General features: G+C 39.6%; 1 protein-coding gene across 1 annotated transcript; it reads right to left on the bottom strand.

Annotated features, from left to right (window-relative positions):
• Positions 1–404: 404 nt before the first annotated feature.
• Positions 405–76,387, bottom strand: ndst3 (N-deacetylase/N-sulfotransferase (heparan glucosaminyl) 3). The gene is made up of 14 exons (XM_081360545.1): positions 76,023–76,387; positions 72,897–74,151; positions 55,245–55,332; positions 53,992–54,146; positions 48,843–49,028; positions 38,832–38,960; positions 19,624–19,806; positions 18,475–18,571; positions 17,775–17,898; positions 16,501–16,675; positions 13,385–13,555; positions 13,157–13,266; positions 9,185–9,287; positions 405–1,400 (listed from the first exon to the last, which is right to left on the bottom strand). The coding sequence occupies exons 2-14, from the start codon at positions 73,878–73,880 to the stop codon at positions 1,281–1,283; spliced, it is 2,625 nt and encodes an 874-aa protein (XP_081216671.1). The 5' UTR covers positions 73,881–74,151; positions 76,023–76,387; the 3' UTR covers positions 405–1,280.
• Between the last annotated feature and the right edge of the window lie 67,792 nt (positions 76,388–144,179).

Consider the following 144,179-nt stretch of genomic DNA (forward strand, 5'->3'; position numbering starts at 1 on the left):
ACATTTGACCGTAACAGTAAACAGAGTTGTAAATGTCATGACCTACCAATCTGTTGGTTGACTGGGTAGGCCTAAAAAGTGATTGTGAGGGTCCCATTATTTATGTGACCACTAGAGGGAGGTATTTTATTAAAAACAGCCCAGCACAAGGTTTTGTCATAAAAACAAAACAACAACAACAAAAATTAATTGCCTAAGATGTCTCAGACAGTTAAGTCCCTAGAGTATTTTTTATTTGAAAGGGCACCTTTATGGTTTTGAGTATACCTAACCATGTGATGACATGTAGTAATATATACAAATAAATATATATCTAAAATAATAGATAAATAATATCTAATATATATATATTTAATGTATGTTTTCCAGGTATATCATGCACAAATGAGACAGAACTTTGCAAGGACTGTTTTTCAGAAACATGTTTTCTCCAGTGTTTATTGAATATATATAGTTATTTACATATTTCTCAAAGCACTTTCTCTCCGTATTGAGGCAAATTGTTTTTAAAAATAAAAGTCACACTTCAAATTCATCAGCCAACCATTTGCAGTCCAGTGGGCAGGGCTAAGGCTACCTGGCTACAGACATATGCCTAGACACACATGCACGCACGCACGCACACACACACACAAGCAAGGGTTTCTCTGTACTTACACACACACACACACACACACACTGAAATGATGAAATGATATCCGCTCTTCAGGCCATTTCTGGGACATGGACATCACAATGACATCACTCGATTGACCAGTTTAAAGCAAACTTGACTGTGCTCTTTATTTTTCCATATTCATTCTTAACATTTTGCATCTTCACTTTGATTGGCTGATAGATTGATTGACTGATATATTTGCAAGAGTGAGGATATGAACAGTGGTTGTGCAGTTCTAAATTTCTTGATGACGTATAAAATCTAAAGCCATACCTTTATTTCCAGTGTCTGATGGGGGGACAGTAAATATAAGAGGAAGTCTGTGGAAGTTTACATTTTCAGTTACGCAGTCTTTATGCAGTCTCTGTTTGGCTGCATCTGAATTTCAAGGGTCACAGTTACATCACCGTATCTCACTGACAAGATCTGACCTTTTGCAACAAAAATGTCATGTTGCCATGGACACATACTGCTTTGTTTGGATTACCAGAGGCACCAATGATTGGTGAGTTGAATTTTTGACCTTTGCTTCGCAAGCTTTCCGATAGGTGGCATTGAGTCCTGTTCAAGTGTCTGGTTTCCTGTGAGGGTTGAACCTTGAGGAGCGGTGGTTTGGTTAGGGCTACCTGACCTTCTGTAGTTCCTCTCGGAGCCAGGCTGGTAGCGGCTGACCCAGTCTGTGCAGCAGCTTAGATAATTCAATGTTCTGATCCCTGTAGAATCTGGAGAGAAACGCTCGTGACTGAAAAAAAGAAAAGACAAGAGTGAATAGACTTGCTACAGACTTGGTTTAGAATATAGGGGTGAAACAGGACACATTTTCGGTATGTTGTTATCTTCGGTCTTATGGTTTGGCACGCATCTGCAGTGAACATATGCTGTGTTATACTATGATACACTATAGCACCTTTCACACATACAGTCTTTACTGTAAATTACCGTTTAGAGATCATGTGTCAACAGAACCTTTTCCAAATTACCGGTAAATTGCACACATATGTTTTTCACTTGTGTGTGCCATGTAACATCCAAAAACAGAGTAAGTATAGCACCGCCTACTCAGACTGATGGCTGGTCCACCCAATCAAATAAGACACAAAATATTTTTGTGGGAAAGGAGAAAAATAAATAAATCACACATAGGCTACATGAGAATAATTGCTCAAAAACATGAATTTAGGCTATATTTTTTGTTGAATATCAAGTTTCAGAAGCAGAAAAACTATTTTAGCCAATCAATAGGCTAGTACTACTGTTTTAGTTGTGGGGAGAGGAAGATGAGTTTACTAGTGAAATAGATTAATATTCGACACGCACGAGGCGAGCATGTCGAAACAGATATCTTGATTAATTATTAAAAAACAAAAACAAGAATAGAGCCTGAAACTACACTCGATGATGTCGACAGTACAAACACGTCAACTGATTACCCCACAACGTCTTATCTCCCGTCCACCAGCACCTCCTCTCAACCCAGGCCCGTCCTTCAGAAAAGCAACCTACCGGCTGATTTATCCACACTTGATGAACCACCTGCTCACTCAGCCCCATTTAGTTTCCGTGCACAAAAAAATCTGGGAAGTCCAAATATTTTGCTGCCACTGGTATCCAGTCCACCCTATTCAACAAGGTCCACTCACTTTAAAATTTCTGGCCCCGCCACTGCTCTGGCGCATGTATGGTGTAGGCATGGCTGCCTGGCTTTTTTCTTACTCAACATTTCATTATATATTTGATATGATAAATATAATAATATATTAAATTTGATATGGTGTTTTATTACATTGATAAATAGCAATGTAGTTCTGTCAGGACCACTATCGTCAAATACGACTGACAGTTAGCATACAGTTATGATTAGCGGTATGGTTCTGTTGGGCAAGAACTCCCTGTGCATCCATGCTGCCAAGCATGGATAAGAGCAGGGAGAGCAGCAATAACCCAGGGTGAACAGAACAGAACCAACATGAATGTGTTGCAGATATCATTAATTCATTTTAATGTACAAATCCTGACTGACGAGAGGAGGAGCTGGGGATGGAGGAGGGTAATTAGCTCCTGAGAAACGCGATAGCTGCTGATAATACTAAAGGAGCTTATATATGCATACAGTGATAGGCGTATTCCTATAGGTAGACATGGATCAGCTGAGAGTCAGCTGATGTGATCTTGACTAACGTACTTAATTTATTTAAAAACATTAATGTTTCCAACAGGGCCGTCCCAATTTAGATTGGGGCGTAGCCCCATTTCCATGTGTTAATTGGCGCAACAAACTGTACCATCCATTGAGAGAAGAACCAAAACAACGTTCTTCCGCAAGACAGATTCAGTTTAATTTTTTAACCAAAAGAAGCCCATAAGTTACATACTCTTCTCATGAGCTGGGTTTGTTCTCTCTCTGTACCTCTCTCTCTCTTTCTCACTATTTCTCTCTCACTCTGGCCCTGCCTGTCTATTTTCCCTCCTGTTAGCGTTTGAGCTGCTTCTTTGTGACACCTGTTCTCACTTTAGTCTCATTACTTTCTCTCTACTTCTAGCGTTTGTTCCCCTTGTTCTGTGTCGGATTATTTCGTGTGTACGTGAGTCATGCCTGTGTGAAATGTTATCTCCATAAAGATTTACCTTTTATTATCTTGTCTAGTCTAGAGTTGTGCTCGTCTTGTGTGCTTTCTCTGCCCTGTCATCCTGCTGCTGGTGGCCTTCTACAGTCTTCTCTCTGCGGCTTTGTGGCCACTTACAAGGACTGTGTTACAGCCACGTGTATTACCAGCTCTGCAAACTATTACCAAGACAGGAGTCTTCCGTTTTTTGCATACCTTCTGTAAAGTACACTAACTTTATGTTTTTTTCCAGTTCTGTGTCGTTGCATGACAGACTGCCTATGTTAATTCTTCATTAAAGACTATTGCAAGAACTTGCCTTTGCACTTGGATCCTCTGTTTCTTCTGACAACTGTAGCTTTAATTTGAAGCTCAGAGTTTTCCCTGCAGCAACATTTCCAAAGAATTGGCACATATGCATCAAACAGACAGAATGCAGTAATTCTGACTAAAATATACATTATTTTGCTTCAATATATCTGTTCAGTATACCACCGTTAAATAAAACAGAAAAAGAAGCAGAATTTTGTTTAGTTTCCCCCACTGCTGTACAGAAACGTACCGAACCATGACTTCAAATCCGAAGTACATACCGTAACTTAATTGTTGTGTACAGTTACACCCCTAATAATATGTACAATATGAACCATGTTCTTAATATGTAGAGCCCGACCAGTAAAGGATTTTTAAGGCCGATACCGATACAAATATTTGGTGATTTAAAAATCCGATATTCCGATATATCGGCCGATATATATTTAAAAAAAAAATCCAGAAACGCGTAACAAAACATGAACAGATTTCCCTAACATTAGTTATTTGTCGTTATTTAAGAGTCCTCAGCCTTACTAAAATAATATGATAATGCAGTTTAAAAATAAACTAGTTTGTTTTATAGTCACAACAGAACAGAATATATTAAAGTTCTGATAAATATAATGTATAAAAATACAAACTTAAGATATTAAACTTAAAGTCCTTTGAACAAAAAAGTCAACTATTATTATTAATATTGACAGTAATAATTCAATTATGTAATACAGGGTATCTGCACATTTTTGATCAACAAATTTAATGACTTTTAAGACCTTTTTAAGACCTTCAAGAATAAAAATTAAGACCATTACCATGGAAAAAATAAATAGCCTATATAAAAATGACACTCTAGGGTGTTCAGGTTAACAAAGCACATTTGTATTTGAGCAACAGTGCAAATAGTCTTAATAGCCTTTGGTGGTCCAATTCATGCTTTCGTCAAACATGACAACGAAGCTGCCTTGATTCACACTTGACAGAAGTCCCCTTTTTATGTACTGAACAAGTCCAAATCGAGTAAGAGAAGAGGTTCTGTCCCTGCCACAACTAAATGTTTTTGCACATTCCTCAGGGAACATTGCCCTGAAGTGCTCATGTCTTCGTTGGATGTATAGGAGTGATGTCGGCTAACCGTGTGCAAAACCCACAGCATTTCAGCCTTCAGTGTATTAGTTGGGGAGAATGTAAAATGGTGCCCCAAAGACACCAACGCGGCTGTAATGTTAGCCTCAGGGCCGTAGCCTAGCCATCATTTCAAAAGTGAGGGGGACAGAATAACTACCAATTCTTTTTTCAGGCTTGTTGACAGGTTTTTCCTTAAAGGTGCTGTATGTAGTTTTTAGCGGCCTCTAGCTGTGATGTTTCAGATTGCAACCAATAAGTTTACAAGCGCGTGCTCTTACGCGTGCTCGAATTTATGAGCGAGCACTGTGGGTACCGGCCAGACTGAGACGCAACCGGACGTAACACACAAAGCATCCCACAACATGCTGGAAACTCAGGTAAACTCCCACTGCAACGTTAAAATAATAGGCTACTTTTATCAGCTTGACGTTGAACTAATGCTCCATGCTCCTACCATGATAAGTATGGATCCTATCAACCGTGCCGAATTTTGCCACTGGGCAATTCCACGCAAAACTGTCACATCCATAACGCCAACTCAATGCCATGGTATTGAGTTGGCGTTATGGATGTGACAGTTTTGCGTGGAATTGCCCCACTGCAAGCACTACTTCACATTTTCTTCAGGAAATGTACATTCTAGGTTTGTAGATAAGGTTTCTCCATTATTCAAATGTCCTGCCGATGTTGATCCGTGTTTTTTACCCGAAGTTCATCCGATTCACGTCTGGCCTTACGAGCTTCAGCAGAAAAAAAGTTTTTTGTTGTTTTTTATCAATATGTGGAGTTTGTGTTGGAGTCTGTGTTTTGCTGGGCGCCGGTCTTTTCTTAGTGTTATCAGACATGTCATAAGTTGCATAAGTCATAAGTCCATGTCATAAGTTGCAGTGTCGTCGCTGTTGAGTGCAAAGTCAGTAGGCTAGACGAGGCGAGAGGCTCGGGAGCGCGCATGCAGGTGACGTCACTGGCGGTAAATCCGACCCGGGACCTTCACATAAAAATAAGAATACTTGCTTTCAGAGGTAATAGCAAAACCCGCAAAGTGGATAATTTTAATGTGAGATTACAACCCCTTCACACACAGGCAATAAAAAAATGATTCGTTTTGGTTGAAAAGCTACATACAGCACCTTTAATTGGCTTAAAATGCTATTTATTTTTAAAGCAATACAACAGAAAGAAAGAAATGCAGATGTTGAGTATACCGTACTTTATAGCCTATAAAAAAAGTATACTTATACTTTATATACTTATGGTAAAATCCTGATCATGTATTTTACTAGTTAATAAATTAAGCTAATAAAAAATTTTTTTTGTACATTTTAAAGATAAATTCATTAATCTGGTGCACTTAGTCACTCGAATCCACTGTTAAAAATAAATAATCCATTGGCCAACCGCCCATCTGCATCTGATCATCGCATTACAATTATTCAAATGATCAGTGTTAAGCATGAAAATATGGTAAAATCACACTGAATTAAGCTGATTTTAAAAATTACATTTACTTAAAATAAAAGTTGTTATTTTGGCAAAATTACATTTCCTTAATAGCCTAGCAGAGTCTTACTAAAACTTTACAATTGCAAACCTTTTAAAACTACTTCAAACTTTCTAGTTAGGCTTTTTCAAGAGAACTTAATTTGTAGACAACTTTTAGACAAACGTAGACAAATTTTATCTAATTGTAAAGTGTTAACAAATTATAGTAAACATAATCTAACCTAACGTCACTGCCTGATTCAAGCAGATAGTGGCTGTTAATAAACGAAAATACAAATTCAGCATTAACAATCACCATGTTTATTCTAATTTGAAGGGCTTCGATAATATATCTGTGAAAATAAAAGATATTACGAATAAAACAGTTAGTGAATATTTTAAATTTACAACAAAACTTGTTAATTATTCAACAAGAGAAATAGGCTGAGTTATCCGCATTGTGCAACACAATTCGAATACCACATGAATTATAGATGACAACTTACTTGCAACTTACTTGACTTTTTTGTGAATAAGGAGTGAAGAGTTTTTTTGCCGTTTTGAACTCATTGCGACCTCTATGAAAATTATTCAGCGCGGCCGCGCGGTTGCGTGCATTTCGTATACCGTCGTTTTTTTGTAACCAGCCGCTATATTTCTCATCATTGAGCAAGTTATCATTAAATTTGCACTTCCCTATCTTAGCTCGCGTCTGCCACTACACTTCTTCGTCTGTTTCTATGACAGGCCTACGGAAAACACGTACTGCCCCCTAAATGGTGTGTGATGCCTGTGCAAATAGGCACACGCTACTTTTTACTTTTTTAGACAGGGACGTGCGCTGGTGAAATGGAAAATACCGGTAGTTTCTCCCGACAAAAGGAGAAACTCCGCCAGATGAAATTTAATGCCGCCAGATGAAATTTAATGCCACTCTTCAAAAATTAGTGAAATTTAATACATTTTAAGACCTTAAAAAACGTATATTTTATTTAAGACGTTTTAAGACTTTTTAAGGACCCGCGGGGACCCTGTAATAATGTGTGTGTGTGTGTGTGTGTGTGTGTGTGTGTGTGTGAGTGAAGAACTGATAAGATTGTAAATGTGTACCTTGAAATGCAATGTAAGTCGCTTTTGATAAAAGCGTCTGCCAAATGTCAATGTTATAAGCTACCTTATAATTACAATGTCAACTTGCTTATCCCTTTACCTGCACTCTTTTAATTCAATCCATCTATTCCATCAAGCTACAACAAACCATTTTCAATCATCATTTGCTGCCTGCCTTCTAAAATCTACTACTTAGTGATGCACTAAATACATTATGTGACTCGTTAATGCTGCGGCTAAACGAAGTCAGCAACGCACACTTGGATTTCACACGTGTAAAAGAAAAGCTAACTTTTATGCACAGGCTATGTTTGATACTTTTTCTCTATGTCTAAATGTTCACTCCTCACGTGCCTAACTTACATTTTACAATGCAGAGACTGGAACTACAGATATGCTAGTAATAAATACAGTAATCATTACTTTATTTAGGCAGAATAAATTCGTTGTGATTCATAGACAGTAAAAGAAATGGACACAGCGACCCCATTGGAACTCAATTGAGACAAGTGAAGCCCATTTTTAGCGATTTCTTAGCACTTCCTTTCCTGACGCGCAGACTCAAACCGAGCAAAGCGTTACACGGACCACGTGAGCAACCCGTCTGTCTTCTAGTAGCTGTGCCAAGAGAAATTTGAATCATTCCCTTCCGAATCTTGCAGAGACGGAGAGTGTGAGTAGGAGCTGTCCATGAGCTTGGAGCAGGATCAACTTTTGCTAGGTATTCTGATTAATTATATTGTCATTTTGCCTCTACGTCCCCCCGATTGCGCGCGAGCTTCTCCTCCTGTCCATACGGTAATCTCTCTAGTGTGCGACAGAGAGTCGCGTGGGTATGACGCAATCGTTAGCCTACTTTTACAAAAACTGCTTCTACGGGGCCATAACATAAGCTACAAGGTAATGGAGCATTTTATACATTGTCGTGTTTCTTTAGAAATAAAAAATGGACAAATGGAGTCTTCAAACGCCTCAGATGTAAAGTTATTCGCTGTCAAAGTGACGCCAAAATGAATGGAAGTCAATGGGATTGCTAACGCAAGTGAAGTTCCGCTCAAGATGGCGGCACCCGGCCGACTTCAACTTCCGGTCGACTTCCTTCCCGCTTGTTGTGATTTCCAAGCTCATTGATGTTAGCGATCTTCCTTGTATAGTGCCCTCTGGTGGACAAACTATGCAGCGCCAACACTGAAGGGTGTTTCGTCCGCTTTTATTTTATTTTTTAAATATTCATTTATCGGCCATTATAAATGCCGATACCGATAGTTTGGAAAATGCCTAATATCGGCCCGCCGATATATCGGTCGGGCTCTATTAATATGTGCAATGTTCTTAAAGAGATCACAAAATTAAAATTGCCATTATTTACTCATCCTCATGTCATTCCAAACCTTTGACTTTTTTTCTTCTGTTAAACACAAAGAAAGATGTTTTGAGAAGTTTTGTCCATACAATGAAAGTCAATGTGGTCCAGTGTTGTTTTGGACTCTACTGACTTTCACTGTATGGGGAAAAAAAATCCAATTGAAACATTCTTAAAAATATCTTCTTTAGTGTTCTGCTGAAGAGAAAGTCATACAGGTTTGGAGTGACATGAGGTGGGTGAATGTAAGTAACTGTTTTTAATGTGTGTGTGGAAAAACAGTGAGAAGGAAAATGGAGAAATATGAAGCGAGAGAGAGAGTTGTTCTGTTGGTTTCAGTTATTTAGTACATGCGCTTCCGACATGTTAGCTGTTGCAAAATTGAACAGTCCGAGGTCAGAGTGAGTTCTCTCTCTCTCTCTATGACCCATATTATGACCCAACGATAGCATGCCTCTATAATGCAGCTCTAATCATAAAAAATTAAAGGCTCCATTTTGCTCAGAGTTTACTGTTGTTATGTGGTACCTCAGAGTCCATGGCTGGGTACTTGCGGCCTTTGCTCTTCCCCAAACACTTAGTCCTGCCTCCTTCCAACAGCTGACACCAAAAGCCCTTCTGAGGATCAAACCTGTCAACAGATACAGAACTCTTTACAATCTTAGAGACTTCTTTCTAATTTGCATATTCATTGAAATATATCCTGTGCATATTGCTGTTATTTCGTTCTCACACTCAGCAAAGGAGAAAATCTGGAAAACTCCAGAATGTGTGTCCCCCCTCACACACAAACAGCGGTCTGACTGACAGATGTCTGCTGTAACCGACAAGGTCTGGTTTGATAAGCATTCAGAAACACATCAGCAATCTTTTAACAGCTCTCAGCAAAATGCGGTATAAAATATGTGTGTGTATTGGTTCTTTGAAAAAGCAGTAAGCAGAGTGTTACTTTAAAACATGAACTGCATGCCACACTTGGCGCAATGTATTTTTGTTTCACTCTTTCTCTCGCTCTTTTTTTGGTCTAACTTACTCATTTTCCTTTTTTGTTGCTCAAAAATGTGCTCAGATATTCTTTGTTTAGTTTCAGTCCCAGAAAATACAAAGAGAATAAAGCAAATATAAGTCCTTTTCTTCCAACTTCGGGCACTTTTATTTCCCCGGGGATTCATGTATTTTAAAACTAAAGGATTTTTTTTCGCTTTATGAAACTTTTTACCATGCTCTATTTTTTAGCAAGGTAAAAGCAATGCAATCAGAGCTGATTTGGGAGAGTATGCATTATTCTGTAAATGTAGATTCTTTATGGATAATTTATTTAAAAATAACCAGACAGACATCATTTGGATTCTTTGTGTGATGGAATTAACAATCAGCAGTGGAGGACTGCAAACCAGTGGCCATTAATGAATACATAAACGAAGTATTGGGAACATTGGGGTCTCATTCACTAAGCATGTGTGTATGCACAAATTTGTGCGTGAAATCTACATATTAATGTTTTCAAGAACAAATAATGATGCACCAAAAATGTTCGTACTAAAATTAATTCTAAATGTGTGAAATTTTTTGGAACAACTGAAACCACACGCACAAAAAAGCACTTTCTCTGTACTGTCCTTATAATCGTGCTAAGAAGTCCTGTTTCATCTTAACACAACTATAATTATATTATATTATTATTTTATAAAAGATGTATGAATAAAGGTGTTTATGGTGTTTAAACAGGTTTGAGAATGACACAACTGGCAATGGTCTCTCGAGGATCTGGCGAGAGCGTGTCTGCAGAGAGCGGCATGTTGACGAGAGTGACGAAAGGCTGTAAAGGAAAGGTTATGATTGAGATTCATTAGCTTTGGGAAAAATGACAACTCTTCTATAATGCTTGTACATTAACTGTTGGGACATTCTTAGAGGACAAATTAAACCAGCGAGTGTGAAAAGTATGTTTTAAGAGGGTTTATTTTAAAATTCAACAAGGCCAAAAGTAACCAAGAAACAACCATAAAAGAGATGAAAGCAACAGAGGCAGAGGGAGTGATGTATGACATATGAGACGAATGAAAAGCAGAGGATGATTTTTGAAAGACAGAGACTAAAACAAAATATGAAATGAGGAAAGCAAAGCCACAGAAAGAAGTGACCGTAAATGAAAGTGACAGAAAACAAGAAAAAGTAGAAACAGGCATGATGAGAGAGAGAATGAAAGGAGATGTGTGGAGAGATGAAGTGAGAGAGACTACACAGGGAGGTTATTAATAAAAGCCAAAGATTGATGGAGCTGTCTGTGGTAGAGAACACATGCAGAGACTCACAGAGCATTTAACACAGAGAGAGAGAGAGAGAGAGAGAGAGAGAGAGAGAGAGAGAGAGAGAGAGAGAGAGAGAGAGAGAGAGAGAGAGAGAGAGAGAGAGAGAGAGAGAGAGAGAGAGAGAGAGAGAGAGAGAGAGAGAGAGAGAGAGAGAGAGAGAGAGAGAGAGAGAGAGAGAGAGAGAGAGAGAGATCTTTAATCTTTCAGCCTCTTATGTCAATTGTATTGATAATACCATTGATCACAATGCGAAATCACAAGCAGCGACTATTTTTCTTTCTTTCTTTTCTTACATTTTAGGTCCTTATTGGTTCAGGACACACTAACAAATATTCTTCTATACAATTATAGTATGCATTACTTTAAAGGAAAGGCTTTTTATTTAGGGACTTTTGACATTTTTCTCTTGCAGTTGAAATGAGTAAATCTAGTTTCATTAAATATGTTAAAATACAATATGATTTATTGCACATGGTTCAAAATTAACATTTTACCACACTTGCTAATGGTGGGTGGACAAAGAAATTTTTTAATTAATATATATATATATATATATATATATATATATATATATATATATATGCCTTCATTTCACTCTGTGAAAAATCATATTAATTTTGTGGTTTAATGTGAGGAATATTTCACATATGAGTTACCACATGGTGTTCTGGAGAAAAGAAAAAACACTAAAGGTATAAGATGAACTTCTCTGGTAAATGTTGTTAGAAGATTTGTTGTGAAAATTGTTTTCTTTTAGACTTTTATAACTCTAAAAACTCTTTTATACTGTAGATTCTATAAATCATTCAAATATGGGGCAGTCGTGGCCTAATGGTTAGAGAGTCAGACTTGTAACCCAAAGGTTGCAGACCATTCCCTCCTCTCCTCACTGACTCCTATTATGTTTTCAGAATTGTGAGAATGTACATGACACCTTAAGAGCAATTTAACACAGAGAAAGTGTCAGATGCCTAATGAGCTGTTTTTAAATGGAGAGGCCAGATGAAGTTAATCCTCTTCCTCTCATGCGGTGCTAATGGCTACAGCCAAATTATCACAATTAATCTCATTCAGACTCTGTATAGATTATACAGGCATCAACTGCTGAGAACACGGATCAGACAACTCATTTTATCAGCTGATTCTCAAACACATGGGACTAGGGACAGCATGGATGGCAGGCTTACTCCTGTATCGTATCTCTGGATGAGTCTGTGTCCATCTGTGTGCGTACAGTAAGTATGTGTATGGTCTCGTTTGCATATCCAAGTGGGGACCAAATGTTCCCAGAGAGATAATAAAACCTAAAAAACAACAACAACTACATTGTCTGGACCAACATCACACAGCTGCATAAAGTAATTGTTTATTTGTAATGCTCGCAATTTACTCAATAGGTTTTGAACTTAATGAAAAAACAACAAAAATGCTAATTAATTTATTCAATTGGACATTATAACCATTTCATTAATGTTTAGTGTTCAACAAATTCAACATGCGTAATATTACCAATGAGTGAAGCATCGTCATTGATTGAAATGGTAATGCGAACACCAGTGGAGGACTGCAGGCCAGTGGCTAAAACATCTTTAAACATTTAAGATTACATCCATAAAGTGTGGGGAAATTTATTTTATCATTAAATTATTAGAGATTAACATTTTCGCATTTGCATTTCCTGTGCATTATATACAGTTTGAGATTTTGATTTTGTACCATTCAAAAGTTTAGGGTCAGTATTTTTTTTTTTAATAAATTAATACTTTTATTCAGTAAGGATGAATTAAATTAATCAAAAGTGTCAGTAAAGACATTGAAAATAACCAAATCAGCAGATTTGAATGATTTCTGAAGGATCATGTGACACTGAAGACTGGGGTAATTGCTGCTTAAAAATCATAATAAATTATTTTAAAATAAATTAAAGTAGAAAAGTTCATTTAAATTAATTTTAAATTGTAATAATATTTTGCAATGGTTTTTTTTACTGTATATAGCAAATAAATGCAGTCTTGGAGAGCATAAGAGACTTCCTTTCAAAATAAAAATAAAAGATTACAATTAGAAAAGTTCAGGCTTTGGGTTAAAGTTAGTATATAGTAATTGTTATTATGCAACTTTCAAAATCACTGGGATGTCCCTTCTTGAAATAAAACATATGGTGTGTGTTTATGTGTGTGAGCCTTACGTGAGTGCCTGGGAGTAGTTGTAATAAGGAGTGACACCCAGAAATTTCTGAAGCTCGTCCATCACTTTAGCTGGGTCATTCCTCAGTTGCTGTCCATCAATAATCATTAGCTACAGGAAGAGATAGAGAGAAACAGACAGAAGTAGAGGATTCAGAAAAATGTCCCAATAAAAGTCCTGAACTCAGCAAGGGTTGGTTCAGAGTCGACCACTGACAGATGTGTGTTACCTGGTTTGGAGGGTAGTATGTGAGCCATCTCTCCAGGTGTGTGGCGTACAGTCCAGGTACGAGACAGCGGTTTTGGAGAGAGCGCAGCTCGGGTGGAGCGAGCTGGTCTGCTGAAATGACCTCATAGAAACTGAACTGCAATGCTGCTGGGTCTTCATGAGCCCTCTGATGCTGCCAGTGAGATTAAAACTACTTTAAAAACAAAAACCAACTACACAATGACTTAAATATCAGTATTTATTCTGATTCTGACTGGTCATCAATTGCAAATTGGTCAAATACTTTTGTATATTTGTAATATTGTTGTCTGTTTTGTTGTTAGGCCAATTATTTTTAACATCGTAATGGTCTATTTTTTTCCTCATCTAAAGATGATCTGCAAGTAAGATAATCCAATGATCCAATGAACTCAAAATTATATTTATTTGTTAAGTAGCCATGTAATAAGTGAGATAATGTGCAGGGCTTAAATGGTTTTTAATTAAATTTAATTAATGTTTCTTTAATACAGGATATGAGATTGCAATGCTTTTCTTTTCATGTGCTTGTGATGTGCAGTATAGCAGCTTCAAGCTGTGCCCTCCTGTGCATCCTGTTGATGACACAATCTCTAACTCGCGTTTACACCCGGTGATGTTATCACTCACACTTACACATATTCAATCTCTCCACAATATCACACATGAACATGTGCATGATTGGTTCCTATGTACATCCACCAAGCAAGGATACACAAACCCTGAGTAATTTCATGGATATATACTGTATATATATATATATATATATATATATATATATATATATATATATACTACTTTTCACTAAAAGACTGAAAGGGTGTACTAAAGTATAAGAAAATATCAAACCTCTATAGGTCTGGAGAAGTCATGAGGACCTGCACAGGTATTTGTGTTCAACTTTGGTGTTGAGACTCTGCTTTTTGCTTTTTTTTTCAGCTTAATGGATGATTTTTGTATTGTTTTTTGTATAGTTTTTTTTACAACTCAAGTTATCCCGTTTCTATTGGAAAAATCTTGCTCTCCTAAAGTTTACATGCGCATGACTTTCTGAGTTACGTAAATATTTTTGAGTATTACTATGAATATAACATGACAATAGTATATTTAAAGGCACAATATGTAACTTTTTTGCTTTAAAAATAGCAAAAATCACTATATCTATGTTATATATTTTTTTTAGTTGTGTACTTACATTATCCCGACTGTTTCCAACAACTTTCAAACCAGGAGAAATTTGTAATTTAATTCAAGAAACGTCCCGTTTCTTTATTTCCGTTTTGTCGCCGCCAATGGCGTCATATCCACGTTGTCCCTGGTTTCCGCTCGTGCTGCCATGGCAACCAGAGCTATGAACCAGAGCCGTCTCCATCTGATAGTAACCAAAGCGACTGACGCGGACAACTCTGTAGTTCGCAATGTCTATTTGCACGCTGTTGTTGTTTCATTCAAACATTATGGACCATGGCAAGCAGACTTTGGATAAAAAAAGAAGAACTAAAACGAGAATCAATATCAGCGCGGTGTTTTCGAGATGCCGAGAGCTCCCATAGACAGTATATAAACGAGAGCTCCACGTCCGAGACTTCGACCGCTCCTACATGTACTTTATTAAACAGGTGAGCACATTTACATAAAACGAATCAATGTTAAATAGTTCAACAATGATAAAATGTTATAATATGATCTGTATGTTATTCTAATGTTGATCTAGTTTACTGCTAGTCTCATATAGACAGACTAACACATACATTTCAACACATTCAAATGCAGTTTAGTGTGCTAGTGTAATGTTAGACCAGGTGAAACAGCGCTGCGTTACCTCACAAGTTTAATTTGTCTAATAAACTGACCTGTGAGTAGTAATTCTGCGTGTAGTTTGGTAGAATGAAATGTCCGTATTCCTTTTATATCCGCGGGAGCTCGCGTCGCGTTTGGAGCTGACAGCTGTCTCTTAGCAATCCCGAACTGCTTCATATCACAGTCATGATAAAAGCATCGATGTATTCAGTCATCCATAAACATTATAGATCGCTCGGCTTGACGTTGACGTCAAGATCCATAATTCTTAGCAAATGTTGCGTCATCAATCTACGCCTTTGTTATTGTAAATAGGTTAGCGACCCCTAGTGGCAAAAAATGCCATACTGTACGTTTAAGGTGAAAGTATATACCTTAAGATGGATATGATTATATGAATATAAGACATGTTTTATGTAATTACTTTATGGAATAATAAATGGGTTTAGTTTATTTATCTGCATTTTAGTAATTCTTTACAGTATTTTCATTCTCATTCTCATGTACCTATCCTTTACCTGTCACATTAATGTTTTATGTATACTGACGTATTTGTTTGACAGCTTGACTTTTACACAGCTGCCGATTTTGAAAAGCAGAATGATTTTTGTCTGGACATGCGCAGACATAAATGACTGCTCCATTACTCTGGATATTCCACAAAAGGCGTTTACATGACCCAAAAGTCTGTCTACTATTGAAAAGATTAGGGTCGGTAAGATTTTTTTATGTTTTTGAAAGTCTCTTATGCTCACCAAGGCAGCAATTATCTGATCAAAAAAGTAAAAATAGTAATATTGTGAAATGTAAAATGACTATTTTCTGTTAATATATTTTAAAATGTAATTTATTCCTATGACGGCAAAGCTGAATTTTTTAAGCATCATTACTCCAGTCTTCAGTGTCACATGATCAACCCATCAATCTAATATGCTGATGTGATGCTCAAGAAACATTTCTTATTATTATCATCAATGTTGAAAACAGTTGCTTAATATGTTTGTGGAAACTGTGATACATTTTTTGGGATTCTATGATGAATAGAAAGAACAACATGTATTTGAAATCGAAATCTTCTCTACCATTATAAATGTCTTTACAATCACGTTTGATTTCATGTTTTTTTGTTTTTCTTTAAAAGCACAGAGCCCAAACTTTTGTACGGTAGTGTACATAATCAAATTCTTGTGCATGTAAACATGATCAATGGCATTGATTTTCTTTTACTGTACAAGCAGTCTCTTTAATCCACCCACACAATTCTACTAGTCTTTGCTTTGTTATTGGTCAGTGTCGTACCTGGTACCAGCTGTACGCCCTGTCTGAAGGGTTGATCAGCAGAGTTAGGATCTTGGCTTTAGGCAGGAGAGCAGCGGCTCGTTTGGGCGTCTCCTCAGAAGGAAAGTAATTTGCACTTTTCTCAAACAGGAAATCTGTGCTGACATTAGAGGGTATGGGAAAGAACTCCATGTACCTTTGAGAAGAGAGGTGTATTGAGTTAGAGAACGGTGGGACATTTTGCAATATCAGATTTTGTCCGCTCCACTTTTTGAAATAGCTTGAGGCGAGAATATATCAGGGCCAATGACAAATAAGAGTTTCCTAGATAAGGAAAATGGAAAAATCTTTTAGTTATTAATATCTATAAAAAAGAAGATATTTCCCTAACACATTGAATACATATGTACGTAGCCACTAATTAAGAATTCGTTCCCACAACTTATTAATTTGTTAAAGATATGTTGTGCTAATTTGTTATTACTACGGCCATGAATTAATAAGTTGACCCCCCCCCCCCCCCCCCGCATATCATCTTATATATTATTTCCAAAACGTTTTTCAATATATTTTTTGAAGTAAATTATTCTTTTTTTAAACTTTGCTTTGCCCTGTCATAAATAGGTCAAATCATCTTAAGAGATATTCTAAAAAACTTTCCATAAAGAGGGTCCACTTTATGATGTAATTTTCTGTTTTATTTTCTGCATGTTAGGAGCTTTATGACTTTGATTTTAGCACACACAATTCATAAATTAATACTATTTTGATATTAGAAATGAAGAACTTAAGTCACAATAGCAATTCAGACAGATACAGATGTAAAAAATATTTGTAAACCTTTCTGACTGTAATATTATAATTTATATTTAAATTTGGACATGAACCAATTCTCTATACTATGTAAGTCTATACTATGTTCTGCAACAGAAAAATGTCAGAATTGCGTGATATAAGAATTTGGGAGTTATAAAGTCACAATTGTGAGATATAAACTTGCAAATTGATATCTTGCAATTCTGACTTTAATACTCGCAAATGCGAGTTTATATCTCGCAATTCAGACTTTATAATTCACAATTGCAAGTTTATATATATTTATCAAAATGTTAAATTATTAAATGTAAAATGAAATCATGTTAAATTATTTGTGTATTATCTCATTAATATTCATGAGCTACGTCTTCACCATTTTGTGACATCATAACTATTGCATACTCAGCCAAAAACACCTTTAAAAAAGTGAAACCCATGCACAAAAGTGTCTGGAGCACAAGTACATGTTTCACACCCACCAGTCGATGCCTTTGTGATAGTTGTTGGTGTTGAAAAACTGAACTTCCTCGAATGTTTTCACACTGGGGAAGTTGCTGGAGATGAAGGGATGCATGATCAGGAAGAGGTAGAGCGCTGTAGTGCCTGGTGAGAGAGAGAAAGAGATGAAGGGAGAAATGAGGAGGGCAGAAGAGAACGGAAAAAGGAGGAGAAGTAAATCAACGCGCCCTTCCCCTGCTAATGATGAAATTATATCTGCAGCTGATAGCGCTGAAGAGAAACATTTCGGGCCAGGAGATTCAGCCCACAGACCAAGAAACTAAGAGACATGGGATCAATACCCCATTTACCTTATGGATTTTTTTTCTTCTGAGTGTGTGTTGCGAGTTTGTGATACAGCAGGAAAGAAGATGAGTGCAGAGAGGAGAAGTGTTTAACAAGACAGTGTCTTGACACCAATCAAAACCTTACAGCCCCAAAACAGCGCTCTGTCTTTCCCTTGTTCTACCCTCAGCCCTCTGGGGATGTGTCTGTGTTGTTCTCCTCTCAAGCTCAACGCCCATGGTTGCACTTTCATCATTTCTAGCAGCACAAGGTGAGATATGAAGCAGGATCAAGGGGAACAGCGAAGCGAGGAGATACGTGCACACACACGGCTTTCAAGCCCTGCAAAAGGAAAGACGGAAGAAACAGGCTCTCGTAACAGAAGTACAGAATTACCTGTTTTCTGAGGACCGACCACCATGAACTTGGGCAGCCTGTCGCAGGTCTTCTCTTTGGACCAGATGTCCTTATGCCGTTTATCATCACATGGGTTCTAAAAAAAACAACATCATAAATGGGATCAGGCATAAAGTTCAGTCAAATCAATATATTATCTGTTAACAGAAGCACGGAGACAGAGGACAGGTCATTGTCTGTAGCTCGATGCCTGTACAGTATATGGATCATCCTTGGGATCATATTCAGATATCATATGATGATATTAATAGATATTCTAAAAACCTATTCGGATGGAATTCGTTTTCAGGACATACAGTATGTCTGTACTGTAATTGTTACTGCAGCAATTTATGTCGAGAACAGGACAATATTAAATTCACTTGACATCTTTTTTGTAGTTCTAGTCAAGGCTGTAACACCTATATGTGGCATCTTTTAAATATAAAACAAAATTTGAACAACCACAGAAAAATGCTTGAGAAAAAGATGCTAAAATTGTGCAAAACCCCCATAAATCCAAGCGTCGTCCCTGTGAGAAGTTGTAAAGTGCAACTGTTCATTTTCTGGTGGCTTGTCATTGGTCTATGTGCACTTGAGACTTGGAGTGCTTGATGTACAGAGATAGTTACATAGCCTACAGGCCGCAGAGAGTAGGCTTTTTAACAACATGTCAATTTGCAAAGGACTGCTTTTCCCTGTGGTAACTTCTTGAGGGCATTTTATGTAAGGTAAAAGACACTGTATTTAAGAAGTCAAAAAAAATTGTTAACTGGTCTAAAAAAATTATTTTGAAATGTTTTTGAAAGAAGTCTCTTATGCTCAACAAGGCTGCATTTATTTAAACAAAAACAAAAAACACAAACATATAGTACGAACAGTAATATTTTGAAATATTCCTACAATTGAAAATGTGTTCTATTTTAGTATATTCTAAAATGCAATTTATTCTACATTTATATATATAAAAAAAAAAAAATTAATTGATGGCAAAGCTGAATTTTCTGCAGTCTTCAGTTTCACATGATCCTTTAGAAATCCTTCTGATATTCTATATATATGTATAAACTATGGAAACCCATGACGTGTTAATCGTAAATAAATTCAAATATTTGAATTAAAGACAGTTTGTGCCTTTCTATGACTGACCTGCCATAGCGGGTGCCTCTGCTCCGGGAAGAGTGTGAAGTACTTGTGTGCGAGCTGCAGGGGAGGAAGTGTGTGTAGCCTCAGGTTGGTCCAGCATTTCAGGAAGTTAGCCAAATTGTTGAATGTATACAATCCCAAGCGGTCATTCCCATAGTTGGAGAGATGAGTCATAAATATACTGATCTACAGAGAGGAACAAAGAGATAAACTTTTCATTCATCCATCATAAGTAAATACTTAAAATTGTCATTAGTAAACAGCAGCCTTTGCTACAATAACGTTTCAGCTATAGTGACAAATGTGAACGTGATGACCTTAGTCGTAATAACACAGTGTTTCCTGTAGGTGGCAGTATTGTGTATATTAATGTTCAGGTCTTAAACCTTTGCTCCTCCATTATACTAACACCTTTTCTCATAACAGCATTAGAGGAGAAAGAAAACCATTTAAATACAAACCAACCCACATTTGTCCATTTTAGTCGCATTAGTGCATGATTTTATTTGTCAAACATGTGTTGTAAACAGCCCAGCAGATGTTGAGGTGATGTTGATCATTTGGTTTGCTGGCATTGTTTGATAAAGGCTAAATGTCGCCTAGCAACCCTGTAAACTTCACTAGGGTGTGCTGATTTCCTGCGTCAGCCCCTTTATGGGGTGGTTCATGGCACCCCTGGGGCACATTCAATTACTGCAGGCCGATCAGCGGTCTTTCATATGAGGTAAGCCCAGCGGATGCGTCCACTTCATGTGGAGTGGAGCTGTAATTCTGATGTAATCCACTAGAGTAAGGTCATTCGCGGACAGTGTCTGTGGAGATTACGATCAATACAATTAACAAGGGTCTGCTGAGAGTAGAGAAAAGATGAGAGGAGTGAAGGGGGAAAGACAAGAGAAAAAGGAAGAGTGGAGAAGTTTTATTGGGTCTCTCTGCTTGACTGGTTTAGTAGGTTGCGTTGCGAGAGGAGAGGAGAGGAGAGGGAATATGTGGCCTAGTTTAAAACACACACTCCCAGTAATGCCAGGCAGGGCCGTCGCTAAAATACACCCGACCCAGGGCAAAGTTTTTATGGGTGGTTCCCCTACTCACCCAGGTGCAATGAGATAGAGGCCCTTTTAGGGGCACCTCTCATCACAGGGTCCGGGACAACATTCCCAGTTGTCCCTCCTCAATGACGGCCCTGAAACAAGGCATCCTTCACTTCTACAATAAAATCACATAAAATTACATATACTGATAATCTGCTTGATTGATATTTGTTTTACAGCTACTAATACGTAATCAGTCCTTTTATATTGGATCATCCCATTTAAAGTGTGTAAAGTAATAGTACCAAACAATGCCATTAAACACTGTGAATTTAACAGGAAACAATAGTGTTCAACGCTACACAAATGTAAAACTCTACTACTACTAATAAATATACACTACCACTCAAAGGTTTGGTGTGGTTTTAATACTTAATACTTTTACTCAGCAAGAACACTTAAATTGATCAAAGCTGACAGTAAAGGCATTTAAAATATTTCAAATAAATGCGTTTTTTTTTTAAGTTTCTAAATATTCATCAAATATACCAGGGAAAAAAAGAGTATATTTTATGGAAACATGGAAATATTATCAGCATTGATGATAATAAGAAAGGTTTCTTGAGCAGCAAATCAGCATATTAAAATGATTTCTGAATGATCATGTGACACTGAAGACTGGAGTAATGATGCTGAAAATTCAGCTTTTTTCATCACAGGAATAAATTACATTTTAAAACAGAAAACAGTTATTGTAAATTGTAATAATGCATAAATGAAAAGTTGTAAACATGCAATAATGTAAACAATACTATTATTAATATTAATGTCAATTAAATACTGTATATAAATAAAAAAATCGGTTGTTCATTTCAATTATAAAAAACAATAACGGTCAATCTCTAATAAACACATAAGCACATGAACCAGCAAAACAACAAAAGACAGCAGAAGCAGCTCAAACTTTACAGCTAACTAAGCATCCAGTAGTTTTAGCAGAACTTTAGCACTGACATCAATTCATTTTCCACATAACTCCTACATTTATCATGAAATGAGATCTGCTATATTATATATATATATATATATCTGTTTATTAAATTGAAGGTAAAAGAGAAGACTGTGATCCATTAGAACAGGCAGTCTCCTGTAAGCTGAAAGTGTTTTATAATCAGCCAGGATCTGGTTGGAGCGTGTAATGGACTCTGTATCAGGGTCTAAGTGCGGCTCCCTCAGAAGGTTGCAGTGGATGTGGTAGCGGCACAGCAATGGCAGAAGGCTTTGATTGATGGATGGGATGCTAGGTGACCGTGAGCAGGGCGGGGAATATTTATGGGATAATGAGACAAGTTTAGCAGCTTCTGTCACACTGGCATGCTTTATGCCGGACTGGTGTAACACACACTCTCGTGTACACACTCGCAGCCGCTGAATTCAATTTAACCCTCACGGGAAAACGAATGGGACCCGTGATATTAAAAAGATGTCAAGTATTATAAAGTATTTTGGTGGGATTGTGGTGAATGTTCGCCTTTGCTCCACACACATAAGAACACAGGCTTTTCCCATATATACAACATCAATCTGACCACTGAACGAGTTCTGCTGTACCACAAACAGACTGATCAAGATATGATTTATGCTGCGCTTTCAGCAATCAATAACAAACACACACATAGACTTTGTAAAATAGACACCAGAAAGCCACAACGCCTACACACACAGCCATAGGTCATATGATTCATTTTACCTAGCGCTAACAGCCAGGGCAAAGAAAGAGAGCAAGAAAAAAAAAGAGGTGAAAAAAAAAGCATCCTTAAAGGATCTCAGGTCCAAAAGCATCTATCCAGCTTGTCCAACACACACTTGAGAATGCCAGCACAAGCTACCATTTTAACAGCTAAATTTGGACTACCTATTGAACACACACACACAAACACCGAGAGGATCTAAAGGGTTCCAAACAGATGTTCCTTCTGGAAGAGGTTCAGGACCTGACAGAATTATAAATCACTAGCCTGGAAAAGACATGAAAATTTAACCAGGAAACACACACACAACCACACACACACACACACACACACACACACACACACACACACACACACACACACACACACACACACACAGCTCACCTTTGCACTTTGGCAGCAAGCGTTTCAGAAAGGTCTAAAATTGGGACGTGAAGTTCACACAAGTGGCTTATTAAATAGTACTTCGTTTGTAAGTACTGTTACTGTGAACTTATTTAGTTGCATCATTCGTTCTTAAAGCAAGACTTAGCTCTCTGTAATGTGTAGTCATGTAACATGATGTTTACCTTTATAAACCAACAAACAGTCTTCCGATTTCATTTCATCTTGGTGTATTTGATGTTTCAAACTTCTTTTGCCTTACATAACGGTCAGTAGCAACAAAATTACATTTCCATTGAGTTTGAACAGAAGAACAGTGAATACAATACATAAATAATCATGAAATATAATATATAATAGTATATTTAAATATCTAAATATAGCAAATATTAAACTCTACTCTAAATATGAATAAGTAGCAAAATATAAAAATGGAAACAACAGTATTTTACAATCAATTTAATAAATTTAATTTGTATTTTTTAGTTTAATTAAATCAGTGAATTAAATTATTCTTTCTTATATTATAATTAATATAATATCAATATTATATATAATTATTATAATGCTGATCCTTTTATTCCAAATGTTACTCTGGTACAAGGATAATAATAATAATAATTAAAAAAAATTCAATAAAAGCCAGTTTCATGCTATACAATTTTGTCCACAATTTTGCCATCTGAGACACATTTTGTAGATTGTAAAAGATAAAGTTTATTGGTGAATCACAGAACTTCTCAGTAACCAGCTTAAGTTGTAACAAAGCTTGCTCACTGGACCTTGGACACTCAAACTAACAAACACACACGATCCCAAAAATACTGTAAGAGCAGGTAAAATTTAACTTTTCTTCATTCCCCAATAAGCAACAATCAATTTTACTAGAAAACTAAAACTGTTAATTGTGTATTCTAGTCAGCTCACCATAATAAACCAGTTTTAATGTTGTATATACTTTTAAGAGTCTCAACACAAATGTCTATTCTACTGTTCTATTCTATTCTGTTCTATACAGTACACCTGCAAAATCCAACTTGATCTCTTTTTCTGTTCTATGTAGTATTAATCTTGACCTACTTGTTCAGATCGGCGCAACATGATTATCACATGTACACGCGTAATGACTTGGCCTGGCCATGGCATTAACACACACACACACACACACACACACACACACACACACACACACACGCACACGTACACGCACACAGTTCATGTTTTAAGGGGACTTTCCATAGACATAATAATAAAGTACAGATAGTATATTCTATCCACTTACACTAAACAAAACCTAAATAAAAATGTGTTTAACATCACTATTAGTAAGGAAAGTATGATCTCTGTATAATATCAGTTTTAAAATGCAAGATATTTAAAGTGTACCTGAAGTATACTTGCAATAGTTTCACTTTAGCATAATCATAAGTATAGACCTTATGTAGCCCCGCCCCTTTTTAGCGCTCCACTCGTTATCTTTTGACTTCCGGTCTGTATTTTCACAGCGATCTTACGTATTTATGAATGAACGTCTCGTTTTAAAATCTTCCCGGTCTACTGACATTTGTTAAGGCATCTGCTTTAAACATTACAATCCTCATGATAACTTTCATTAACTTTACATTAGGTAAGTAAATCCACTTCAAAAGCTAATAACTACTGGACAGCAATGCCATAGAAATATACAGAGCGACCGCAAAAACGGAAGTTCAAAGACAATATTCTAAAGATGGCTGTGTCCTTGTTTCTCTGGCACATAAGGTCTATACTTAAGTTAAGTATAGCTTTAGTGTGACCTCAGCTCTATTTCTGGATAACTAAAGTGCATTAAATACAAAATTAAATGTTCTAATTTAGCAGACTTTAAGTATACCAATTTAGTATACTAAAAGTACAATTGCAGGGTATTTAATTAAGTACATTAATATGTAAATGTATTTGTAGTATACTTAGCATAAAATTAATGTATTTCAAATATATATATTTTTTTATTTTTAGGATCAACCTGTTTTTTTCCCTTCTTTTTTTTAAAGATCTGACATTCACTTCCCCTCTGAAAGCTATCCCAAAAGACTTGGACTCTTATTTATGACTCGTTGACAACTTTTTTGTTGTTGAAAGCTTCAGTCCAGTGTAACTTCATGATTGAAAATGGTAAAATTCATGCTTTTGCATTGCACCCAAAAAAGGTTTAACAATTCAGGAATGCAAGAATGGGAGAATTTTCATGTTTGTATATTCTGATGTGTAACCTACAGCTAATTTTTCACTGCTAAATGTATTGAATGACACTTTTAATATATATTCAAAAACAGTGGTGCTGGACAACCATCTTGGTGTTTGTATCATACTCTAACTTTCTCTAAGCAAGCGTAGCTTAATAAGACTAAAAATCAGACACAGACATCCCCATCGGCCCATTTAACAGGAGAGTCCAGCTGGAAAATTTCAGCCTGAAGTATCACTTCTTTCTCTCTTTCTGTCCTTTATACAGTCTCTCTTTCACTCAGACACAAACAAACATATACTCCCTCTCTCCTTTTCTCTGATTGGACATCATTCCTTTTCTTGTACAAACTGTTTAGTTCCGCTTATAGTCTCTCTTTCTCTCAGTCTCTCACAAGTTCTTTGACAATTATCCATTATCAGGATAATTGAAAGTTGACATCAACATACATAATGATGTCAGCTGAATGTGTTGTGTTGCTCTTAAAGGAATAGCTCACCAATTTTTTTTAATTCATCACCCTCATGTTGCTTTAGTCTCCAATATTTGTTTTTCCGTGAAAAATAAAATCTTTTAAGAATATTTTTTTATGTAAGTTTATAAAGACCACAGTGTTTCCAATTAATTACCTAGAAGAATATTTTTACCCTTCTCATAATAACATAAAAGATCACTGAAGTCGCAAAGATCACAATGTCTATCGCCTTCGATTTCGCAAAGCATCTATAAATCGAACTAAAATCTAAATTATGAAATGTCTTATTGGGCTTATCCAATCGCACAAACGGTGCGGTTTAATAAGTATATAGTCTGTTGTGCTGTGTGTTTCAGAGTGAAGCAAGGCACTGTTTCCATTTACACGTGAGCAGCTCATGATCCAATATTTACATGCATGCAGCTCATAATCTGGTGTTTTCAGTGTCTCAGGGTGGCTAAGTTCAGAGTAATGCAGTAATGCAACGTGTACCAGCTGTGCTTTATTTTCGCATTCACATAATTTCCAACGTTTTTTTGGACAGATGATTACAGCATTTTACTAGATTTATAATGTGAAGTGTTTGTAAACCTGTTGTCACAGAAGCTTAAAGGTCTCCCTGCAGTTTTCTACCAAATTGAAATCTTCAACTTTTGCAAGTAAATAAATTAAGACAGAAATAAGTACTGTAATTTTACTAATCTATACTTAATGTGAAATACTTTAATTTTATTTTACAGTGCAATTGCATTACCATAGCAATATGATGATGATAATAATGGGCATGAACGAGGGTAAAATGGAGTGTCAAAAACAGTGTTCTCTCCTTACGTTATGCTCTGTTAACCTGATGTTCTCAAGCAAAGCACAGCACAGCACAGCTCTCTCTCTCTCTCTCTCACACACACACACACACACACACACACACACACACACACACACACACACACACACACACACACACACACACACACACACACACACACACACACACACCTCATTTCAGAGAGAGGACCTCAATAATGAATGGGCAGATAAATGAGTTTCCATTAAAGCCCTCTGGACAAGGAGACAAAGAAGGCAAAAGGCATGGCGGAATTTTTTTCTTTTTCACTTCAATCAATGTTATACTAATGTTTTTTTTTTCAATATAATAACAATTTTATCACTGCCATAAAATGCTTAATCGATGCTACTGAACGAAGAGAAGAAAAGAGTGATGTATGTCATTAATAAGTAGTGCTGTGTCTTCATGTTAACAGTGATTCATTTTAACACAGAAGAATGTGGCTGTGATGAATAAATCAAAAAGCCTACGGTCAGATTAATGTATGTATGTGATGGGTTTGAGTTTAATGTAGAAAGACAGAAGTGTGATCATGTTCCTGGTAATGTGGATCTACAGAACTCTCACAGCACTTTTAAAGCACAATAGTAGTTTGGATGCTTATTGTAGAAGAATATTCATACAAGAGCCACAAAGGAATCTAAATCTTGTCTGTTTTATCTTCCTTCATTCAGTGTGATGTTCTGATTGGACAGGAAGTGTTGCTTGGAGATGAAAGACTCATGTTTAATTTACTAGACATGGAATCCGGACTCTAAAGTCATGACCACACAACCTCATCCTCATATTACCTGCATTCCAGTCTCCGCATTCAATAATTACCACACGAAACATTTAGCATTGCTGCTAGTTATTTATCATATATCTATATTAAGTGGATTGTAATTATATATAATTATAATATCATATTAATTAACATTTAATTATTGATTTTAGTTCCTCAGAGATTTTGGTCCATATTGACATGATAGCATCACACAGTTGCTGCAGATTTGTTGGCTGCACATCCCTGATCCGAATCTCCAGTTCCACAACATCCCAAAGGTGCTCTATTGGATTGAGATCTGGAGACTGTGGAGGCCATTTGAGTATAGTGAAGTCATTGTCATGTTCAAGAAACCAGTTTGAGATAATTTGAGCTTTGTGAAATGGTGCGTTATTCTGCTGGATGTAGCCATCAGAATATGGGTTCACTGTGGTCATAAAGGCATGGACATGGTCAGCAACAATACTCAGGTAGGCTGTGGCGTTTAAACGATGCTCAATTGGTAGTAAGGGGTCCAAAGTGTGCCCACAAAATATCCCTCACACCATTACACCACCAGCCAGCCTGAACTATTGATACAAGGCTGGATGGATGCATGCTTTCATGTTGTTTAGGCCAAAAGCTGACCATATAATCTGAATATTGCAGCAGAAATTGAGACTTATCAGATCAGGTAATGTTTTTTTTAATCTTCTATTGTCCAATTTTAGTAAGCCCATGCAAACTGTAGCATCAGGAGTGGAACCCGGTGTGATCTTCTGCTGCTGTAGTCCATCTGCTTCAAGGTTCAACGAGTTCAGAGATGCTTTTCTGCATACAGTACCTCAGTTGTAACGAGTGGTTATCTGAGTTACAGTTGCTTTTCTATAAGCTCAAACCAGTCAGGCCATTCTCCTCTGACCCTGGCATCAACAAAGCATTTTCGCCCACAGAACTGCTGATAAATTCTCTTTTTCAGTCCATTCTCTGTAAACCCTAGAGATGGTTGTGCATGAAAATCCCAGAAGAGCAGCAGTTACTCAGACCAGCCTGTCTGGCACCGACAACCATGCCATGGTCAAAGTCACTTTAATCACCTTTCTTCCCCATTCTGATGTTTAGTTCGAACTTTAGCAGATGGTCTTTACCATGTCTTCATGCCTAAATACATTGAGTTCCTGCCATGTGATTGGCTGATTAGATATATGCGTAAACGAGCAGTTGAACCGGTGTACCCAAGTGGCCGGTAAGTGTATATAACAATTGCAGCTCTTTTTATTGGTTTTACGAAAATCCCGATCATTTGTGCACCATTTTCCCCAAACACAACAAACAAAACTCTGCTATTTGTTAAATTCTCAGTTGCACTTGGAATGTTCTCAATTAGCCCCAATAAATATTGTTAATAAATAAATTAGTTAGTCACACACAACACAGGAAATGCAAATTTCCTAATTGTTTACACAGCTATCTCAATTACAACTATAAAAGGGGAAAAGAAAAATGACAAGAAAAAGAAGAATGGGAAAAGGAAGAAATGTAAGAGTGGGAGATTTTGGAGAGGGTAGAGGAAGGGTAATATTGAGAGGGAGAGGAACAGTGGAAGAGGTAGAAAGAGACGAGGGGAAAGGAATAGATGGTATAGGAAGAGGAGATGGAGCAAGAAGAGTTGAGGATTTAGGAGAAGCAAGAAGAGCTGAGGATGTAGAAAGAGGGGTAGAGGGTGAAGAGATGGTAGAGTGGAAGGCAATGGTATTAGTCCAAAGAAGAATATATATGACATGGACAGAGGGGAAAGGAAGAGCAAGGTGTAAGAGGAGGAGGGAGAGATAGAAGGATAGGGTAGAGACAGGTTTCAAATGAAATCAGCGCCACCCTAATTGACCATGTCATAAATTAAGGTCTTTCCTTGAGGGAAGCTGGACAGAGAGTTTAGCCCAATATAAACATTGTGCCACAGTCAATGTCCATGGACAACAAGTGCTGCAATCCAATGGTGTTGTGGCACACAGCGCTGTCTTGAGGACGCACAACACAGAAAAGCTTCTACATTTTTTAAACTCCCTCAATGAAATCCGCAGGGTAATCAGGAGCAAATTGAGCGAAATTCTGTAGTTGTTTGGGACAATTTCCAATTGAACCATTCAGCACTGCTGCAAGAGTGGTTTGAGCATCACCCACATTTCAGGATGGTGTTCCTTCCAGCATATTCTCCTCTTGAAGATGGAAATTTTATGATCACAACCCTTACAACCAAGTAAGGCCCCGATCACACCTAACGCGTTTTTCAGGTTCGAAAACGCGAGGCACACAGCACTGCACCATCACACAGAACGAGCAGTGCGCTGCGTTTTTTATGTTGCTAGGCAACCACTGAAACAGCTGTCCTGTCAGTCAAGTAATGGTCAAATCAGCCTTTTATTAACTTTATTTACTTTCTGATAACATTGTGGTAGTTACGGTTCGTGAAGTCGTTAAGCTCCTGGTACCCTGCGAGAGCACCACAAGATTATCCTCCATCATCGCACTCTCCGGGCGTTCAAGCAACTATAGCTTTCGTCACTAAAACGGAAGGCCCGCCTCTCCATTCATTCGATTGGACAGTGGAAAAAAACGCAATGACGTCGGGCGCTTTTTCCGCTCGGAGTTGCTTTTTTTCAACTGCAAAAACGTGAGGAGCAGCAGGCGCATAAACAGCGCGCAGAACGCTCACTGCCATAGGAAAACAATTGAAAAAAGGCGCCTCTCGCTGCAAAAAACGCGTCAGGTGTGATCGGGGCCCAAGCCGCCATGGAAGAGGGCCTGAGGAGAAGTTGAGGCACCAGAATGGATCCAGCATTCACTGCTTTTTTCCCCCACGACTCGTGAAAATTTATGCTATGATGTTTATGAAATTCTTTGCAGATGTTAATGAGAGGCAAGATCTATAAGGTTAACTAATTCAGTGATTGCAGTACATTTATTTATTTATTTAATTGTATTTTTGGGGGGTTAAAATTCATTGTTATACAACTAAATTCGTCATTAAAGAACTTAGAAGAATATGATTAAAGAACATGAAAACATGTATTTTCATTCATGTATTTGTGTATCTACAGCTGAATTTGTTATCAAATCTACAGAGAACACACTTGTAGTTTTGATGTTACTATTAATTTTTGATAAATGCATTACTAGAATAAAATGCAGTGCTTCATTATGCAGTAAAATTGAACTGTTGGGCCAACATAAGAGTGTGTTTAGAGCTGTGTTAATTGTTTTGAGAGCAACTACATTAATTTGGAGAAATGTGTCAAATCGATTGAGAAAAACTGTACTACAGTATATAAAGCTTTTAAACTGACTAAGCTTACGTGTATTTTTTTAAGCTGTTTGTAAACGTGTATAAATTATTATTTAAATTAAGTTGAATCACATGCATTGTTATACTAAGATTTATAGAGTTAAATGCAAACTCTGGATCAAACATTTATACCGAGCGTTTGTATGTTTTTGTCAACTCTAAATATAGCGACAGCCAGTCTCCGCTAAAAGGCTGAGTAGAGGGAGTAAAAGCTGACGTGTTTCAACTGCAAATCCAGGTGGTTTATTGTAATAATGAAGAGAACAGCAGTACGTTGAATGATGACGGTAAAATAAGAAAATATGCAATGGCAAACAGAAAGTGAGCCTCCCAGCTACTCACCCCCTTCCTCCATGCTATCCATATGCAAACTACAGGTAATATGCACCTATACCAAGTGACGTAACAAACTGGAGGTAAAAATTTCAAAATAAAAGACATCAGCATACCTGGAACCTACACTCCAGCCCCTGATTATTACACTAAATTTACTCTGAAACTCATATTTGTTCATTAGCCTGGGTTTCCCCATACTGCCTTGCTCACAGCGTGATTTTATTCACGCTGCTAGGCAGTCTGGACACCATGGACCAAATTTTCCCCTGAAAAAGGGAACCAATCACAGAACGGGGAGGGAGCAGCAAGACGATGACGACACCGAAGCAGTTTGTTTATATCTATGGATCCAATGGCATCAGACTCGACGTTACCTTCTACCCTCATGTTTATCTTGCACAAACGGTAATATTCGCTAAACGCCATTGTGTACAAATAAATCTTTGACCCATCGTCTTTTTCCTCGTCGAATTTCTGTCACTCTACATACGTCATCTGGTATAATTGAAGCGATTGGCTATGAGCTACATACAGGCGCATTTGATAGACATTCATAGCACCCAATAAACGGCTCTGGGCATTCGTAAACCACGCCTCAAATACGAGAAAATGAACACGTGGTTCCCAGACCAAGTCTCAAATGAGACTTGGTCTGACATTAGCCAGGCTAATTTATTCAGCGAACTCTGAAAGTTTGTTCAGCGAGCTTCATGCAACAGGCCTGTGATATTCAACAAGCCTCTCATTCTAAAAAATTAAGTTGTTTCTCATTCACAAAATAATCCATGATTAAAATAATCCACATTCACCATAAAAAATAAAAGAATACAAATATAATACAATATAATATATAAAATAATAAACTAAAAATTAACTAAAAACGTCTCGGTTACTGATGTAACCCTCGTTCCCTGAAGGAGGGAACGGGAGACGTAACGTCGACGTGACGACGTAATTGGGATCACTTCAGGGAGCCCTATCAACTTCGAGTGTCTACAGAACGAGCCAATGAACGTTGGCGTGCGTGAATCGCGTCACGCGCCCCGCCCCGCCGCGTGGGTATAAACAGGAAGCGGGCGCACGCACACATTGTTTTTCGCTGAGGAGCCGAGATTTGTGACGGCCATGCAGCGATGGTCAGCAACGGTGGCGACGGGACGTTACGTCTCCCGTTCCCTCCTTCAGGGAACGAGGGTTACATCAGTAACCGAGACGTTCCCTTTCAGTCGCTCACGTTCGACGTAACGTCGACGTGACGACGTAATTGGGATCCCATGGAAAACGCCACGGTTGCTGCCACATCCAGCGCCCTACGCAAGACTCTCAGACCCCCAACTGCTGGGGCGGAAGATCTGCGTAGAGGGAGTTCAACTGCTGTTACATTATACCCCACACAGCGGAACTCTTGGATAACACTGGGAAAGCGTACCTCTCCAGGGGAAAGAACGCTGCGGAGCCACATCCTGCCCGAAGGGAGGTAACATGTGGAGAATACACATATGGACTGGCCGAAGGGGCAGTGCGACATATGGAATGTCACTGGGGTGGCTCCACCCGAAGGGGGAGACACACCGGACAGTGACGGCAGAGCAGACTCTGCCAAGGGAAGACACGGGCTCACCGCAGGGAACTGGTCGTGGAAGAATACACATATGGGATCGCCGCAGGGATCACCACATATGGAACCCAGCCTAGCACAAGTTACACAAGCATACGAGCACTAGGCCTGGCGTCGGACGCTCCGCAACGAGGGTATAGAGAGTGGGCGAGGAGGATTCAGTCTCCTCGCTCCCCTCAGGAACCTGACGATCAGGTCATGCTTTCCCAAAGACTTACCATCAACAGCATCGTGATGTGCGGCAATAGCGGCAACATACACTTTAAGGGTGGAGGGAGACAGCCTTCGCTCCAGCCCTTCTTGCAGGAAGGAAAGCACGGCTCTGATCGAGCAAGATCGGGGGTTCTCCTCGTGAGAGGAGCACCAGTCAACGAACAGGTTCCACTTCAACTCATAGAGGCGCCTCGTAGAGGGGGCTCTAGCGGAAGTGATGGTGTCAACTACCGCAGGGGGTAGGTCACCTAGAACCTCCGCGTCCCGTCCAGGGACCAGACATGGAGTTTCCAGAGGTCTGGACGCGGGTGCCATAAGGTGCCCCGTCTCTGAGAGAGCAGGTCTTCTCTCAGAGGAATGGGCCAGGGAGGGGCTGTCGCGAGGAGCACTAGTTCCGGGAACCAGGTCCGGTTGGGCCAATACGGCGCAACTAACAAGACCTGCTCCTCGTCCTCCCTGACTTTGCACAAGGTCTGTGCAAGAAGGCTCACTGGGGGAAACGCATACTTGCGAAGGCCCCGGGGCCAGCTGTGTGCCAGAGCATCCGTGCCGAGGGTCCCCTCGGTCAGAGAATAGAACAACTGGCAATGAGACGTGTCCGGGGCGGCAAACAGATCTACCTGAGCGGTCCCGAAGCGCCTGAAAATCAGCTGGACCACCTGGGGATGGAGTCGCCATTCTCCCGGTAGCACCTGCTGCCGTGAGAGCTCGTCGGCTGCACGGTTGAGCAGGCCCGGAATGTAAATGGCACGAAGCGACCTCAGATGCTTCTGACTCCAGAGGAGGAGATGGCGGGCGAGTTGTGACATGCGGCGGGAACGTAAACCACCTTGGCGGTTGATGTACGCAACGGTCGCAGTGCTGTCCGTACGGACCAGTACGTGCTTGCCTAGTAGCAGCGTTTTGAAACGGCTCAGTGCAAGACGTACTGCTAACAACTCGAGGCAGTTGATGTGCCAATGCAGTTGAGGCCCCGTCCACAGACCTGAAGCTGCATGCCCGTTGTACGTGGCCCCCCAGCCGGTGGTAGAGGCATCCGTGGAGACCACAGAGTGCCTGGACACTTGTTCCAGGGGAACACCTGCCCGCAGGAAGGAAGGGTCCGACCACAAGCTGAGAGTTTGGCGACAGTGCAGAGTCACTTGGACCCGGCACGAGCCGCTCTGCCACGCCCATCTCGGGACTCGATCGTGGAGCCAGTGTTGGAGCGGCCTCATATGAAGCAATCCGAGCGGCGTAACCGCGGCTGCAGATGCCATATGCCCCAGGAGCCTCTGAAACAGTTTCAGTGGTGCCGCTGTTCTGCGTCTGAGCGTGCTCACGCAGTTCAACACTGACTGGACACCGGCCTCGGTGAGGCGCGCTGTCATGTTGATCGAGTCCAACTCCATACCAAGAAAAGAGATCCTCTGCCCGGGGGTGAGTTTGCTCTTTTCCCAGTTGACCCGAAGCCCTAGGTGGCTGAGGTGACTGAGCACCATGTCCCTGTGTTCGCACAACTGCTCTCTCGACTGGGCCAGAATAAGCCAGTCGTCGAGGTAGTTGAGGATGCGAACACCACGCTCGCACATGGGAGCAATGGCCGCCTCCGCGACTTTCGTGAAGACGCGGGGCGACAGGGCCAGCCCGAAGGGTAAGACCTTGTACTGATATGCCGGTCCCTCGAACGCAAAGCGGAGAAACGGTCTGTGTCGAGGGAGAATCGAGACATGAAAGTACGCGTCCTTCAGGTCGATCGCTGCAAACCAATCTTGGGGACGGATGCATTTGAAAATGCGTTTCTGCGTAAGCATCTTGAACGGTAGCCTGTGAAGGGACCGGTTCAGGACGCGCAGGTCCAAGATTGGTCGTAACCAACCACCTTTCTTGGGTACAATGAAGTACGGGCTGTAGAAGCCGGTCTTCATATCGGCTGGAGGGACCGGCTCGATCGCGTCCTTCGCCAGTAGGACTGCGATCTCTGCCCTGAGCACAGGGGCATTGTCCGCCAGAACACGGGTGAACAGGATGCCCTTGAAAGCAGGGGGGCGCCGGGCGAACTGAATCGCATAGCCGAGTCTGATGGTACGGATGAGCCAGCGAGACGGGCTGGGAAGCGTTAACCAGGCTCCCAGAGACCGAGCAAGCGGGACTAACGGCACCACAGACGTACCCGGGGTGGGGCAGCGCGGCGGAATGCAGGGACCCGACTCGGACGGCACAGCGGCCCGAAGTGGGGTCTGAGTGTGTGGTGCAGCACATACCTGCTTCCGTCGAAGGGCAGAGTGAGTGTGAGGAGGCGAGAGCACGTCCGGAACACAGCCACTGCTGCTCACTGGCGATGAAAGAGGGGCTCGGGAGTGACGAGGCATGGCGGCGTCGTCGACTGCCAAGCGCGCCCTCTTGGGGCCCAGAGGTTTCAGAAATTGCTCTTTTTTTGAAAATGTGGGTACCACTGACCCGTGGGTCAGTGGCGGAACAAAAAGAAAAGGAAACAAAAGATTCTCCGCCCGGCCCTCCACCGGGGGAAGGAGTGGCGCCTTCGCCATCTCCTGAAGAGCAACTTGATCCACCTCCGGGCCGCCCGTCTCAGGGTCGTTTGCACCGTCGCTTGCCTCCTGGTTTGGCAGCGGCCTGGACGGGCGGGGTCGGCTTCCTACGGCTTGCTCCGCGCTGAGGCCTGGATGGTTGCTGCTGCTGCTGGGGCTTAGCGGGAGCGGAGGACGCCGCAGAAGGCCGACCTCGGCGACGAGTAGACGGAGGGTCTGCGGCCGGCGGACGGGTGGGAGCAGCAGCGGTCCGCCGGGGCAGGATGTGCCGGATGGCCTCCGTCTGCTTCTGTGCGGCCGAGAACTGTTGGGCAAAGCTCTCGACCGCGTCGCCGAACAACCCAACCTGGGAAAGAGGGGCATCCAGGAACCGATATTTATCGGTGTCCCTCATATCCGCCAGGTTGAGCCAAAGGTGGCGCTCCTGGACCACCAAGGTGGACATCGCCTGACCGACAGAACGTGCGGTTTCCTTCGTCGCCCGGAGGGCGAGGTCGGTTGCCACACGGAGCTCCCGGAGGAGCTCTGGGTCAGAACCACCCTCGTTCATGTCCATGAGCGCCTGGGCCTGGTGGACCTGCAAGAGCGCCATGGCATGGAGGGCGGAAGCAGCCTGTCCACAGGCCTTGTAAGCCTTCGCCGTTAGACCGGACGAAAACTTACAGGCCTTGGACGGGAGGCGTGGATTACCCCGCCAAGAGGAAGCGGACGCCGGACACAGCTGCATCGCGACGGCCCGCTCCACCGGGGGGATATCCACATACCCCTTAGCTGCCCCGCCGTCGAGGGTGGCGAGGGCTGAGGAGCCACTAGAACGGCTTCGGGCACTATACGGTGCCTTCCACGTCCTAGAAAGCTCCTCATGCACTTCCGGAAAGAAAGGTACCGGGGCGGCGCACTGAGAACCAGCACGGCCCGCCCCGAGAAACCAATCGTCCAACCGAGAAGGTTCGGGACGTGGTGGAGGATTCCACGCAAGCCCGACCTTCTCGGCGGCCCGGGAAAGCATAGCAGTCCATTCTGGATCCGGCTCGGACAACGCTACACACCCCGAGGGGGGCAACGCAGCCGAGTCGTCATTTCCAGAGGACAGCTCCCCCTCCGATGCTGTGATCGACATCTGGTCATCAGCCGGAGCCCCAAAGGAAACGGTTGGCCGTTCCGGAGAAGGACCAAGACGTTCACTAAGGAGCCCCAATGGCGACAGCGCTTGTGAGGCGTGAGGGGCCCGCGGAGGATGACTCGACGGGGAAGCCCTCACGGTAATCCTCAGATCACCCTGGTCATACACCGAAGTAGGTCTATTCTGCGGGGCAGAATAGACACTAGATCGGGGCATAGGCGAGGGGACTGCACCTCCCTTGAGGTAAGCGAGTCTCGATCTAAGCGCTGCGATAGTCATATTCCCGCAATGGGAACATGAACTATCCACAAAAGCTGCCTCAGCGTGTTGAATGCCCAAACACGAGAGGCAACTGCTGTGGCCATCTGCTGGCGCCAGGGAACGACGGCATCCAGAAACGCACAAGCGGAATGACATCTTGAAAAAGACGCAGGGTCACGCTTGTGTTGCTCTTTTAGTAAAAATAAAAAAGGTTGAAAAAATACTCTCTCAGTGCTGAGGCACCCAGGGGTAGCCGCGGTGTGAATAAACACACAAGGAAACGCCCACCGAACCGACACACACACACACACAAACACAGAACAATAGTGCTGTGAAAACAGCAGTTTGTGAGCTGCAATGCTCGCGGCCACCACTGATCGCGCCGTCACACCAACACTGTAGGCAGAGAGTAGATCTCTTTGAAGTCTTCAAGGGCTGAATCTCTTTGTAGACAGAAGTCTCACGAAAGCTCGGCTCCGAAGTGAAAGACAATGTGTGCGTGCGCCCGCTTCCTGTTTATACCCGCGCGGCGGGGCGGGGCGCGTGACGCGATTCACGCACGCCAACGTTCATTGGCTCGTTCTGTAGACACTCGAAGTTGATAGGGCTCCCTGAAGTGATCCCAATTACGTCGTCACGTCGACGTTACGTCGAACGTGAGCGACTGAAAGGGAACTACAGATTTATTTATTAAAAAAGATACATTATAAGGTAAAAATTAAAAGGGAAGACTGTATTTTTCAATTTTAATTCAAATCACTGATAGAAAATAATTGGACAAAAAAGTTTGATGGCAAAAATTTGATAGTAACTGGCTTATGATGCTGAATTTAAAATATAAATTCAATATACAAGTAAATAGATAGTGCACTGATCCACAATACCAAAAAGCCAAAAAGAGAAATTATTCTCAGTATCTCTTTCTCATCGGATCCTCTTTTATTCAGACAACCACACAGACAAACACTTAACACACTATTAACACACTATCACACATTGTAGGCTTTGGCAAGGTAAGTGTGAAGTGAACAATCTTATTCCACACAGAGTGAATACAATATACTACATCTTCACACCTCCATATCTCCTTATGTTCCTTTCACCCACCCTCTCTCTATTTGTGTCTGTGGCTTGTTTATTATTGCTGGTATAAGCAGATGACCAGGATCTTTGTGAACATGAGAACACACAATCTCTGATTACATTCAGCTTGTTTTTCAGGTCAGTGCAGTATCATGGGAATGAGTCAACCCTTAGAAATTGCCTTTAGCAAAAGGAGAAGATACACATGGATGATTTCTTCACACACACAAAAATCCAGAGTATGACTTTTTAAACATTACATTTTCTTACCTTATACACATAAAGGCAGCACAGGATGTTAGCCATTCACAATACAGTATCCATCCATCAGTCAATCTACAGTATACATTAATGCTCCACAGCTGGTCTTCAGGACTTTAAGCATCCAGTGGCGACTCAATCAGTGTTATTTTAGTAGTATTTATATACTATTATAGTATTTATTAACATTTTTTAATTACATTTTTATATTTTCAGCTTTAATTTTAATTGTAGTTTAATTTTAGGCATTTTGTTATGTGCTTTTTCAAAATTGTATTTGCTTTTTTCTATTTAGCTGTATTTTTCAGTGTTATTTTTATTACTTTAATTACTATTACAAAGTTTTTTTTCATTTAATATTTTTATTTTATTTTATTTTATTTAAGTCTTATTCCAATTACTGAAAATTATTTGTAATAGTTTTAGTTATAATTTTGTTTAACAATATCAACAATAGACTCAACACAGCAACAAATCCGATCATAGTACATAAGTACAACACAGATTTGTCCCAAAATTGCATGCACGACCTTTGCCATGGGAAGCATTTTCTATTAAAATTTAACAACCCCTTATTGCTACCCAAACTATGTATTGCCATATGGTTAGATGCATTATTTTGTTCCTGCGGTCTGTGACCCTATCAGGACAGACCTGTGACTCAATTTTGGGTCGTAACCCACTAGTTGAGAAGCACTGATTTAATGTATAAACACACAGCACACATAGTACACGACAGTATACACACTATTGTTTTTCATTTCGCTGCTGATTCAAGCAGGGCAGAGTTTCAACATAAGAACAGTGATTCATGCTGGGAGAACAAATCTATAAGCAACACTAACATGGAAACCCAGCGAGAGAAAGGAGGGGGGCATGAGGACAGAATAAGACAGAGAAAAACAATACAGCAGGCTGATAGGATGAAATGAGCAGAGACAACAGGGAATAGCAGTATGTGTGTGCCTGTGTGTTTTACACTTACAGGGTTGAGCAGGACAGTCAGAAACAGCTCTCCTCCTCGTATGCTTTTGTCCAGTTCTTTAGGGCCTCCCGGATATTCTTTATAGAAGATGGTGTGTGTGAATAAGCCGCATGTCTGACGGGGCAGCACCTGCTCACACACAAACACACACACACACACACACACACACACACACACACACACACACACACATAGAGTTTTAGACTACAGAGGTTTGTAGTCACCACAGTTCAAACCCTGCTTTGTATTCTAAAAAAATAATATTCTTATGGTAAATTTATAAACCTCTGTGACATTTATCATGTAATACTCCCAGTTTCAGGTTACACATAACTTTTCATTAGGTCTCATGTCAGTGTATCTGTATTCAGGTGTTGCATGTCACATTCACGGTCTGTCATCGTCCTGTCTGCACTACAGTTCCCAGAATCCTCCTTGTTTCCACACCTGAACTCACTCCCTTCATTACCCACCTGTTCTTCATCATGATCTGCATCACCTGTCTTGTGTTCATCTGTGTGTGTATTTAAGTTCCTGGTTTTCACTCTGCACTTGTCGGTCAATGTTTAATGTTAAGGTTATCCTTGTCTGAGCACACGCTCCCTGTTCCTTGTTTTTGTGAGATTGTGAATTAAAACCTTGGATTACTTCATCTGCGAGTTTGCCTCCTACTTCATCTACCCTGCAGCCTGACAGATTGACCGACCATAAATAAAAAGAAAAGAAGATGGAGATCTGGAAGCAGGCCTTTGTGGGAACCCGCCAAGCTGTGTTCAGGGGGATCCGTGGAGGTCACAGGGGAGGATATGGGCGATATGGGGCCAGACACTTTTTTCAGCACCAACATCCCCACGTCCAACCAGAACCTGAGCCAGTCGTCTGCAGAATCAAACACATCTCCAGAGATGATGACTTCTCTGATCTCCCTCCTCTCATCAGTCCAGCCGAGCCTGCACTTCACGCCAGTCCAGCCGAGCCAGCACGTCACGCCAGTCCAGCTGAGCCTGCACTTCACGCCAGATCTGCCGAAGCCAAGGCAGTATGCGTCATGCCCGCCGCGCCTGAGACAGTGAGCGTCATGCCCGCCGCGCCTGAGACAGTGAGCTTCATGCCCGCCGAGCTAAAGACTGACAGCGTCATGCCCGCAGAGATTTTGTTTTCTTTTATTCCGCCGAGCTTGAAGCTCCCTTCGCCGCTGGTTCCGTCCAGCTCAAAGCACTCTTCGCCGCTGGTCCTGCCCAGCTCAGAGCCCTCTTCGCCGCTGGTCCTGCCCAGCTCAGAGCCCTCTTCGCCGCTGGTCCCGCCCAGCTCAGAGCCCTCTTCGCCGCTGGTTCCGCCCAGCTCAGAGCCCTCTTCGCCGCTGGTTCCGCCCAGCTCAGAGCCCTCTTCGCCGCTGGTTCCGCCCAGCTCAGAGCCCTCTTCGCCGCTGATTCCGCCCAGCACAGAGCCCTCTTCGCCGCTGGTTCCGCCCAGCTCAGAGCCCTCTTCGCCGCTGGTTCCGCCCAGCTCAGAGCCTCCTTCGCCGCTGGTCCTGCCCAGCTCAGAGCCTTCTTCGCCGCTGGTCCTGCCCAGCTCAGAGCCCTCTTCGCCGCTGGTTCCGCCCAGCTCAGAGCCCTCTTCGCCGCTGGTTCCACCCAGCTCAGAGCCCTCTTCGCCGCTGGTTCCGCCCAGCTCAGAGCCCTCTTCGCCGCTGGTTCCGCCCAGCTCAGAGCCCTCTTCGCCGCTGGTTCCGCCCAGCTCAGAGCCCTCTTCGCCGCTGGTCCTGCCCAGCACAAAGCCTTCACCGCTGGTCCTGCCCAGCACAAAGCCTTCACCGCTGGTCCTGCCCAGCACAAAGCCTTCACCGCTGGTCCTGCCCAGCACAAAGCCTTCACCGCTGGTCCTGCCCAGCACAAAGCCTTCACCGCTGGTCCAGCCCAGCACAAAGCCTTCACCGCTGGTCCTGCCCAGCACAAGGCCCTCACCGCTGGATCTGCCCAGCACAAAGCCCTCACCGCTGGATCTGCCCAGCACAAGGCCCTTACCGCTGGATCTGCCCAGCACAAAGCCCTCGTCGCTGGATCTGCCCAGCACCGAGCCCTCGTCGCTGGATCTGCCCAGCACCGAGCCCTCGTCGCTGGATCTGCCCAGCACCGAGCCCTCGTCGCTGGATCTGCCCAGCACCGAGCCCTCGTCGCTGCCCTGCACCGAGCCCTCTCTGGTACCCGGGACTTTTCCCAAGTATTTTTTGGGGGGGGGCCATAGGGCTCCGTCCTGGCCACTCGAGGGGCCATGGCCACCTGAAGGGTCTTCACCGCCGTGGCCACCTGAAGGGTCTTCACCACCATGGCCACCCGAAGGGTCTTCTCCGCCATGGCCACCTGAAGGGTCTTCTCCGCCATGGCCACCCGAGGGGTCTTCTCCGCCGTGGCCACCCGAGGGGTCTTCACCGCCGTGGCCACCCGAGGGGTCTTCACCGCCGTGGCCACCCGAGGGGTCTTCACCGCCGTGGCCACCCGAAGGGTCGTCTCCGCCATGGCCACCTGAGGGGTCGTCTCCGCCATGGCCACCCGAAGGGTCCGCACCGCCATGGCCGCCCGAAGGGGCTTCTCCGCCATGGCCGCCCGAAGGGGCTTCTCCGCCATGGCCACCCGAAGGGGCTTCACCGCCATGGCCACCCGAAGGGGCTTCACTGCCATGGCCGCCCGAAGGGTCCGCACCGCCATGGCCGCCCAAGGGGTTGTCTCCGTCCTGGCCACGCCCACAGCCTGCTCCACCGTGACCACACCCACAGTCTGCTCCGCCCTGGAGGCTTCCTGCCTTGTCTCCCTTGCCTTGTCTTCCCCGTCAGCCTCCAGGGCGCCCACCCTCCCACCCCCTTGGTCTTTCTACGGCGCGAGGACGCGCCTACCGGGAGGGGGGAGTAATGTCACATTCACGGTCTGTCATCGTCCTGTCTGCACTACAGTTCCCAGAATCCTCCTTGTTTCCACACCTGAACTCACTCCCTTCATTACCCACCTGTTCTTCATCATGATCTGCATCACCTGTCTTGTGTTCATCTGTGTGTGTATTTAAGTTCCTGGTTTTCACTCTGCACTTGTCGGTCAATGTTTAATGTTAAGGTTATCCTTGTCTGAGCACACGCTCCCTGTTCCTTGTTTTTGTGAGATTGTGAATTAAAACCTTGGATTACTTCATCTGCGAGTTTGCCTCCTACTTCATCTACCCTGCAGCCTGACATTGCATGGAGACAATTTATATATTCATTCATTCACTTCCTGTCTGAATCAGTCAAAGAAAACAGAATCATTTCTCAGTGGGAAAAAGCTGAATGTTTCAATAAAATATGTGCCAAACAGGCAAAGACAGACAAGAAGAAAAGAGAAAAAGAGATTCAATGTGACAAGATTACTTCTTCACAACAACAGTAAAGCTCTGTCTCTTTTTCTCTAGTGTACTTCTCCAACTACAGTAAAACATGTTATATGTTTGTATTTTGACAAAATAATAGCTCTTTGCTATATAATTACAAAAAATGTGGACTGAGGCATTCAGGTTTCAATATAAGGATACCAAAGTATCAAAAAATGTAGTCTACGAGATTCGTTGTGCCTCTGAAGTGTTCTGAATATATAAAATAGCTTTGACTGAGAAATTCAGGTCGTCATTCAGATCGACTAAAATTCAGGTCATCATTCACTGTTGTCCTTGAATCCTTGCAACATGGTTTCCAAAAAATATTAAGACTCAACTGTTTTCAACATGAATAATAATAAGAAATGTTTCTTGAGCATCACATCAGCATTTTAGAGTGATTTCTGAGGGATCATCTGACACTTAACACCGGAGAAATTGCTACTGAAAATTCAGCTTTTCCATTGGCTTTTCCACAGTATACATTATAAAATATATACTGTATATTTAAAATATATGAAAATAGAACAAAGTTTATCTTAAATATTAACAATATTTCACAGTATTACATAGGACACTTTCGAAAACATCTTTTGAATTGTATAATGTACTCTATGTCCGCATCCTTGCTCTGTGTGTGGCAGACAGCAGTTTGAGAGTTTGCAAGGAGCAACAGAGTCCATTTCTCAACACTGTAACAGTGTGTAAATATCAGAGAGGCAGCTAGACTCCTCCAGCAAACTGCTAAAACAGCAAAATACATTACATTAACATACCCACTAACACACTGGTCTCTAATGCACTGATAAGAGCTTTCATCACCCATATGCTTGTTTTCGGACTGCTTGACTGAGCTGGAACAGATCTTTGGGACTCTGTCCAATCTTTCCATCTAACTTAAACCTAATTGCTCTTCCCGCTTTAACATCTCTCTCTGTGTTTTATTGCAGAGTATTGTGTGGCATGCGTGCTCAACTAAACGTGTCCCGTAGCTGAAACTACGCACACACACACTTGAGGGGCGCAGCACAATTGTATTGCACGCATGTGGCCTTGATTTAATATTTTAATCTACTCCATCTCCTAAAATTCAATTCCAGTGCAAACACTCTAAACTGCCTGTCCCACCAGAACGCCTGGGGAATTTATGAGACTCTATTCATGTGCTCTGTCCTTCCCGTTCACTTTTCTGCCACCCACCTCCTCTGCTCTTTCTTCCCATTGAATGTAACTTGCGCTGTCAGTATATTATTGTGGTGGTTTGTGAAAGGAGCAAATAGTTCTATGGCGAGTTGTCGGCTTGCTGTATTGCGGAGCCTGTAACATTCTGACATGCTTCACAGCTCATGTTTAAGCTCCATGTATCCACACTCATCATTCAGCGCTCTGGATCTCTGATCTGAGACCTGTCGTGCTCACACAGAGGAGGCCATTAATTAGGCCGCAGGTGTCCGAACAACGGACCCAAAACCTTTTCGGTGCATCCTCTAAATAAAAAAGCTAGGGATTTGTGCTCACTAACACCTGCTCTAAAATATCTGCCTTTAGCTAGATTCAAAACACTTAGTCGAGTCCCAAAATAGATAAATAGCCCTGGATAAGATGCAGTAGGCATTTTTGAGGAAAAGTACTTCAAGTGTTGTTTCTATATGATTTTTAGGTGCTGAATCCATTTCTGCCGTATAACAAGTTGTAAACATCACGGTTTTGGCATAAACAATAAAAACAAAATGGCTGCAAAAAAAAAAAAAAAAAAAAACGTTTTAATGCATTTATTGCAGTTTAAACATTAAACATTAGAACTAAACTATGCATTCTCAGAATATTTAAACATGTAAACAATGAAACAACATTAACATGAAAGGGACAGTTTTTAATGGCTGCTGGAATTATGCCAAGGTACCAAGGTACACTGGGAAGCATTTATCAGTGGAAATATGCAATTATGCCCAGCCCGAAGGGGGGGACTTGGAATACACATGACCCCAGGGTGTCCAGCCACAGGTGGAATATTTCAAACCCAGGGGTGGCAAGGTGGCTTGCCGAGGGAAAGACACATGCTCAGAGAGGCTTACAGTGGAATACACACGTGGGGGTCGCCCAGAGGCCGTGTTAGGTGTTGCCCAGCCTGCAGCTCTACAGATGTCTGTTAGCGAGGTGCCATGCGCTAGAGCCCAAGAGGATGCCACACTCCGGGTGGAGTGGGCCGTCACACCAAGGGGGCATGGTCGACCTTGCTGCTGGTTAGCCAAAGCAATGGCGTCCACTATCCAGTGAGACAACCTTTGCTTGGAGAGAGCCTTTCCCTTCAGCTTCCCACCATGACAGACAAAGAGCTGGTCTGAAGTCCTGAAACACTGCGTTCTGTCTACGTAAGCACGGAGGGCGCGTATTGGACAGAGCAGTGCCAAGGCTGGGTCTGTCTCTTCCAAGGGCAGCGCTTGCAGGTTCACTACCTGGTCTCAAAAGGGTGTGGTGGGAACATTGGGCACATATCCAGGCCGGGGTCTCAGGATCACATAAGTGTTAAATTCCAGGCACGCTTCGTCAACCGAAAATGCCTGCAGGTCCCCTACCCTCTTGATGGAGGCCAATGCAACCAGGAGTGCTGTCTTCATTGACAGGAACTTAAGCTCCACTGATTGCAGAGGCTCAAAGGGAGCACTCTGCAGGGCAGTTAGAACCACTGAGAGGTCCCAAGGAGGGAACGAGAGGAGGGCGAGGAGGATTCAGTCTCCTCGCTCCTCTCAGGAACCTGATGATCAGGTCGTGCTTTCCAATGGACTTACCTTCAACTGCGTCGTGATGTGCGGCAATGGCGGCACCATACACTTTCAGGGTGGAGGGAGACAGCCTTCGCTCCAACCCTTCTTGCAGGAAGGAAAGCACAACACTGATCAGGCCTTTCGTGGGTTCTTGAAGTTTAGAAGAACACCAATTGACGAAGAGGTTCCAATTCAACGCATAGGCATGTCTCGTGGACGATGCTCTAGCGGAAGTGATGGTAACCATCACCGCTGGTGTTAGGGTACTCAAACCTGCCTCGTCCCGTCCAGGAACCACACATGGAGGTTTAAAAGATCGGGACGAGGGTGCAATAGGGTGCCCCGTCCCTGAGAAAGCAGGTTCTTTCTCAGAGGAATTGGCCAGGGAGGTGCTGTCGCGAGGAGTACTAGTTCTGGGAACCAGGTGCGGTTGTGCCAATACGGGGCAACCAAAATGACCTGCTCCTCGTCCTCCCTGATCTTGCGCAAAGTCTTCGCAAGAAGGCTCACTGGGGGAAACGCATACTTGCAGAGGACCCGCGGCCAGCTGTGCGCCACTGCATCCGTGCCGAGCGTGCCCTCGGTCAGAGAATAAAACAGGTCGCAGTGGGACGAGTCGTGGGAGGCAAACAGATCTACCTGTGCGTCCCCGAACTGATCCCAAATCAGCTGAACTGACTGGGGATGGAGTCTCCATTCTCCAGTGAGAGGCCGAAACCGAGACAGATCGGCTGCACGGTTCAGGTCTCCCGGGATATAAATGGCTCAGGATATAAAATGGATATAAAGTGACCTCAGATGCTTCTGACTCCATATGAGGAGGTGGCGGGCGAGTTGCGACATACGGCGGGAGCGCAGACCACCTTGTCACTTGATGTACGCTACTGTTGTGGTATTGTCTGATCGGACTAGTACGTGACGACCCTGAGCAATGCACAGAAGCGGTGCAGGGCGAGACGTACAGCCAGCAACTCGAGGCAATTGACATGCCAAAGGCGCTGGGGTCTTGTCCAAGAGCCCGCGGCAGCATGTCCATTGCACATGGCACCCCAGCCCATTGTGGAGGCATCTGTTAATACAACAACATGCCAGGAAACTCGTTCTATGGGCACTCCAGCCCATAGAAAACTGAGGTTCGTCCACGGGGTGAAGGTCTGACGGCAGGTCGAAGACACTGCGACTCTGAGCGTGCCATGCCCACCTCGGGACTTGATCACGAAGCCAAAGCTGAAGCGGTCTCATATGAAGCAAACCGAGCGGCGTTACTGTGGCTGCGGATGCCATATGCCCCAGGAGCCTCTGAAATAGTTTCAGTGAAACCGCACTCTTGCCCTCGAACTGACGAAGGCAAGTCAGCAGTGACTGCGCGCGCTCGCTCATAAGCTGCGCGCACATGGCGACCGAGTCGATTTCCATACCGAGAAAAGAGATCTTCTGCACGGAGCAGAGTTTGCTCTTCTCCCAGTTGACCCGAAGGCCCAGACAAGCTAGGTGCCGGAGCACTAGGTCCCTGTGTTCGCAAACCTTGTCTCGAGAGTGAGCTAGGATCAGCCAGATCCTGAAGAGGAACAAGGGCTGCCTCGACAACCTTTGTGAAGACGCGAGGAGACAGGGCTAGCCCGAAAGGGAGAACCGCGTACTGGTATATATATATATACTAGTATGCCTCATTTGCATATGTAAACATGACATTTCAGAAAACTTGTAATACAAAAAATGTCTGTCTCTATGTAAGTGAAAAACTGGAAAGGTTTTATGGTGATATCTTTAACTTAAAAATTTTACCCTATCCACCTGTAGTTTTTCGTCTGTGAATAATGCACCTATTGTTTCGATAACAATTACAAGAAAATGGGACCCTTATTTCAATGTTATACGGTGGATCCTTATTCAGGAGACATTGAACTTTCTAAAAATGTGGTATAACAACTTTTCCTCAAAAATGCCTACAGGGTTACACAATCTTGAAGATTCGGACCTGACTAACTCTTAAAAAAGCTTAAGATGATGATAGCTAAATTGCACGTGAAACAACACTAATTTGAGTTAGGCCTGCCAACGCTTGTTCTTTTGTATTGTGAATGAGAAAAAGTGACACATCTCCAATTCACTCGAAAGAACAAAGAATAGAACATGTTGTAGTGGGCTGGTGTTCTAACAAAAGAGAGTACTCTAATTTGTTTCTATGAAATAAAAAAATAAAAAGTCACAAGTTCATAAGAATCAAATAACGGGTGCATTAATTCTTGCTGTTTCATAAGAGTTATGAAAGATATTGCACTGCATTTTAAGAACTCATTTTCTTAATCAGTATTTTTCTGTTTTATATTAAAATATCTAAACAGCTTAAAATTGCAAAAACTATTAAAAGTTGTTTCTTTTTTTTAAAAAAGCAAATAGCTTTTTCTTATTTCAAGCATAAATCTAACTAAATTTAATAAAGTTTATGCTTTGACCTAAAAAAAAAATCCCGATTTGCCAGTTAGGTAAGACAAATAAAATGAATTCAAGAGATGTTGTTATATATAATCTATTATCTATCATTATATATGCAAAATTTTACTTCTGTATTTTATCATTTACTGTACATCATTCCTTGTTCCAAATGTATATGTATGACTTTCTTTCTTGAGGAGATTTTAGGCAGAATGTCAACATCTCCATTTGTGTTCCACAGAAGAAAGGTTTAGGACATTACACGAGGGCAGAATCCTGCACGGGTCCTGTTTGGTAAACCTGCATCTGCCCCTACATTACTTAACAGAACAACCGACCCGTTTTCCGACAGCAACGCTAATTTAATTCCATACTCAACCCGTTTGACGAAGACTGTAACCCGAACCGCAGCCGCATTAGAATGCAGTTGTCTCTCTTAAAAACATTGCTGTTGGTCCTCTTAGCAGCATGAAAAATAAAACGTATTCAAATTGTGAATAGACTATATACAGAAAGCGAGCAAAGAATGATCCCTATATAATCACTGAAGCTGTCAATCACTTCAGTTCAGCGCGGTTGGCCATAATGCTTAACGGTACAAAACTTTATACCACGTTACACTGAATATTAGCGGTTCACCTGTCAGGTATCCGCCCATGTGCAGGACTGTAAATTATGACAAAACTTTCATTTTAAGGTGAACTATGCTTTTAGGAGGAATCTTCAGATAACCAGAAAGCCTTGGACCAGAAATGAGAGACAGAGACACCAAAAAGCTATTTAAAAAATTGATTCAATGCTGCAGTTAGGGACATCTAGTCAAAATCTGTGTGTGTGTACCACTAATAGATTTGACTGTGGTGAATGCACTATGGGGTATTTCATCTGAGTCCCAGTGTGTCATCATTAATTCTTTTGGAGTGTGTGTGTGTTTCATTGATTTATAGCTGTTCATAGCTGTTGCTTGTATTTTGGCAGTCTCTAGCAGGCAAGTCTCACTGCATTTTTCACACGGCACTATACTAAGCATGAGGCGGAGCCCCATCCACAATCATTGATGTTGTGTATGAAAGTGTATTATTGACAGCTTAGCCTACTAGCATATAATTAATGTGTGAAGAAAAGTTATTTTGGTAAGCTACAGTAGAACAAAATATGATAACATTACAGTTTAATCAGACATTGAGAAATAGGGTATAGGATCTTGTATGACTGCCTGTGGATGTGAAAATAAAATATTAAATAATAAACTATTACATTTTCCATCTCTTATTTAAACTTTCAAGTGTATGGTATATTATTTCCTGTGAATCTGATCGCAGGAAAAATGCATTTTATGCTACATTAATTATTTGTCATACTTTTTTACACCACACAGAAATCTTTCAAAGCGTGTCCTCTATATGAACCGTACCATGATGTTGTTATGAATGAATCCCTTGCGGTGACGTGCAGGTTTGAGGTGTGGGTATTCCTCAGTACTGGTCACTCGTATCCCCCATGCTTTCTTCCAAGCCTCATACAGCTGAATATGGACTGGATAAACACCAGAATGATGAGGGGCCACGGCATATCCAAGATCTACTGGAATACCATGCTCCTGTAATGAGAAATACACACCAATAAATATACTTTATATTTGGATGTCAAGCGCAAACTCAAGCATAATACAATCTTTCATAAAAACACATACATAGGGATGGTCACAAGTAACAGAGTACAGATGTAGCCTACTTAGAAGTGTATTACTACAGTGTATACACTGTATACACTGGAGTTATAGTGTAGCCATAACTCTTCAGTGTCACATGATCCTTCAGAAATCCTTCAGAAATCTATTGTTGCAGGTTATGACAAAAAAAAGAAGATTTTTGCATAGAACACATTGTGATATATACATATTTTTATCCGTTGAGTGCTTGAGAAAACAAAATAACCAAAAATCCCTTTTCTCAGAAACAGACGCACACACATTTATATAGCTGGAGCTCTCCTTAACACACATTCACACTTATCTTCAGAGTTACACAGAGCTACCTCAGAGCTATTGATTCAAGACTTTATGATTTTTTATGAAAAATCCATTTTCATTTTTAAATTTCTCTAGGCTAACTAATTAAAATCAGATAGGTGAGATAATAGACGTCTAAAGAACAGCTGAGTCGATAACTGTATTTTGAGGTGAAATTTCAGATTTAACTTCCATATCATGACGATCCAGTAATCCATAGATTTTCCCTCAAGAGATTTTGTGTGCGCACACACACACACACATACAGAGAAAACCACCCACATCCTCCATCCTCTCATGTACACTCATCTGTTAGCTGCACAGCTCTGATTTAATCAAGCCCCCAAACCAACAAAGGCAAATCAAAGCTGTCTTCTCTAGATTATCAAACTTCTGCTCGTGGCCCATTAAAATTCTCTGTCAGCTTGACTCTCACAGTCTCTGCCCTCTGAGCTGACAGACACTAGTCTGTTTAACTCAGCGCCCAGAGTCAAGCGCATGCTAAGTGCTTGACCTTGGTCACTCATGTAGGAGATTTTTCATGGGAAAGTTTGGAAGTTTGCTATTTGTTGATTGCCACAGATTTTGAGCAGATCCTAATGTCAGCTCTAAAATTGTATTAAGGAAACTCATTTTATAAATTTTTAATGGTTTAATTTTTATGTCACATCTCATCAACAACCAATGAATTGAACCAAGACCCCACTCTACATTTCTTTTCTTCAATAGTTTGTTTCACTCGGATGCACGTCACAATACAGAAGAAATAATCTGTCACTATACTATACTATACTATAATACCATTACATTGCAAAACAACACACACATACACGTTTATATTTATATCATGTTAGAGAATTTCCATTGGCATCTATAATGATATTTTCTACTTCTATATTTTCTATTTTCATAATTTCTGCATATTTAAATCTTAATTAAGGCATTATTTAGTATATTTATTGAGCTTTTTTCCTTGCTGGGACTGTTGGCTGCTCCCCAAAATGTAGTTGATTTCAGGTTTTATTATCCTTGTCAGAACATTGGTCCTCATAATGTAGGCAAAACCTGAACATAGAGACATTTGAAGCACTTTCCTATTTTAAAATTGAAAATCAGGGTCTGCGACAAAAACAATCATGCTTATTGAATAAATGAATCATGTTTAAAATCGGCATGAACCAGAAGATGCGAAAGTATTTTCTTCCATATCGTGACGTATATGAGTGAAACGGCTTCATGAACAAGAAAATTTGTAGTGCGGGACTTGATTTTGTCCATCAGGAATTGATTGGATCATTGGATGGTTGTGGTTTGTTATTGCTCTAATCTCATGTGAGTGACAGGACGTCCCACTCTCACGCCAGTAAACACATCATCAGAGAAGAGAAGAGATGTTGTTGCAATTAAAAATGATGAGAATACATACACTATTCAACAAAAAATTGATGAACAGCATTGTTTAATTAAATACTTTGATATAAAAAGACGCACAATAGCACCAGAGACTTATCTTCTGAGCAAATGTTTGAATATGTCAATCGTTTTTTAAAAAATCTGGTTCAGTTTCGAATCACTAAAGCTGTAATTCGGCATTGTAGAAGAACGTTTAGGAGAATATGAATGATTATTGCCTCAGATCTAAAGCAAACAATGTAATGCAGAAACTGTGATGCAGTGTTTTGTCACACTACATTACTACTGTACTTGTTGGAAAAAGTAGCTTGATGCTACTGAAAATGTAGTTAAAATGGTAGATAGTTCCTTACCAAAACAGTTAAACACAAACATACCCACAGTGAAAGAGATATTAGCCTATTTGAGTTCTAATATTTCAATTTCTTAGATGGATAAACACACTAAAAGCCACTCAAAGTTCATTGTAATATGATGGCCTCTTTAAAGATAAAGACGAAATGATATTGAAAACGATAATGGGGGTGAGGGATAAACAACTGAGATAATAATACTATAGATAAACCAGACTATTGTTTTCAAAAGAGCTTGGTTAAAACTTAATTTTTTAGCTAAACTGCTCAAGCTGTGGCGCATGACTCAAATGATAATTTAGCTGGCGGTTATGCTTTCAGACGGAATCTGTGCTTGTTTGTGACTTCCAGCAGGGGCACTTTACGCTCTGTTGTTTATCACTCATTCCACTGATCACATCACATGGCTGTTTTTCTAATATTCAAACTGCCAAATGACAGTGATTTTAACATACAGCCTAACAGTACAGATGAACCCTAGACAGCTAGTGAGCACACAACCATCTACAATACCTTGCTGCGCATATACATTTATATAAGCTATAAGGACGAAAGTATTGGGACACCTGACCATTACGCCAACAGGGGTGGCATCACATTCTAAATACATATACATTAATATGGTGTTGGTCCCCCTATTTCAGCAAGAACAGCTTCCACTCTTCTGGGAAGGCTTTCCACAACATTTTCACAAGAAGGAGTGTTTCTGTGGGAATTTTGTGCCCCAATCATCCATTAGAGCATTTGTGAGATCAGACACTGATGTTGGATGAGAAGGATGGCTTGCAATTTCCATTTCGGTTCATCCAAAAGGCGTTTGATGGGGTCGAGGCCAGGGCTCTGTGTGGGCCTGTCAAGTTCTTCCACACCAAACTCTTCCAGCCATGTCTTTATGGACCTTGCTTTGTGCACTGGGGCACAGTCATGCTGGAATAGAAAAGTGCTTTCCCAAAACTGTTCCCACTAAGGTGGAAGCATAGCATTGTCAAAAATGAACAGGCCCTTACCATTATCCCTTCTCCACCAAACTTTACAGTTGGCACAATGCAGTCAGGTATGCAATGTTCTCCTGGCATCCGCCAAACCCAGACTCACCCATCAGAATGTCAAACAGAGAAGTGTGATTCGTCAATCAAGTTTTCGCCAAGAACACGTTTTCACTGCTCCAGAGTCCAGTGGCGGCGTGCTTTACACCACCCATTTGATGCTTGGCATTGTTACTTAGTGATGTGAGGCTTGCATGCATCTGCTCGGCTATGGAAATCTATTCCATGAAGCTCCCGCCGCACAGTTTTTGTGCTGATATTAATACCAGTGGAAGTTTAGAACTCTTCAGCTATGGAATCAGCGTTGTCAGTGTTGGTGACTATTACACACCATGCGCCTCAGCACTCGGGGACCCCACTTCGTTCCTAAATGCTTCCACTTTCCAATAATACCACTTACAGTTGACCATGGAATTTCACAAACTGCAAAGGTGGCATCCTATCATGGTACCATGCTTGAACTCACTGAGCTCTTCAGAATGACCCATTTTTTCACAAATGTTTACAAATGCAGACTGTACGGCTGTGACACCTGAGGCAATGGGTCTGATTGAAAACCTGAATTAAATAATTAAGAGGATTTTCCCAATACTTTTATCCATATAGTGTATACATGTTTTAAAACATGTCTTGCAGTAACATACAAAGTGTACTTTTGAGAGCAAAAAGAAACAAAATAACTGACCAAATTGCATCAAACGTGCATGAGTGGCACTGCACAGCACAATGGATGGATAGTTTACTTGCACGACAGTTTACTTGTTCACTGGATCATGAAGATATCCTCTCTAAAGGTTCAGCTGCAGTGTTTGGCTTCCAAACAGCTCATAACTACATAAAACAGGCTGTGTGATAATGAGGAATGCCAATGATCACCCCTTAGTGTGCCAGCTTACAGCTAGATTATTTTTCTTTGAAATTCACTTGTTATGTCTTATAGGGCATATATATATATATATATATGTATATATATATATATATCATACAGGGAAAGATAAGGAGCTGAAGAGTAGAAGGGATCAGGAGATGGAATGAGCCGGATTTGCACTTTGGTTGCTCGCATCCATTTACAGTATGCGTGTCACTCTGTAATACATGAAGGGTAAATATATGTGTCAGAGTATTACATTCTGCTGGAAAAGTGTCTTTGAGTGTGGCATGAGAGTGCTGCTTCACAGAAAAAGGGGGGCAAATAAATGCAGGAGTGTTACTGAGAGATAACTAAGTGAGAGCACACACACGCTCACACCCCTCCCCGTTCATGTGTAGGTTTCAATGATTCTGTCAAAATCATAAGAGGCACTTCTCTATTTGAGCAACAACTGAAGTCTCAAAGCACCTGTAAAACATGCAAAATTAGTGTTCATTTTCTCTCAGTAAATGACACCCCAGATAGCACGGACTATTTGATGTGCATTTTACATCTGGAAGACGTATTTAGAAGAGTGTTTGCTCATCTGCAATACGTCTATAGGACGTTTCCTGTCAGATGTCAAATAGACGTTTGGAAGATGTCAGTTTAACATACATTCTAAATCATTCTAAATCATTACATCTTAAAGACATCTTCTAAACGTCTATTTGACATCTGATTTGTCTGGTGCTATCATGTACATGACTCGCTGTCGGGCTAATGGTTCCTTAGGTGAATGAGTATTTTTCACTGGATATGATAATACCTGGATGATGGCTTCGTTCAGTGATTGTGTAAGGGCAAGTAAAAAGTGTCGTTTATCTCACCAAAGCAAAGTCTTTGTTCAGGATCATCTGTTCCATCAGAGAGGATTCATTATGGAAGAGATGAGGCTGCATATGACTCCACATATGAGGAAACCACCAGAACTCATCAACATATTTCAACAACAGATCATCTCCATCATCTTCCTCCTGCGTACCTACACAAACAAACATTAGCATATTGAGTATTTCTTTTGGGGCAGTGGACTTTTAGAAAATAAACATTCCTTAATAAAAAATTTCTAAATTCCTAAAACTCTCAGTTTCTATATTGACAGTTTCTAATGGCATCATGGAAGAATGATCGTCATTTCTACCACAGCCCAAATATTTGTTTTGTTTAATTTCATTCTGTGGTGAAAAAGATGGTGATGGATTTTAGAATAAATTGGATGACTCCTTTGTTTTGCTAAAGTGAATTTCTTAGCTAGCATGTGTTCTAAATGCAATGAAATGTTTTACATAATCTGACAAAATTAGATTTGATTGGAAATGATGCCTTTTTGACTTGATTTTTCTTCATTTTTTTGTGTTAGTTTTCTTCACACATCATCATGCATGCATTAATCTGAAGCAGACTCTTCACTAACACTAACACACACACACTTGTATATGAAGTTTACGTGGACTCTCCATTGAATAAAAAAAAAACACAGTTTAGTATGTTATTTTAAGCCATTTGTTTTATAAGAACACAGGAAGTAATACCTATGGCATTATACACATTTGTGTCCTCATAAACCATATATACACAAGAACACCCCCCCCCCACACACACCAAAACTTAAACGCTTAAAAACTTTTTTATTACTCGAAATAAAATAAACATTTACTGAAATAGAATAAAATATAAAAATGTTTTTTATTTCAGCTAGTTACCAAGGCAACATTTCTCATTTTCAGTTGAAGTACTAAAATAAACTAAATAAATTAAAATTGAAAACTAAACCAAAAAAAAAGAGACATATAGACATATTTACAAAAAAGTAGGTGGGTCTTGGCCAGAATAAGCTACAATTTGCAAAGGTATTCAGCAACAACAATAAAACATTTTATTATTTAGTTATCCACATAAACACACACATACACAGTTCACAAATAGAACATAATCTCCAACATAATGAACTAGAGAAACTTCAATGTTGCTATGGCAGTTCTGTTACCATGCCAGTCAGAATATTACAGAACTAATCATGCGTTATATTCATTTTTCCCCTTTATGTTTTAACTCCGACGCACGTATGCTACACAGTTACCTGTATGGAAGAATTTCCCAGAAAATCCCAGGTTAAAGGTGAAGTTGGAGACATAAGACCTCAACGTGTTCTGTGTTTCCAGAAGAGCCTGAAAAAGAAAAATGTCAAACATTAGATTTGTCCATATGTCAATCAACAATATTGAACTATTTTGCATTAACATTATGAAGTAGTATATATGCGCGTGGTCTGTGTATATGCATCTAAGGATGTGATCGATCTTTCAAGGATGAGTAATGGCATTTGGGTTTGGCAGGTGCCTCATTGCAGCAGTTCCAATAAAACAGTCTCATATATTTCTAGCCTAAGACACCATGCAAATACAATCAATATCTGTCTGACAACTGACAGCGAGTGTGAGCGTGTGTGTCACTGTTTTGTAGGATATATGGTAATATCACAGAAGGCAGGAAGGGGCGTGTTGGCTGACTTAGATGGTGTCATCAAGTCATTACTCACAGAGCTCAGGAAGATATGCTGACACACACTCCGGCACACAGGCAGACACACACAGACGGGACCCAGGAGACAGGTGTAATATATTTGATTTTATCCTCCAGTGAGAGTGTGGCAGTTATCCCTGATGACATTTTGGTAATTAATTCTATTTACATTCAACTAAACAACTGCAAAAAAATCTGCTCAGGTACTCGCATCTTGGTAATCGAATCAGCTCACCCACGTGAGGGTGCACCAGTCTATGTGCGTTTTGCATTTTAACCTAATAAAGTGGCATTTTGATCGAGCGCTCATTAATTTAAAATGATCTGGCCTCACAAGCAACTGTCATCTAATTCAATGTTCATGTCGTAATGTGATATTACTAAAACTGAGGCTTTTGATGAGATGCCTTTCTGAATAATGAGTGGAGGGTGTTATGTGTCTTACGGGAGATAGGGCCTCATGTTTGATGGCTTATGGCTCAGCATGCAGGAAAAAAGGTAAGGGAGAGAGGAAAAGATGAACCTGTGAGAACATTAGCCCACCTCTTGTATCCAGGTAACTGCACCGTTTTTTTTATTAATTTTTTTGTCATTTTGTCAAAATTTACACTTGCCAAAGTAATTTAAAATCTTTACATTTAATGACTTTTGATTGTTTCCAGCAATATATTTTAATTAAAACCAATGTATTACAATAATGATTCTGTTAATGACATATGTAATTATTAGAACAACATAAAGGAGTGTTTTTTTTTATTCTGGCAAAGATTTTAGTCCAGTAATGTTTTTATTGAAACAATTTTTAGCGCAATTTTCCACCGGACAAATTGCGATTGTTAACTCATGATTTCTGTTCTGTGCGCACCAATCTTGCACTTCTATCTACTCCTCAACCAGACCACCTAGAGACTTCGGGTTTTCGGCATTATGTTAAGGAAGGTCTAATCTCGGGAACGCACAAAAAAAAAATCCAGGAAAAGATTTACTATCTCTTAGTGTTGTGATCCCATGAGGTGAGAAAATTGCGCTAAAACACTCACCGAGTTTTTATTACTTGTTTTTTATAATGTTTGGAATTTTTTTGACTTGTGGTATTTGCAGTGGTATTTTATGTTTTCATCATAAATTATGAGTATATGTCCACCCAAAAATGAAAAACTTGTCATCACTCACCCTCATGTCGTGCCAAACCGTAAGACTTTCATTCATCTTCGAAACACAAATGAAGATATTTGAAATGAATCAAAGAATGAATCCCTCCATTGACGCAACTACCAATTTGACGCTTAAAAGGTTCATAAAGAGATCGTAAAACTAATCCATATAAATCGAGCAGTTTAGTCCAAATTTTCTTTAAGTAACAAAATGCTCAGTAACAAACTCTGAGTGGTTTATTTTAAGGTATAACAATGTAAATAAAAGAAAGCACATAGGAAATTATGACAATTATTATATTGTAATTAATAAACAGATTACAGCTAAGAAATAAAAGATTCAAGAAATAATTTATGTGGAATTTTATTTTATTTGAAAATTTCAACTGATCTGTTCATCCTAAGCTTATCTTACCTATACTGACCATGAGCAATGGTGTGTTTAAGTCAAGTCGGAAAGATCGTATATTTACGAGTTTAACACATGAACGCCACCACAATGTTGTAAATACGAGTGGGAAGCTCTGGATTTTCTTTAAGCCCAGATCTTTACGAGTTGGGGGGTGTCAGTAAGAAATGTGGCGGAATACTTAGGTATTTAGCAGAGGCTTCATAAATCAATTAAAAATATATAAAAGCAAAACACATCTGATGCACATTCTTTATTCTTCCTTTTAGAAGAGGAACCTTTCTGTATCTTTGTGTAGTTAATTAAGAAGTACACCGCCATCTTGCTCCAACGAAAGTGACTTGAACGTACCTGACGTCATAAACACGACTTTCCAACTCGTAACTATGAACTTCCCAGGAGGATTTGAATGCACCACAACACAACAGCAAGTGAATCACATTCAAAACAACAAAAAAATAACATTCGTTTGTGGCTTTCTGTCATAGACTTGTCATAGACAATATTAGACATAGGCCTTATTTGATCCAATTATACAGTTGCCTGGAAAAAGTAGCTCTATACTTTTTCTCTCTCTAAGTTTTCCTTGTATAGGAGACAAACAAACTTTACCTCATCTTACCCTTCTCTCCTCTTTATATAAAGAATACATAAAAGGAATTCAGTGGACAACAGTGAAAGGCAGATGGGATGAATACTGTTGCAGGAGCGAGAGAGAAGAGTGCAAATAAAAGAATGAGAGACAACACATTTAATATTGATGTGGGAATCTGGGATTTTGGGAATCTGACATCATAAGATAACAACGCCAAACCAGAGTGCAGGAGAGATGGGAGGGGAATGACAGGATAAGAGGAGAGAGTGAACCTGAAATGGATGACAGAAGGAAAAGATAGAGAGACAGAGCTATTCTAGGATATTTTTACAGACACAAAGTTTCCCGTTCTTTCAGCATGCCGTGACATGCGCGCACAATCAGATACACGCATAAATCGCACAAGTCTTTCAAAACGCAAATCTAAAATATCAAGACATGCCACAAACATGTCGGAAAAGTTGTACTGAAACTTCCTCAGCTCATTTCTATAGTCTGCACTACCCACCACTGTCAGGGTCCTCTTGATTAAAATGCAACAAACAGAGCGAAATTAATTATTTAAAGGTTAGGTTTTAAACAGCTCTGTCTTAAATCGATTCCTTACGTTTACTGAGCACACTTCAAAAGAGTGCATATGAATCATTAATGCATTAATAAGCCAAAGTAGCTTCATAATGGCATCATAGTTCTGATGCTTCATGTCAACTTGGCGATTCATTGTACGCTGTCATAAAAGTCTAAAACAGTGTATTTTTAAGAATCTGTGTTTTATTGTAATTTATTATGACCAAACCCTCTATGCGCTTTAAACCAGTAGGATATTCTTGTTGGCTCTTGTTTTGAGGTTTGAAGGTAAATTGAGCATTTTATCAAACAGTCATTTGACTCTCACTCCAGCGGTAGTTGGTTATGGTTAGGGTGTTGATGAAGTTTGGCCTATGATTGGTTGGTAAGAAGGTTGTGTCTGGGTCAATCTGGGAATCTGTCCTACCTGACACACAGCAAAATGTTCACATTTATCACAACAGTTTTGCACAAGGTGTGAAATATGAAGTTTGAACATCTCATGAAATTTAATATGATTAATTTATATTATATTATAACAATACAATATAATTTCATCCACCCCAATCATGAGTCATACTATTGACATTGCCTGAACTGTCTAATATATAAATGCGAAATTATCGTAATTGTCATGGAACAAATCTAGACAATAAACCTTTATTTGAAATGTGAGAGTTGCATTTGCCGCACTGAAGCCTATCAAGAGTATTGCTGAAAAAATGAAAACAACATTTCATTTCATTTAAAATATGCTAACATTATCATTAATTGAGGCAGCGTATTTATTAAAATATTAGCTTTTAATACGAACATTTACATTTTTTTTACCACAAATGTTATGACCAAACTTTCAGAAGCACAAGACCAACCGCCAAAGACAGGAATTAAAACAAACAGTTCATATTTGTAATTTAATATTTATGTAAACATAGCCTATTTATTTGTTGTTATTCCACAAAACTGGATAAGCTTTATAAAATATAATTATTTTATAAATTATATATATATATTTTTTTTCTAAAATATATTTCTTTATAATTGTTCTTGGCAGTTTTCTAGCATTCACAAAGCACACAAGGGTTGAGAACTTATGGTGCCAACATCAGCCACTATGAATGGGTATTTCTGCCAAGATTAGGGTTGGCATCACTTCTGTGGCCTGCACTAATCCAGATGCTGTGCCTGGATACTTGTGGCACTAGAAGCATCCAGAAAACACACACATCCACATAAGATTCATTGCCACTCTTACAAACCGTCTTTGCCAACTTAAAATAGAGATCGCATCGCACACAATTAAGCTCATCAACTTATTGTCTTAGGTTGACCAAAAATGCCTTAGATGAACTGAAGTAGAATCACTCATTTGAATTCATTTATCAGCTTCAGCCTAATAAGTAACCACGTATGCTCCGATCCAGCGAGCTAGTAATCAGACAAAGTAATCAGAGCGTAGAAAGATAGGGTTTCTTCAAGGAAAGTGCATTCTACTGACTTTTCCTCCACAGAAATTTAATCAGTGCCCTTAAGACGTAATGGAGAGATGCATAATTCACTTGCTCAGTACAGGTGTGCAGTATGGACAGTTTCATAAGACTTTTTGCAGAATTGCCTTTAACTGCAGGCAATGTTTAAATTTTTTGCATAAAATAGAACCCATTTATATAAAGTTAGAGAGTTTATTATAAAACATTTTTGAAATGTAATATTTAGCGGCTCTTTCTCCTGGAGGCAACACTATGTGACAATGGAAAGAAATTAATCAAAGACTTTGCCAATGATGAATATAAAAAACGATCTGCTACATGACAGAAACCAAATGAAAATGGCCTTTATTTTATTAAATGTTAAGTAACTACTATAAAGGTAGATATTTAAAAACATCTGATTAACAATCATGGTGTTCTTCATTAGATTAATATCCATTACACTGTAACACAATGTTGCATCGAGGCAACAAAGATCTTTAAACAATGCCTCATAACACATTTAATTTAGAACGTTAAACATTTTCAAACGTTAATTATAAGTCATTATTGAACCTATTATTATTCTCTTATGCATCATGTGTTTACAAAGTAAAGAAAATGTGATTGTTACTCATCAACAGAGGGTCACTGTGCAACAGAGGGTTAACAGAGACAGTCAATAATTCCAAACGTTTCCCCAAAAACTATCAAACAGTACTGTATCCAGGGGCGTAGTTTGTGGGGGGGATGGGGGGGGAGATAACCCCCCCAATATTTAAATCTATGCATTACAACCCCCCCAATATTTATAACATGATCACAATATCAGGAGGCATACCCAAACTTCAACCCCCCCAATGTTCAAACCAAATCTACGCCCTTGACTGTATCACTTAATTCATGGTGTTTAGATTCTCATAAAAGAACAGTGAGGGGGAGAAATGGACTGATAAGCAGAGTTAATCAGATTGACTGTTTTTTATTGCAGAGACTGCAGAGAGAGCAAATTATATTTAAGGATTGCAACCACAGCTGTGCTTCCTTTCATTACATATACATATGCAGACGACCCTCTGGCGAGGGATAAAAACACACATCCATGACAAGACGAGTGTATGTTTATCACTCATTCTTTATTTCTTGCTCCCTTCAAACTCACTGTCTTCTTTTGGGTTCTTACATTATCTCTTCTTATCCTTCACACTTTCATCTGAATCTGAATGTTATTCTGTTTCACTCCTCTCTTCTAGCGACTCTCTGCTGACATTGAGGGCCGATCAGGGAGAAGATAGAGTGACAGAGATGCATGTTAATGACCTGAAAGCACTGATCGATTCCTCACTGGGGAGAGATAGAGAGAGAGGGAAAGAGGGAGAAAAGAGTGAGAGTGGTGGAGGGGAGGAGGAGGGGACCTGTTGAAATGCTGACAAATAGCTGAAGACATCTGGGCAGGCAAGAAGACGAACATGCCCCCAGAGAATGACAGAGAGAGAGAGAGGGAAAGAGAGAGAAGAGAGAGAGAGAGAGAGAGAGAGAGAGAGAGAGAGAGAGAGAGAGAGAGAGAGAGAGAGAGAGAGAGAGAGAGAGAGAGAGAGACAAAGAAAGAAAGAGACAGCCATTTCTAGAGTTTTGTTAGCAACATGTTTCTTAAATACTAAAATTACTAACAAACCATCTATCTATCTATCTATCTATCTATCTATCTATCTATCTATCTATCTATCTATCTATCTATCTATCTATCTATCTATCTATCTATCTATCTATCTATCTATCTATCTATCTATCTATCTATCTATCTATCTATCTATCTATCTGGTTTACCTCAGTTCATGTTAGGTCTGTGTTTAATGACTTTCTAAAGCCAAAAAGCTCAACACGGTCTGCTGTGGATCAAATCTGCTTTTTAAAGGCAGACTGTGTGCATATGTGTACATGTGTGTGCGTGCACCAGGGGAACCGGGAAAGGCTCCACATGTAATATTTATTGGACATGAAATCATTGCTTATTCCTGAGGCCATAAGAAAAAAGAGCATGCGCATATACAAGCCCATTAATCTACCTCGGTGAACCCTTCAGATTACTGAAGAAAAACAAACAAACAAACAGTTAAGTCTGTCATTTAGGTTTTTACGTGTGTGCATTTTTATTTTTGGAGAATACAACGGCAAGAAGAAACCATCTAAATCATGTAGAGTTGTGTGTGACATTGCACTGGTTCCTGGGACCAGAAGTGGTTTTCCTCAAGGGGGCGTATGGAGGCTCAGAAAGCTGAATATTCTTGTAAGCTGTGATTTAAAAAAAAATCTAAAATTATTCACTATCTGGTACCTGAGGTATAAAACCCCAAGGCCATAAAATATCACATGCTGATTTCTTTTATAAGCAGTTTGAACAGTGATTTATTTATTATTCATTTTTAGTTTACATTTATTAATCTCAGCAAAAACACAAATTTAGGGATGGCATGCACTTTGTTTCAAGGAGCACCATTGACAAAATGAGCTCACTTGACGCCAAAGACAAGATAAGTCATTCAGTCTGGTTAGTCTGGTTGTATGGTTTTTGTTTAGTGTGCAAAGAGACCCGGATTCAAATTCCAATCTAGTGCATACTTTTATTTTTATTTTTTTAAATAAACCCTTTTTATGTAATACAATAAACTAAACAGCAAGTGATTACATGCATGTTCTTCTGGAAAACAGCAATTCTGATATGTGAAATTCAATCACTATTAGGGTGACTAAAAAAATTCTGCCACAGCATTTTATACTTTTTGAACCTACAGTAATCATGCAACTTTATCATCAAAAGATACACATATTATTTTCCTTTGGAAGTTGCATTCAAAATCCACTTGGCTCAGAAATTTGAGAAGGCACATGCCTATCAGTTTGAATGGAAATGATTCTTCTGATGCTGTTACTATTATGTCGTGTTCACAAATGTAGGTGTGCAAATTTTCAGACAAACTTCAAACTCTGCAAACAAACTTTTCTTCAGGAATCTGAGATCTATGGCTGCAACCAAAAACACTGCATCTGAACTGAGAAGCAGGAAATGACAGCTATGCATTTCGTGTTTGTTTTCATGTACACTTGCTGACTCGGGGCATCGAAACAAGACTTTAACACATCCGCCCAAAATGCACAAAGCACTTCCAAGCTCTTTTTTTGGGTAAGATCTGGATTAGAATGGGCATGAACTATGATACGGACGCAGAGAGGATGGGCTCGATTAGATAAGCCATGTTTTTTTTAAGCAGGTAAAAAACAGGGGCGAATGCTAAAGCTTGTAAAAAAAATTTATATACAAACAGCAGGGTAGGGGGGAGGGGGGATGAAAGGGATAAGAAGACAAAAATAAAGGTGAAAAGAAAAGTATGGTTGGAAAAAAGAAATAATCCCACACAAATGCCAAACATATTGTTGTCACAGCAACACTCCTTTCTCAGCAACACAGCTTACTGTTTCCCCTTCTTTTTTCTGTCTCTCTTTCACTATCCATGAATATTTACACGGCATCTTATCAAAATAGCACAACTTTATTTAATGAAACAATAGCCTACTACTCTATTGGGCCACAGCTGTGTTCATATACATACATTACATCAGAACTGAACTGATGAATTGGGATCTCACCTGAGAGCCTAATCACCTTCGAGTGTAAACTAAACGAGCCAAAGGACATTGGCGTGCAAGATTTGCAATGGGAACTCCGCCCCGCACATATCCTGTACTAGGCTCCTCGCTACTTGTGGCAAGTACATGAGTACACAAAACCTCTCAAACTTGTTAGGTGTCGCCCAGCCCGCAGGTCTACAAATGTTTGCTAGCGAGGCGCCGTGTGCCAACGCCCAGGAGGAGGCAACACTCCGAGTGGAGTGAGCCCTCGCCCCAAGGGGGCACGGCTGGTCTTGGGCCTGATATGCAAAGACTATGGCGTCTACTATCCAGTGGGCAAACCTCTGCTTGGAGACAGCCTTTCTCATCTGCTGGCCTCCATAACAGACCTAGAACTGTTCTGAGGTCCTGAAGCTCTGTGTTCGGTCCACGTACAGTATAGGTGCAAAGCAGGAACAGGACAGAGCAAAGCAAGGGCTGGGTCTGCCTCCTCCAGGGGAAGCACTTGCAGGATCACCACCTGATCCCTAAAAGTAGTGGTTATTCAGTTCTGACGTAACATCTCCATTCCCTCCTTCAGGGAATAGGGGTTACATTAGTAACCTAGACGTTTTCATGCCTTGCAAACTTTAAACATTTCTTTTTGCCATGAATTCACATTGTTCTCACAAATTCTGCTGATTGTCAGCCGGCTAACATAGATAATGTTTCATTGCATATTTAAGAATGATTTTTAGTCTTGAAAATAGTAAAAGTAAAAAAACAAAAGAACTGTATAGCCCCCCCCCCCAATATGATTCATTTTAGCAAGTCAGTTACTTTCAGACTTTAATTTAATTAAGTGTTAAAAAATTACATTGACTGATTCAATTATAATTTACATCTTTTCTCTAGCAAAATAAAATAATTAATTTAGTTATGGTACTGCTGTTCATCACTATGAATTAAACTCATTTATTTAAATTATGCTGTTTTTTTTGTGTAATTGTATGCATATTAATACTGTATACTAAGGTTGATGCCCTAATGGATATTCTTTGTTTTTGTTTTGTCCTTAGTACTCAATCATATCCAGTAATTATATAATTTAAAATATAATGTTACCATATCTTTAAAGTAGTTAGATACATTTCATTATTTATTAACTATTTTTATTACCTCTTTCTTAAGGGTAGCTTTAAATGATGCGTAGCTTGGCATGTAGCTTCCCCAATAAAGCTCATAATGTGTCAAGTGCGAGAGGACACACATGTGAGTGTGTTGTTGATGTGAGTGTGCGGCTGAAAATGAAGACAGCTGCTTAGCAACCTACGTAGCCTTTTAACGGAAACACACACACACACACACACACACACACACACACACACACACACACACACACACACACACCAGCTCCATCTTACTCAGAGCAGAAATATCATTGGATCAATACTTTCTGAAAATAGGTCTGGTGTGTGAGTTTTTCTCTGGTTGCTCTGTATTTGACCTCCTGAATCTCAGATTTAACATCAGACTGATGCCTCTGTTTCAATCTGCTCTAAAAGTGTCAGGTTCACGTGACTTTTAAACTACCAAAATTATTGCACTGTTCACAATCACATTATACAGCATTCTTTAAATCTGTCATCTTGCTAGCATAGCACAGCACACACAATCAAGCACTGACAAGGTCCACAAATTACAAAATCTCTTACCTGGGGCTTTTACCGATAAGCAGAGTCTGTTTACCTCCCAAAATACATAAGAAATTGCCACTGAGCTTGGGACTTGCCAGAAATGCTAAGAAGCAAGTGGCTGTCCAAGTTGGTGTGGCAATTTACTTAGATTAGAGAGGAAAGAGATGGTATTGGAAAGGAAAACAAGCAAGTTCAACTGTGCCACATGTTGGGAGCGCAGACTGCAAAGCTGATGTGTGATGTGTGTACTCAGAATTCTTGCTTGAATTCTTGCTTCCTTCACCTTCAACCTTGTCATTGGCTAGTCAGCTACAGTAGTACACTGCTGTACATTGTTCTAATTGTTACATACTGATAATATCAAATGTGAAGGTATCAAAATGTATCCAAATTTTACAATGTGTCACTGAACAAATGCAATTAAATATTTAGCATAATTATAACCAAAAAGACAGTTAGTTCCACATTTAAGCTATTTTATTCACAAACAGCATGAACCACCCACAGTCTGATGCGTATTGCACACAAAACTGGAAAGCACTTGCTCAATCTGGCAAGCTCTAATCTGACAAATTTCGGGAGTAAAGGCTCACAGGGTAGTTTATCAGTCCTCAGGGAAGAAAAGTCATGTTAACAAGGAACTGGTTGATACAATGAGCACTTGAGGGCCGAATTTGAGATAACTGTGCAATAAGTTCAGACATATTTTCTGCTACTTTTCTGTATATGGTTTTCAAAAGTTTATAGAAATATTCAATATTCAAATGTCACTTTAAACTGCTCTGGTATTCACACCAAAACGAAGAATAAATGAGAATTCACAAGAAATTATTCTGTAAATACACAAGTCCCGTGGGCCTCAGGAGATCTTGTAAAAATAATAATAATGTCAAAGTCTGAATTCTTTCAGTATCTTTGTTCTATTTTGTCCATCTTTCTGCTTGTTGACCTTCTTGACACCATCATGTATTTATGTTTATCAGGTCTCTTTAAATCACTTTATCTCTCTTAAAATGTATCTGGAACGGAAATGATTGCCTAAGTACTGTTCTTCTTTCTCATTTCCCCTGTTTTCTAACCCATATCTGTGTGTGTGTGTGTGTGTGTGTGTGTGTGTGTGTGTGTGTGTGTGTGTGTGTGTGTCTGTGTGTATGAGAGAGAGGGAGGCTTCAGGAGTCACTTTGATTCTGCTTTCTGTCTCTGGCTGAATGTGTGCAGGTATAGCTTTGATATTGTGATTGTTCACTGTGATTCTGTTTAACAGTACATGTTGAAGTCAGTGTGAAGCTGAAGAAGTGTCAGCTTTGTCTTTAATCCTCATCTATATGCTGCTTCAAAGCCAAGAATCATACTCACCATGCACACTCACACACCACACACACACATAGACGATCTGCTGTAAGTGTACTAGAGAAGATCTCAATATTTATGCATTTGCTTTGAAATGGCAAAATAGTGATTTGTTTCAGAGAAACCATCATTTCGACCAAACCAAACAGCTTTTGTATCCAATAAGATTCAAAAGAATTCATTCAAGATGTCAAATGCAATCAAAATTCCCGTTCTTGGTTTTCCATGGTTCATGGTTCAAGCCATTCCATGGTTTACTACAACCATAAGCATATAAACTGCGATATGTATTTCTACACATTTTCCTGTAACTTTTTAATACATTAAAAATGCTACACAGTGACCTAAATCACAGTGAAGTAAACTGTAAAAAGAATAAAACTGTAAACAAGGTGAAAGATTTTTTTTTAAAGTCACCATGAAATCAAAATATATTGCATATCTTATATTAAGTATATTAGAATGATTTATGAAGCATTGTGTGACACTGAAAACTGCTGTAATAGCTAATGAAAATAGAACTTTGCCATCACAGGAATAAATTACATTTCAAAAATACATTAAAAAATACAATTATTTTAAAATAACTGTTTAAATATAAAATAAATGCATTACAAAATATTAGTGTTTTACTCTAATTTGATTAAATAAATGCAGCCTTTGTGAGCATAAGGTACTTTTTTCAAAACTATTAAAAATCTTACTGACCCCAAACTTTTGAATGGTAGTGAATATGATTAGTTTATTTAATAAATATATAAATAATATTCATATATTAAAAATTCCATGCCAAAAGGCAAATATTACTGCAATATATTACCCAAGTGTACATAATGAAATTCATAAATACTTCATAAATACTGCAGTTTCAGGGCTCGCAAAATCGCTAGCCCGATGTCCCGGGGCTATTGTGTTTTCCAGTCGGGCTTCATAACCGGCCTGCCCGACGGGCTATCAAATTCCTCCCTTTATTCACATTATTGACTAGTTATTTTAAGGAAAAATATGACCGTGCAAGTTTTTGATCATGCTGATTTATCCATAGCGCGATTTCTGAGAAACACATGATAAATAAAAATGAAAGCTCCACTTGCATAAATGCTTTACTTTGCGTGTCAGAATGTTTGAATCCATGTGTTAACACTATCACTGTAAAGCTGCTTTGAAACAAAAACATCTGTATTGTAAAATCTGTTTTCAAAACTCCTGATGCTTAGAATCTTGTACCGGAACAATCAGAGAAAAGTGTCAAACAGTGTTGCCAGACGTAAGATAATTATCGTATTTGTATACCTCTGTTCGATGTACGATCAATAATGAAAAAAATCCCACAATGTACGATAATTTCAGAATTGTGTTGTGTCGTTGTAATCAGAGTTTCTATACAAATTGGTCTAGCTTTGGATTCAACATCTACCGTCATGATCGTGAGGAGAACGTGAACGTGGTGTTACGCATGTCTTCCATCTCATCCAACGTTACGTCTTCTCAGCCAATAACTGTGGAGAATGACTCCCTCTATCGCGAGCACAAGTTAACGTTCCTTTTGTATATTGTAAACAAAATTGCATATCATAAATATGTAATCATATACAAAAATATACCATAAACAAAAAAAGTTAACGTTCCTGCCACTTAGTTTGGTCGTTTTCAATCGGAGGTCGATAGTTTAGCAATAAAATAATTTGCAGGTCATGTCAAAAAGTTGTTGGTCTAGATAAATAGCTATATTCTGTATGTTTGACTCGTGTACGATCATTTTCTTCCAAATACGATAATTTTGGGCTTCTGGTACGATACTTGGACACTCCCAAACTGGCAAAACTGGTGTCAAAGCTTCAAAGAGTCATTATTTCTCTATCCCTCCTGCATCCAATTGCAAGTTCTGACGTTTGGGGAAGACAACTGGTGCTTCCACCCCTTATAAAGCAGTGCCGTTCTCACTTAATTTATTGTTGCTAAGTGACAGAGATTGCGTGCGTAGTGGAGAACATTGCGAACATTGTGTGTGCGTGTGTGACAATGTTAAGAGGAACATGGATTTACGGCAGTATTTCAGTTCTACTCGGCCCAAAAAAACAGGTCAGGATGAAAAAGACTTTGATTGATGTTTTTGACTCTTTAAAATTTTTAAAAAATTGTCCTTTTATTTGGGCTAGTAAAATTCATTTCGGGCTACCAAAATCTGAAGAGCGATTTTTAAATTTTGCGAGCCCTGAGTTTAAGCTAGGTGAGTTCAGTTCAACACATGCTGTCATTTACACAATTGCCTTACACACACCACACAAAGTTCCACATACACATCTGTGCTTAAATTTTAAACCACAACCACCAACACAAGGTCACTTTAACTGCAATTTCAGCAGAATCTCTGCTTGGGGAATCCACACACACACACACACACACACACACACACACACACACACACACACACACACACACACACACATAGGTAAAGTGCTGGTAAATCCCATTTGTGTTTGTGAGTGTGCAAGTGTGCATCGAGTCATTTATCACTGGTGTCCCCTGTTTTTTCAGCCTGTCCCATGGGCTGATGGGAGATATGGCAACCAGTCACTAAGAGTGACATTCTAATCTACAATACCTACATCTAGAGCACACAGGGTTCCTTTCTTTCTCACACTCGCTCTTGTTTTCTATCTCTCATCTTTACACTCTCAACAAATACACGACATGAGCCTATTTATGACAAAAGTCAAAAGGTAACTGTTGTATGATTGTTTAAGTAATCTAATGGAGAACAAGAATTTTGGTGATATTTTACAAACCAGTGGCTCTCAACTGTTTTTGCTTTAGTATAATGATCAAATGATTTCCAAAAACCATGCTTATATTAAATTTAAGTGAACATATTTAACAAAGACTGGGATGTATTTTAAAAAATATATTTTTGACCTGCTTTTCGAGAATCAGGACATCCCAGGCTACTTTCTACCAAGCAGTTTCTACCAATACACAGCAAATATAGCCTAACAATGTGTGATTATATGATTCGTTGCATTTTATTTTAGCCATATGGCATTGTTTTTTTCACGTCTGACTGTATCAGAACAGGCTTGTGTCCCATTTTTGGGTCGCTGCCCACCAGTTGAGCACCATGGGTTTTCCATTGATTAGCTGTTTTCTGCCATTTCATTCCACTGGCTTAGTATCGGCCTTTCCTCACACACGCACAAACACATGCACCTGTTCTTGATTCTGATAGCCTGCCATAAACAGTCAGATTCTTCTCTATAACCAGCAGTAACAGTGGCTAAAAACAATGGCTGGTGGATCAAAGCCTTCCCACTTCTCTCCCCCATCACTGCATGCCTTGTTTTTCCCCAGAATCCTCTGGGAATTTTCCGCTGACATTTCCAGCCGTGATCCAGAGCGACTAGCTCTAATTCTCTCCCTGAGCACCCCCTCCAGAATCTCCATCTTACCACTGGCTCATTTGCCAGGTCTAAATTAGCTCAGACCAATCGGGAAGAATTTGACAGTGGACATTCTTAGCTAGCAACATCTGGGGAGGTGTCACGTGCTTAGCCACTAACCTTTCTCAGAGAACATTAGATTCGGAAATTAAATGTGTACCCACACTAGGTAAATGGTACCATACTGTTTATAGAGTCTGTTTGAAACCAAGTGACAGCTAACAAGAAAATGACCCATGGAGCAACCATAAAGAATGTGTCATCACTTCCCGTGTCCAACGGGTTCAATATTTTGAAATAATTGAAGCCAGTCAGTTGTAGATTTCTGACAAAGATGTGTAAATGTTAGGTACCTAATTTATAATCCCTCTTAATAAATATTTATGGAAACTCCACAAAAATATGCATATACCTAATCAGTAGCTTAATTACCATAAGTACCAAAAGTTTTTATCATGCAAGTGTGCAGACGGGAATAAACTAAACAATAAAACTTTTGTTCTAAACCTTGATGCTGTTTTCCGTGAAAGGAGAATTTAGAAGAAATTTCAGACAACTCTTTCCATTGGTGTTGTTCAATGGAAAGAGTTGTCTGAAATTTCTTCTAAATTCGTAGGCATCGGTGGCAATCAAGTAAAAAAAAAAACACCATAAAGGTGATGATACACTGAGCAACATTGCTCAAAAAGTTTTATTACCATAATAAAATTTATAAATAATAAATAATGTATTACCCTTTATTACCATAAAGGGCCCACAATCGATCTAAAGTATCCAGATAGAAATTTGTTGCCCATTCTCAATGGGAAAGTGCCCAAGGAAGATTGCCCAGCAACATTTCTCAAAAAAGTTGCCCTGTATATTTTCACCTTAAAAGTAATAATTTCGCACTTAATAAAGCACAACGGAACATTTTAAACAATTTAACAATATAATCATGGAGCGAGGCCTCCATTGCTCTCCTGGGTGCCATACGGCAATTTACACTTTGGCCAGTATGTGGCGGAAATGAACCTTTTTGCATTTGCTGTGTTCAAAATTGCCCCCTATACCCTCTTTCACTATTCCCTACATTGCTCCACTACTATAGTTCACTTGAAGGAGCGAATGAAAACAAGTGAGTGAATTCGGACACTGAAGGGCAGCCACTTTTGCATAGTATGTGCTCATCATCATTTGAAACGTAGCAAACCGACAGCTCCAGTCCAGTTGTCATGAAAATATTTCTCTTGAACTCAGTCATGGAAACTGTATACGCCTTAATTAAACAATTTAATAATCAGTTAAAAAGGAATTTATACCTGTATGACATTACGCTGTAGCCACATTGGACCAGCGGTTTGGAAAACGGATGGATGATTCAGCTGCGGGCGCCATCTTCTGGTGAGACGCGGGAATTCATTCGACTCACGACTTTCACAGTGCATCATAAGTATTCTCTAGCTGGTGAGCGTACATCGGGTGTACACTCGTTATTGCGGTGCATTGTGGGACTGAATGAGTGCATTTGATAATGTCCACTATGGTTTCGGACACCACTACAAATGGCTGTCCCCATAAATAGTGCCCTATTTAAGAGTATAGGGGGCGATTTCAGACACTGTCATTGATTTGACAACCACCATTAAAACAGCATAAGTAGAAGAATGATGCTGCATTTCCACTAGGCTTACCTACTGGACAGGAGATTTGTGCTGCATGGCACACAGCAGAACAATCGCGACCGCCACAATTTTACTGTAATGTTACTGGTTGTTTTTCACTAAATTTTTTTGGAAAACAATCAGCAAGCTGCACTTACTTTTTTTGTTGACACTCTTTAAGTGCTTTGTTAAGCATTAAAGTGAGTCAGACGGTACCGCGACTGTACTGAATTCACCCAACCGGATATTCATTAAATTATCTCCTTTCATTTTCTACAGAAGGAAGAAATGAGTATACATGAGGGTGAGTAAATGATGATAGAATTTTCATTCATTTCATTTCATTTTAGACTGTTCTTCACAAAAGCAGATAGCTTCATAGCAGACTTGTAATATAGCACACAAATTGTATGGACTACTTCTATGGTGTTTTCTGTGCTTTGACAATTTATTATGAAATTTGGCAAGAGCTGCAAAAACTCAACATTGAAAAATAACAGCATGTTTTGGAACAAAATAAATAAATTATGACAAAATGTTCATAGTTGAACTGTTCCTTTAAACATTTGACTCTCCTGTTGTATCCATCTCTAATCGTTGCATAATGTCCGCATTAATTCATACACTCATGTGCATGCACTTGAAACTGAAAGCTCTAGAAGTCATGAAGTCATCTCACAATGGAGAGTGAGCGGCTCTTCAATCTCAGAGAGGGGCCAAACGTGGGAACGAGATTATGAATGAGTATGTGAAAGAGAGAATGAACACCATTTTACTGCTCTTGTCCCTCTAAATAGCCTCTTTATACTGACTGAGGCCAACTCAAACACCCACTCCAATTCAGTGACACACACACACACAACATCCCCTTCTTGTCCTCACAAAAACATTCACATTTAGTATATCAGACGTGAACACCTGCGACTAAAAATCAACCAAATAGACTTATTGATATTTAGTCTATTTTGTTTATATTTAGTCACAGGTGTTCTTGTCTGATTTAATAAATGTTTTTTTCACCATTTTCACCAAATGCTGCATTTAAAAATCCCACACAGCTAATTAGAGCTCAGATTCTAGTCTTCGTTCTATCTTTTATGATTAATTGGAACAGGTTGGAGATAATCTTGTGGTAGATGTGTTTGTAAAATGTAGAATGTCTCTGGTGATGCATCCTATCATGGCACAATTTAAATGCCCAAATAGTAATTTTATAAATATATCTTATCATTTATTTTTAAATATTTAAAATTTACTCAAATTAGCACACACATACTCTTACCTTCACGTCATTGACATTCATTCTCGTCCCTTTCTTCCCCACAAAAATGTCATCTATGTCAACCAGGATGTAGCGTTCCAGAGATCGTGACAGCTTTCTGCCTGTGAGATAAGCGATGGCATCCACCAGTATGAGTCTGTGTAACCAGTAGCTCAGCCCATGTCCAAATAGCACACGCTGCACCCCATCGTACAGACCCAAGTCCTGCACGACGGTAGCATGGAGACCCTGGGGACCTGGGATCACCTGGGCCGCCCCACTCTCACTGGGCCGAGCTTTAGCCAATAGGACTGGTTCATATGTGGAGTGATTGAACTGGAACACAGTCCAGTCTTCTCCTGGTAAATGCCCTCGATCCACTTCTGCTCGTGTTACGTAGAGCAGAGGTGAGCGTGGGTTTACGCAACAGTCCCGAAGTGCAACATTTGTTCGCAATGTCAGAGGGAAACCCCTCAGCTGCTGTGCAGGCTGGGAGTTTTCACTTGCACGGTGAAATGCGATGACGCCAACACTATATTCGGCACAGTATTTATCCAGCAGGTCGCGGTTCCATGCATCCATTCCGACATACTTGAGAAGGTTCTCATAGATTACCAGTGCATAGCGTCCACGGCCTTTGTGTGTTAAAGGTGGGATATCACCCTTTCCTGGTGCAATTTCGGCATGGTAAAGGAATTGGTTGGATTCTAGAATGGCGATGATGTCCTGCCCCAGTTGAGAATACTGACTTTCCACAAATACCAGCACCACCGGATCCTTACGTGACGGATCGATTGGTTTTGGCGTCCGAGGCTCTGACTGTCGGAAAGGGAGGGCCCTGAGGTCAGCACAGTCTGGACCTATGGCACGGTCCGCGAGATCCAGTTCTTGGGTGGAGCCTGTGTAAAGGTAGTAGGCGGAGACTAAAACGCTGACCATACAGAAGGTGGCGAGGAGGATGACCAGCCTCCTCAGATTCCTCCGCAGCTTGGTGGCCAGATTCATGGCAAACGGCGCACATGTGTGGGAGTGTGCGTGGGTGGGAGTCTCTGATTGATCACTGATGCGGGCTAAAGCTGCAAAGTGGCTTTTTTGGTGATCATGCTGCAGTCATGTGACCATCTCACAAAACTGGCAAATCCGCTTCCAAGACAGGCCACTTTTGGTTGATAATGTGGCACAATGTTCAGCCAAGACACCAGCTGTTACCGAAATGAATCCTTCACCCAACTAGCAGCCCTCCATGTCCTGAGATTTCTCCTGACCCCCAACAAACCTGGAGATAACACAGATGACAAATGACAAGCAAATTCATGTTTTAGTACAACTTTAAGCATCTCTGAGGTGTGTGTTCCTCTCACAGAAGTGTTCATCAGGGGTGTGTATGGATGCTCTTGAGGGGCAATTCAGCCGTCAGCCTCCAGGTTGTTTTCAATCAACACTTCACCAGCTGTGGCCAACACTTCCCGGGAGGAGTGTGTGATTGGCTGTATATAAATAGGAAGTTGGAGGCTGAGCCAGTAGGAGCCTAAGGGTGGCTCTAAGGGAGAAATTCATCATTTGTCCAATAGGAATCGACTGTGTCGCTCATATACTGCATGTACATGAGGTAATCTACATGACCACATTTTGTCTTCAAAATGTTGCTACTGCAGAAAAAGGGATGGCGGCTGGATATTTTCTCATAAACTGCAAATGCAGTACATCCAACAAGTGCACTTGTTCACTCTCTGTTTATGTGTGTGTGAGACTATGTGCATGTCATGATTGGTGTAATATCGGAGTACGTAATTAAAGGAACATGAATTACACAAGATTGAAATAACAGATTACACCGTTGCGTTGGAACATCACAGGGGAATTCAGGAAAGTCGGGGGATGAATTGTATAAGGCGAGAAAAACTTAGATTACCAAAAGAGTGTTCCCCTAGTTCTACATCATAAGAGCACAGGTTTACTTAGGGAGTAGCAATTGCATTTACAAGACATTCTATATGAAAACATGAGCTTATTTTTGTAGTCTCTGTCTATTTTAATATTTTACCATTCTATCATGTTTCCTGAAAACTTAATGATCAACAAGTTTACTGTAGTCTGCGGGCTGCGAAGTCCCGCTATGTGTGCAGATTTGGTTAATACTTGCTAATACCTTCAGTAGTTGTGTGTACATTTAGGCTACTTACAATTTTAAAGGGTCATAAATCGGTCAAATGAAATAATTTTTTGTTTTAAATCTAACGTCAACAGGTCTGTATGATGAGGGTATGCTTCAATAAATATCGTCACCTTCTTATAAAAAACACTGCGCCTAAGAGATGTCCTCACTTATATAGGCTAGAAACCGACGTGTGCGCGCACGTGTGCGTGTTTCCCCGCGAGGCGGCGCATTCTTTAAAAAGGGATGAGATATTTTGGGTACATTAATTGCATTAATACTAATAATATAAATAGGAACACCTAATTCATGTCTTTGCTCAGTCCTGTTATGTTTAACAAGACTACATTAAACATTAAACATTAAAATCCTAAATAAACTACAGTTTCTGTTTAAGATTAAAAATGTCAAAAATAACCTGAGGAAAAGTCTAAAACAATAAGAGAAAATGAAAGTCGAATATTCAGAAACAAACAAACAAACATAAAGTAGCCTAAATTTACAAGTAAATGCAGCCTCAACACATGCAAGGATTCTAAAAAGAACACTAAGCCAGTTATAATGCTCACGATGTTCTGTAAGCTAGAACATTCTTTTAGAACATGTTTTCAAATACTTTTCAATTAGCCCAAGACGATATGGCTATACAATGGAGACAAACATGCACATGTGCAATTGTTTGTGCGTATTAACGGTTGTTTTTCAAACTAAACCGGAGGCCGTTGTCAATCGCGCTTAAGAACTGATTTTGCTCAAGAGAAATTGTATTAAAATAAAAGACTATTAAAGCCGTTAAATAGCCTACAACGCGAGCGAAATTAAACGCACAGCATCTCCGGTCCGATATCGGTAATGTGACATTCCAGCACAGCATATCTCTAAATCTCACACACACAAAGACGTTCAGCACCCCAACCAGCACAAAGTTACAATACTAAACGTAACTTAAAACTAGCCGCACTTTCGTCATCTCCGACGACGAGCTTTCTTACCTTGAGCCGAACCTGAGGTGCAGCTGAGCGGGAAGCTGTCACAGAAGAGCCGCCTCTCTCCGGAACACCAGCTTCTTACAGCTCTGAACCCGAGCGCCCAATCTCATCCACTGATTCAGAGGCAGCCATCTGGAATGATGCGGGGACCGGCTCGCTATTCTCTCCGCGCCCTCTTCCCCTTTCTCTCACTGCGACACGGATTAAAAGAGCGCGGGGGGGGGGGGGGGGGGGGGGAAAGACAGGTCTGGAGACAGGAGGAGAGACAGGACTGGAGAAAAGAAAAGCGCTCAAAAGACGAACTGAAGAGAATATCCCGAGAGGAGCGCTGAGACACAGGACTCCCCTCCACTGTCAGCAGTGACTGAATAGAGTCGCTGCCGCTCTCTGCGCTTTAGCTCACCAACACACACACACACGCACACACAGAGAGAGAGAGAGAGAGAGAGGGAGAGAGAGAGAGAGAGAGATGCTCAGAGTGATTGGCAATTTATCTTATGGTAGGCTATGTAACGTAATGGTATGGCAAGTACAAGGCCGTAACCAGGGTTTGAAAATTTGTGAGGTCCGGGGTGAGGTGCAGGGCCGGATTAAGAATTTGGAGGCCCCTGGGCACAATGTGTTGTAGGCCCCCCTTAGGCAGGCCAAATGTATAGTTTGTCCAAGGATATTTTAATTTTGCATAACAGTTTTAGTTTAGCGACTTAAAAGGAACTTTGTTGTACTATGCTGGAGTAAATTTCATAAATGATCGTTCTTTCCCATAGGATTTTGTAAAACTATGATGGGTGGACCTCTGTCCCTCTAGGGGGGTTCGGGGGCATGCTCCCCCGTAAGAAAATTTTGTACATTTTAAGGTTAAATGCATCAATCTGGTGCTCTTTGAGAGCTCAAAATTAAGACCTTCAACGGGCTTCAACCCATGAACTGTGCAAAAAGAAAAAACATTGACTTGTACCTGGACATTAAAGGGGGCTCAAACTTATTTTTTAGTTATAGAGTTTCAGTCTACATTACATTATCACTGGTGTTTTAGTATGCCAAACAATTAGTGATATATATATATATTATATATATATATATATACTGAATATGACACATAGGCCTACTGATGATGAATAAAGTATAAGTCTATTAAATAGCAGTTCCAAAATAGTTTTTGTAAATACAAATAAGTTGGTATGTCAGACCACAGTCATTTAGAAATATAGTGCAAAAACACAGTGAAAATAAGTGGCATTTTTGGGTTAAGGAAACAACAGTAACCATGGTAAATACACAATACTAACATGAGCTGTTAATGAACATGACCACTGATCCTGATGAATAGAATGAAAATTGAATGAACATAAACCTGCATGTAAATCATTCCAAACATAAAGTAAGTTGCGGTATTTATTGGCACTTTTTGGTAATTTCATGACTTACAAATTGACATCAACTACGATGTTGTTGCATCATGCTTGTAGTTTCTTTTGCGCTTTATTTATAATAAAGTGACATAAAGCGCTCTGCCGCGCTGCGCGTGTAATTGAAGAGGACGCGCAACGAGACTGACGGGACAGGAAAGTACGTTTTTTTTTAGGTGAGAGACTTTTTATTTCGTTACAAGTTACAAATAACGTTAGAATAATGATACAGATCTGTATTATGCTATTGTTTTTGATAGTGTTGTACATTTCTTACAGATAATCATGATCATTGCGTTTGTCTTACCGAATTTGGTATCTTCCTGTCAGCAATTACAGTTTGTCTAAGCTTCTTCTTTTTTATTAATGCCACGAAAAACATTAAAAAAACAAAATAATAATAATAATGAGAAATAAGTTCAAAGCTTGTGTTTTGGAAAAGAAAATTAATATATCACTGGCCCTAACATTCAACTTCCCACTTTATTTACGTCCTAAAGTGTCACAATAAATGGGAAAAACGAGTCCAAAAAGACGTATAATAGGTGGATCTGGCAACAACGCGCTCTCAAGCGCCGTTCACTGTTCCTTCTCTCAGCGACATGAATTGCAAACACACATATGACGCAGTTTAAACGGCTAATTAATCATTCAGAGAGCTTGAAATTTTATTTTTGAATATAAAAAAATGACCGAGGTCCGGACCTCGGTGACCTCATAGCTGGCTACGGCCATGGGCAAGTAGCTATACCACGAATACATGGAAAGTGTGACAAGTGCTATTATGCTAATACTTTTTTTTATCACGGTATAATTACTAATTATTTTCTTCGCTTAATAATAGTTATAACAATATAGTAGTAGGCCTATAAATATGCAAGCAGCTATGCAAAATAATACGCCATTAGCCTACGTGTCATACTTTATACAAATATGCGTACTCAGTGTTTGTAAAAAGAGTAATTTTAACAACGGTATACAGTAAAAACCTGCATAAAACCTGTATAAGTTACCTTACCATATACTGTAAAATTATATTGTAGCCTACTTTAAAAGACAATACATGTAATTTACTGAAAAATATTGTAAAAAGCACTCTAAATATTGTTAAAAATGAAATAAAATATGGCTAAAATGAGTTTTTTTGACAATAAAATTGTATTGTAATATGGGGAAATGGGCATTCTCAGAATTCCCTGCATGAACAATCACATCTGTTTGGATTTTTCATTTAAAATCTATTTTTTTGTAATCAGTTATACTGCAGATAATATTTTGTGTTTGTAACATTGCGATTTGTCATTTTATTATTGACTGCAGTTTCAGAAGAGGCCAATTCTGTTTCATTTCAAGCCATCATATTATATTGTACAACCTACATATTATTTTCAATGCAGCAACATATTTTAATGTCTTAAAGATGTTGATTTATTAACATTAATTTAATGAAAAATAAAAAAACACAAAAATGGCATCCTATAACGCTTGTTGCAGCTGCTGGTTTTTTAACATAAATAAAATTAAAAAGAAAATGAGTAGAAAATAGCATATTTGACCCTTGGTGGATTCATTCCAGTGTGGTGAAGAAGAAAAGGGAAAAAAAAATCCCCAGTTGTAGATACTTAAACCATAACATCATACTTCTCTTAGCATTTAATTCCAATGCCCTGTCTGGTCTCCATGAGTGGGATTTTCTGTTCTGCTTTTCGTAAATCAAAACGGTTTGAGGGTTTAACTCAAAATGAAACAGGACAGTGCTGACTTCTGCAGAAATGCTAAAGGCAGTGTAGACCAAACTATTCTGCAGAATTCTACAACTGGCATGAAAAAGATTGATGTGATTATAAACAGGATGAAGGGAGGTGCAGATTTGATTGATGATTAGGTCATTTTACAATGGACAATATAATGAAGTGAAAATGGTTGTATACTCATAAACAACATAAGAGCTCTTTAGAGACATGTTCAAACATGAGTGCATGCACTCAACCATTTAAAACACTGTGTGTGATTTGATTAACAAACCAACACTCACTGCATGCAAACATATACACACGCTCAAAGTTAAACAGCTATTTAAAGTAGGATGAGAGCTTCTGTTGGGTGGCCTGCAAGTCTGACGAGTTGATACAGACAGGAGCCAAAGAATCTCTCTCTCTCTCTCTCTCTCTCTCTCTCTCTCTCTCTCTCTCTCTCTCTCTCTCTCTCTCTCTCTCTCTCTCTCTCTCTCTCTCTCTCACACTCACACAAGCACGCACACACGCACACACACACACTTCTTAGATACACTGAAGAGGCAGCATTAGTGTATGCCTCATTTGGGCCAAATGTGATGGTCTGGCAAGTGTTCAGCTCTCCTTCCTCTTGCTCTCCCACCACTCCTCTCCATTCCTGTTTCCCTCCCTGTCCATGCCACCCCTTTCTCCCCTCTTCCTCCTTTCTTTCTGGAGCTAATGGGGCTGAAAGCTTCCAGCAGTTCTCTGCTAAAACATGCGTTTAATTTGATTATTTACTACCTATTGTTTTCTGCCCTATAGAGCCAGAAGAAAGTAAAAGAAGAGAGAAGGTGTATGTTTGTGAGAGAACGATGGGAATATGTGTGAAAATTGTAAGTGAGAGAGACTTTGTGTTTGAGAATGTGTGTGTGTGTGTGTGTGTGGGGGGGGGGTAATTGTGTGTGTGATGTGTGTATTGTGTGTGTGTGACAGGGGAAGCCCAGCTCGTATTTGTTATTCTAATTGAGGCTCCTCAGTTGTCTATGGATTCATTGTGTTACACTCAAGTCAACGTTTAGATTTAAACCCAATAGGACCAACACTTTATCTTATCAAAACCATCCCCCACATAAAGAAAATTAAAGGAAATGATGAACTTCCAAACTCCCCCCTCAAACATTAACGCATTTAATAATCTTCCTACTAATCTCTTAATTTAAAAAAATATGTTTGTAATGTTTTGTGTACCTCTCAAGCTGAATTTTTCTATAGTGCAAATTTGGAAATTTGAATTACAACATGTTGCATGTTAAACTGTGTTTCATTATAAATTGCACTGTAAAAAGTGTAGATCTGCAATTGCTGCCTTAAAAGATATTTAACTGCATGATTTAACCCATACATTTAAATGAATTTAAATGAATTTACTTAGGTTGAATAACATTAGCATTTTTAGGTTATAATTCTTTTTCCAGTTTGCTAAATGAATATACAGAATATACAATAAACACTGCATAAGGGTAGTAGCAAATGACATGGACATTAACTTTTTTCAAACACATTTTTTTTTGTATAAAAAAAAAGGTCCTACTGTGTGGCAAAATAAGTTAGAAGTACAAACATATGTAGAGTTTCAAAAACTGCAAAAATGAAAATACAATTTGAAAAATCATGTTTATAAAAGTTTTTTAATGGAGTCACATCACAAAGCAAATTTACATGTTTGGTTCAAAACAGTGCCAAAATCTATATATAAAATTACACTTATTCATTTTAATAAAATTATTTAAAATGAAAGAATATTAACTTGGACAGTCACACCAGTGCACAAAGATCATCATTATAATTGAATAATTATCTAAAAAGACTAGCTGTTACAACTAGTGTTGTCTAACGTACATGAAGACGAAGGTTCAGAGCTCAAATATAGGGTTTAATATTATCCACAGGTAAATCCAAGAGAACAAAGCAACATAGCATAACATACACCGGACACTGAACTGAAACAGAACCGCCCTTTTCAGCGCAGCGCTTTTGACTTCCGGTCTGTATTTTCACAGCGATTCTGCGTGTTTAATGAACGGCTCGTTTTAAAATATTTCCGGTCGACTGACATTTAAGTCATCTGCTTTAAACATCACAGTCCTCATGATAACTTTCGTTAACTTTACATTAAGTAAATCCACTTAAAAAGCTAATTACTCCTGGACAGCAATGCCATAGAAATATACAGAGCGACCGCAAAAACGGAAGTTAAAAGACAATATTCTAAAAATAGTGGCGCCCTCTTTTCTCTGGCGCATAAGGTCTTATACAGGTGATAAGATTGATACAGTAATGATAATTGATGTGTACGCTGAACATAATTATTGTCCGTGACAACAAATGAATGATAAAGGCAGACAACGAAACAACAAACGTGATTGTGACACTAGTTGAGCACCAGCATGTTGTGTTTTGGATACTTGTTCTCAAGCATATGATGATTTGTCCCACAAAAAACTGCCCAAATAACTGAATCAGCAAAACAACTTGATCAAGCAGAAAGGCTATGCTGGTGAACCAGCTAGACCAGCACCAAACCAGAATTATACTGCATAAATCAGAATGGAAATTCATGCTGCCGTCAGCTGATTTTTCAACAGGGAAATGTCTCTAATTTTTCACTAGTAAGCTATCCTGCCAATTAAGTTGGGGAGAGGTGCATTTTCCTATACAGGGGGAGGTGTCAGGATTCAGATAGGGGAGACCCAGACCCAGACACAGACACAGAATGAGCAAGTGAGTGATATTTATTAACAGAAAACAGTACACGATAGGGTGAGGCAAGAACAGTCCAAACAGAAGGGTCAACAGCAAACAACGACAGGACAGCTGTGGGTGACTGCTGGAACCAACTCCAGAGGACAACACGTCGAAAGAACTGCAGAGGACGTAACCAGGCCAGGCAGATGGTTGTGGTGAAGAAAGAGCAAGGAACCATGTAGCAGAGATCTGATACTTGCTGCACACAGAACCTGAACCAGTCTAACCGCCAGGCAGAAGAAACCAGCAGGCAGGGAATCTCAGGGAGCAGACAGGAACCAACACAGACAAAACTCAAGACAACAAGAGATAAGAGATAACAAAAAGAGCAAAATAAAAACCTGGCAAAAACTAGAACACCAGAAAACAATAAGAAACTAAATATAACTGGAGCAATAAATTCTATAAATGAATAACTGGAACTAGTAAACAAAGAATAAGATTGTCTGTGATTTCATCCTGTCTTTGTCAGATCGTTTTGTGGGTTCTCCTGGATTACTCTCCGTGTTTGCGGTTCCTGAGACCTTGTTCCTGGTTCTCGCCTTTTGTGTTCCTGAGGATCATCTGAGTCGCCTGGATATTCTGCCCATTGCGTCCCTGCGTTACCGAGCTCTACATCTTCTCTGCCCACGACGACTGACCAGCATCTCTATCTATTTCCTGCATTGTTTAATAAACATTCTGTTTTCACTCGCAACTGGATCCTGTGCCTTCATTTACAGAGTCTGACAAGAACTGACAGAAACACTGACTGACAAGCTGAGCGATAACACACACATAACAAACCAACAAAGACATGAGGGAAAGAGGCACAATATAAAGGGAACAGCACATGAGGATCAGGTGAAAACAATCAAGCAAATGAGGACTAGAGAAGGGCTATGCAAGGGGGCGTGGTAACGGGAAACAAGGAGGTGGAACAAGAGCAGGACATGGCAAACACAAACAAAGACAAAGCCATGTGCTGACACACAAAACAAACATAGAGACATGAAACAAAGACAACACAGACAAGGCTGTAAGGGCAGAACCCTGACAGGAGGGTGTTCACTAGGTCCTCTTCTCATGCTGAGGTGGCTCAACAATAAAATGCCTTGCTTATAAGAAGAACAAAATGTGTATAATAAAATAATAATTTCAGAGAGTATCTTCAAATAAGTTTATTTTTCTGACCTCACGGGCAAATATTTAATTTTTTTCTTAAAACTAATTTCCAATGGGGTAAGAAACATAAATATTTAATAGGAAGATATATTAAATAAAAACAAGTCTTATTATTAAATTGTTTCTCAGGTAAATGTATCTGGTTTCAAGGATGTTTAGATGTTTTTTTTTTTTTTTTTGTTACTGGAAAGCAAAAAAAAAAAAAAAAAAAAAAAAAAATCCCATCCTGATAACCTCCATATGAAATGATGCAGATAATAAGTTGCTTAATTTTTATGCATATCAACAATAATTTGAAAGTGTCAAATTTTAGTCTCACATTTTATGACAAGTATATTGTAGCCCTCTTTTCCAGTCTCTATTTCACTAACACTCGCTCACTCACTCAAGCACATTGCCACTGTGTGATCTTGCTATCAAGGCTTCAAAAACCCCTGCCTGCTGTCAGGGTATTGCTGTTGATTCATGTCTTTCTTCCTCTTTTACAGCATAAAAAAAAAACAAAAAACACGCACATACATACATACACACTACTCTGAATGAAGGCTTAACACTCTATGCTGTAATTGAGGCCATGAGATATAGAGCTCTCTAACACTGAGATAAATTCCTTGTCACCCCCTACCTGCGCTTTGATTGGTGAAGAGATAGCACCACTATGACAGCCAAGCAGCTTCAAGCAGCCTGTCAGAAGACACACATCATTTTCCATCAGCAAATCAGCCAGGCTTATCTGTGATACGTTCTCTTAGCGTTTTTGAGTGTTCTTCAGGCATCCTTGACAAGCACTTTAATAGATGTAGATTAACCTAGCTTAAAAAAACTCAGATAGTATTTTTTTGTTGGAGGAAATTTTTAAAGGGAGATGATAAAAAAAGAAGAAGAAATCTTTCTGATGTTAAAATATTTTGTGTAATCCCAGCTTGATATGCAAAGACGAGTAAGCCATTCGGACGTTTCCTGATAAGTGAAAACACGGTTCCACTTTCAAAACATTTGTACAACCAGTGACACCTAAATTTAAATGAAAATTCTTAACAACAAAAAAATAAAAAAATCCTGGCTTTTAAAAAATAAAATTATATAATGTGCGCTTTTGCATGGGAAAGAACATTTGGTGGTTTACTGGCCATTTGACTTTTTTTCTTTTTAATCAACTTTATTTTTATACATTTTAACAAATTACAACAACGAACTAAACATTCCTTGACAACCACGGTGGCCCAAAGAAAAAGAAAAGAGAAAATACATAAAGCACTATACAATAGTAGAATGAAAGAAAAGGAAGACATTTTTTATATATATATATATATATATATATATATATATATATATATATATATATATATATATATATATATATATATATATATTTTTATACAACAGGGAATAATTAAAAGTTTCACACCAATCAGTTCAGTTCACCCTCAATGCCTCAATACTAATAGATGTCCACCTTTGTATGAAAGTGTTCATTTTCAGTTGGATTTGGGCAGCCATATGTTCCATTCTATAAATAGATATAAGTTTTTCTCTCCATTGACTCATTTTTGGTGGGTGTGGTTTCATCCGAATAATTATAATGGTTTTTCATGCACATAATAGGAGGACATGCAGAAATCTTGGGGTATTCAAGCAAAAAATACAAGGGAATAAAAGGCAGATCTACATGCATTATTTTCATAATCCATCCTTAACCCCTTGCCAAAATGTAAATAATTTTGGACATTCCCAAAATATATGTGTGTGGTCTCCTACCTTCCCACACTCCCTCCAACATTTATCTGCTTCTGGATTATCCACAAATTTTGATATCACCTGTGGTGTTCTAAAAAACCTGATTTTTGTTTTCCAGTCAAACTCTTTCCAGTTATGACTGTTGATGCCCTTATGACATCCTGTGCATATGTTTACCCAAGTCTCATCCTCTATATGATCATTCATTTCAAACTCCCACGTTTTCTTTATATGGAACGTAAAGGTGCTGTATGTAGGATCCAGCGGCCTCTAGCGGTGATGTTTCAGATTGCAACAACAGTGCTCGTGCGCGTGCTCAAACTCAAGAGCGCGAACTCACTACCGGCGGCCACACTTTTCAACACAACGGAGAAAGCATCACACAACATGCTGGAAACTCATGTAAACTCCCACTGCAACATTACCATAATAGGCTACTTTTATCAGCTTGACGTAGAACTAATGCTCCATGCTCGTACCATGATAACGTTACATTGACTGTATTTTGCCGACATGTGGTGTTATCTAGCATTATTTTACTAACTATGTGTGTATCTTTCACAATCAGCAATGTCAATATAAGGTCAATGAATGAAAACGAAAACGGTTAGTCAACTAGACTGGACAATTTCAGTGTAACAATAAGACAGTAAGTAATATTACTGTACTGAACATGTCTGGAAATGTGTATTATAAACAATATGATAGTAGTGGGATGAGTGACGTTAGACAGTAGATCTAGAACATAAAATAAAAGTTACATCCTAAAGCACCTGCTTTTTGTTATCATGGAACAGTCTTTTGTATTCATTTCATGTCTTATGTATGTTATATTTTACCTTGCTATTTCAAAACGGAGGTCTCTCCACAATTCAAACGCTCTGCCGATGTTGATCCGTGTTTTCGTCCTGAGTCGATCCGATTGACGTTTGGCCTGACGAGCTTCAGCAGATATATATATATATATATATATTTTTTTTTTTTTGGAGTTTGTGTTGGAGTCTGTGTTGTGCTGGAGGCAGGTCGTTTTTTGGTGTTATCAGACTCCATGTCGTTAGCTGCAGTGCAGTTGCAATAGACTGTAGGCTCGGGAGCGCGCATGCACGTCACATCCGGTGGATTTCGCAGAAAATCCGACCCGGAGACTTCACATAAAAATAGGAATACTGGCCTTCAGAGGTAATAGCAAAACACGAAAAGTGGATCAATGTAATGTGTGATTACAACCCCTTCACAGACGGGCAATAAAAAAAGGATTCATTTTATAAAAAAAGTTACATACAGCACCTTTAACTGTTGAATCAAGCAGTAGTCTGCTGTATATGTGCGACATGTGCTTTTTATGTCATTTCACGTGTAAATATCTTTGTTTAATTTTTGTAAAAATGCATTTATTTCCGCCATTGCCATCTACCATTTACTGCCAATGAGAATGCTAACAGATAGATTTATCCATCCAGCAGGTACATTGGTGTTTCGGAAGCATGTTAGTATGGGGCGCCGTTTGTAAAGCGGCTCACGCTGAAAATAACAGCAACATTTTGTCACATTTAGCTTCAAACAATGTTTAAAAAACTGGTATGAATTTTTGACGGTCACTTTTTACCACATTTACAACAATATTTGTCAACTTAGAGATATTTTAAATAGTTAAATCTAAATATTAAATGTTACACCTAAATGTTAAATGTTAAATCTAAATGCTAAATCTAAATCTAAATGCTAAATCTAAATCTAAATCTAAATGTTAAATCTAAATCTAAATGTTAAATATAAATATAAATCTAAATGTTAAATCTAAATATTAAATCTAAATCTAAATGTTAAATATAAATGTTAAATGTTAAATCTAAATCTAAATGTTAAATCTAAATATTAAATCTAAATCTAAATGTTAAATCTAAATGTTAAATCTAAATCTAAATGTTAAATCTAAATGTTAAATCTAAATCTAAATCTAAATGTTGAATCTAAATCTAAATGTTAAATCTAAATGTTAAATCTAAATCTAAATCTAAATGTTGAATCTAAATCTAAATGTTAAATCTAAATCTAAATGTTGAATCTAAATGTTTGGGGTGAAACTAAATATTTAACTAATATGCAAATTCAAAATGCCGGTAACAGGAAGTGCCAAAATAAAAGCTCGAGGTGGTCAGTGTGTGTTTATAGCATGGTTTATAGTGTCAAATAACGAATAAAAACCATCTCATCCGAGGAAATGGACTCTTGGACATAGATTATCGTGATAATAACTACCTAAAATAATAAACACGTTTGGAGAAACTGTATTTGAAGAGTAGGCTAGTGTCACTTTTATGAAAAGTGCGGGACTTATGACCTGTAGCCATAATAGCCAGCCACTAGGGGGCTCACTTTGACTGAATGTCATGTTATTACTCTGTCATCACGATACTCTACAGTTTCTCCAAACGTGTTTATTATTTTAGGAAGTTATTATCGTTATATTATATTATATATATTTATTACATGGCTTGGCTGAATTCCAATATAGAATGCGGTCTGTTATTTCTTTATAACAGACCGCTGCGAAGTATAACAGACCGTTGCCATGAAAAACAGCGCGTTGCTATGGACGCGGAACGGACTATTTTCTTTAGCGGAAGCAATACAATCGTTTTTAAATCAATAACCCCTTTTTAAATCAATAATTCGCGGCAAATTATTTATTTATTTTGTAGGTAGCCATGTAATAAGCGGGATAATGTATAGTGAGCCGGTTGTTATAGTGAATAACAACCCCTTCAGGCTGATTCAAGATCCCTCCGCTTCGCGTCGGGATCCCGTTCAGCCTGTCGGGGTTGTTATTCACTATAACAACCGGCTCACTATACATTATCCCTTACATATATATATATATATATATATATATATATATATATATATATATATATATATATATATATATATATATATATATATATATATATATATATATATATTATTATGAGATGGTTTTTATTCGTTATTTGACACTATAAACCATGCTATAAACACACACTGACCACCTCGAGCTTTTATTTTGGCACTTCCGGCATTTTGAATTTGCATATTAGTTAAATATTTAGTTTCACCCAAAACATTTAGATTCAACATTTAGATTTAGATTCAACATTTAGATTTAGATTTAGATTTAACATTTAGATTTAACATTAAGATTTAGATTTAACATTTAGATTTAGATTTAACATTTAGATTTAACATTTAGATTTAGATTTAATATTTAGATTTAACATTTAGATTTAGATTTAACATTTAGATTTAACATTTAGATTTAGATTTAATATTTAGATTTAACATTTAGATTTAGATTTAGATTTAACATTTAGATTTAACATTTAGATTTAGATTTAATATTTAGATTTAACATTTAGATTTAGATTTAACATTTAACATTTAGATTTAACATTTAGATTTAGATTTAACATTTAGATTTATATTTAGCATTTAGATATAATATTTAACATTTAGGTGTAACATTTAATATTTAGATTTAACTATTTAAAATATCTCTAAGTTGACAAATATTGTTGTAAATGTGGTAAAAAGTGACCGTCAAAAATTCATACCAGTTTTTTCATAACATTGTTTGAAGCTAAATGTGACAAAATGTTGCTGTTATTTTCAGCGTGAGCCACTTTACAAACGGCGCCCCATATGTTAGGACTAGTCATTATGTTTTTAGTTCTCTTTGGGGCAGCAGAAATTTTCCACGGTAGTTTTACGTTTCATTGCTAATACACTTAAGACATCTTTAAATGGATGCAGAGTTTGAACTGGTTATGCCTGAGACTAACAGACCGTGGTTTTCCCCAGCATTACCCATCACTGAGAACGTCAAACCAATGCAAATGAAACGCATAGGATTATGTACTGTGTGTAGCATGTCTGAATTGAATAGCTATTTTTAACTGGTCGGTAAGGCTTCTATACTTCAAATCAGTTTAACTGAAAGCAAAGGTTGTATTAAAACTGCATAGTGTATAATCTTAGTGTCAGGTTAAAATAGGATTTAGAGATATAAAGATGCTGTGAGCTGCGTGTTTTTGCACCAATAGAAAAAGGGCTGAAATATTTTATTCAAACAGAATCTAGCGGAGTAGAAATGAAAGTGTTCACTTCAAGACTACTTGAATGTACATTTTTGAAAAACTAGTTTCAAACATTCAAGACAAAGTGCATTTCCATTTCAGTTTTGACAGCAAACATGTTTATACGTTCCATTTCTGCCTGAGTTGGTCAGACAGGAAGTCACATTTTATCTTCAAAAGAAGGAACTTTATATCCTTAATAATTTATGCATGCATCCATTTCCAAATTATACTGAATATGGCAATACTTCAATAATCAGTCCTCAAAAGCTGTGCAGCCTGCTTATAGAGTTGTAATTCATCACATTGTACATCATATTTTATAAACCCGCCTTCAGGCCAGAGCAAATAGACACACACACACACACACACACACACACACACACACACACACACACACACACACACACACACACACACACACACACACACACACACACACACACACACACACACACACACACACACACATTATCAGTTGATCAATGTCTAAATGACTCCTGAAATGACTTTCTTTATTGATCAGTTTCAGTCTAACTGAATCAAAGTAACCACAATTGCACATTTCCTCCAAGTAACGGAAAAGAATGAACTAAGCACTTAGTGTCACCTGTAAGAACCTTTTGTGCAAAGAAAATTTACCTGTAACTCAGTTTTAACTGATGATATATTACAAAAAGTGTTCATCAATGACATCAGAGACATTTCAATATTGTGTGTTTCTTAAAAGCAAAAAGATTCAGATTCACATCATTAATTTTCAGTTGGTGAGGATGTATGTTTTCAGTAGTTTCGTTGTGATGTAAAGACACATACACACACACACACACACACATACACACACACACACACTCTCTCTCTCTCTCTCTCTCTCTTGCTCAGTGACTCACATATCCAGTTTTACATTCTTGGTTTTAAGAACAATTTTTGTAACTAGTAAATGTTGTTGTCATTTTGAAACAGAAACATCCATTCAGAACATTCAGCTTTTCAAGTGTCCTGACTGGGTTATTGGCATACTGTACCATGTCAAAGCATGTAAGAGGTGTGGAGCGGAAGGAGAGTGGTCACAAAGATAAGCCACTTGTGTTACACAAATTAATTATATTGTAAATGAGAGAAATTGTAACCACCAATATGTAAAGTAAAGGAAGTTTCAAATAAAAAGAGCCAAATGCCAAACAGCAAAGTCATTGCTAAGTCTTTACGATAGTTCTTGCTGTTTGATAACATTTGGAGTCATGAAACTCGCACTCAGCATTTGCTCACTCTGCACATGCGAATTAGCTAGACCAACCTTTAGTGTTCTTTGAAGGTTAGATATTATTGCCGAGTTTAAATGTAAGTTTGGCAAGAGATTTAAGATTTCTGTAATTTTCTCCAAATTTCTGCAAATATATTACATTGCGTCTTGCATGTTTAGTGACACTTTCAAAGTAAAAATGTCCAATGAGTGGCGATTTTAATTTTATTAGAATTATTTTCTGCCAGAACGTAAATCTGTCAATGTTTTATTATATTGTATTATATTACCATAGCGGTTGAGTGCTGCAAAGAGGTTAATTTTCTATTGCATTTGAAAATAATACAGGCTACCATATTAACGTAGCCTATGTGTATTAGTTTACACACTATGGTAAAAGTGTTTTGAGATAATATTGTGCAGTGAGCCATGTGAAAACAAGTCTTTATCAACCAGTAATCTGCCTTGTAATCATAATTTGTTTGAAAAAGAACAAAAGTTCCTGCTTATTGCTTACAGGAAAAGTTCACCAAAAAAAAAAAAAAAAAAAAAAAAAAAAAAATCGTCATAAATTACTCATTTCATTCCAAACCAATGTGACTTGTATATTGACTTTCATTGTATGGGGAAACCCCCACCAGAGCACAGAACATTTTGTTCAGGTTTAGAACATCATGAGGATAAGTAAATAATGACTTTTATTTTTGGGCAACCTATCCCTTTGGAACGGGTTACACTCTAAAAAAATAATTCTGTGGCTTAGTAAATATTACAGTAATATTTAAATTTATTAACTTAATAAAATCTCTAAATATCGTTTACTTGATTGTTTGAGTTAAACATACTAAAATAATTGACTAAAAATCCAACAGTTAATTTTATCTAAAATGTACAGTTATATTTAATTTTTTTTCACTAAAATAATTTAGTATTTGACTAACTATTATTTATTGAATATATTTGTGAAATTTCTATCAAAATATTTGAGAATGGAGAATTAATTCTCTGATCTGTGTCAAGAAACAAAAATATTACTTAATTCAAATTAATATTATTCATATATTTTAACACACTCTTAAAGGAACACTTCGACTTTTTGGGACTTTCGCTTATTCACTGTATCCCCCAGAGTTAGATAAGTCCATACATACCTTTTTCATCTCCGTCCGTGCGTGCTTTAAGTCTGTTTGACGCACCCACCGCTAGCCTAGCTTAGCACAAAGACTGGATTTAAATGGCTACAGCTAGCATACTAATCCCAATAAGTGACAAAATAACGCCAACATTTTCCTATTTACATGTTGTGATTTTTATAGACACAGTGTGTACAAATAACAAGGTCATAAGAGACAGACATTTTTTAAACGTTTAAATACTGGGAACTATTTTCTCAGAAGGCGAAGCACTGCTACTTGGGCGGAGTGATTAGCGCAGCACCCGAGAAGCGCCGTTCCGTCAACAAAACCAACGTGACTAACTAACTAGTAGTGAACGTGATTCGTGATCATGGCTAACTTTGAGGAATTGTCAGAGGATTTTTATCATGATTTTTATTTGGTATCAAACCAAGATCCAGAACCATATCGTTTTGAGCCAGAATACACAGACGAGGAGTTACAAACTTTGGAAGCTGATAGACAAGATGCCGAACAGACTGAGGTCGAGGGGAGAATCAGAACGGGAGTAGCCTACTATTTCACAAACAAGGTCACAGTTTCTCAAAAATGAAAACTGCCCATCCCCCCCTCCAATTCATTAGCAAGTTGAAGGCTACAGTCCTGAAAGTTACCTTTACCACCGCTTATTTGTTACTGGGGCAATTCATAGATGCCACCTACGTCACTACAAATAGAACGCCGCCATATTTGCGACCGACTCGCCCGGTATGGCCGCCCAATCTGCCCATTTGAATGAGAGAGAGAGAGAGAGAGAGAGAGAGAGAGAGAGAGAGAGAGAGAGAGAGAGAGAGAGAGAGAGAGAGAGAGATAGCCTACCTGGAGAAAATTTCTATGTTAGGCTCCGATCCTTATTTTTTACCCCCAGTTTTCTTTAGTCCATCATTATCTGCCCCAGACTTGCCCCAATTGGCCTTTCATGATATAGAAATACTTAGGCTAAGTCATAGAGCTTCATGGCGCGCGTCCATGAGAGTCGAGGCGATGTCATGAATGAATCTATGAATCTGCAGCTGTTCGGCTGGCATGAATGAATCTATCTAATCCGTCCATCAGCACAGCCAGAGACATCAGCCGAATATCATAAAAGACTGCCATATCTGTCCGAAAGAACAGATGTTCAATTACAGAGAGAAGGTTTAATACACACAAATATCGAAATGAAAGAATCTTTCGAGTCGAATCTTTTTGAATGATTCGGCTGCGATTAAAAGCTATCAAGAGGTAAGCTCAGTGATTATAATATAACGACTTAAATTGCAGTTTGTTCGTCACATAAAGCTATCATATGAATTAATAACGATATTAATATAACGGACGAGTCATATTAGATCACTTTTATGATACTTTTGTGATGTTTTTTTTGTATTTTATTATTATTATTTTTTGCGCGACAGCACCAGTAGGCTAACGTTACTCATTCGCTTTCATTACATCGACAAGAAGAGTCTCCATTAGGCTACATATTCAAAAATGTCCCTTTGTCTTCCACGGAAAGTAAACTTAAGGATTTGCACATGAAGGTGAGTAAATGACGGCAGAATTAGCATTTTTGGAAGAACTAGTCCTTTAATATGCATTTCAAGGCTGAGATATGCATCGTCTGCAGAGCTAACGTTAACGTTACTTACACAAAATTACATCTAAAGCGCATGTGACGAAGACAATATCTTTATGAACTTCAGAAAAATATTTATTAGATTTAGGTAGGTATTAACTAACAGACAGACAGACAGTTAGCCTATATTCAAAACAACCCCAAATCTTACTAACTTACCATGATAAACTAACCCTAACCCTAACCCTAACTAAATAGAATTTTATGAAGTTTAGTGACAACATGTTACAATGTTTACATTGTACAATGATTGGTAGGATACAGTTTTTATTATTGCTTGACAAAAATTTCAAGATTTCATTTCCATTCTTGTAATTTGATTCCGATTTTGATTCAATATTGACCAATTTGGATACATGTTTATTTTAAATTTTATTAAAAGAAAATTAATCTCACCTAATGCTGTAAACATAGAGGGCATTAAATATAATGCAGTTTTTGTTATAATAACAATTATTTAATGACATAAGTAAAAATATAATAAATATGTAATATAGTGCTCAGCAAAATCTCCTCTATAGCTATTTTTTCTATTCAATTAGCATGCTATGGTCGTAATTAAATGGCTTTCCTGAGGTAAATGTAACGTTATGTGACATAATTGTTCTCCTGCTGTTATATCGACCTCTTTCGTGGTTGAAAAACACTAATTGGTCGATATTATGAATACTTTCGGTAAGTTGTACTCAGTGGCGTAACTTTGTTTTAAAAAGTGGGTGGGACAGGTGGGCGCGCGGGGGGCAACACAATGCTAAATCATAAAACATGTACAGTAACATTACTAAATAGTAGCCTACATTGATTGAGTTTAAGTGGTCGTTCAATGAGGCCTATTATATGTTGATCTAACTATTTTAAGTGTGTATTTAAGTGGTCCAGGGGTAGAACTTTTGCCAAGCATGTCAGAGGTTCTGAGTTCTAATCCACACTCGTATAATTTTTTTTTTTTTTTTTTTTTTTCATCAAAACCGATTATGTTTTTCAGTGGTTGTATATCAGGCAGGGACACGTTTGTGTGCATTTTGTTTTGTAATTTCACCGGAACGAATAGAGAGTTTCCACAACAGGTTGAAGCGCGCTTCAGAGTGAAGACTGTGCGCGAGCAGAGAATGGGCTTTGGCACGAGCCAGAAACAAATAGTATCCGCGCCACTGATCGCAGCGGCAACGAGCACTTTGATCAGTTGATAAAAAAAAAACACATTTCAGCTCTAGATCGCCTCTTATTTAAAAAACGAACGAAATTAATGCTCTGCCAGTTAACTGGAGATGTTTTTTTTTATTTGTATTGGTACATTCGTGCCGCGAGATGTTTCAAAAGTGGTGGGGACAATATCGACCTTAGAAAATAGTGGTGGGGACATGTCCCACCCGTCCCACCCGCAAATTAAGCCTATGGTTGTACTGCATCTTTAAATAAAAAGTAACAGATGATAGGTTCACGTGCACTTGAACTGAGGCGCTCAGCGATCTGTCACGTCACATTTACAAGCGCCAAACGTATTTTTGTCTGAATTTCGTAATAAAATTGACGCAATCTAAGCTGAGAATTAGTTTAATATTAAAAGTACCTCTTTGCTCCGCAATTTTTCTGTGCGTGAGAAAATGGATGTGTGGCGTGAGAGCGTGGGAAAAGTGTCAATTGCGTGAGTCAGTCTCACGCTCAATGCGTGAGAGTTGGCAGCCCAAAATAAATGATTCTCTCTTCTCTCTTCTTTTGGTATAGAATAAAATACCAGTTCAGGGTTCCTCTTTCGGCTGTTGTTGCAGCCAACTGCACAACATATTGCAGGCATTACTGAGACCGCCGCGGTCACAAAGATGTGAATCGAATGAATAGAGCGTGTTTGTGACAACACAATACTAACATTACAGGGGATACATGGAGCCCGGGAACAACTGTAATAGTAGTGAGCACCCTATACATGTAATAGTGTCACTAAGGTTACATTACATCTAGCTAATGGCACTGTAACAGTAGGCTAACATTAGTCATCTAAAAACATAACGGAACACTTACCGCAGCCGCAGGTGATCCACTTTGTCCTGTCTTTACTATCGTAGATGGGATGGCCGTATCCTTCAGCACACGTTTCATGGTCCGTGTGGCAAATTCCATTTTTTTCAAAATAGTCGTCCTCAGTGAAATGTTCTGAGCAAACGCGATAGTCCTTGATGATGTCTACAGGTGTGTTTGGATCTATATCCAGAGCAAGTAGCCATGATTCATCAGGTCAGCGTTTTTGGTTGGAATTCTAAGAAACATCATGGTATTACCTGATCTCCCCTGTTTATTGTTGCAGCTCTTTACAATACAGCGAACACCCATGATTGTAAACTTTGCATTTACTATCTAGTAATTGCTGACTCTATTACTCCAACTCTGAGCGAACTCTCTGCTCCTCACCACGGCGCTTCTTGGGTGCTGCGCTAATCACTCCGCCCAAGTAGCAGTGCTTCGCCTTCTGAGAAAATAGTTCCCAGTATTTAAACGTTTAAAAAAATGTCTGTGTCTCTTATGACCTTGTTATTTGTACACACTGTGACTATACAAATCATAACATGTACAGTAAATAGGAAAATGTTGGCGTTATTTTGTCACTTATTGGGATTAGTATGCTAGCTGTAGCCATTTACATCCAGTCTTTGTGCTAAGCTAGGCTAGCTGTGGGTGCGGCAAACAGACTTAAAGCACGCACGGAGATGAAAAAGGTATGTATGGACTTATCTAACTCTGGGGGATACAGTGAATAAGCTAAAGTCCCAAAAAGTCGAAGTGTTCCTTTAAGAAATTGAGTAAGTTTACTCCATTAAAACAATGCACCCCTCCCCCACCCTCTGACATGATGACAGCTCATCGGTTGAGTGAGCGCGGCTGTTTGAATTCTCTTCAGTCTCCAGAACAGTTCTCTCTTCTCAGCGTCGCAGAATTGATGCATTTCCTCTGTGAAATTCAGGTTTTTGTATGTTTTATTTTATCTATAAAATCATTCCTGTGCTTTAAATCATTTTATTTAATGCAAAACAACATACAGAGGCGTAATGTGACACTTAAACGAGAGTTGCGCCTGTCTTTTCGCGTGATTGAAACGCCTTGCATAAAACACACGACTTTATTCCTAATGATAATGAATATAATTAATTTGGATGATAAAATGTCCTCAGAACCGTGCACTGTTTGTTTATTGGCAGGTTATGGAGTCGCAGTATCTTTCGGCTATGTGTGAAACGCAGGACGGCGGTATGAAGTTAGAAGTTCACCCGCAGAGCGCGAATCCGTCTCCGGCTGGAGAACAAGCGTGGATCCGGTGTAAATTGGATAACACACTTGTGACAAGTGTTAAAGGGGTCATATAATGCCATTTTTGTACAAGTTAATATGATTCTTTAGGGTGTAAATGAAAAGTTTGTAATATACTTTAATTAAAAATTCTCATTGGTATTGTAAGAAAACACAAATTTTACCTGGTCAAAAACAGCTGTTTTCAGCACGCCGTTTAAGTGCATGTGTCTTTAAATGATAATGAGCTTTGCTCACCCCGCCCCTCTGTTCTGACACAACACAGGTGGAGTGTTGCCTTGACAACAGTTGATGATATATTTTGGAGAAAGAATGGCAGCGGGAGTCTCTGAGCTGTGCAACCAACCGTATCAGTTTGAACTGGAGTCGGACCCAGAACAAGATGACGGCCCCAAAGAAGTTTGGCAATTAAGGCTCAAACAGGACGTTTTTGAATGGTTGGTTAACGTAATGTCACTTTGATCTATCTTTGTATGTACTGGCAGGGTAGAGTAGTGAGATACGAACGCTATGTGTTTACTGATGTATATGTTAGTTCATTGACAGATTGATGTTACAGCTAATGGTCATGAAAAACGTTTTTTTTTTTTTTTTTTTCGTAAATGTAGGCTTGTCATGATGCGTAACGTTATCTATGCAGTGTTGGGTACAACTGTCAGGGCTGAAGCACTAAAATTTTACTGATCTGTTTAAAAATTAACCAGTCTGTGAGACTATAACAGTCATTAGGCACATAAACAACATACTCAGACAGGAGCTAATACCTTTTTTAATGTTCTCGTTTATAAAGCAGTCTGATGAGAAATGATTCGCACAAACATGAAAGCATTGATGTTGATTGTGGGGAATATTCCCTTCGAAAACAAAACTCAGCCACTGCGTCTTCAGCGGTTCGGATTTAGGAACATCGAACATCAAAATGATTGCGGTGTTCGTTATTACACCCAAGAACAGAACACCACAATCACTTAGACAGACGCCATTCTGCTCCAGCATATCAACAATGGCGGACTATGATGACAGCTCGCTCAGGGCGGGTCTGTGTTGAAACGCTGCTGTCAATTAACAATCGTGGGAGGGGCGTCCGACCGTGTGACGTCACACGGTCAGACGGCTCAATAGAGCATCACAGTCCCGCCCACAGCCCGAGAGCGCTTAGGTGCCGGAAGTAAATTTCCCATTCATTTCTCCCATTGACGTTTTGGAAAATCCGTATCTAAAGAGTTTTAGAGCATGTCTGAGGATAACCAGCTACGGCTTAACTCATAGGCACACAACATATTATTTCGAGTGAAAAAACGACGAGAAAATCCAAAAAAAGTCAAAGGTACAAGACTGTGTACGTATTTTCATTTCCGAGCGAAGGAACTACTCATCCCATAAACCACCGCGCCTCACTGAAGTCGACTGAAGCTACAACCGCGAAAGAGCCTTTAGAGCGACTTTCAAATTTGACGACAGCCACGCGAACTTTTTCTTGTGCAGTTTATAGCAGTTCTTTCAGTAGTAATCGTGTAAATAATAGTGTTTTTGGCGGTCTGCGGCGTTCTGCTCATCAGTTTCAGCGGCCCACGGGCAGGTTGCTGACAAATGCCTCAACAATTTCCGACTTGTGGTCCATGCTCATTTTATTCATGAAGTTATAGTTCATCCTTAATTTTAATAACATTTAATGTATTTTCTTAATAACAACAAGTGAAAATTAAAAAGTGATGGTCAGTAAACCAGAAAGTGCATCATATTCAGTTTATTAACTTACCATGAATTATTACACAAATATTCAGTAAATGCATGAAGAGGTATGCCTAAGCTAAATATTGTTTTGACAGTGGCATCAAAAAATGCTTGATATGACTCATACCATATGGAGGCTACAGTAGCCTAGCTAAAGTGAACGATAATGCTAACTAACGTTGCAATCTCCCTGTAAAACTCACCACAACTTTGTAGGTCTTGTCCCTCATGCTGGCCCTTACAAAACCCACAAGCTGACCCTCGGACACGCTAACGCTACACTCAACTACATGAACCGATTTGAAGTGGTTTTCACCCCTTTTAACACTTTTGTTTTCCTCCTTGAAAAAAGCCATCATGGCAGCCAAGGAGATCATGATTGCACTGATAAATCTACCGCGCAAAAAATGCAACACAGGTTTTTTTTTTTTTTTTTTTAAATGATCTTCAGTCTTCACGGACTTTCGCGGGGTTTAACCAGAGAGTTACGCGAGCTCCACCAATCAGATGCATCACTGTGGGATTGTGGGATTGTTCAGGATTGTGGGTAATGAAGTACTTCTCCAAGACATCGCGAATAAAAGGCATTTATCCCAAAACAAGGTTAGTGCCCCATGAACTTTTGGCGGTTATATGAGCATATACAATCGCTTAGTACAGCCGTAGCTGGTTTTAAGTCTACCATGTATGGTTACGTTTTTATGGCTTATATCCCAACTGTCAATGGAGAAATTGTATTGAATTTTTACTTCCGGCACCGGCTGTGGGCGGGACTGTGATGCTCTATTTGAGACAGGGGAAAAGATTATATAGGATATAAGGAGATTAAAAAAAGACCACTGGATGGATTTTTATCATTATATGATGGTTGTGTACAGCCACTGCCAACACACATTTCATTGCAATCAACTTGTAAAAGTGCATTTACCATTATATGACCCCTTTAACAGACAAGTGATTACACTTCAATTAGGCTACCTGAAAGTTTCATTTTTACTTCTAAAATGTTTGTTAAATGAGTTTTTAATTTAGGCAATATTGTCTACATGTTAAAACAGTGTAAAATATGCTGTATTGCTGTACTCATCGACAATAAAGGCCAATGTCATGTATACCCTTATGAAAAAGAAGTTTATTCAAGTGTTCTATTAGTATATCTATTAGTTCTATTAGTATAAATAGTAAACTATAAGTATAATGTTAAGTTCACTTAAAGAAAACTTGTAGTATAAAACTACTAAACTAGTAGTTCACTGAGAGTATACTTCAAAGTTGCTACAAGTATTAAAATATACAATATGTAATATTTTAATATACATATTTTAATAACTAGTATACCCATAAGTTCACTTGCAGTACAAATGAGAAACGTAATTATGAACTAGTTGTGCACTTAAAGTTGACTACTGTTACACTTAAACATATACTTTTATATACTAAAAGTGGGCCAATTTAGTCCCAAGCAGTATTAAAATAGTACACTTACAAGTTTACTACTAGTACATATTGACATTAGTATACTTACTACATAATGTACTTTGCTTGAACATTACTTAAGTATACCTCATAAAATGAACTTGAAGTATACTTCTTTTTTGTAAGGGTATTCAATTCAATTCAAATTGATTTGTATAGGGCTTTTCACAATACATATTGTTTCAAAGCAGCTTTACAGAAAGTGCATTTCAGAAATGTACATAGAAAAATACAGTTAGTTAATCATGTATTAATTTAGGGCATAACATATCGCCAGCATTGAGTCGTCTCTTCACAGGCGTCGAGTCGTCTCTTCACGGGTGTTGGGGCATCTGAAGTTTCCATGAGAGGCTGGATACAAACTGGAGCTGACGAACTCTATTTACTAGCGTCACTAGCGATAACAACAGAAAATCAGATGGGAAATAATTAACATAGCTGCTGTTCATAATATTAATGCATTCGATCTGATTCAACTGTAGAATAAAAGGTAAGTATTATGTGAATGCTTGGCTAAAGAGATGCGTCTTTAATCTAGTTTTAAACTGGGACAGCGAGTCTGAGCCTCGAACAATATCAGGAAGGCCATTCCAGAGTTTAGGAGCTAAATGTGAAAACGCCCTCCCTCCTTTAGTGGACTTAGATATCCTAGGAATGACCAGAAGCCTCGAATTTAGTGATCTTAAAGAGCGCGATGGATTGTAGGGCAATAGAAGTTCCGTTAAATACCCAGGAGCTAAACCATTTAGGGCTTTATAGGTCAGTAGTAATACTTTGTAACTGATACGGAACTTAATAGGTAACCAGTGTAGAGATGATAGAATTGGTGTTATATGATCATATTATCTTGACCTAAGAACTCTAGCAGCTGCATTTTGGACTAACTGTAGCTTGTTTATTGAGGATGCAGGACAACCAGCTAATAAAGCTTTACAGTAATCTAGTCTCGAGGTCATGAACGCATGAACTAACTTTTCTGCATCAGAAACTGATAGCATGTTACGTAGCTTAGCAATGTTTCTAAGGTGGAAAAAGGCTGTTCTTGTAACATATGAAATATGAGTTTCGAAAGACAAGTTGCGGTCTAGTATAACACTCAGGTCTTTTACTGTAGTGGATAAAGTAACAGGACATCCTTCTAAATTAAAGTTGTATTGTAAGATTTTTTGTGGGCAGTTTTTTGGACCAATAAGTAATACGTTTTATCTGAATTTAATAGAAGAAAATTACGCGTCATCCAGTATTTTATATCTTTAACATACTCTGTCACTTTAGATAATTTAGTGTTTTCATCTGGTCGTGATGAAATATATAATTGAGTGTCATCAGCATAACAATGGAAATTAATTCCATGTTTTCTTATAATATTACCAAGTGGCAACATATATATTGAGAATAGCAGAGGGCCTAACACAGATCCTTGCGGCACTCCATAGTTTACTTACGTTATCTTTGATTTTTCCCCATTTAAACAGACAAAATGGTAGCGGTCTGATAAGTATGATCTAAACCAGCTTAATGCCTGTCCATGAACGCCAGTGTAGTTTTGTAGTCGATCTAAGAGTATTTTGTGATCTATAGTGTCGAACGCAGCAATGTAATTTTAATGAGCACAGTTTCTGTGCTATGATGCGGCCTGAATTCCTGACTGAAATTTTTCATAGATATCATTTTCTTGCAAGAAAGAGCACAATTGAGCGGACACAACTTTATCTAGTATTTTAGACATAAATGGAAGATTTGAAATGGGTCTGTAATTTGCTAGGTTATTATGATCTAATTGTGGTTTCTAAATGAGAGGTTTTATAACTGCCAACTTGAATATTCTTAGAACATGACCTAAAGATAAAGACGAGTTAATAATGTTGAGAAGAGGCTCTTCCACTACATGTAACACTTCTTTCAGTAGTTTAGTGGGTATTGGATCTAATAAACAGGGTACTGGTGGTTGTATGGATAATTTACAAAAGTTTAGAGGAAATAAAAAAGTTAATATAACTCATAAATAAAAACAGTTAATATTACTCATACATATTGTTTTTTAAATGTTTAAATGTTAAATTATTTCTACACAATTTTATTTGTTAATGTACCAGATGCAGTTACTTAGATTTACTTAATTTTTTTACTTGCATTAACTCAATTCATACAGTATATTTTATTGATTTCACAGCTTTAAAATTTACTCTATTTTTTTTTGTGTAAAAATGTTTCGCCAAAAAAATTGAGTAAATCATAGGTAAACTTTAGAGTGTGTACTAGTGTCATTTTATGTTTTGGGGTGCACTATAAACAATTGCTGTAAATTTTACAGTAAATATTTAGAATTACTGTTATTTGCAATTTACAGTATTACTGTTTTTATGCTATGAATTGTGAGAGTATGATAAATAATTGCTGTAAATTCTACAGTAAAATAAGATATTGTACATAATTACAATAAGATATTGTTTTTGATAGTTTTAAATTAGCCTACTGTTATTGTATTTTGCTGTAATTGAAACATGAACAAAAAAAAAGCCAGTCTTCCTGGCTTTCAGCTATTCCAAGAGATGACAGGAAATTAACATTTTCAGTTTAAGAACATTTTAAGTAAAGTTAGTTTGACCTACCATGGCACTTTGATTTAGAAGATTCTGCCAAATTGAAAAGGTTTTTGGTGCTTAAATAATATAAAATACATCACATATCCTATGTAAACAAGTAATTGTTAACTATGTTATTACTTCATTGCAGTTATGTTATCAACCAACTTTGCATGTGTGGATAAAACCACAAAAGACTATTTTGCAAAACAACAACAACAACAACAACAACAACAAAAAAATCTCATAAGGGTGCATGCCCTGGTATCAACTAAACGGTTCACACTTCAACCACCCCAATGTTCAAACCAAAACTACGCCCTTGACTCACCCTCATGTCGTTCCAAACCCACAAAACTTTTTTGACAATAATGACAATTTTCATTTTGGGGTGAAATAACACTTTAAGAATGTTTGTGAATGCAGATTTTTTATTAGGATTAGATTTTAGAAAAAATATATATATTTAGCTGATTTCTTTATGTTTGATTTATAATTTTTGTTTCTTTTTATGCCAAGTTAACAGCAAAATATAATTCTCCCCAAAGCAATATTGTAAGGAGATCATTCAACGGCTTCAAATATATGTGTGTGTGGTCTACTGAGGTTAAATCTGATTACAATTGGTCATTAAATGAAATGAGATGTTTGTCTTGTACTCAGTGATTTAAATGTCACTTTTGCTATTTATGACCAAATATTTGTTGAGTATGCTGTTTTTTGATATCTGGATGTTGTGTGTGTTTATTCAGAGGAATTGTGGGCAATGGGCATTAATCCAGAAACTGGATTGAAGACAAGAAAGCAATGCAAGGAATAAACCAACATATATGTTCTCTGTTTTGACAGCTGATGGACTTTAAATGGCTTGCTGTTTTAAAAAAAGAAGAAAAAGAAAAGGATTCCAACAAGGTAGACCAATATTTAAAGTTCATGTTTAATGATCAAGAATGTAATGGAATGTATTCCTATTTAATGTATTGGCAATTTAAAGTTTTGAACATTTCTTTTGTGTTTGTTTCAAGTTCAAGTTAATAGAAAGCCCAATGATTCTTTTGTGTTTGAAGTGTTGAGTTTATATTTACTGCATTATTTCTGATAGAGTCATAGTAACAAAGTTAAAGGTGGTGGCCCGAGGCTGTCGATAATAACAGAGTGGTTTCCCCCGGCAACTTCAGGACCTTATTCGTTATTCGACAACCAAAGCAAAGCTTCAACATTCGAAGAGGAGAAGTGCCCACCCCTTCACTTCTGCCCCACTGATAGATACATCCAGACAGACAGAGAGAGATGGGTCGACTGTAAAAGGTTAAATGAAAGAGATGAGACAAAGGGAGGCAAAAATGAGAGAATGACAAAAGGAACGAGGGTAAGAGAGACATAGAGAGGAAGCAGAGAGAGAGAGGGATCGATAGACTCTAGTAATTACATGATGATTTATGACTGAGAGGTGCAGTAGATCGCCTTTAATTTCACACCGTAACTCAAGTTTTTTTCTTCTTCATTTTTTCCCCATGACTGAGCAAGGTCAGTGTGTGTGCATGTGTATGTGTCCAGGGGCAGATCATTTACACACTCCCCCTTCTGCTGAGTAGCTTCCCTGTCACTGAGATATGATCATTCTGGACACGTTTTTCACAGCCAATACAAGTCATCTCTCTTTCTCTCTCTTCCTTCCTCCCTCCCTCCCTTTCCGTCTCTCCCACCTCACATTGTATCTCCTGTTTTACTTCTTTTTTTCTCCCTCCATCTTTCTCCCTTCCAACTCCCTCCTTGTCTCTCTCTCTCTCCCTCCATCACACTGGCCAAACCACTTTACTTTTGGCAACTGCTCTTTTGCTGAGTGCAGTAATATGAATATGATGACACGGAGGGCTCAGGCAGTAATCGCATATTTGGGATCTGATAACTGATTTATTAAGCACCCATGACAGCGAAATGTTTTCTCAGCATAAAGTAAACGTTTCATCTCACAGACCTAAAGCAGTAAAATCGGAATCGACCTGGGATTTTGTAGTTTCTCAAGCTTATATATTAGAGCACCATTGTTTAGTGGTAAGTTTGTTAAAGTGTCTCATGCACTGATAATTTTTACTTTTTTATTCAGTTAGATCTTTGATGAAAATGTCCTTTAAACAGTCAAAAGTTGCATCATGTCATATTCATTATTTTTTGTCCGTTGTATCCTGACGGAAATTCCATTTTTATTAAGTCAACAAAAATAGTAGTTGATAATAAAGTACAAGATGAGGGTCAAACTGTAACTAAATATTCTAATGTACGTTTATTATCAAACATATTACTAGCATTCAAAATTTTGGGTTCAGAAACACTTTTTAAATATTTTGGAAAGCAGACTTTTATTCTTACCAAGGCTGAATTTATTCGATCAAAATAGAGTGAATGCGTAGTATAGCGAAATATTACTACAATTTAAAATAAATTATATACATTAAAATGTCATTTATTCCTGTGATGGCAAAGTTGAATTCCAGTTTTTAGAGTTCCTTCAGAAATCATTACAATATGCTGATTTGGTGCTCAAAAAACATTTCTTATTATTATCAATGTTGAAAAACAATTTAATTATTTTTGTGAAAACTGCCAATTTTTCAGGATTATTTGATGAACAGAAAGAAGTATATATAAAAAAAATCTTACTGACCACACGTTTTAAAGGTAGTGCATATTTTTGATCTCATCTTTGTTATCACTGATGAAATCTAAAAACACATTTGTCAACAAACATTTGCGTCAGTAATTACATCGATGACATTAACACTGTTCTCATGAGAGTGTTGTGTTGTCACTAGTGCCGTACCAAAGGGCTTCATTTCCCAAGTAACAACCTTTCATAAATACAGCTTTTTACTAACAGCAATAATCACTCACAATGATGCTAATAATATATGTAATATATAAACAGCACCAAAGTTCCAAAACAGTCATGCACTTCATTGTAATTATGACTTTTAAAGAGTCACTTATTATTAATAACATTTATTCATTATCTGAGACAGAGGACATAATATTCACCTCATATTGCACTGAGAAAAATAATCTGGCATGACTGACAATTTGATGAGTTGTATCTTTTTAAAATGCCTTCCATTCAGAGTGCAGAATGTAATTATATCAAGTAAAAGAAATGACAGAATCTGGGCTGAGAATTTAAACGCATGTGTGGGAGACGTGTTTAAACGTTTTTTTATTTTATCTAATCATAAAAAGGCTGCTTGCAGACTCAGAGGAGTAACATTGAGACAACACAGACGTACCACTTCATAAATTGCCTTGTGGCTGTGTAACAGTGTGTGTCTGGGGTTATTGTGTTGTAAGCGTATGTTTAAAGTGTGTGTCAGTCACAAGTGTTCTTGTGGCTTAAACTGTAAACATGTTGAAGAAAGCACGTGGGTCTGTGGGTTATGTGGAGCTGTGTGGGAGTTTAACGTGGTGTGCGTGTGTGTATGTGTACGCATACATGTGAGTATTTCTGTGCGTTAAGGTAGATCATCACCTTGGTTGCTGTTGTGGTGAACCACATCCCTCTCTCCCCTCCTCCATGTTTGTGAGGAGGACGTAGGCGTATAACTGCCGACACACACGACCTGTTCGACACAATACACAACTTTTTTCTTTTAAATCTTGATCATCCCTTCTTCACCAACTCTCCCTCTTTCACTTTCTCTCTTGACTTTTGTACTTTATGAAAATTCGGCCATAATTTAGGCCTACTTGCCCTTATGTTGCTCCAAACTCGTGTGATTCTCTTTTTAAAGGAGAAATTTAGCTTTAACTTGAAAAAGTTAAATGAAAGTGTGGGGAAGATACTTTGAATAGCTTCCTAAGTTACAAGCAATTCATGATTTAAAGAAAAAATGCATACAGTTAAAATAAGTAGTTAGCATACATGCTAATAATAAAAAGCAGCTAGAAACACCGACTATTTAAGGGGGAGGGGGGTGGGGGGATCTGGTTAATTATAAAATTATCGAAAATATAATAATAAATTATAAAAAAGTATTTATCACACAAAATCTAATTTAGCATTAAATTGAACATACATTTACACACACACGTTTTTAGCATTTAGCACTTTACATTTAGCATTTAACTTTTTTTTTTTTTTTTTTTTTTTACAATATTAGTGAAATTGCATAGATATTGCATAGACTTCCACTGATGTGATGTCAGGTTAATGATATTCCATTTGACCTAATCCAACCCCTACCCCTATATCACAGAAACATGTGCAAAACACTAGATTTAAAAAATATTTGTTTTTGCTGATTTATAAGCCTTTTTAAAGCTACAATAGCCTATGTCATTTTTTCGCTGCTAGGGGTCGCTAACTTCTTACAATAACAAAGATATAAATTGATGACACAGTGATAAGCGGAATCATGGACTTGTTGTCATGCCGATGGATCTAATAATGTTTATGGATGAGTGAAAACATTCATGTTTTTTAACATGACTGTGATATGAAGCAGGTCGCGATGGCTAATGAGTGATAGAAATCAGCGCCATACGCGAGTCCCGCGTATATAAAGGAATAAGGACATTTCATTCTACCGAACTACCCGCAAGTGCTGAATTAATATTCATACAGGTCAGTTTATTTGATGAATTAAACTTGTGAGGTAACGTAGCGCTGTTTCACTTGGTCTACACTATCAAACTTAACTGCACTTGAGTGTGTTGAAAGTTATAGTGCTAAGTTATATTCTATGTGTTAGCTTGTTGGCTATATAAGACTAGTAAGCTAGATCAACATTAGAATAACATACTGATCATATACTAACGTTTCATCATGTTGAACTATATAACACTGATTCGTTTTATGTATCCTCACCTGTCTAATAAAGTACATGCAAGAGCAGCGTCTCTCTGCCAAGTCGTAAAGCTCTGTCAAGTCCAAGTTTGTAGCGGAGCTCTAGGCATCTCCAGAATGCCACGCCTATATTGATCCTCGTTTTAGTTCTCCTTTTGTCCCAAAGTCTGCTTGCCATGGTCCATAATGTTTGAACGAAACAACAACAGTTTTCCGCTAGACGTTACACACTTTGCAGTTGTCAACATCTGTTGCCATGGTTACTATGGCAGTACAAGCGGAAACCAGGGATAACGCGGATATTAAATCATTGACAAGTGACAAGGGCCGAGCACTATTTAAAATTGTGAATTTCTCTGAATTTACAAATTCTTAGAAACATTTAAGATAATGTAAGTACACAATTGAAAGAAATATATAACACAGTGCAAGTGGTTTTTGGATACTTTAATACAAAATTCTTATATATTGTACCTTTAACTAGAGAGGACCAGTTAAATATCCTCACTATTCGGTTCATATTATTTCACTATAAGTGAGGACATTTTGCCCTCACAAGGAATAGCCAAACCTGCAGACATGCGTGCACACACACACACACACACACACACACACACACACACACACACACACACACACACACACACACACACACACACACACACACACACACACACACACACACACACACACACACACACACACACACACAGAAAACACCCTCATTTATATAATAGTGATGCATAACAATAAATTGCTTCCAAAAATAGAGAGAGAGAACAAATGTTTTTTTTGAGCATAAAATCAGCACATTAGAATGATTTCTAAAGGATAATGTGACACTGAAGACTGGAGTAATGGCTGCTGAAAATTCAGCTTTGCCATCACAACAAAAAAAATACATTTTTAAATGGATTAAAATAGATATTAGTTATTTAAAATTGTAATACTATTTCACAATACTACATTATTTTTACTGTATTTTTGACCAGCATCAGCATTGGTGTGCATACAAGACTTCTATCAAAATCACTGAATAATTTATTGAACCACTTAATTAACACATCCATATTGATTAACTAAAATGATTTGGGCCCGGTTCCCCGATAACGCTCACTCTTAGTGCGCTAAGAAGACTCGAAAGATATATCTTACCAAAGTTATGTTCCTAAGTGTGTTCCCCGAACTATACCTTAGGAAGATATACCTTCTTACGTGCGACGTTACCGGGTGCTGTCCGTGGCGATGGTGCTGAATTGGTTGATATCGATGGCTCGAGAATCAATTATTCTCTCGTGCAGGGGCTGTTTATGTGAGAAAGCGGTGTTCTTTATTAAAGAAGAACTTCAGAAATAGTTGAAATTACATTTATTAGGACTATTGGATATTATAAAAAATAATCCAAACTATAATAGCCTATAATAGCCTAGCCTACATATTTTAAAATTGTATCATATATTGCTTCCACAATAACCTTTTTTAAAAATTTTACGTGCTTTCTTCTCTTTCCCATTTTTGTTCGCTGAGGTGGAGCTGCGATGAAATATTGTTCTTGGAAATACTTTCCAGCATTTCAGTAATAAAAGTTTACATCTTATGTACGGTGCTCGGCAGTGATCAAAAAGGATTTAAACCGTGAATTTTGAATCTCTTCTTGTAAACTCAGAGATGTGGATTCAGACAGCAATTAAATTACCACACGACCTGTTTGTCAAAAAACAGTAGGTAGGCTACTAATTTGGCCAGGGATTTTTACGCGGGTTGGGTGAGAAAAACACTGATATTATGGATTCGGACGGCACTAAAATCACTGACTCACCCCTGTAAATGTTTAAAATACCGGACAAGTCCATGAGAAACAATATTAGCGTCCGAATAGGACTTAACTGACAGTAGCCTATGCTTTCACTGGCCTTTAAAAGCGCTTTTTAATTAAATTAATAGTATTGTATAATAATATAATTAAAAATCTAACAACAATCAGTGTAATGACCATTTTATTCTTTGCATGAAAACACTTGAATTAGCCTAATTGAACACTGTCTGGGTGTATTAAAACTTCAGAGTTATATTCGTATAGACCTGCAACAGTGGGTAAAGCTAAGAGTGGTCCAGACCAACCTTACGAAAGTGTGACTTACAGAAGATATACTTAGCGTACGAACGTGTCGGGAATCGTGCCATAACGTTAAGAGAGAGGTTAAAGGTGCATAGCGCAAGATTCTGAGTTTTTGCAGAACTATGCCACCTCTGGCGGCAAGCGAAACTGCAGCCAGAGATGTGCACGCTCACTAGACAAAAGTTTTCTTTTTTTTATCTTACGTGGAGTTTGCGTTGGTGTTTGAAATGAACTACAAACATGTCTCTTACAATCCATCTTCTACGGAGAATGCCGGCGAATACACAAACCTGCCAGACATAGCTATGTGAGCGTGCCGTGAACGCGCATGACGTCACGCCCAGTCTAAAATTCCGGCCCGAATCCCTCTTATTTATTTTACTTTACAGGATTATAGAGACAATCTCAGTGATCAGAGAAGGGCTCATTCATCCCATCAGGCAATTGTTTAAGCATGTATGGGTTAGAAAACGGGTATTTTTAACATGAAAAGTTGCTTAATGCACCTTTAAGGAATAGGTTAAGAACTACTTAGCGATAAGAACATTTTTGGGAACTGGGCCCTGAACTTCCCAAAATGTAGCATTTAAAAAACAACAACAGCAAAAACAACAATACACAACTGGAGTCTTTATGACTTGTCCATTATATAAAAAAAATACTAAAAAAAACTTTTTTCCCCTTTTACTTCATCTCACAATTAAAGATGGAAAATTACTTCTATAATAATCCAAATCCTCTGAGGCATTTGAAAAAATCTCATCCTCCTCAATAGCTCTGAAGACTTATTTGCACTTAATCAAACTTGGTTTGTTGCAATCAAATGTGTTGGTTTCAAATGTGTTTGTGCAATGTGGCTTCACAAAATGAAACAAATACCTGAGTAATTTAAATTTTGCATAATAATACAATTGTGTACAATAATATTAAATAATCCATTATTGCTAGTTAAACAAATGCATACAAAGTGAACTGTTTCAATCTCAGATACAAATCTCTTTCCAACACACACGAAAGCACACACACAGTTTCTCCGAAGCTAACCTCTGTTGCAAAATATATGAAAGTGGGACTCTAGAGCTTCACCAGTGCTTAACCTTGCAAGTGTGTGTCTGTGTGTGTAGGTTGTAGTAGCCTGTTGTGCCCCAGGCAAGGCAGTTAGCATTCAGCTCAGAGGCTTGCAAAGCCTTTCAGGAAAAATGGGCTGCACACACACACACACACTCACTCACATACATACATGTTGAACTCATGCACAGGAAGACATCCACACGTTTTTGACTAACTATTATACATTAGCATATGCGTTGTTTACACTCCTGTCTCATGCTGTGTGACTGCGGGAGTGTGTCTCGATCTTAAAGAAAATCAGCCACATATATTAGATTCACTTCACTGAAAATTTACAGACAATAGTCTCCTTCACACTCTCCTGATAGATGCACACACACACGGCTCTCACTAGGATCCCTGCAGAGTTTTTATTTTCCTCAGAGGCCAAAACTTTCCCATAGCACCTGCCGTTACAACAAAGCAGAAACACACAAACCTAATGTTACACACCAAACTCATTTTAAGTGGAAAAAGTCAGAAGTGAAGCACCGGGAAACACACACACACACACACACACACACACACACACACACACACACACACACACACACACACACACACACACACACACACACACACACACACACACACACACACACACACACAGTGTGAGGCCTGGCTGATTAGTTTGGCTGGTAGCAGTGTGTTCAGAACCTGTTTATTTATTTGAAAAGGCATCATTGGTTCCTATTGCACTATCCACCTTATTCCTGACGAGCTTACTGCGTTTTGAATTATGGGTGGCACTTCCGGTTTGGGGAACTTCCATTCAAAAAGATGGTCTGAAATGAATCATTTTAAATCATAAGATTGCCCAACAAATAAAGCTTATCCGTCAGTTTGACTCGGTGAGCTATCAGTTTTCTTTCATGTTTTATTTAAGAATAACATGAGAATAACGTAACACTTGGTATTTTAACGTGACATGTTATAACAAGAATATATATGGCAAGAGCTCTTTTCAGTCACTGCATTCTTTTCCTCATGATTCTTTTCTTTTTTCCTTTTGCATTCCGCTGTAATAGTATGAAAAAGGTCAACATATACTGCACATTTGTGGTCTGTTCTCCCGATTTAATTTACGATATAGGCCACTAATAATTCACTGGAACGCACAAAGAATCTCTCTTTTTTTCTCCCCAAATTCTCATGTCTCTTTCCAGGTTTGTTTTCACAGGTAAATACAATTTATTATCTATCTATAAATTACAGAAACGTCTGTCTGTCTGTGTGTCTGTCTGTATGTCTGTTATTCGCATATCTCTCGAACCGTTAGTCTGATGGATTTCAAACTTGACAGGTGTCTTTCTACGGGCACGAGTAAGTGCAGTGCCAAGTTTGGCATTGTTTGGATTTGAAATGCAAAAGATATCGTTAAAAATATCGGTAAAAGAAGCACTTAGAAGGTTGGTTTAAAAATAAACATTATGACATTAGAGGGTTGTAGCTGACTTAGGCCCCGCTTATTCATTTGTGGATGTTAACTGAATCTGTAAGTCAGCTACACTGTTTATTTCTATTGTGCACACTATTGCATTTTCGTTTAGAAACGGAGAATTAAAACGAATACGATCTCCGTCGTATTAGAATTACATCTCCGTCCACATTAAAATGACTGAAAACGCGGATCATGTGACCATTCACCAACACTGGGCATGCGCGTGCCGGTGTAAACACAACTTCATTGATAAAATTATCCCACCATGCGCTGGTTCTTCCCGGGTTAACCCAAAACCGACGCTCCATGTACGGTTGATACCGCCGCTGCACACGGGAATTGTCACAGATCGCTCGAATAATAGCTTGCCTCCGGAGCATGTAGGCAGTTATAGCCTTGTAAAATGCAGAATTTACTTGGACAACAGCTGCTAGCAAAGATATACGCCATGACTGATGACACCCAATCATAGAGCCGAGCGTGAGCCTGTACTACGTCATCGTTTCTAAAGTCCTCCGTTTAGACCCGTCCACACTAAAACGCCCTCCGGAGATTCAAAACGAAAAACGGGTCGGCAACGTTTCTAAGGGTGTATTCACACCAGGAAAGTCCGATAGTTCACTTGCTTTGGTCCGGACCAAATAGAATGTTGATTTTTTTTGTTTGGTACGGTTCGCTTTCACACTGCTCTTTTTGCAAGTGAACCAAAATGTGTAAACAAAACCACACGTGTGCTAAGGTCGTCCATTCATTGGACAGGAATTCTCAAGCAGGGAAAAGCAGGAAGTGCACAAACAGGCTCAGCATGGAGATATTTCGTAATGTAATATTTGTTATTTTACTGATTTGGTGTTATTCTCTACAAACGCAATATGAAGAAACTATATGGTATAGATAAAAGCCCGGCCGCACTGACAATTGATTGCTTGGGTCGTTACATGCGCTTCGTGAGGCACACTAGCGCGCGCACACACACACACACACACACAAGGTCTCTCGCTCCCTCTTTCTGCCGTGCGCGCGCTCTAGCTCGCTCGCTTTAGACACCATTATGCCAAAATGTCCGTTTTGTTAAGTATCCTCATAAGAGCAGTCAAATAAAAAGGCGCAGTTTTATGCAATTGGGTCGGTTCATGTTCACACCGTAAACGAACCGTACCAGAGTTCGTTTGGAACCGTACCGAGACCACCTCTTCAGCTGGGTCTCGGTTCGATTGTTTGGTCCGCACCCGAGTTCGATTGCTGTATTCACACCTGCCCAAAAGGTCCGCACCAAGGGGGGAAACGAACTAGAGTTCGATTCAATCGAACCAAACGAGGCAGGTGTGAATACACCCTAAACTTCTCCGTTTTGGGTCTCCGTTTTTGCTGTTTTAGTGTGGACGGGAGGTGCAAATGTAGCAAAAGGTCTCAGTTTTTAAACGAAAACGCAGTAGTGTGGACGGGACCTTAATGTTTAGCTCACAGAGTGTTTAAAAATAAACATTCTGACATAAACACTTTGTCAGCTAAACATTAAGTCAGCTACACTGTTTACTTCTGAATATTATATTTTATTCACGGCCATCATTTGTAGTAGCCTGTTCACAAACTGTTTGCTCAAGCGTAGTGTTTTTTTGGAGTTCACTGTGTAGCCTGCTCCCTGAATCGTCGCGCTTATTCATTTGTGGATGTTAACTGAATCTGTAAGTCAGCTACACTGTTTATTCCTGATTATTACATGGCTTGGTTGAATTCCAATGTATCAAGAAATAACAGACCGCTGTGAATTATAACACACCGTTGCCATGAAAAACAGAGCATTGCTATGGACGCGGAACAGATTTTCTTTAGCGGAAGCAATACAATAGTTTTTAAATCAATAAACTCCTTTTCAAATCAATAATTTGTGTCAAATTATTTATTTATTTTGTATTTTGTTTCGTTTTCTCTGAGTTAACTATGTAGCCTATTTTTTGCTGTGGAAAGATTCACGCTTTTGGGGTTATTCATGGTCTGTTGAAAGTACCTTGTTAATGCTTTTACACTTTTAAATGTCCTTTTAATGTTCAATGGTTGAAGGATGAGTAGAATAATGTAATGTCATTGTACACAGTTTAAAAAAATCTATTATTGCATCCATATGTCACGATTTGGTTTTGATTCATGTCTCATGTCATGCTTCATGTCTGTCATGTGATCCCACCATGTGTTTTGTCATTGGTTAATTGTCTGATCATTGTTCACAGGTGTCCCTTGTCTGGTAATTAGTCTGTCTATCTAAGCCCTCATGTTTGCCATGTGTCTTGGTCAAGTATTGTTTCATTTAACCACTGTTGGGAAGCCCTGTCCATGTTCTTGTTCTTGTTTTGAGTTTCTAGTTTCATGCCATGAAATGCCTTTGTTTTATGTTTGATCATGTTTTTGGAAATAAAGCTGCATTTGGGTTCTCTACAACTTGCCTCTAGTGGACCCCTTACCATAGAGCTAGTCTTTCACTGATTGTTTACAGCTTAATGTAAGATACACCCATAATTCGCACAAAGCGTCATGGGGAGTAGGAATAATGTGTATAGGTGAGATAAGACGTGTAATTTGAAAATAAAGTAAACATATATTTGGTATTATTTATATATGCATAAGATAAGATGGTGTTGTGGTGCAGTTTAGCGTGAAAAGGGATCCAAGGTTCAAACCTTTTTTTTTACAAATAAGGGCATCCCCATCCTCGATTTTAAGAGATCAAGAGATAAAAATGTTGTCCACAAAATATGGTTAATGAGTGAGTCACACTCACACATTTCTTCTCTGATTTCGCATACACTTTCTCCATCTTTTCAGTTTGGCTCCATCTAGCCCACCCTTATATTAACTGTGCCTTTATTTCCACTGTCCTCCAGACCTGTCATTTTCACCAGTTTTTCCTCATTCTCTGCAGCAGTGTTTGGCCAGCAGTGATGGACTTTAATTTATAACTGCTGTAAAGCTATTAATTTCAATAGCTGCTTAATTGGCCTTGAAACAACTTCCATTTAGAAACCAATCACAACATAGCCACCCACCACTTGGCATGATGGTTAAAATCTCAAAGCCACCTCCTTTAAAGTGTCTGACAGCAGGTTTAGGCCAAACCTTCCGTTGTAAGGATTGTGGGACAGAATGTGTGTTACAGGCATCAAATGGGGTGAATCCGTTCCACTTTTGCAAGAAATAATCAATTTAAAAATACTCCTAATGAATGATCTTCATTATGACTATTGTAATTCAATTATTTTTGGCAAAAGGTCATTCCTGTTATGAAGTACATTTTGTTGAAGTCTAACATTTAAAGAGGCTACATGCGATTTTCTGAAATTTAAACTCGCGACTGACACCTGTGGCCAAAAAACGGAACTGCTCTTCCTTTCTGCTCGCTCTCGTACGTGCACACTTCACAAGTCATCCGCTGCAAAGAAGTCAACATTATGTTTACAGAGGTAAGAACAGTCAAATACATATATTGTTTGAGAAACTAAGTTTGTTTGCTGACTAGCGGTGGTGGCAGAGTGATCTGAAACGTTTAACATGAACGCGCTTGACGTCACATCCGCAGACAGCGCGCGAAAAATCCGACCCGACAGAAAATAGGAAAAATAGGATACAGGCTGAGCTGACAAGGTGTCAGTATGCTCATCAGGAGATGTTTGAGTCATAAATGGTCAAATAAAAAGGCTATTGTTACGTTTATTTTGGGGAAAAATTTGCATATAGCCTCTTTAAAAATGTTTGTGTTGTAATTTATATAATGATTTCTATAAAAGGTTGCACCAGACCAGACTGGTAAAGTTTAGACACCTAAATGTTATGAATTAACTTGATTATTTACACAATTACAAGCAAATTACATCTAACAGGATGGAAATAAAGAGCGTACAGTTATTTTTCCCAAGTATATTAAGAAGATATGATGGGGACTGTACTGTACTGTAAATGTACTGGATAGCAGGAATGATGCAGTATGTACTCAAACTCTATCAAGACACTTGACAAAAAGATAAATTCTGCATGGGATATTTCCCATAAAAGATTGGTGTGTTTAACACAATATCTTTTGTCAAGTTATTCATATTGTCAACAGTTTTGAAAATGCCAAAAAAGACCAAAAGGAAAAGCAAATGGTGGACCTCAAATCAAACTAAAGGCTGAATCCCACACAGAGCCAGAGGAAGGCTTGAGTCTCACTTTCAGTAAACCAGTAAGCTCAATTTACTCTTTACTTGGTGTGACTTGGAGCTGATTTAGCAGTTTTGCACTACTCTCTCCTCACAGCAAAAAAAAAGAAAAAGATAGTATGCCCGAATTTGATTCCAGCCTGCTGCACTTGATGCTGAAATGTAGCTATCTGGCTATTTTAAAAATATCCTCAGAGCTTATAAAATTGACTTAAAAATACATTGCATGAAAATTTTATCAGCACATCATATTGAGCAAAATGTTTAAAAAAAAGAGATTTTTTTTTTATATACATACAGCTGGATCTTGGCTTCAGGCTGAGCATTCTGCAGTAATGTGATATCCACATATTACAAGCAAAATATTTTATTTTATATTGTACTGTTTAAATGCAGAATAAATCATTCTATACTCCAGCAGATATGTATCGTTTTACTAAGAGACGGTTACACCAATAATACCTTATTTTTTATTTTAAATAATATATTATAAATATGAATGCTGGTCACATGTTTTAAAAAAATAAAATAAAAAATGAAGTTATAAATAATAGAAGTAATATTTAAAAATGTAATTTATTCCAGTGATGGCAAAGATGCATTTTCCTATAGTATCCTTCTGCAGACCAGCAGTACCAGCACTTTCAGGCCAGCAGCCAACGGCTGAAAGGGCTGAGCTAATACAGTCTTAAAGTCGCCATTAAATCAAAATGGACAATTCCTATTTTTTAAACGGAACATTGCCATATTTATTATAAATGATATATCTGTCACGCTGAGGCAAGGATGAAGCAGAGAGAGAATCCAAGTGCAAGCATACATTTAATAAAACAAACAGGTAATCCAGGCGGAACACGGAACTCAGGACAAGAACAGGTAACAGTACATTAAACAACGACCGACAACCAACAACTGAAGCACAGAGGTTTAAATACACAGACAAACAAGCTAAACAAGATAACAAGGGGGTGTGGCTAATTAGAAACACCTGGGAGAACTAATAAGCAAGAAAAACTACAAAGGACTACAAAACATGACACAGAACAGGAAATAACAAAAGTGCACACAAGACAAGGGAAACACAGGACAGGAAACATTACATAGCCCCCCACCTAAGGAGTGGATTCCAGACACTCCTCAGAAGAGAAAAAAAAGTCCAGGAGGGTGGTGGGTCTGATCCGGGGGCTGGACGGGGGGCCAGGCCCGTGGAGCGGAAGAGGGCCTGAAAACTCCGGCAGGGCAGAAGGCCAGGGCGGAGCAGGCTGTGCAGGCAGCCAGAGCGAAGAAGGCTGTGCAGGCGGCCAGGGCGGAGCAGGCTGTGCAGGCGGCCAGAGCGGAGCAGGCTGTGCAGGCGGCCAGAGCGGAGCAGGCTGTGCAGGCGGCCAGAGCGGAGCAGGCTGTGCAGGCGGCCAGGGCGGAGCAGGCTGTGCAGGCGGCCAGGGCGGAGCAGGCGGCCAGGGCGGAGCAGGCGGTGCAGGCGGCCAGGGTGGAGGCGACCCTTCAGGCGGCCAGGGAGGAGACGACCCTTCAGGCGGCCATGGCACAGGAACAGACACCGGCTCAGAGGAGACCATCTTGTCCGAAGACCCCTCGGGCGACCACGGCGGTGAAGACCCCTCGGGCGGCCACGGCGGTGAAGACCCTTCGGGTGGCCACGGCGGTGAAGACCCTTCGGGCGGCCACGGCGGAGAAGACCCTTCGGGTGGCCACGGCGGTGAAGACCCTTCGGGCGGCCACGGCGTAGAAGACCCCTCGGGCGGCCAGGGCTGAGACGACCCTTTGGGCGGCCAGGGCGGAGATGACCCTTTGGGCGGCCAGGGCGGAGACGACCCTTCAGGCGGCCAGGGCGGAACAGGAGACCACCCCTCTGGCAGTCCTGGCGGATCGGGCTGGTCCGGAGGTGTATTGCCCCCCCCCCAAAATTTTCTTGGGGAGGCTCCCCGGTAAAGAGTCCTGGACCAGCGATGAAGAGGGCTTTGAGCTGGGCAGGACCAGCAGCGAAGAGGGCTTTGAGCTGGGCAGGACCAGCGGCGAAGAGGGCTCTGAGCTGGGCAGGACCAGCGGCGAAGAGGGCTCTGAGCTGGGCAGGACCAGCGGCGAAGAGGGCTCTGAGCTGGGCAGGACCAGCGGTGAAGAAGGTTTTGAGCTGGGCAGTGATGAGAGCTCTGTGCTGGGCAGCGATGAGAGCTCTGTGCTGGGCAGCGATGAGAGCTCTGTGCTGGGCAGCGATGAGAGCTCTGTGCTGGGCAGCGATGAGAGCTCTGTGCTGGGCAGATCCAGCGATGAGGGCTCTGTGCTGGGCAGCGATGAGAGCTCTGTGCTGGGCAGCGATGAGAGCTCTGTGCTGGGCAGATCCAGCGATGAGGGCTCTGTGCTGGGCAGCGATGAGAGCTCTGTGCTGGGCAGCGATGAGAGCTCTGTGCTGGGCAGATCCAGCGATGAGGGCTCTGTGCTGGGCAGATCCAGCGGCGAAGAAGGCTCTGAGCCTGGCGGAACCAGCGGCGAAGAGGGCTCTGAGCTGGGCGGAACCAGCGGCGAAGAGAGCTCTGAGCTGGGCGGAACCAGCGGCGAAGAGGGCTCTGAGCTGGGCGGAACCAGCGGCGAAGAGGGCTCTGAGCTGGGCGGAACCAGCGGCGAAGAGAGCTCTGAGCTGGGCGGAACCAGCGGCGAAGAGGGCTCTGAGCTGGGCGGAACCAGCGGCGAAGAGGGCTCTGAGCTGGGCGGAACCAGCGGCGAAGAGGGCTCTGAGCTGGGCGGAACCAGCGGCGAAGAGAGCTCTGAGCTGGGCGGAACCAGCGGCGAAGAGGGCTCTGAGCTGGGCGGAACCAGCGGCGAAGAGGGCTCTGAGCTGGGCGGAACCAGCGGCGAAGAGGGCTCTGAGCTGGGCGGAACCAGCGATGAAGAGGACTCTGAGCTGGGTGGGACCAGCGGCGAAGGAGACTCTGGGCTGGCGTGAAGTGCAGGCTTGGCTGGACTGGCGTGAAGCTCTGGATCAGCAGAAGCGACGTGAACAGTCTCTGGATCAGCAGAAGCGACGTGAACAGTCTCTGGATCAGCAGAAGCGACGTGAACAGTCTCTGGATCAGCAGAAGTGCGCTCTGAGCTTGACGGGACCAGCGGCGGCGAAGATGCGGCTGAACTGGACGGGACGTGAAGATCAGGTGTTGACCTTGCGTGCCACGGGAGGAAGCTCTCCAGACATCTGGAGAGTGCCTCTCTCCAATCCAGACCGGAGAGATCGGGGAGCTCCCTCGGGTCAACCTCCCTAGCCCCCAGCCGGTAACACACCTTAATTGCCTCGTCACCCAGAGAGCAAGAGGCAGCTAGAGGAACAAATCCCCAGGTGTACTGGAACAGATCGAGGCTATCCAGGGCCAAGGCCGCGATCTGTCCAGCAAACTCCCGGGTCAGACTGTGAAAATCAGGCATGACGCGAAGAGACTCAGGCTTTGCAGGCATGACGTGAAGAGACTCAGGCTTTGCAGGCATGATGTGAAGAGACTCATTTAATGCTGCTAGATTCATCGTTTGGTCGGTCGTTCTGTCACGCTGAGGCAAGGATCAAGCAGAGAGAGAATCCAAGTGCAAGCATACATTTAATAAAACAAACAGGTAATCCAGGCGGAACACGGAACTCAGGACAAGAACAGGTAACAGTACATTAAACAACGACCGACAACCAACAACTGAAGCACAGAGGTTTAAATACACAGACAAACAAGCTAAACAAGATAACAAGGGGGTGTGGCTAATTAGAAACACCTGGGAGAACTAATAAGCAAGAAAAACTACAAAGGACTACAAAACATGACACAGAACAGGAAATAACAAAAGTGCACACAAGACAAGGGAAACACAGGACAGGAAACATTACAATATCGGTCCACATCATGCTTTTTTAAAATTCATCTGCCCTCATAATCTTTTACCAAAATAACTTCCTCTTGCAACAACATCTCTTCTTTGATGACGTGTTTACTGGAGTGAGGGTGGGACGTCCTGTCACTCACATGAGATCACAGCAATAGCAAACCATAGCCAACTAATTAATTCCCGATGGACAAAATCAAGTCCTGCCCTACATTTTTTCTTGTTCGAGAAGCGTTTCACAAGTCACAATAGGAAAGAAATGGGATTCAGAGCTTCCCTTTCATGTAGACTTTTATTGTGTTGTGCCACCTACAGTTGTGGTCAGAATTATTGACACCCATGGTAAATCGATCAAAGATAGCTGTAAAAATCTTTCATTTTAGAAAAATGCACAAAAATCTAACCTTTCATTGAAGAAAAATAACTGAAAGTGAAAAAAAAAAAAAATCACATTATGAAATAAATGTTTTTCTCCAAAACACATTGGCCACAATTATTGGCACCCCTAGAAACTTTTATGTGTAAAATATCTCTGAATAGGGCTGGGAGATATGACCAAAATCTCATATCGCAATACAAGTCATCTCATATCCCGATAACGATATATATCACGATATAGTATCTTTCCTGTAAATTCAATCAATTAATAGTTTATATGTATTCTATTTCTTTTTCTACTATTTCTTTTCTACATTTCAAAGTATATACTCAAAAATTTACTCATTCATATTTGATTCTTTCTTCTAATAGACTGTGCAAATGTGATATATAGCCTATCCAACGTGAGTGAAATGCCCGCGCTCAGCTATCAAGTCATCATAGGTAAGTCACAATGGCAATGCTCTGCCGTTCGTTTTTTCAAGGATATACTGTATATGTCACCAACTGTCAAACAATTAGGCCTATGCATTTCAGTGAAAATGAATATTGGGTAATATGCAGCTTGTTGTGTGTTTTGAAACCAGCGAAAATTGCAGGATAGTGTAGAACATGGATTCACACAACATCACATCATGCACTTAAAGCGCTTCTGTGAACGGAGAAAACAGAATAAAACTAAATATATAAAACTAATATATATGCCTATACGCGAAATATAGGTTTTTTCGTTTTGTTAATCTGTAATTATTTAAGTGAAAGGAAAGATTTTGCTGAGCTTCGGTTCATTGTGACGGGGTCCAAAGTTGATGGAAAGGAAACAGTCATGGAAACTTTTGTAATTTACAAAAGCTTTACAGTTTTGAATCATGTCTTGCTTCTATACGTATGACCATAAATTACGGAGTAACAGGTTCCTCAGAAGGACAAAAATTCCCCTGATCGTGCCGGCGCCTCACGCGCACACAACTTATTCTAGCATTGCTAACTTGACATTGCATAAAATAGTCAATCAAACATATATAAAGTTAACTAAACCATGTCCATGCTACAAAGGTAGTCCCGAGCTCCTCGATTTGTCCTGGTCCTTCTCCTGTTTGGTGCCACCCGGTTCTGTCTCTCTTTCACTCGCCATGTTATTCACGTTTCTGCCTACAGTACATCCCCATGGTGGCATGTAAGATTGCAGTCGTCCAAATGAAAAATGAAAATGTATTTTTCGACACCACGAAATAAACAATAGAGCATAATATGAAACAATATACTTTTTATTTCTTCCATCTGATATTTATCGTCATATCGCACAGCCCTATCTCTAAAGTATTTTCTACGGTGGCCCAGTAGTGCACAACACAACGAAATTTAAAAAGCAAATATAAGTTCATAACACAACGAAATGAATCCACAACACAACAGAAATGAATACGCAACACAACGGAAATGAATACGCAACACAACGGAAATGAGCCACAACACATCGGAAAATGTACAACACAACGGAAATAAGCTACAACACAACGGAAATTAATCCGCAACACAACGTAAATGAGCCACAACACAACGGAAAATGTACAACACAACGGAAATAAGCCACAACACAACGGAAAATGTACAACACAACGAAATAAAGCCGCAACACAACGGAAATGCTTTCGACCACTAAAGGGCTCTTGGAGCTCGATAAAGTTAGTTTTCCATGCCACTGAGTCTAAAAAATTTAACAACACCACTATTAGTTTTAACAGTATGTAGCTAACCATTGTATATCGACATTTATTAATTCAAAATCACCTACGTGCATTAAGCTGCATATTTATACTCTAGAATGCTTTGACGCGCTACCAGCGCATGATCCCTAAGGGAACGTCCACCAATTCTTTCAAGTTGTTTAAACGTATCATTTGTATTAATTAAAATTACTTTTAACATTCAAAAACAGAAATGTTAGAGAAATGTCAATCAAATCCAAAGCTTGATTGTATTGTGGCTTAATTTCGTTGTGTTGTGCACTTGTGTTTGCTTTTTAAATTTCGTTGTGTTGTGCACTACTGGGCCACCGTCATTTTCCCATTAATATAGCATTTTTTTTTTTTTACCAGGGTGACTAGAAACTTCTAGATATACTAGAATGACTTCTTGCTTCACAGGAGTATAAATATGAGGGAACACAAAGGCCAAATTCCCTTAATCATCTATCACAATGAGTAAAACCAAAGAATATGGATTGTTGAGGTTCACAAAATAGAAAGTGGCTGTAAGAAAATAGCTAAAGCATTGAAAATCCCCATTTTCACCATCAGGGCTATAATTAAGAAGTTCCAACAGGAAATGTTAAAAATCTGCCTGGAAGAGGACGTGTGTCTATATTGTCTCAATGCACGGGGAGGAGGAAAGTTTGAGTGACCAAAGACTCTCCAAGGATCACATATGGAGAATTGCAGAAATTAGTTACAATTAGAATAGATTTTTTAGGTCAGAAAGCCAAAAAAAAAAAAAAAAAAAAAAATCCTACTCTCTCATCCAAATATTTTTTTTGCTGGAAGTCCTGGACATCTTGTTTAGACACATGTCATCCTGGATTCCATAGCAAATACCAACAGATAAAAAATCAAAACCTGACAGCCTGTGCTAGAAATTTTATAATGGGCCGTGGTTGGATCTTCCATCAGGACAGCGATCCAAAACAAACAATAAAATCAACACAAAAATGTGTCACTGAGCACAAAATGAAGCTATGACCATCCCACGTCTGCTATGACCATCCCAGTTCCCTGACCTGAACCCTATAAAAAATGAGTGGGTGAACTGAAGAGAAGAAGCACCAACATGGAGCTGGGAATCTGGAGGATCTGTAGAGATTCTATTTGGAGGAATGGTCTTTAATCTCTTATACATAAAAAGAAAAGTGAAGTCCGCACACTGCAAGCTACTCCAGGTAAATGTATTGAAAGCACAATGATGTACCTGATGAAGACCTGATGGTCTAAACGTTGTGCTTTCAATAAATTTATCTGGAGTAGCTTGCAGTGTGCGGACTTCACTTTTCTTTTTTTTTATGTTACTTTGATGTCCTAGCCTGGAAACCCAGACCTAACTCTAAAAGATTAATGGTCTGGCATTGACTAATAAAAATCGCCCAGCTCGAGGGGCGGCACCAAGCACCAAGCCGTTTCAAACAACTGGTGTTCATCCATAGCCATCTTGCAATGTTTACTAATGACTTTGACGTCACAGCGCTGTCGTCATCTGTTTAGCTTGCCTCTGGCCCGCCTATATCAGATAACCCGATGTGATTGGTGCAGCTCAGATCGAGGGGCATATTTAATGACCATCATTACTCAACACCAGAGTAACTCGCTAAGCAAATTCAACTTGTGCTCTCGAAAGAACTCTGGATTACCAGGGTATTGATGTCCTGCAACGGAGCCCAATCTGGGTGTTTGGGATGTTCACACCAGTTTTGTATTTTTGATTCTTTAATCTCTTATAATAATAATAATAATAATAATAATAATAATAATTTGTTACATTTATATAGCACTTTTCTGGGTCCTCAAAGTGCTTCACATATGGAAGGAGGGAATCTCCTCAACCACCACCAATGTGCAGCATCCAGTTGGATGATGCGACGGCAGCCATATTGCGCCAGAATGCCCACCACACACCAGCTTACTGGTGGAGAGGAGACAGAGTGAAGAAGCCAATCAGTATAAGTGGATGCTTAGGAGGCCATGATGGACAGGGGCCAATGGGCAAATTTGGCCTGGTCGCTGGGGTTAAACCCCTACTCTTTTTTTGAAAGACATCCTGGGATTTTTAATGACCACAGAGAGTCAGGACCTCGGTTTAACGTCTCATCCGAAGGACGGAGATCTCTTGTCAGGTGTTCTCCAAACTCATCAGGCATTATAGGAGAAAACTCAGAGCTGTTATATTGGGAAAAGGAGGTTGCAAAAAGTATTTAATAAAAGGGTGCGTAATCTATTTTAAGGCATGGACATTTTTTTTTTTCAAGGAAAAAAACGGTTTACATATATCATTTTGGTGATAAAAGATGAGTTTTCACAGATTTGTTGGATAGCAGAGAGAAGACCATTTTTGCTGTTTCATTTGAAATCTTGATGAATTTTTAGAAGGCAGCTAAAAAAGCAAGAGCTAAATATTTATCTGATATTATTAGTATTCTTATAGCCCTAAAATCTTGTTAAGCACTATAAATTCAATAATTAATCCTTACATCTCTAATGAAGTAGAACCATCTCTTGATATTTATGAGAGATTTATACATTTTTTTTATTGAAAAGATTGAAGGCATCCAATCCTCCCTTATTCACATATTATACAGCTACTTTGAATAGTTTTCAGCCAGTGTCTTTCTCTGACCTGAGGAACTTAGTGACCTTCGTCCCACAATGTTGTTCCCTCTGACATCATGAAAGGTTCTTTTGATTCTCTTGGTATCAGCATTCAAGTAATAATACAATTCTGCTAAGTCTCCGGCACTGTCCCTGCGTTTTTAAAGCATGCAGTTGTCCAGCCATTGCTTAAAAAGCCCAGTGCTGATGTAAAGTGTTTGAATAATTATCATCCTATTTCAAAATTGCCCTTTCTTTCAAAAGTTATGGAAAAAGTAATCACAGTTAACACTTTTTTAAATTCGACTCAAGTACTTGAACCATTTCCATCAGGTTTTACAACTTATCATAATACTGAAAAAGCTTTGTTAAAAGTAATGAATGATTTGTTACTTGCGGTTGATTCATGGTGAAAATGCAGTTTTGATTTGACTGGATCTGAGCGCCGCTTTTGACACGGTAGATCACAATATTCTTCTGTCATGCCTTGAGCAGTGGGTAGGCATTAAGGATACAGCACTGGTTTGAGTTATATCTTAAACCCAGGGCATTCTGAGTGACTATTGGCCAGTTTCTCTCATCATCTGTTTCTTTCTCCTGTGGGGTTCCACAAGGGTCCATTTTTGGGCCAATGCTCTTTAATCTGTACATGTTCCCACACTGTAATATAATTAGGAAATATACAATTTCTTTTTATTTCTATGCCGATGATTCTCATCTGTACCTTCCATTAAAATCTGGAGACTCTCCGCAATCTCTCATGGACTGTCTTGAATATATTAAATGCTGGATGGCAAATAATTTCCTCCTGCTGAACAATGTGAAAACTGAGGTAATTATATTTTGTCTTTGATGTCATTTGAAAAACAAATTAGCTCAATTGTTAAAAAAGCTACTACCAATTGAGAATCATTTCTAGACTTAAATTTCTAGACTTAAATCAACTCTTGCCTTTCAAGACTTAGAAAAGGTTATTCATGCATTTATTACATCACAGCTGGACTATTGCAATTCTTAATACCATGGTCTTCCTAAATCTTTATTGGCATGTTTACAGATGGTTCAGAACACAGCAGCTAGACTGTTAACAAGTGCAAAAAACAAAAAACAAAACACGTGATCATATCACTCCAATTTTAGCTTCTCTTCACTGGCTTCCTGTCTTTTTTAGAATTCAATTCAAAATTTTGATGATTTTTTTTAAGCTCTTAACGGACAAGCCCCATCCTACATTTCTCATACTTATTTGAATTTAGCTCCTAAGTCCATTAGGTTTACCAATAAAGCTCTCCTACATGTCCCACGGTCATGTCTTAAATCAAAAGGTGACAGAGCCTTTGCAGTTGCTGCTCAACGGTTATGGAATCATTTGCCACCTGACATTAAGAGTGCTCCTTCTATTTCTGTTTTTAAATCTAGACTTAAGACACATCTTTACTCTTTAGCCTTTCCTGATTATTAATTTATGGATTATTAACTGTTATCTTTTTATTTTATGATTGTTTTGTACAGCACTTTGGTTAGTGTAAGCTGAATCATACTATATTGCCAAAAGTATTGGGACACTCCTCCAAATCATTGAATTCAGGTGTTCCAATCACTTCCATGGCCACAGTTGTATAAAATCAAGCACCTAGGCATGCAGACTGCTTCTACAAACATTTGTGAAAGAATGGATCGCTCTCAGGAGCTCAGTGAATTCAAGCGTGGTACCGTGATAGGTTGCCACCTGTGCCTGTCCACCACTACTAAATATTCCACAGTCAAATGGTAGTGGTATTTTAACAAAGAGGAAGCAATTTGGAACAACAACTCAGCCACGAAGTGGTAGGCCAAGTACAGTGCGTAGAGAGCTTCATGGAAATGGTTTCCATGGCCGAACAGCTGCATCCAAGCCTTACATCACCAAGTGCAATGCAAAGCGTCGGATGCAGTGGTGTGAAGCATGCCGCCACTGCATTGACGAATCACGCTTCTCTGTCTGGCAATCTGATGGACGAGTCTGGGTTTGGCGGTTGCTAGGAGAACTGTATTTGCCTGACTGCATTGTGCAAAGTGTAAAGTTTGGTGGAGGGGGGATTATGGTGTGGGGTTGTTTTTCAGGGTTTGTTTTCCTTAGTTCCAGTGAATGGAATTCTTAATGCTTAACAGTTTGGGGATGGCCCAACATGACTGCGCACCAGTGCACAAAGCAAGGTCCATAAAGACATGGATGAGCGAGTTTGGTGTGGAGGAACTTGAGTGGCCTGCACAGAGTCCTGACCTTAACCCAATAGAACACCTTTGGGATGAATTAGTGCAGAGACTGCGAGCCAGGCCTTCTCGTCCAACATCAGTGCCTGACCTCACAAATGAGCTTCTAGAAGAATGGTCAAAAATTCCCATATACACACTCCTAAACCTTGTGGAAAGCCTTCCCAGAAGAGTCGAAGCTGTTATAGCTGCAAAGGGTGGGCCAACTCCATATTAAACCCTACGGATTAAGAATGGGATATCATTAAAGTTCATGTGCATGTAAAGGCAGACGTCCCAAAACTTTTGGCAATGTAATGTACTTACTTTTAAGGGATTAAATGATTGACTACAGGGGGACTTTAAAAATGTTTTTGTAGCAGTGTAAATTTTTTACTGTCACTGTCACATAAATTTAATGCATCCTAACTGAATAAAAGTATGAATTTCTTAAAAAATAAATAAACTGACTTACAAAGTTTTAATCATCACAATTTCAGCTGTATTATGTTCATTACAGCAACATATCAAATAGGCAATGCTTTAAAGCATACTAAAGCCTGGCACAGTTAACTTTCTGTCATCTTCTTGAGTGCCGCCCACTCTCTTCTGGAACAACATGGAAGACACTCGAACAACACTGCAGGAAATGAAGAGGAGTAGAGACTTGGCAACAAATGCAACACAGAAACATGGGGATGTAGAGGTACAGCAATCTACCAGAGCAGAGGACATTAAAGGGCATGTCAAATTAACTTTCAAAAGTTCAGAGATGTGATAATAAGTCCAACAAACCTGTGATGTGTGTGAGGAGAGCTTTGGCTATAAATATAAGAGTAATGGCAGTGGTATTATTTCATGACAATAAATTAATGGAACCCAAGGGACTTTTCATACTGACATTTAAACTAACTTTTCTAGGGTTTTTTGAGGAAACAAGAAAAGAGGAGAGAGAAAAGAGAGGTTGAAAAAGGTGAGAAAGGCAGTTTGCCAGAGAGTTGTGACGTTCTAGATAGATGGAGACATTTGAGTCCATCTCTATAATATACAGCACATATCATTCACAGCACTGCCTAATTCATTATCCACAGTGCTGCGCAATTATGCAGCGTCGGCAATCCAGAGCACACACACGCGTGCGCACACACTTTGCGTGTCACACTTTATCATCCGAGCTGAGGTCCGTCACACTAAATTACAGCGCCAATAAGAGCTGTAGGCCAAAGCAAAGGGCCAGCCGTCCTCACACACACACAAAATGTTATCAACTCCTGAAAGAGAGTGTGATGGTTGCACGTTACTTCTCTGTTTATAAATGTCATGTCACATGCTAGCATCACACCTCTATGGGATCCGAAAAGCAACTTTTTCTCATGCATCCCTTTATCCACCTTCAATCACTTGGCATCTTCCAAATTTTGCACTTTGATCACACTTTTCTCTATGTGTTTCATTGTCTTTGCTTTCCCGCTCTCTCTATTTTCCTCTCCCCTCAATAAATGCCTCCGTAGAGACAATAAACAAAAACAACGACCTCTTTAAAAACCCTCAATATGGCTCACTAGCAAATTAAGTCGCAGGGGACAAATTACCGCGGCTCTTGTTAACGCCAACCTGCTTATTAATTCCGCATGTTTTTTTAAACGTCGGGTCGGGCTGTATTTTAAAATGTCTTAATGGCCTCTGCCATTCCATTAACGTTCTGTTCCCCTTCTCTGCACTCTGACTGATGTGCAAGTCACCTAATTGCAGACAAATCGCTTTGCCACACACAATAATTTTGGTATTTTTGATGTTTAATTTCAGGAGCTGATTACGCACGGGTCTTTTCCTTCTCTCTCTGTCGTTGTTTAACTCTAAGGGTATTTTTCTTTTGCATAAGGTGTGTAGTTTGTGTCTATCTCGCAGCACGCATACACAATGAGGGGCACTGACTGCGCAGGAGATTGATTTCATAAATCACGCGCTTGTTTGTAATGGCTTTCTTTCCCTGGTGCTCTTTTTTCACCCAGCAGCAAAAGCCATTCAATAAATGGCACGTCACTTTTGTGTGTAATGCACAGAGACAAACAGCAAACTAATGACTGTAATGGGCTTCGCTGAATGCCAGGGTTGCCAAGTTCCTATACGCATGGGGGTGTGTGATAGTAAGCTACTGTGTAAGGCCCGCTGCTTATGTGCTTGGTGTATGACGAGACGGTAATATTTGTTTTAAGTCGGGTGAGCATGTGCATGTGCGATTCCTCTTATGCAATGACCCAAACATCTTTCCATCTTAAAGGGGAGTGGCAATGAAACATCCACTACTTAATTGCCACTTTAACCTTTAGACTTTTTAAATGTGGCTGCCACTAGTGACAGTCTGTTTTAATCGATTTTCTCAGTGCAGGGCACATTGTGGTAAATCATTGTGTGTGTGTCCTCTCACCTCCAAAAAGACAGCAAAACCATAAAAAAATATTATACTGTATGGACCTTGTGGTCCCACCGAGATAAACAGCTTCATAAAGGGATACACTTTTCTTGTATTTTTAGGATTGAAGTTAGTCTATAATAATTTTAATTAGCTGAAAGTCACCATGAAATCAAAATCAACAAATCTTGTTTTTTATTGATTATTAAACTATTTATTATAAATGATTTATCTGTGCACATAATTTTTTCCATTAATGTGTCCTCATAATCTTTAATCAAAATAACTTCCCCTCCCTCTTGCAACAGCTCTTCTCTTCTCTGATGATGTGTTTACTGAGAGGTTGAAGCAAAAAAAAAAAAAAGCCTTTTATTTATTAGCCTAATACATTAATTAATGGGGCATGACACTAATTTTTGTCGTCCAGATCTAGACATTTATTCTAAAAACATTAAAAATGCAATTACAGTTTTTCTCGATTGCTTAAACACTATAACCAGGCTTTTGAACTAAAATTTCAAAACCATAACACCATTTATCAAAAAACACCCATTTCCAACTTTAAACACTATTCCCGTTTTGACACACAAGTCAGATTGGTTGAACTGTCACTGCAAAACTCTACACACAAATCCCTTAATTTCTCATTGCCTACACCATGTTGTCATTTATGAAGCACTAGCACTCAATAGTGTTCACCTAAGTCAGCACAGCTTCAGCTCAGTTAGCACACAATTACCCAAGTGGAAACACTAAGAGTCAAAATTGATAACTCAATAGATAGTTTTGGAACAATGGATCCAGAGAGATATGGGCTGCGTTTCCCGAAACCTTCTTAACGCTACGTCGTTCTTAAGTTACACCTTAAGCTGTACCTTATCGATAATACGTGTTTCCCGAAACGTTCTTAGTTAAGTATATCTTCTGTAAGTCATACGTTCGGAAGGTTGATCTGGACCACTCTTAGCTTTACCTTATCACTGTTGCAGGTCTATACGAATATAATTCTGAAGTTTTAATACACCCAGACAGTGTTCAATTAGGCTAATTCAAGTGTTTTCATGCAAATAATAAAATTGTCATTACACTGATTTTTGTTAGATTTCTTTATTATATTATTATATATATTATATTATAATTTAATTAAAGAGCGCTTTTAAAAGCCAGTAAAAGCATAGGCTACTGTCAGGTAAATCCTATTTCGGACGCTAATTGTTTCTCATGGGCTTGTATTTTAAACATTTACGGGGTAAGTCGGTGATTTTAGTGCCGTCCGAATCTATAATATCAGTGTTTTTTCTCACCTAAACCACGTAAAAATCCCTGGCCACATGAGTACCTACTGTTTTTTGACAAAAAGGTCGTGTGGTAATTTAATTGCCGTCTGAATGAGTTTACAAGAAGAGATTCAAAATTCACTGCTTAAATCCTTTTTGATCACTGCCAATCACTGTATGCAAGATGTACACTTTTATTACTGAAAAAACTGCATAAATTACTGAAATAACTGCAAGAACAATATTTCATCTCAGCTCCACCTCAGCGAACAAAAATGGGAAAGAGAAGAAAGCAATTTGAAATGGTTATCATGGCAGCAATATATGATACAATTTTAAAATATGTAGGCTAGGCTATTATAGTTTGGATTATTTTTTATAATATCCCTTTTATAAAGAACACCGCTTTCTCACATAACGCAGTGATGCAGCCCATGCACGAGAGAATAATTGATTCTCGAGCCATCGATATCAACCAATTCGGCACCATCGCCACGGACAGCACCGGGTATAGTCGCACGTAAGAAGGTATATCTTAAGCAGCTTTCTAAGGTATGGTTCAGGGAACACACCTATAGCAATGGTAAACCTTTAGTTAAGTTATACCTTAAGAGTCTTCGTAGTGCGCTAAGAGACAACGTTATCGGGAAACGCAGCCATGATAGAAGAGGTCGAGGACACCAGCGAGGAGGAAGAGGAGGAGTAGTAGAGAGTGGAGGGAGAGTTGAAGGAAGAGTAGGAGGTGGAAGAGGAAGAGCAGTAGGGAGTGGAGGATGAGGAAGGGCAAGGGCAAGGAGACAAGCAGTCTTGAATGAAATTCATGCCACTCTAGTTGACCATGTCCTTGTCCATGGTATGAGGGAGGCTGGGCAACGAGTACAGCCAAACTTGAGTTGATTCATCGTCGCCTCGATCATAAGCACCTTCAGGGAGGAAAACAGGTACAGTAGATGTACTTCAAACTGCTCTCTACCGTAACTTTTGAGTGCTGCACTGTTACAACACATACATGTACTGTAGCAGTTTCACTAATAAAAGAAATGCATCAAATTGCCTCACATACAGAGTTACTGAATGCTTCCATTCGTTTTTCTTCCGTTACAGTAATCAGTACTTCTATTTTTGTAGGACACAGAGATGATTGAATGGAAGAAGCCTGCCTAGATATTTCAATTGATGCATGCCAGGGGTGGATCAGGCATGCAAGAGGATTTTACCCCCGCTGCCTGGCTAGGGCCAATATAGCCTGTATATAATTGCAAATGTATACATTTGTTGTGTTCATTAAATGAAAAGCTTTTTGCGGTGGAGAACCACAAGCAACATAACTTGCGTTTTTTGTGTTCTACCGTTTTTTTGTAGTATTGTTTTGAATTTATCTTACAAGTGTGTAAGATGTTGTCTGTGTTTTTGAGGGTTTGTGTGTCCTGTCTGAGGGCAAAGTTTGGTTTTTCAGCAAGATTGAATGGTTTTGTGTGGAGAGCTTTATTTTGACCTGAAAATAGGAAGTTTGGGGAAATGGGTGAGAAGTTATGGATTTGTGTTTAGAGTTTCAAGAAAAGAAGGCATAATTTCAAGAATTGTGTTTAAGCAATTGAGAAAAACTGTAATACAAACAATGACTTCTAAAATCCAATGCTACAATTTTCTGTCAATCATTTGTTAACAAACAAGAATTCATTAATTCAATGAGCTCATTGATTCTGCCTTAAATTATTACATTGTTTAAATTAATACATTTTCAGCTAACTGTGATTTGCATATTTCTGAAATACATAACTTAGACAGTTACCTCTAATAACAGATCTAAATTGTTATATGGACTTTTTCTGTGCATTTTCTGTAAAGCTGCTTTGAAACGATGTGTATTGTGAAAAGCGCTATACAAATACATGTGAATTTAATTTAATTAAAGTAAAATTCCTTCCTGTTGTTTTTGTCAAAAAGGGAGCTGTCCTGATATCAAAATGAAGAAAAAGAGCCACTTTAAAAGACATTCTTAAAAAATGAAAACATTTGAAAAATTTGGCATAATCTTTTATAAAGCAGTGAAATTTTGTTAAATTCTTATTAATATCGGAAAAACATTTGTCTGTCAAAATCCAAGGCATGGGGGTAACACTTTATAATAATTGAAATGCTTATGTATTATGCTTTTTGTTCATATTTTGAACTTTGACAGAAAAAAATCTTAAATGCGTGAGCATTTTACCATTCTGCGAATTGTGTTTGAGTGGAAATTATTTCCGCCCTCGATGTGAGCTAAGAGTTTGATTCCTGAAGTGACCAGCCTCAGGAAAGCAGTTAGCTATTGCTAGCCTAACTGACATGTTAATGAGGCTATAAAAGCATTACTCTTGACTGGTAATCATTAAAACCCATTAGTGAAGCTCCTAAATAAAACAACAGGAACATTATACTGCAGTCTCTCTCGCTTTGACTCTACACACCATTCAAGACCTAGAAGTATACAGTGAGCATTTAAACCGAGACTTTTTGTATTTTTCTCTCTCCTTCCCTGTCTCAAATGTAAGCATCTCGATTTTAAAAACGTACTCAACAGCATAACTTTTCTATAAAATGCAATTTAGAACTGTTGAAATCTTCACATTTACACTCAATAATATAATTATTATAGTTGCGGTAACATACTGACATTTATTCACACGCTCATAAAACTGATGCTAAATAATGTTAAAACACAACAGTTTGCCACGACTGCCTCTCACTAACAAGCTTACAACAGCATACAGCTACGTTAATAACAGCAGAAACGCTACACCATTAATGCTGATTCTTCTATAGGGCCCAAATCACAGAAAATGTTGCAGTGGGTAGCACTAAAAGCCCTTTACTTTCAGAGATTTGACAGCACTGTTAGTGACACACCTGCTCAGAGCTTGTTCTGTATGCTGCAAAAACATTTTCTTAATCAGTATTTTAGACTTGTTTCCAGTAAAACATGAATTTTGAGACTTTTTTTCCTGTTATCAATCTGTACATGGTAAACTTTACACAGTATGTTCTTTTTTTACTGCTGTTCAGCATGCATGCCATGAGAGTTGCATTTTAAACAATGAATTTAAACATGTATTTAAAACATCATGTTAAAAGCTGTTAACTTTGCAAGCCAAATGTATTCCGAGACACCTGCCTTCTGTTCCTTTTTGTTGCACATGGGAATAAGTGGCATACAGTATGCAGAGTCTTCTTGTCACAATAAGTGACTTAACTTGTTGCACAATGAATTCTTAAATAATTTTAATTGGATTTCAAACCACCTACAATAAAGCTTTTGAAATTCAAATTTCATTTTTTTACTGTTTAGATTACAAAAAAAACTAAACACCACATGTGTAAAAACAAAAAATGAACAAGACCTAACGGATAAATTATCTGTATTTATTAATTTACTGTATTCCTGTGATGGCAAAGCTGCATTTTCAGCAGCCATTAGTGTCACATGATCCTTCAGAAATCATCTAATCATCTAATATACTGATTTGGCGTATTTCTTTTTTTTTTTTTTTTTTTTTTTTAATGTTGAACACTTAGAGCCTACTCACACTAGGTACGGTTGCCATGAACCGGGCCCGAGTATGATTGTCCCCCCTCCCCACTCCCCCACTGGCCTGCACTCACATAGGGTTTCAGCATTCGTGCCGGAGCACGCTTACGTCATTATGGTGTGACGGTTTCGGGATAAACAGGAAGAGCGGCGCATCGCTCTGAGTCCATCGCTCTGTTTACTTTGTGGATAATTTTGAGTCGTTTGGTCCACAGCCCTCTCACAGCCTGTTGTTAAACATATCTATCGCCTTTGTGGCACGAAAATTTTCACGTAATCGTGCTGCTCGTATGAGGAGGTTTGCGTCACGCGTCCTGTTCCGTGCTCCAGCACGGTTAGCGCTCACACTGCATGCGAACCGCGCCCGAGTCCAACTGAACCGTGCTCTGGCCCACCTCTTCCAACCGGGCCAGGGCCGGCTAATCGAGCCGCGCCCGGGCACGGTTCGGAGCACTCACACTAGTCAAACGAACCGCGCTTTGGTGGTCAAACGCACTCGGGCACGGTTCAAACTGGCTAGTGTGAGTACACCCTTAGTTGTGATGCTTAATAATTCTGTGGAAACCTTCAGGATTCGTTGATAAATGAAAAGTTAAAGGTCCCGTTGCATGCGATTCCATGTTTCAAACTTTAGTTAGTGTGTAATGTTGCTGTTAGAGCATAAATAATATCTGTAAAATTATAAAGCTCAAAGTTCAATGCCAAGGGAGATATTTTATTTAATAGAAGTTGACTACAAAAAACGGCTCGATTGGACTACACCCCTCTACATCCTGCATTAGTGACATCACCAGAACCGTTTCTTGACTAACCTCCGCCCACAGGAATGCTCCCTCAACTCTACTGGCTACTTGCGCACTTCTTATAACTTAGCCTACTGTGTTTACTCAGCTCTTACGGTGATTTTCTGAAGTAAAACTGACGCTTCATCTTTTGTGTGATGTACAATAAACTTTATTAAACTCATCAGTACATGTTTGATCATCATTCAGACAGCAGACTTGTAGGCTATTAATAAATAATGGATACATAGCCTACAAGCAGATGACAAATACGTTATAATAACCGTAATTAAACTACTAAACCATACCTGTTTCATCTCTATACAGCAATCTGACTCTGTAGGCATTATTGTCCGACTCGAAATGAACGCCGTTACTGAGAGTTTCTGATATTATCATCATTCCGTGAGATGAATTTTTCCTGACAGACTGAGCACGAGCTCATGAAGCTCCGCCCCCTGTGCCGTCCAGCAGCAGCTCATTTGCATTTAAAGGGGACACACTGAAACAGGTCGTTTTTCTGAGCCCCAAAAAATGTCAATTTAAACATGCTGTAAAAAATGATCTGTTGGGTATTTTGAGCTCAAACTTCACATACACACTCTGGGGACATCAGAGACTTATTTTACATCTTGTGAAAGGGGGCATAGAACGGGACCTTTAAACATTTTACATGTCTTTACTATCACTTCTGATGAATTTAATGTATCCTTGCTGAATAACAGTATTAATTTATTAAAAAAAAAATTCTAGTTAACATTCCCAATTACATCTTAATTGTGTCATGATATATTTAAATGCCTCAACTTGGAAAGTCCGGCCTCAAATAGTGAGTAGGGCATTTGTATTGCCGTTCATTTGTGCTCATCCCATAAACACAATAAATACAATTACGACATGACAACAAGGAAGCAGTAGAAAAGGTCTATTTTGATACTGTGGTGTTAAAGGTCTCTGTCGTGGAGTTTAGCGGTACATGTGTCCTATTTGTCTGGTCATTTTAGCCACAGTGACTGACTGGACTCCAGAACTCCCCTGGGCATCTAATTAAAACAGGTCACAGGCATTTATCTAACAGTAATTACCCCTCACTCACTCAATGAAGAGAGAGTAGCTGGTACAGACTGGTTCATAAAGGATTAGTATAGAGAGAGAGAGAGAGAGAGAGAGAGAGAGAGAGAGAGAGAGAGAGAGAGAGAGAGAGAGAGAGAGAGAGAGAAATATGAGAGACTATGAAGTAGACAAATCAAGTTTTATTTAAACCTTATTTCTTCAAAATGATAACCATATGGAATTGAATGTCTGCTTAGCTGGACACTCCTGTCTGTTTTGTTTAGCCACACAAAATAAAACATAGAACCTCCATCCATAAGTGAAAGACATGGTACAAAGCAAGTCTGGTGATTTTACCTGCAAATAGTTTTTAAAATATCAACATTTTTACTTTGCTTTGCTGTTTATACTAAGAGTGTTGACATTCAACGAGCAGCTCTTCAGAAGGACCTCTCGTGTGCAGTGTTGGCTATACGGCGTGGCAGCGGAGTCAACCTCTCTTTTCTCCTCTCTCTCTCTTCTCACAGCTGGTACGGTGCGCTGAGAGCTATGAAAGCCAGAGCTGCGGTCGAGACTCTCGTTCCTACAAAAGGGCGCAGTCCCTGCACCTCATCCGCGATCTAACCCTCCTCAGAGGGTCACTTCAGGCAGTAGTGCGGGTGACCTGAGGATCACGGTGAGCATGCTTTCTTTGGGGAACCAACCCCCTAGGAACCTTCATCCCTCCAGTGCTCCGCAGCCAGTAGAGCCGCTGAGAGAACGTGCTGGACCATCGAGGTGCGTACCAGACGTATGTTTCAGCGCTCCCCCCGATGACTGAATTTCGATTGCTGCATCGGAGGGTGAATCAGACTTCTCCAGGGATGAAGATCTGGCTGAGTTGCCTCCTTTGGGAACGGCAGTGTTGCCCGAGTCAGACCCGGAGATGATGGCTATGCTTTCCCTGGCCGCCAACAGGATTGAGCTCGTGTGGAACCCTCCACCATGTCCCGAGCCCTCAAGGCTGGACGATTGGTTTTTCGGGGTGGCTCGTGCTGGTTCTCAGCCACCCACCCCACCAGCTCACTGGTTCATGAATGGCATCTTTTACTGCCAGAAACTGTTCCAGTGGCTCCTCCTCCCTCACCACCCTTGACGGCGGGACAGCCAAGGGTTACACGCGCATCCCTCAAGTGGAACGGGCCGTTGCTATGCAACTGTGCCCTAACTCCACCTGGTGGGGGGAGCCGTGTCTCCCTTCCCGGGTATGTAAGCCCTCGTCGGACTGAACCGGCAAGGCTTACCAGGCCTGTGGGGAATCCGCCTCTGCCTTACATGCTATGGCGTTGATGCAGGCCAAGGCACTGATGGACCTGCACGAGGGTGGTCATGATCCCCAAGTTCTGCAAGAACTTCATGCCATCTCTGGCTATGTCTAGCGGACTTGAGGGAGACTGACAAAATCCAGACCCAGACCCGGCCTCTTCGACGACGCCGTTGAGAACTTACCTACTGTACAGAAGGTACATCAAACACATCCTGCCTCGATGGTCAGCTGCTGCTTCCACCCATCCGCCACAGCACCGCAGTCTGCTCCTGCATCTGCCCTTGCTCTCGCACCGCAGCAGCAGCCTCCACCTAAGCGGCACAGAAGAGCCAGCCGCAGGCAGGCCGCCCAGCACCCCGCCAAGAGGGGCGGCAAAGCCAAAGGCAAGAGGCCCTAGGATGGGCAACCCAGATATGGAGGGGACTGCTCTTCAAGTCAAGTCAAGTCAAGTCATCTTCATTTATATAGCGCTTTTAACAATGTAGATTGTTTCAAAGCAGCTTTACAGAGATAAGCGTATAATTTGAGGTAACAGAGATTGTTTTGGCTTTATAGCAGAGTTAAGTTATTTTCCATCTAAAGTTAGTTTCTTCAGAAGATGGTTACCGCACCACTCCCTACCCCGGAAGAGGGCTAGGTGGAAAATCTTGTGTTTCCTTTTGTTTGTGTTCTGTACCCAAATTTTCAATAAAAGAGCAGTTTCTTTCATCTCTGGGTTCAAGGAGGGCCCGGAGAGTAGTGGGAGGAGAGAATCCTCACCACTCTCATTCGCCTCTTCTATTGCCAGCGGGCAGGCCATTCATGTCCCCGGTGTGCTCAACCGTGTGGCCAACAAGCTATCACAATCTGCGATCCCGGGACAGTGGCAACTCCACCCCCAGGTGGTTCAGCTGATCTGGAGAGAGAATTCAGGAAGGCTCAGGTAGACATGTTTGCCTCTCCAGAGACCTGAGACCTCCCACTACCAGCTGTTTTACTCCCTGACCGAGGGAACACTCGGCACGGATGCACTGGCAGACAGCTGGCCCCGGGGCCTTCGCAAATATACGTTTCCACCAGTGAGCCTGCTTGCACAGACCCTGTGCAAAGTCAGGGAGGACGAGGAGCAGGTTCTGCTGTTGACATCCTATTGGCCCACCCGGACCTGGTTCCCAGAACTCATGCTCCTCGTGACAGCCCCTCCCTGGCCCATTCCTCTGAGGAAGGACCTTCTTTCTCAGAGACGGGGCACCCTATGGCACCCGCTTTTAGTCCTCTGGAAACTCCATGTCTGGTCCCTGGACGGGATGTGGAGGTTCTAGGTGATTTTCCCCCCAGAGGTACTTAACACCATCGCATCGGCACGGGCACCGTCTACAAGACGTGCGTACGCCTTGAAATGGAACCTGTTTGTCGAGTGGTGTTCCTCTCACTGAGAGGACCTCCGAAGATGTTTGATAGGGTCCGTGCTTTCCTTCTTGCAGCAAGGGTTGGAACGAGGGTGGTCACCCTCCACCCCCAAAATACATGCTGCCGCTATTTCAGCATATCACAACCACACAGATGGCAAATCAGTGGGGAAGCTTGACCTGGTCGTCAGGTTCCTTGGGGGGGGGGGGGCGAGACAGTTAAATTCTCCTCGACCCCTCTCCATACCCTCTGGGGACCTTTCCCTGGTGCTTTGAGCACTTCAGGATGCTCCCTTTGAGCCTTTGCAGTCAGCAGACTTAAAGCTCAGGCAGGGCAAGCAGTCTCTGGCTGTGCAGGGAGGACGGGAACAGTCTCTGGCTGGGCAGGCATGACGGGAACAGTCTCTGTCTCTGGCTGGGCAGGCAGGACGGGAACAGTCTCTGGCTGGGCAGGCACGACGTGAACAGTCTCTGGCTGGGCAGGCACGACGTGAACAGTCTCTGTCTCGGAAGGCACGACGTGAAGACACTCAGGCTCGGCAGGACTGACGTGAAGACACTGAGGCTTGGGAGGACTGACGTGAAGTGACTCAGGCTCGGCAGCAGCCATGACAGGATGACGCTCTGGCGTGAATGCACTGGCGAGCGGTGTGAGCACTGGAGCTGCCAACATTAGAGTGGGCATGACGTGAACTGGCTCAGGCTTAGAGGATACTGTGAGCTTGCAGGGCTCCTCATCCGCAAAGCCCACAGTAAATGACGAGCCGCTCAATAAAAGGGCACAGTCAATGTATTGAGCCAGAGTGTAGTGAGGGGTATTGCCAGGCATGCAGTAATAAATACAATCATCCAGTCCATGGCAAAACATGTCCTTCAAGACATCGTCACTAAAGTCCATCCCCTGACAAAGCCCACAAAACTCCTCCACGTAATCCTCAATAGGACGGCTACCTTGGCTGAGGAGGAAGAGATAAATTGCTGGGTCCATGTTGGTCGAGTATTCTGTAACGAATGAAGTCCACTCAATGAAGGCAAGTAGTAGTGAGAACCCAAATGCAATTTATTTCAAAACGTGATCAAACATAAAAAAAAGGGGCATGGAACTCAAAACAAGAACATAAACTTACATGATGTAACAGGAAACATTCAATACTCGACAAAGACACAGGGCAAACATGAGGGCTAAATACACAAAAGAATAATGACAAGACAAGGGACACCTGTGAACAATTAAACAATGACCCAATGACATGACACAACAGACAAGGAAACACATGGCAGGATCACATGACTAGAGCAGGGGATCACATGACAGACAAGAAGGAACAAGAAACAAAACCCACAACGTGACAAATACAGTGATATAAAAGACCAAACGCGCACCTTATTGGGGATGTAGGCTATACTAGATATAGGAACAGGCAAGCGGACTCAGAATATGAACGTAACGTGCAAAGTTTCACGCTAAGCAATTCCCAGTGAAAAACTGGCATAAAGTTCGTTTGACACTGACAGAGTGTCTGGCCACCAGGTGAGTGATAAATTGCACTGCTAAGAAGGAGGGATGCCTGTCACACACACAGTGTCCTGGCAGCTGATGTGTAAACACCTTAGTATAGAGACATCACTTCAAGGTCACCTGTGCCAGCTAATCAGGCGTGGATGTGTGTGACCTGAAAATCACATTCATTGTGCGGATCAGGCATTAATTACCACAAGGCTTAATAAATGTACTAAATAATGTCTTACTAAAAATGTAAAACTGTTATAGTGTTTTCCTGACAACTACAGACAGTTTGGAAGAATAAGTCCAAATGCACTACTTCAAAGCTGCAATCCACTGTTCCGGTGCAAATATAAACGTCACAGTGCAAAATGGTGAGCACTAACAGCTAGTGTTAAGGCCGTTTCACACGGGATGCAGCAGTTGTGAGTGTATAGTTCATTTTCCGTATTTTCACAGAGATCGCGTTTTTTGCATTCCACTGCAGCACTGTTTTTCCACTGTTTTTCTATGTAAATGGAAATGTTTGACCATTGCGCTCACACCTTTTGCAGCATCGGTGTCATAATCATGTGGCACTCAAGTTAAACGAAGTTCAACTTAAAAAAAATACCCCTATAGAAAGCAGTAAATACTGCCTGTTGAGGCATTAATGCATCTGTGCCTTTGTTCATACAGACATCTAACTGCTAAGTAGGGTTTGTGTTTTCAGCAATATAGTGTGCACGCTTACTTTACAGTGAAAAGAAGGTCAGGGAAAAATCTGTGAATGGAAAATCTCCATAAGTGCCTTTTGTGCATTTGAAAGTGTTTTTTTCCCCCTACTTGTTAATTTGCACTCTAAATATTTATTTACTATTTATTCAAGGTTTTTTTAGGATATTTTTTGACACTTCATTTCCATGATCTAAAGAATTAAAAGGTTGTTGTCATTTGAAAGTGTGTAGGCCTACTTGCATTATTATGCTGTTATATTATGATTATACATTTAGTGGCATAAAATTGGTCTTGTGACAATAATTTTGTTTATCGCAATTATTTCTGGGACAATATATCGCACAACAAAAAGTAGTTATCCTGACAGGCCTATACTGGTGTCCTCAGGTAAACTCTATTCTCTGTCTTCTTAGTACATCACAATAAATAAAGAATGATGTCCCATTTCAGATCATCTCAGATAAAGCTTCTCAGGTAAATCTCTCTCTGTTCTTTCTCGTCTCTTCGTCTAGCTGTCGCTCATTGTGTCACTGATGAGGCTGAAGTGTAAATAGAGACAGGGAGCGAGGAGATGTGACGGCAGTGTTCGCGTGTTAAACTCAATAGCGTCGTCTCAGATAACGCACTGCACTTCCTTTCCTGTTCCTTCACATCAGAAGATCAGAGACAACAGAGGTGTATGTGTATGAAAGTCGCCCCCTCTAAACCAGGCGAGCAATTGAATGCTTTGAATTGCATTCTAAAACAAATATGCTTGCAAAGTTTATGACAAATCTCTTTCACAAACTCTAAGGGTGGAGAATATGTTCACCTTATATGGAAATGAAGTGTGTATGTGTGTGTGTGTGTGTATGTGTGTGTGTACATAGTTACTTTAGGGACAAAAATTTTCAAAAACATCAACATTTATAATGTACAAAGATGAAAAGTAAAGACTTCTGAATGAATTTTGTTTTGGTCAGAGTTGGAGTGTGGGTGAAATCTCTGTGGGAGTTCAAAACAAGCTCTTTAGCTCCATAGTGCGCAAAACTACTTCATGCAACTGAGTGAGTGTCAGACTTATTTAACGTTTCCGTGGGTGAGAGAATGACGGAGAGAGAGAGAGAGAGAGAGAGAGAGAGAGAGAGAGAGAGAGAGAGAGAGAGAGAGAGAGAGAGAGAGAGAGAGAGAGAGAGAGAGAGAGAGAGAGAGAGAGAGAGTAATATTAATAATAATTGAGGGTTTTTTGCAGTTCTTGGATGTAGAGAGAGTTCAAAGGCAACAATCACTCACCATTCACTCAAACTGACGTGATCTACGTGACAGGCTCTGCCAAATCTCTCCCTCACACACACACAGAGAGAAGTTAAAATAATCTCATTGCAGGTTGGTTCAGCTGTTTATTAAAACGAAACGCTGAATATTTATTTAACCCTCCAAACATGCACCTTATACACATACATATACACGTATAAGTAAACATAATTATCCATGCAAATGTTTTTCATATGTTTAGTCATTTGTTGTCTTTCTGTATAACATTTTTGTCTATACAGTGGTCCCAAAATGTGTGTGGACACTTTTGGACACAAAGTCAGACTTTCAAATATATGAATTCCTTTACAGTGATAAAGTGGCATCTGAAAGCCAGTGATGCAAAAGCTTTTCATTTTAGCAGTTGGGTCAATGGCATGATGCTAATTTATTTGATCCTATTCAATAATTTATTCAAAAATAAATTAAACCAACAATTCATGCATACAAAGACTGGAATACACCTCATATAAGAAGATATATATATTTTTTTGCTGTTCTGATATTATAATGAAGAAAAAGAAAGAAAACCCTAAGTACTTTGGCCTAATGTTTTATTATTATTTATTAGAAAACAATGTTTTAACAAAACTCTTATTACCGTTTGAAAAACCTTTTAGCCAAATTAGAGTCATGTGGTGTGACTAAAAAAGTAATGTGATGCAACCAATATGCAGAAACGAAGAGCCCAATTTGAAGAAATTCATCCTGATATTAGTGTAAAAAACAACAACAAAAAACACGTTTTATCTTTAAATATCTAAAAACGTTTTTTTTGATGATCGAGACATGTACACACATGCATTCAAGCTATCTTATTATTTTTTTACTTGACATTTAGATTCATTAAATTAAAGGAAAAAATTAGAAAGCCTGCATGATATCCAAAACATTTTAAAGAATATTTAAGAAAAAATGTGCAAAAACAGACAAAGAGCTCAGTGCATGTTTTCGATTATGAATAGTTTTGTTCTTACAAGTTTGTCTCTGTTTGGTACAAAGTGTTAGACTACGTCAAATCTATATGAAACCTAAATGAACACAAAGCAATAACTTGGCATATGTGTTTTACAATAGATAAAACTTAAAATGTTAAATTTTCTTTTTCTTTATCATGGACACTTATTGACCCAGTTACCTTTAACTATGGTCAGTGTTTGACAATAAGAAATTAAAGAAGAAAATCATATATTTTATAAATAAGTGTCTAAATACATTGTGGGCCCATTGTAAATGTGTGCTTTTCTTTCTACCATATAACTAGAGGTGTGCAATCATCTCAAATGACTCCCAGTCACTAAAGAAACAAAACTGAGTTATCTATTGCTTTGTTCATTTAATTTTGTTTCTTTGTTCCCTGTAAACATGAGTTTTCTCCAAAAAGAAGTCCACCACTTCTTTATGCCAATCGCATTCACCTCTTATCTAATAATGTAGTGAGTGTGTGTGTGTGTGTGTGTGTGTGTGTGTGTGTGTGTGTGTGTGTGTGTGTGTGTGTGTGTCTGTGAAGGGCATGAGATGCTGAGGATGTTTAGGATTGGACCGTCTCCTTTGATCAGCGTTTCACAAAATTGCCAAGGGCTGCCTACAAACTCCACCACTCTCTCTTTTCCTGACACAGATAGACATGCACGCAATAGAGTGACAGAGAGAGAAAGGGACGAAAAAGCAATAAAGCGAGGTAAATGAACAACGTTGCTGGGTTTATTTGTAGCATCATGTTTGATATGATAGGTACAGTGCATCATAGACACAATGTTCTCCCCAGTGTGTGAACTCCAACGATTTGCAATGTGTGCTAGACACAAAAGCCTGACGTAGGATATTTCAGTCTCATGTGTGGCAGCAACTTCTCCCAGATCTCATCAAACCGATTTGAAAACAGCTTTGAGTGTATAATAGATAGGGCGAGGGTGAAGAGGCGCCTCAGTTACTGTTAAAATTGGAAAAGGATGGCTCAGCACAATAGCACATGCAAGAACCTTTATTTTGTGCTTCCCCAAAATAGGGATAATCATGTAAAAATATGGAAAAGTGAGTCTCTTTTGCCTGTTTTGAGCACACTTGGGCACTGTAAATATCATTGCATTAGTGTGCTATTGTGTAGTGTGTTATTTTGCTTGAGTTACTAAGTAATTTAAAGGGGTGGTTAATTATAATTTCACTTTTCTAACTTTAGTTAGTGTGTTGTTTTAGCATAAACAACATCTGCAAAGTTGCAAAGCTCAAAGTTAAAAGCAAAGGGAGATATTTGCTG

This window comes from Scardinius erythrophthalmus, assembly GCF_964197995.2.
Source record: "Scardinius erythrophthalmus genome assembly, chromosome: 3".
Lineage (NCBI taxonomy): Eukaryota > Metazoa > Chordata > Actinopteri > Cypriniformes > Leuciscidae > Scardinius > Scardinius erythrophthalmus.

Excerpts from the sequence above, each read along its gene's own strand:
- ndst3 (XM_081360545.1), bottom strand. The coding sequence starts at position 73,880 with ATGAATCTGGCCACCAAGCTGCGGAGGAATCTGAGGAGGCTGGTCATC. Across the intron at positions 55,333-72,896 it reads TGAATGTCAATGACGTGAAG|GCTCTTCTGGAAACACAGAA; the intron begins GTAAGAGTATGT and ends TTTCTTTTTCAG. Across the intron at positions 16,676-17,774 it reads TATCACAAAGGCATCGACTG|GTACATGGAGTTCTTTCCCA; the intron begins GTGGGTGTGAAA and ends CTCTTCTCAAAG.